This window comes from Kogia breviceps, chromosome 10, assembly GCF_026419965.1.
Source record: "Kogia breviceps isolate mKogBre1 chromosome 10, mKogBre1 haplotype 1, whole genome shotgun sequence".
NCBI lineage: Eukaryota > Metazoa > Chordata > Mammalia > Artiodactyla > Physeteridae > Kogia > Kogia breviceps.
Genome location: NC_081319.1, coordinates 48,212,075 through 48,353,741, shown reverse-complemented (window position 1 = coordinate 48,353,741; position 141,667 = coordinate 48,212,075). Strand labels below are relative to the sequence as shown.

The 141,667-nt window shown below is 47.2% G+C and overlaps 3 protein-coding genes and 1 long non-coding RNA gene across 12 annotated transcripts in view; all 4 read left to right on the top strand.

Moving 5' to 3' along the window:
• XYLB (xylulokinase) overlaps positions 1-41,218 on the top strand; it is a 42,469-nt gene extending 1,251 nt beyond the window's left edge. Inside the window, exons 2-19 of the mRNA XM_059077354.2 lie at positions 141-223; positions 3,256-3,325; positions 5,304-5,384; positions 7,746-7,832; positions 8,471-8,599; positions 9,422-9,487; positions 11,190-11,262; positions 13,272-13,390; positions 16,373-16,454; positions 20,207-20,247; positions 20,833-20,948; positions 21,743-21,858; positions 22,510-22,583; positions 27,144-27,240; positions 30,703-30,761; positions 32,221-32,308; positions 35,172-35,266; positions 40,786-41,218. Of these exons, the coding sequence (XP_058933337.1) occupies positions 141-223; positions 3,256-3,325; positions 5,304-5,384; positions 7,746-7,832; positions 8,471-8,599; positions 9,422-9,487; positions 11,190-11,262; positions 13,272-13,390; positions 16,373-16,454; positions 20,207-20,247; positions 20,833-20,948; positions 21,743-21,858; positions 22,510-22,583; positions 27,144-27,240; positions 30,703-30,761; positions 32,221-32,308; positions 35,172-35,266; positions 40,786-40,887 (1,578 nt within the window). The 3' untranslated portion in view covers positions 40,888-41,218. The remainder of the gene's footprint in view (positions 1-140; positions 224-3,255; positions 3,326-5,303; positions 5,385-7,745; positions 7,833-8,470; positions 8,600-9,421; positions 9,488-11,189; positions 11,263-13,271; positions 13,391-16,372; positions 16,455-20,206; positions 20,248-20,832; positions 20,949-21,742; positions 21,859-22,509; positions 22,584-27,143; positions 27,241-30,702; positions 30,762-32,220; positions 32,309-35,171; positions 35,267-40,785) is intronic.
• Positions 41,219-51,528: 10,310 nt separating this feature from the next.
• Positions 51,529-84,588, top strand: ACVR2B (activin A receptor type 2B). Of its 4 annotated transcripts, none has more exons than XM_059077349.2 (11): positions 51,529-51,588; positions 70,028-70,235; positions 70,540-70,649; positions 70,805-70,956; positions 71,039-71,182; positions 71,677-71,820; positions 72,145-72,293; positions 73,728-73,842; positions 74,486-74,624; positions 74,720-74,850; positions 76,202-84,588. In XM_059077349.2, exons 1-11 carry the CDS (start codon positions 51,537-51,539, stop codon positions 76,394-76,396), a joined length of 1,539 nt encoding a protein of 512 aa, XP_058933332.1. In that variant the 5' UTR covers positions 51,529-51,536; the 3' UTR covers positions 76,397-84,588. The 4 variants fall into 4 exon arrangements, with proteins under 4 accessions (XP_058933332.1, XP_066861773.1, XP_058933331.1 ...); XM_067005672.1 differs by lacking the exon at positions 51,529-51,588 and adding an exon at positions 56,339-56,499 and having other exon boundaries at positions 70,829-70,956; XM_059077348.2 differs by lacking the exon at positions 51,529-51,588 and adding an exon at positions 56,339-56,499.
• Positions 56,623-63,005, top strand: LOC136791992 (uncharacterized). 2 transcript variants are annotated; one of them, XR_010835005.1, is made up of 3 exons: positions 56,623-56,832; positions 61,829-61,982; positions 62,528-63,005. It is a non-coding gene; the product is annotated as an uncharacterized lncRNA (long non-coding RNA). The 2 variants fall into 2 exon arrangements; XR_010835006.1 differs by lacking the exon at positions 56,623-56,832 and adding an exon at positions 60,380-60,566.
• A 5,438-nt stretch (positions 84,589-90,026) lies between the features above and the next one.
• Positions 90,027-139,431, top strand: EXOG (exo/endonuclease G). 5 transcript variants are annotated; one of them, XR_010835002.1, is made up of 11 exons: positions 90,027-90,232; positions 92,038-92,187; positions 94,328-94,467; positions 95,973-96,049; positions 100,578-100,692; positions 110,921-111,422; positions 112,970-113,017; positions 113,733-113,833; positions 113,929-114,032; positions 121,839-122,015; positions 128,725-128,996. XR_010835002.1 is itself a non-coding variant. In XM_067005671.1 (6 exons), the coding sequence occupies exons 1-6, from the start codon at positions 90,070-90,072 to the stop codon at positions 122,115-122,117; spliced, it is 924 nt and encodes a 307-aa protein (XP_066861772.1). In that variant the 5' UTR covers positions 90,027-90,069; the 3' UTR covers positions 122,118-122,188. The 5 variants fall into 5 exon arrangements, 2 of the variants coding, with proteins under 2 accessions (XP_066861772.1, XP_058933385.1); XR_010835003.1 differs by lacking the exons at positions 121,839-122,015; positions 128,725-128,996 and adding an exon at positions 138,427-139,431; XR_010835004.1 differs by lacking the exons at positions 121,839-122,015; positions 128,725-128,996 and adding an exon at positions 120,331-120,404.
• Positions 139,432-141,667: the final 2,236 nt, after the last annotated feature.

Below are 141,667 nucleotides of genomic sequence, written 5' to 3'. Positions count from 1 at the left end.
TGATGTACCCCAGCCTCAAGGAGGTCTCCAGACTGAACCACTTCTAGGGGGTTGGGCTTCACTTGGTGATGTTCATATCCCTGGACCAGTGTAGAAACTGAGGAAAATTCTATACATTGTTTTTTTTTAATGCCTTCCAGGTAAAAGTTGTTGCTGTTGATGCAGAGCTGAATGTCTTCTATGAGGACAGTGTGCATTTTGACAGAGACCTTCTAGAATTTGGGTATGTATCTAGTGTGCATGTATGTGTTGGGGGTTGGTTTTGAGGTCCTCCCTGAACTTGTTTTTTTTTTTTTTTTGGCTGTACCGTGTGCAGCTTGTGGGACTGTAGTTCCCTCACCAGGGATTGAACCTGGGCACCACCCCCACAAGTGAAAGCATGAGTCCAAACCACTGGACCACCAGGGAACTCCCCCTCCTTCAACCTTTTAAATTTATAAACCACACTGTTCTGGTTTCCTCAAACTGCAAGAGGGGTTGTCTTAATAAATCTCTCAGCATCTTTCTTCTATGCCTAGAATGCACACTTCTGCATTCCTTTCCAATTCCACTCATTGCTTCATATATGTATAGTAGGTATCAGTTGAGACTTACTTTGTACCAAGCACCGTGCTGGGTGCTGAAATAGTGAACGAAAAAACGACATTGTCCTTGCTTTCCCAGAGCTTCCCATTGAGTGGGGGGGGATTGATATCAATCCAAGACTGATTGATTAAAAAAGAAAAACCCAAAAGAATGTTTGTTCATAAACTCAGAGAAGGCCATTGAAGGAAAGAAACTCACTTCTTCAAGTGCTTATTGTAAAGGAATATGACCTAGACTTGTGAGAGTAGTTTAGGGAATGTTCCTAAGGAAGTAGTGCTTAAGCCAAGATCTGAATGATTGAGGTTAGCCAGGTGATAGAAGGTAGAGAGCTTTCCACGCAGAAGGAACAGCATGTGCAAAGGCCCTGTGGCAAGGAACACTGCTCATTCATGGAACTGAAGAAGGCCAAGTGACTGGGGAGCAGAGAGGGAGGTGGAAGCTGGGTTGGGCCATATAGGCCATGGAATAGAACTTGTCTTTATCCTAAAAGCTATGGTCACCCACTGAAGGGCCATAGGAATGGGGGGTCCGGGGAGGTATGACATGGTTTTATTTGTGTTTTGAAAAGATCTCTCTGGTGCAGTGGGAAAGCAGGTGGGATGTGGCCAGAATACAGGTTGGAAAACTACTGAGGAAGTTTTTCAAGATCATCTGGATGAGAAATGATGTTGACTGGAGGAGAGAGAGCTGGGTGGTAAAATTGACAGGTCTTGGTACAGAATTGAATATGAGATATGAAGGTGAGGCTTCTGGCTGGCATTCAGGGTGGATGGTAGACTATGAAAGAGAATTGGTTTCCAGAAGAAAGATCATGAGTTTAGGTTTTGTATTAGTTTGGTAGGGCTGCCAGAACAAAATACCACAGACTGGGTGGTTTAAATAACACACACTTATGTTCTCAGGGGTCTGGAGTCTGGAAGTCCAATTTCAAGGTGCTGGCAGCATTGCTTTCCTCTGAGGTCTCTCCTTGGTTTCCAGATGGCTGCCTTCTTGCTGCCTCTCACATGGTTGTCTCTCTGTGTGAGTGCACCCCTGGTGTCTCCCAGTTATTTTATGTCCTAATCTTTGTTTTTCAAGTTGATATGTTGTATTTTCATTTTTATTCAGTTCAAGAAATTTTCTTTTTTCTTGGCTGTGCTGTGTGGCATGTGGGATCTTAGTTCCCCGACCAGGGGTCGAACCTGTGCACCCAGCAGTGGAAGCATGGAGTCTTAACCACTGGACCACCAGGGAAGTCCTTCAACTTATAAATTTTGGGGGACACAATTCAGTCCATAACAGCTGTGGATTTGTTGATTTTGAGGTGTCTCAGAGAGGTCCTGGTAGAAGTTTCCCTCCATGTCTATTTTAGATGTCACTTCCTTCTTGAAGCCTTCTCTGCTGGCCTTTCCCTCTCACTGCCCATCACCTTGTGTTGCCATCTATTTCTCCCCCAGCTGATGTGTCTCCTTTGAGCTGAAGTTGGAAGCCACCTTGCTTTCATATATTTTTTAAATTTTATTTTATTTATTTATTTTTGGCTGCATTGTGTCTTCATTACTACACACGGACTTTATCTAGTTGCAGCAAGTGGGGGCTACTCTTTGTTGTGGTGCGTGGGCTTCTCATTACGGTGGCTTCTCTTATTGCGGAGCATGGGCTCTAGGCATGCAGGCTTCAGTAGTTGTGGCACGTGGGCTCAGTAGTTGTGGCTTGCGGACTCTAGAATGCAGGCTCAGTAGTTGTGGCACACGGGCTTAGTTGCTCTGCGGCATGTGGGATCTTCCCAGACCAGGGCTCGAACCTGTGTCCCCTGCATTGGCAGACAGATTCTTTTTTTTTTGGCAGGCAGATTCTTAACCACCGTGCCACCAGGGAAGCCCTTGCTTTCATATTTTATATTACTGCAGGCCACCTGTGTTAGAGTTTTGGTAGTTTGTGTCTTTCAAGGAACTGGTCCATTTCATCTAACCTATCAGGTTTGTGGCCATAGAGTTGTTCATAATATTACTTTATTGTCCTTTGATGCCTGTGGGATCAGTAGTGATGACCTTTCTATCATTTCTGATGTTGGGAATTTGTGTCTTCTCTCTTTTTTCTCTTGATGAGCCTGGCTAGAGATTTATCAATTTTATTGATCTTTCAAAAGGATCAACTTTTGGTTTCATTGATTTTCTCTTTTCATTTTCATTGACTCGTGTTCTAATTTTAATTATTTCTTTTCTTCTGCTTGGGTTATTGCTGTTGTTGCCATATTTGAGTTTTTGTTTTTTATGTCCTTGAATTTCTCAGTCTCTTTTTCTGTTGCTTCTTGGTTTTGAGTCATTGTTTAAAAGGCCTCCTCACTCCAAGATTATGAAGTGGATTTGGAAGGGCTTCTAATCCAACCCCAAATTTCTCCGGTCCTTTCATGCTCACTGCTCCAAGTGACTGCCTTTCAGGGTGAACCCCTTATACTTAGAAGGCTTGTTTTTGCTGGTGCTTTCCGAGAATTGCCACCTCTGGGCCACACCGGGCAATTTCCATGCCTTCTCTCTCCATCTCGCCCAGCATCTTCCTTGTTCAATCTAGAGTTCCCACACAAGACTGTGGGGGTGGGAGGGTGCTTCTCCTTCTGTGGAGGGATCCAGGATCTGCCATCACTGGGTCCCCTCCTAAGGCTCTATCCCACATTCTCTCTTCTGCTTGTAGGACTCAGGGTGGAGTTCATGTTCACGAGGATGGGCTGACAGTGACTTCTCCAGTCCTGATGTGGGTCCAGGTAAGTACAGGGCTTCCTGTCCCTCTCCTCTCCCAGCCCATCTTACCATCAGACTTGGCGATTTGCTAGGAAGCCCAAAGGTGGCAGCTCACGAGAGCCTCTGTTGAGAGGTCCTCGGGCCAGACTCAGCCTTAATACTCCTGAGCTGAGAGGACTCACAAAGGGCTTCCAGGTTCTGAAGCCAGAGCAGCTGGAAAGTCCTGCCAGTGACCATCTTTAAAATTCCACAGAGCAAACGTTTCCCAAACACTCTGATTTCAGGCCCGGTGGCCACCCTTGAACCCTGAGATCCAAACATGGCCCTTGGGCTCTTCTCTTAGTGCTCAGTCGCCAGACTCTTTAACTCCAAGGGCAGGGGCCTTCAGAATGGTGGCTTGTGACCTGCCTAGTCAGGCTCAGATCCATCCCAAGCCAGGCCTGCCCGCTCAGGACCAGTGAGAAAGGAAGATGCCTGTTGCCAGATCCGGGTGACCCACGGGGCCACAGGGCCAGGGTGTGTGGACAGCACAGGCAGGTATGATAGGAGCCAAGGGCTGCCTCATGGGTTGCAGGGGACCTGAGACCCTGAAACTAGAGGCCAGCCAAAGGCAGGACTGAATGTGTCTGGCCAAAGCTTTTTCAGTCCTCCAGTACCTGTTTAACCGATTCCCTGTACTAACTTCTTTCTGTTAATGTAACAAGGATGATTTCTTTTTTATCGGCCTGACCCTGACTCATACTGGAGGATTGGGGATAAAGGATGAACTTCCGCCACACAGGCTGCTGGGGAAATACTTCAGGGGGGCTGAGCCGGACCACAGGGCAGTGGCAGTGGGGGTAACCGGCAAGAGTCGCTGTCTGGGGCTTCCCTGGTGGCGCAGTGGTTGAGAGTCCGCCTGCCGATGCAGGGGACACGGGTTTGTGCCCCGATCCGGGAAGATCCCACATGCCGTGGAGCGGCTGGGCCCATGAGCCATGGCCGCTGAGCCTGCGCGTCCGGAGCCTGTGCTCCGCAGCGGGAGAGGCCACAACAGTGAGAGGCCCGCGTACCGCAAAAAAAAAAAAAAAAAGAGTCGCTGTCTGGAGGTCCCACTGAGGATGTCAGGGGCTTCTGATGGGCCAAGGCCTTAACTTGGGGAGGTGGCAAGTGAGTAGAGAGCCAGGCTTGGGGTTGGGACCAGGATAATTGCTACTCCTGAGGGGCCCCCAGAACTGGACCTGTTCTAGCTTTGCCAGTCCCTTCCCCAGCTCTGCCCAACTCCCTGCCTGAGGTTTGGCAAGCAGCGCCAAGTTGGCCGACGCAGCCAGGACTGTGAAAGAGCCCTCCCGGCATAGGATGGGGGTGGGAGGGTCAGGCCAAATCTCCAGTGGCTTCTGTACCCTGAAGAAAACACAGCCTGGGATCCGTATCTAATTCCCAGGGAAGTGTCAAGCTCTGCTGGGTGGCACCATCCATCCCACACATGGGGTCTTGCCAGAAAGGCAGTTCCAACCAGACGGTGGAAGGGGAAATAGGGGGTTGGGACAAATGGTCACCATCTTTACCTACTCCCTCCAGCCTGTACTCCCGGACACAGGAGTCTGGGCCTGGAGCCCTGTTCTGATGGAAGGCTTTGCTTTGCTCTTTGCTTCTCCATTGCAGTGAAGTTATATCACTAATGTGAGTTGAAAATGCAGATAAAAGAAACTGAAATTTGAGCCACCTCGTTTTTGCTCTTCCTGCGCGCCTGGAAGTCACCAGTTGGAGAAGCAAAATTTGAGGAGTGCTGGTTTCTGATTGCATTTATTTAAGATATTTTTAGCATAGCTCACTTTTTTGTTTGCTTGATGCCTACTCGTTTAATTGATGTATTTATTCTAGTGCTTCCAAATCCCGAGTCATCAGTTCCTTCTCTGCCTCCGCTGGAAGGGCAGGCACTTACAGTCCAAATCAAGGCTTGTGTGTTAGCCTGGTTCTGTGGTTCAGGACAGTCACGGTGGATTCTGTGTTTCTTCTCAGGCTTTGGATATCATCTTGGAGAAGATGAAGGCTTCGGGCTTTGACTTCTCTCAAGTCCTCGCCTTGTCTGGGGCGGGCCAGGTTTGTTTGCTGCACCCTCCATCTATGGCATAAGGGAGTCTGTCTTGGGCAGTGGTGCAGGTGCTGAGGTGACAGCTTCCCTCGAGGGAAGGTGCTTGTTCTTGAAAGCCACGGCGCACATTTTGTTGCAGTGAAAATCCGTATAGCTGTTTCACCTTGGTGGATATATCACTTGCCTCCTTGCAAAAGGATTTGAGACAGTTCTTACAATTAAGCATTATACAAAATAGGACACAGGGTGAGGAGGCACTGGATAGAGGTCCTCTAAGGGGAAGAGGAAGCATTTGACATGAATGTACCATGACTGGGGGCACAAAATTGCTTTTCTCTTTCTTGGAAGTAAAAGTAAAGTCAGAAATCATGCTAATGATAGCAGTTTTAGTAGTAGAGATATTAGTAATAATGGTGACAAAGAACATGGAGCACTTAGTGTATGGCAGGTGCAGTACTGAGCATTTTACATGCACTAACTTAGTCCTCATAACGATTGTACCAGGTGGTATCGTGCAGTGGTTAGCGCAGGGGCTCTGGGTTTGATCCCTAGCTCTGCCATTTACCAGCAGCAACCTGGAGCACGTCGTTCAGCTTTCTGGTGCCTCCATACTCTCATGTGCTGTAGGGTCAATGTGAATGTTAAATACATAGGACAGGGCAAAAAAAAATTTAAGTTTTAGCTGCTTTTATTATCATTGCCATTTACATGGGGAAACAGAGGCACCAAGTGGTGATGTCACTTGCCCAAGGTCACATAGCTGCTAGGAGGAGGAGTCAGGATTCAAGTCCAGTGTTATTCTCCAAATCACTTTGCTCCATGCTGGATTAGCATGTCTTCACATCCTCGTTAGAGAGCGCTTACTGATGCTTCTGAAGATGCCTCTTCTTCCCCTGACCTGACAGGAGTGTATTGATTGTGTCCTTGTTACACTAAACAGAGTCCCTGGTGATCTTGTCCACATCTCTCACCTGAACCCCAGGCCTGGACACCCTCTCCCTCCCAGACATCCCCTCCGCCCCCTTGGCCAGGTGTCCCAGGAATACGCCAAACTTATCATGTCCCAGACTGAGCACACTGTCTTTCCCCCGATGTCCTCCTCCAGTGCCCTTTCTTGGGGAGTTCTCCTTCTCCACCGGGGCCACAACCCAGGTGTCGTTCCTGACCCCTCCATCTTCCCAGCCCTACATCCAGGGGGTCACCCCGTGCTGCTGATTTGTACATGACTCTATTTTTTTTTTTTTTTTTTTTTTTGCGGTACGCGGGCCTGTCACTGCTGTGGCCTCTCCCGTTGCAGAGCACAGGCTCCGGACGCGCAGGCTCAGCGGCCATGGCTCACGGGCCCAGCCGCTCCGCGGCACGTGGGATCTTCCCAGACCGGGGCACGAACCCGTATCCCCTGCATCAGCAGGCGGGCTCTCAACCACTGCGCCACCAGGGAAGCCCTGTACATGACTCTTGAGTCTGCCACTTCTTCTCCAACTCCGCCTCTGTTGCCCCAGGCCTAGTACCCATCATTTTTCTCTAGGCCTCTGCTTCTCCTCCCTTCCTCCAACCTACCTTCTCCATGACTCCCACAAGCCCTTTTCATACATTCATCCCTGGCCATGTCACTCCCCTGCCAATCCAGAGTTCTCACCACCCCAAGATAAACCCCAGCCTCCCGAGCATGGATGTCAAGGCTCAGGCTGTCACCTTCCCCGCCAGTCCCCACTGCCCCCCGCCCCAGCCTCAGGCCCCTTCCGTGTAGCTGCCAGCCTCTCTCAGCTGTGGTTACTCTGCGTGGAACACCTGCACCCTCAGCTCTGGGATCCTTCCTTAATTATCACGTTCACTTCTACCCACCTGCACCCCCAGCTGGCTAGATGCCCGTCCTCTGTGTTCCCACAACCCTGCCACTGCACTTAATAGGGTTTTGTCCGTTTGTGTCCTTTTCCCTGACTCAACTCCAGTATCCTGCAGAGTAGCGACAATACTACCCTAGTCATCTGTCCCATGCCTGGCACGATCTGGGTGATCCATCAATGTTGAATGAAGAATGGGTAAGTGAATGAATGAGTGAATGTCAGGTAGTATTATAAGCAATATATTTAAATACAGTTTTACAAAGCCACCAAAATCCAGACTGATAGTAGTTTCTTGGACCCTTCCTACAAGTTTCGAGGTGGACAGGGCAGAGTTCCTCCCCATATTATAGAAATGAAAACCAAGTCTCATAAAGGTGATGACCTCTGCGACTTAAAGTGGCGGGGCAGGCTTGGAGTCCAGTTCTTTGACGTGTGGTCTGGGGTCTTTCTGGGTCCCCAGGAGGCTGACACAGGTGTGTGGCCACAGCCACGTGAACATGGGCTTGGGTTTTCCCTCGGCAGCAACATGGAAGCGTGTACTGGAAGGCTGGGGCCAGCCAGGTGCTGACAAGCTTGTCACCGGACCTCCTGTTGCATGAGCAGCTGCAGGTAACTGGCCGTGCTGTGGGAGTCTGAGAAACTTCCGTAGTGGGGAGAAGGGCCCCGTGTCCTGAGGGCCCTGAAGCCTGGGGCTTTTGTGCATCGTCAGGGGTGTGGGAAGTTGGCTTGGGCAGCAGTCCTGTGAGCGTGGTCTTCCCTGCCTGCCTGCCACAGACATCCCTGCTGTCTGGGCAGAGGCTCAGGTGCTAACAGCCCACGTCACACTGGTCCCCTCCAGCCCAGCAGGACTCTGTGGCGAGTTCCCCCCTCGGGAATCTCCCCCTGGGACGTGATGCCTCCCGGTGATGCTGGGAAGGTAGACTGCGGTGTCTCCTTTTCTCCCAGGCTCCACAGGCCGCCGCCAAGCTGCCCTTTGCTGCAGCTCCGGCCCTTCACCGCCCATCTCTGGTGTTGCCTGTGGTGCTCAGATGTCCTTGCCAGAACCTTCCACCTTGAGCTTTCTGGGGAGAGACCCCGCTAGGCCGGGCCGAGGTTTGGACATGAAGGGCTTGCCCGTGGGTCTTCCAAGGTCACATCCAGGGAAGAGGCGTCCACAGCTGCTGTGATGGGTGTGACTGCCAGCGCCAGGGCAGCCCCCAGAGTCAGTGGGCGGAGCTCATGCCTGTGCCTCTGCCCCTTCTTTCCAGGCCTGTTTCTCCATCAGTGACTGCCCGGTGTGGATGGACTCCAGCACCACAGCCCAGTGCCGCCAGCTGGAGGCAACTGTGGGTGGGGCCCAGGCTCTCAGCTGCCTCACCGGGTCCCGAGCCTATGAGGTGGGCGACGCCTGCCACTCGCTGGGGACGGACTGGGCCAGGAGGAAGGTCCGGTTGCTGGCTTTGATGCCTTCTCCCTGGGTGTCTGGGAGGACACGGCTGGTGACCTGTCCCTGTGGGGATCACGTGAGGCTGTGTGGGTGCCACCCCTGTGGAGCCAGGACTGGGCACTCTGGCCCCTGATTCTGCGCAAGGCCATGTGTGCTGCTCAGAGAGCATGGCAGACCTCCTCTTGTTCCTTAGCCCTCCCAGGTCAGGGCTGAGGTGTGACCAAGGCTGTGCTGTGTATGGGGGTGAGGATGGCACCTCAGTTTCAGCCTCTTTAACCTGGAGATAAAAATAGCACTTACATTTTGGGTAGTTTTGGAGCTGAAAGGAGTCAGTGCTTGTAAGATGCTTAGTGCAGCTCCTGGGAAAGTAAAAAAAGTAAGAGTGCCTCTTTCCTGTTGGCTTCATCCGTGGTCCTACCCCATCCCGTAGGGTGGCTGCTGTTGGCCCAGCTGGGTAATTCGATACTCCCTGGAGCAGAGGTTTGGGGGATAGGACCAACCCCACTTGGGTTGCCTTAAGGAAGAAGAATGTGGGTGGGGATAATACCTGAGTCCCCTGCATGGGTGCCCTTGGTCAGAGCAGACACCCACCTGTGTGAGGAGCGAGGTTATTACTAACGATGTTCATTAAACATCAAACATTTCCAGATTTGAGGCCTTAAGCTTTCATTATGCTAACTAATCTTCAGAGCATGCTACACTAACTTTACTTTATGAAGTTGATCCTTCCCTGTAGGATTTGGGTTTTTAAGAATTTGCACTCTTTTTCCAGCGATTTACAGGAAACCAAATTGCAAAGCTTTACCAGCAGAACCCCGAGGCCTACTCACACACAGAGGTTGGTTGAACGTTCCTCTTTTTTTTTTTTAAGATTTTTTTTTTGATGTGGACCATTTTTAAAGTCTTTTAAAAATTTGTTACAATATTGCTTCTGTTTTTGGTTTTTTTGGCTGCGAGGCATGTGGGATCTTAACTCCCCAACCAGGGATCGAACCTGCACCCCCTGTATTGGAAGGCTAAGTCTTAACCACTGGACTGCCAGGGAAGTCCCTAAACATTCCTCTTTGATTGAAAGTCACAGTTGAATTCCTTTTATAACTTAGCATAAATAAATCTCGTGCATGGGTTAAAAACATTGATTAGCAGACATTAAAAATGATATATATTCAATTTGCTTCTATTCTCATTGTCAGGCTTTTTCCAAAGAGGGGGGAAAGAACAGAATTGTGGGAAAGAGAATTCTCGGGCTCTCCTGACCAGAAGGGTGGAGGTCAGGGTCAGGGTGGGAGCAGGGGACTGGTGTCTTCCTGGGACCACCTGAGTAGGAGATCTGGGTGCCCTTAGGCTCTATCTACTCAATTTCCTTGGTTAATGCAGGATGGTTACCTGCATTTGATTGGTGTGGGGTCATTGTTTTCTTAGGAAATTTGTAAGGCTGGACCAGTGTCTCCAGCTGTGGCCCTTCAACCAGAGCCAGGAACCCAGGTTCATTCCCTGATCCACAGTTGCTGAAAGCCAGCACTTAATGCTGCCTGAGAAGCAGCTGAACATCCTGGCTAGTGATTGTCCTCTCTGAGTAATTAGAAAATGATCAGCTTGTGTTAAACCAAACTGCCTTTTAAATCTTGGATGTTAACATGCAGTTTTTAATTTAATGATTCAAGGTTCCAGATTACTCTGCAGCGTTAGCTGTTAATGAAAGTTTTGGGTGGAGAGGGTGATAAAAATTCTCTGAATTCTATGTGTGGAACAAAGGTGGCCCAACTGGGGACAGGAGGTGATGGCATTCTCTCCCCTGGTCCAAGGGCCCGTGATTCCCATGTGGAAGCAGAGACCCTCAGGGTGACATTTAGAATCCATTATCAATTCCTCCCGCTCATGTTTGGCGCCTCTGGCTTCTGAGGGGCCAGCTTTCCCTTCTCATTCTGAACTCCTGAGACTGTGTTTGTTGTTTCTGAATCCTGTGGCCATGCATCCCACTTCCTCTGTGACTAGATATAAAGACCACAGACATGGAGGAGGGAAATCAGGGCACCACACTCCCTGGCATATGGATTCTGGGTGAAAACCTGCTTCCCTAAGCGTGGCTTTTTTATAAGGTTTTGTAGTTGGTTTGTTTGTTGTTGGTTTTTATTTTTGGCCGTGCCTCGCAGCTTGCAGGATCTTAGTTCCCTGACCAGGGATCAAACCCACACCCCAGGCAGTGAAAACCCGGAATCCTTCCTACCAGGGAACTCCCCTTTTTTTTTTTTTTTTTTTTTTTTTTTTTTTTTTTTCATTTTGAACTTGACAGTTTTATGGCTCATCAGAAACTGCAGAGCAAGGGGCTTTCCTAAGGAGTCACTTCTTGGTATTCCAGCCACTCAAAATGCTCTGAAGGACAGAGGGATACTCAGTCCCTCACATTGCTGGGGCATCTTGCTAAAAATTTCAACTTCCCTCCCCAGTTTAAAACTCTTGTCCTGTCGTGTGTGTGTCAGAAGTAGTCAGTTGTTTATGGAAGTGAGTCATAAATCACACTGTGTTTCTCTCTTCTGCAGAGAATTTCCTTGGTCAGTAGTTTTGCTGCTTCTCTGTTCCTTGGGTCTCACTCTCCTATTGACTACAGTGATGGTAAGTCTTTGGAGTTGATGGTGTGGGTCTGTTGAGCGGGCGTGCGGGCAGCGTGAGCCCCACGCACCCGGGTGGGTGCCAGTCTTCCAGCCCTACCGTCTGTTGCCAAGAAGGGAGTGGATTATCTTTTGCAGTGTAACAAATGGCCCCAGCGCTTAGCAGCTGAGAGTCATAAATGTTTATTATCTCACAGAGTTTCTGAAGGTCAGTAATCTGGGAGTGGCTCCTCTGGATGGTTCTGGCCTAGGGTCTCTTAGGGGGTGGCAGTCAAGCTGGCCGCCAGCACTGCGGTCACTTAAAGGCTTGACTGGGGCTGGAGGATCCACCTCACGTGACTGTGGGCCAGAGGCCTCAGTTCCTTGCCACGTGAGCCCCTCCCCCGTGTGGGAGCTGGATTCACCCCAAGCAAGGGGTGAGAGGAGACAGCGGCCAAGCAGAAGCTGCAGAGTCTTTCACATGATCTTGGAAGTGATGTACATCCCTGTCCCTGGTCACACAGACCTACGGGAACAGGGAGAGGGGACCTCAAACGGTGTGAACACTAGGGGATGAGTAGGGAATCATCCTGGAGCCTGGCTCCCACAAGGAGTTACTTGTTGAAGTTTTTGTCCACATTTGGGGAACTCATGAGAGTGGTGAGCTTCTGGAATCAAAACCCCAACAAAAATAAATGCAGATACTATGTGTAAAACAGATAACTAATGAGAACCTTCTGTATAGCACAGGGAACTCTACTCAGTGCACTGTGGTGACCTAAATGAGAAGGAAATCCAAAAAAGACCGGGGATATGTGTATATGTATAGCTGATTCACTGTGCTGAACGGTAGAAACGAACACAACACTGTGAAGCAACTATACTCTGATAAATAAACAAACAAACAAATAAATAAATGCAAACGATGCCAGTGAAGAAGGAGAGCTGGGAGGAGGTTGCTGAAGGAGCTCTTTGGGTGAGACTAGCATGGAGGGAGGAGAATGCAGAGCAAGAGCCCAGGCCCGGGAGAGTGGCCTCGGAAGAGCCTCGAGTTGCTCCGAGTCTCTGGGAGCTCAGCTGAAGTGTGTGAGTGCTGTCGTGTACCAGATGCTAGTCTCGTTTTCAGGGCAAGTAGGGTGACTAAGGAGTGCTCCCAAAGCTTCGCTCGCAATCTGGAGAAGAAAAGCGTCGTCCCACACAGGAATCCAGCTCCTTGGAGCTCAGACCAGCAGAGCCCTACCCATGGAATAGCCTGTATCCACCTGTGTCCTCCATACTCACCCCAGCCAGCTGCTAAGCGCTGCTGGGGAATGTTACGTTGTTGCTCTAGACATTCCTGAGCTTCATCCTCAGCTGAGTCTCCACCCACTCCCTTCACTGTCCAGAAGTCACCTCTTAATTTACCAGTAGTCTGACGATCTCATATGGGCACAGGGCTCTAGCAGCACCCAACCCACCTGCCCGCCTCCACCTGGGCCCACAGAGGAGGAGGAGGGCTGTCCACCCGACCTCTGGGTTCTCCCCCCTCCCCATCCTCAGGAGAACCTTGGGAGAAGTAGATCGTTTTAGGGAAGAGTTAGCTGATCTTAGTGACGAGGATGAGGAAGTTTAGAGGTGTCTGAGAGCTTTCCTCAAAAAGTTAGATGTGATTGGGAAATCCCTGAGAGCTGACCCACATCAGTGCCAGGGCTGCCCCTAGCCTTGAACCCTAGGGGACACGCAGAGCCATCCTAGGTGACATTGGTGGGAGCTCCCGTCCCCCAGCCAGGTCTTAGAGCAGTGGATTTCCAGGCTAACTGTGGGATTTAAGCCCGTGAGGAATGTTTCGGGGGGCGGAGGCATGTGTTTCTAAGGGCCCTGCTGACTTCTGTCTCTCTGGTTCCAGAGTTAACCAGGCACATTGTATACGTTCCATCGGGAAAGAGCTCCAGGTATATGTTTGCTGTGAGAATGATCCACTCTCGGCCAGAATTGTGCATTTTTACAAAAGGTCCTTTTTTAAGATTTCTCTGTCTTGTTTCCTTCCTTCCTTAGGTTCTGGAATGAATTTGTTGCAGATCCAGGACAAAGTCTGGTCGCAGGCTTGCCTTGGTGCCTGTGCACCTCATTTAGAGGAGAAGCTCGGCCTGCCGGTGCCGTCATGCTCGGTTGTGGTAGGTTCCCTGCCCAGTGACGCGACTCACTGGAGAGCTGGCAGCTGCTGGGGAAGCTGTGTAGTATACACACACACACACACACACACACACACACACACACACACACACATCCATTTACACACGGGCACACACACATGTGACTTTGTCTAGTACAAGATAAGTATTTGACATGATTCAGAGCGAAATGTCTGTATCAGTGTCTTGTACTCAGGTGCAATAACTACATCAAAGTAAAAAGCTTCTACGCAGCAAAGGAAACGGTCAACAAAGTGAAAAGGCAACCTATCAAATGAGAGAAAATATTTGCAAACTATATACTGATAAAGGGTTAATATCTAATACATATATAAAGAACTCATACAACTTAACAGCAAAAAAACAAACAATTCAATTAAAAAGCTTTAACCAGGAACTTCCTTGGTGGTACAGTGGTTATGAATCCAACTGCCAATGCAGGGAACATGGGTGTGAGCCCTGGTCCCAAAGATCCCACATGCCGTAGAGCAACTAAGCCCGTGCACCACAACGACTGAGCCTGTGCTCTAGAGCCCGCGAGCCACAACTCCTGAGCCCGCATGCCACAACTACTGAAGCCTGCACTACTGGAGCCTGTGCTCTGCAGCAAGAGAAGCCACCACAACGAGAAGCCCATGCACTGCAACAAAGAGTAGCCCCCACTCGCTGCAATTAGAGAAAGCCTGTGTGCAGGAACAAAGACCCAATGCAGACAAAATAAATAAATAAATTTATTAAAAACAGAAAACCTTTAACCATCAGTGTGGCACCCACATTCGGGATAGACACTGGCTGTCCACGCCCTGGTTTCCCCTAGTTGGCCAGCTAAGTTCTTGGTTGGGCCCTGCACTCGGCCCTTTGGCGGAGAGCATGTGCCCCACAGCCAGAACAGCAGAACCCCTGGGTGGTGCAGAGCGTTGGCTGCGAAGGAAAGATAAGGGCCCCTGAGTCCCAGGGAGAGTCACAGAGCTGGGAGGGGTGGGCCACCAGGAGAACCAGGCTATCATGAGTGCCTTACTCCTCACGTGTGGAGTCCCAACCACAGAAGCACTTTCTGAGATGAACAGTGACCTGCTGAAAACAGCCTTTACCACCATGAGCAGAATCTCAAAGCCAAATCGTCATCATCCAAAGGGTGCCGTGAGGCCACCGCACAGAGCTTAAATTAAGGGTGTCTTGCCCTGTAGAAGCAGACAGTTCAGGACCCAGGCAGGCTGACGCACAGTAGAAAGAAAAAGTAAGGGCTAACAGAAAACAGCCAAGCCTCTGGTACTGGTATTCCACACGTGGCATTTTTTTTTTTTTTTTTGGCAGTTTGTGGGCCTCTCACTGTTGTGGCCTCTCCCGTTGCGGAGCACAGGCTCCGGATGCACAGGCTCAGCGGCCATGGCTCACGGGCCCAGCCGCTCCACGGCATGTGGGATCTTCCCGGACCGGGGCACGAACCCGTGTCCCCTGCATCGGCAGGCGGACTCTCAACCACTGCGCCACTAGGGAAGCCCCGGCTTTCAGTTTCAAGTGAGATGGAGAGCAGTGTTTTGTCCACGGCAACCGGCTTTGTTTGCCTTATGCCAGGAACACATGCCTCCAAGAGGTAGCCCGTGCAGACACCAGCAGCTTGAGGAATGGAAAAGAACTGATTGTGGAAAGTGTATTTTCATTTGTGACATAGGTACCCACGTGATGGGGGGAAACAAGCAAAATCCATGTTTTCTGTCATCCCTTTTTCTGAAGGTGGTGCCCAAATGGCTTTCTCTTCTTTTCTGCAGGAAAATATTTGGAGATACAGTGTAGCAGACACTTCCCACCTTGCATCCTCCCAGCCCCCTTTTTTGCCAGCTGTTCTGGCTTCACGCAGGTGTCGCCTAGCAGAACCCTGCCTGAGCTGCATCTCATTTTCCTCACTTCTGCCCGGAGCCTTCTGGGACTTCACAGTTGTGCTCTGCCAGCCAGGAGGTTGAGGGAGTTAGCACCGCACGCGTGCCCTTCACTGGTGGGGAGCTACGGAGAGCTGCTCCCTGTCCCAGCCCCAGGTGGACAGCCCCCCCGTGCATTTCATGCAGCTCCTCAGACGCAGCTCACAGCCATGACCAGCTCCACAGAGGACCCTGGGCTGGGCTTTCCCCGCTTCCCTGTTTCATTCTTCCCTGTCCCCTTCTCATTTCCTGGGGTTACGTCCCCAAAATAAGCCACCTGCACAGGCCCTGACTCAGGCTCTGTTTTCTGAGGCAAGGTAGGCCAAGACAATTATCTCCCAGGAGATGGCTTTATTCTGATGTAAATCCGGAAGTTGGCTGGTTGGAGTAAAATGTTCTTCCCAGACACCAGGAAATCCCATCATTTATTTTACACTTTTGGAACCAAGACAGGGAAAGGGGGGGAAATGCTTTCTTTTCATAACTATGCCCTCTAAAGACTGTAGGTCTGTCCAGAAGTTATCCCTGCCCTCTGATCCCACAGGCGGTCTTGGAGGGGCCCTGAGAGCTGTGGTTCCTGGTGGAAACACCTCCTCCACACTGCCTTTCCTTGCTTTATTTTCTTTAGAATGTTGACCTCTGCACAAACGTGTCCAATTACTCTTAATCTGACTGATAGAGTGTGTGTGCAAGGCATTATCTACTTCTGTGAGTTTGCTTAATGATTTCCTCCTGTTATTTCTTTATTTTTAATGCTACATCCATAATCTGGAGCTTACAAAGCAAGTCCACAATGGGAACTGGTCTGTTCTAGTTGCCTTGAATCTCAAAATTAAGTGAGCTTCAAGGCAGCGGGATGACCTCACGTGCGTGGTTACAGCCCTGTGCTGGGCTCCTCTGGTGTTTTGTGAACAGGAGGGATGTCCCAGGTGTGATGAGACTGTAGGCTCCACCCAGGCCTGTAGCCTTCCTGTGGCCCGAGGTGCGGACAGTTGTGTCGAGCAGGTGGGGTTTGCCTCAGCAGAGCGTGCTTGCCTTCTCTCCTCAGGGGGCCATTTCTTCCTACTTTGTCCAGCGCTATGGGTTTCCTCCAGCATGCAAAGTGGTGGCCTTCACTGGGGACAACCCAGGTGAGTACCTCATGGGATTTCACCCTCCCAGTAGCCCGCCTTGGTCCTTGTGGGACATTGGAGAATGCCAGCCAGCTTCTTGGGGCTTCTTGAGGAAGCCTGTCTGTGGAGGGCCCTCCCTCCCTTGGTGCCCGCCCGCCTGCTGGTCTGAACTCTCACGCCTTGTACCTGCCCCACCTTGGCTCTGACTCTGCCCACAAGAGCCACTGAGTGCTGCACCTCCAGGTGAAACCTGATCAGCAATTGAGGAAGACAGTGCCCACCCTCCCTCACCTGCCTTTTCTTTTCTTTCTTTTTTTTTTTTTAAACAACAGCCATTAATTTTTATTAAATTTCTAATTGAAAACAAATATTTACAACATTATCAGTTTGGGAAAAGACAAAACAGTAAAAATGAAGAAAAGTGATGAAAAGACAAATTCAAGGACAGAATAAATACAACCTATTTACACTCCTGCCTGGCCCTGGTGGCTGCTGCCAGAGTGCCAGATCCTCAGCCTCAGAATTAGCAGCAGTTCAAAATCTCCTCCAGTTTCAACACGTCCAAGGGTGGGATTTTGCTCACCTGCCTTTTCTGTTCCAAGCTAAACATCTCAGTTCCCCCAACCCTTCCTCTGGGACCCAGCTTTGAGTCTCTGCCCCATCATTTGACCTATAGGTATGACTTCATCCAAGCCCCTTGTCTCCTCTTCCTCCTTCTCTTCTCCTCTGGGGGTTCCTGAGGCCCCCCCTGGAGGAGCTGACAGGTCTCTAAAGAAAGGCCAGGTGGCCACAATGAGTACCACCAGACTGCTGCCCCTCACCCCACCTCTGCAGCCCTTTTCCTAATGGGCCACCAAATCAGGGTTGCTGGATAGAGTAAATACAAATACAGGACACCCATTTAAACTTGAATTTAGAGGAAGGACAGACGATTAGGTAGGATGAGTATGTCCCAGGCAATGTTTGAATTTCAGATAACAAGTGATTTTTCAGTGTAAGTGTGTCCCAAATATTGTTTCTCTGAACTTGAAATGTGACTGAGCGTCTTATATCTTATCTGGCAACTCTACCCCAAGTTGCCATCCTAAGCAGGTCATTCCTTCTCTAAGGAAGTGAGTTTCAGGTACATATGAAAAGGTTTGGTGGAGGCCGGGGTCTGACTTCAGCCCTTCTCCTGGTTTCCACACCCGTGAGCCTCCCTGTACTTACCTCCTACTGGTTGTAGAGATGAGGATGTGGACAGCAAAAATAAAATAAAAAGAGAGAGGCACACATGTCTAGGAGTGGAGCTGTGTGCCTAGAAATGGAGCTGAAGGTCTTGTTAAAATTCATTTATCATCATAATGATCATTTTATATGCCGTATTTCCTGCAGTATCTATGTGTATTTTTGTGCCCGGGAAAAAACATTTAAGTCACCATTACCACTATTTCTGCCACCACTACGAGTAACACTCGTGGTGCTCCTAGGTCTGCTTTAGGCCTGTCTGCTTTGGAGCTGAGGGCACAGCAAGGATGTCCCCGCCACCCCTGTGGTTGCATCAGTGTCCTGGCTGTGCCCCCTCCCTTCTGGGGTGGCCTCCACTCTGGCATCTGCAGGGAACCCCCAGGAGCCAGACGAGGGCCTCGCTGTCCCTGCACAGATTCTGTAGAACTTTGCACGGAGCCCTGTTGTCAAGGCACAAACTCAAACTCAGAGCAGGTTTTGGAGAAAGGACCCTCGTGTTCCTGGTCTGAGGTGAGGTGAGCTAGAGGCTGGTAGACAGCGGCCAGATTCCTGCGGGAGCAAGGCTTGAAGCCTGTCGCTCTGTCGCCTGGGCGCCTGATTGGAGAGGAAGCTCCGGCCTGTGGTGGGCATGTTCTGGTGCCCCAGCTCCTGGAGGATGCCAGGCCCCAGTTCCTCTCTGCCCTAAAAGCTGAGTCACCCTCAGAAAGGAATAGATGGTGCACAAGTGCAGATTCAGGACAATTCTATGCTTTGTGGGCCATGTTTGTTTGCCTTTCAAAATGAAAGTAACTTCATCAAGTCTCGTTAGAAACAAATGCATTGTTTTTTTATATTGGAGCATTGTTGATATACAATGTTGTGTTACTTTCAGGTGTCTAGCAATCGTGATTTAGTTATACATATACATATATCTATTCTTTTCCAGATGGTTTTCTCATATAGGTTATCACAGAGTACTGAGTAGAGTTCTCTGTGCTAGGCAGTAGGTTCTTGTTGATTGTTTTATACATATTAGTGTGTATATGTTAATCCCAACCTCCCAGTATTTCCCTCCCCCCCACCCCCCGCCTTTCCCCTTTGGTAACCATAAGTTTGTTTCCTAAGTTTGTGAGTCTGGTTACAAAAGTGTATATTGTTACACCTACTCTATCAACTAGAAGAATGTCAGGGAGAATAATGGGCCAGCTTTTGAACCACAGAAGCATGAGCTTCTGGGCACGTTTCAGAGGGAACAACAAAGAAGCAGCTTCCTAAACTGTCCTTTTGGACTGTGGTTTCAGGCTGAATGTTAGAGATACCAGGCAGGTAGCCCTCAGCTTGTCCCTCCCTAAGTCTGACCTTCACTTTGCTGCTGCCTTAAGTAATGCATTAGTCTTATGCTTTTTTTTCTTATACACAAGGGATACCTCTTCATTGCAGAAAAAAATTTTAAGTACCGACAAACCAAAGGAAGGATGTAAAAAAAAAAATCATCCGTAATCTCTTAAACCAGAGATAACCACAGTCAAAATTTTGAGGGCTATCCTTCCAACCTTCTTTTCCTATGCCCGTAAATAAACAGTTTATTTTAACCAATCAAGGCAATATTTTTGTGCAACATCATTAGTGGTTGTTTAGGTTTCCATTGTTCTGGCATTTACTTTGCCAGTGTCCCTCAGATGGAGCTGGGAGATGGAGGTAGGCGTGGCTTCTATCGTTTAGGCCACACAAACATTATCTTGTCCCTTGTCCCTATAGCAGCGGTCCCCAACCCTTTTGGCACCGGGGACCAGTTTCATGGAAGACAGTTTTTCAATGGCCGGGGTGGGGGTGGGGGTGGGGGATGGAGGGGGATGGAACTCGAGCGATGGGGAAGCTCTGCTCACCTCCTGCTGTGCGGCCCAGTACGGGGTTGGGGACCCCTGCGACCTATAGGATAAGCTCTCGGAGGTAGGATTCCTGAATCCATGGCTTTGGCACTCTGCTGATCATACCTCAGCAGCAGTGTTTGAGTACACCTGTTCCTGCCCACGTTTCTCCTGCATTCATTCATTCACTCAATGTTTAGGCCTGCTGCTACATGGCAGACCTTCTTTCAGTTCCAGGGTGTATCAGTGAGGAAGGCAGATAAACATCACTGTCATGGGCCTCACATAAAGGAGACAGTCAACATTACCTTGCCCCTCTCCATACCACTGAGGTGGGGGAAAGCCCCTCACTCCGGCCTCGCCTTTGTCTTTCTCCGCTGTGTGTATCCTGGTGTCTTGACTTGGCCCCCTTGGTCCTCTGCACTCCTGGGAGTGCCTAACAGTGGGTGGGGAGTTTGGACCCCTTTAGATGAGGTTTCTGAGTCCAGATCAGAGGCCCTGACCACAGAGACTCCACCCTCTAGCCCTTGGGACGTCCTGAGAACCTTGGCTCACCCTGTTCCTGCATCTCCCTTAGCTTGTGGACTGGGGTGGGAGATGGGGGCTGCACTCCCATCTGGCGGGGTGGGGGGATGACTGGTTTGCTTTGTGGCTCTCATGTGACCTGCTAACCACAGGCTCCCCTCCCATTCTCAGCATCGCTGGCAGGCATGAGACTGGAGGAAGGTGACATTGCGGTAAGGTGACCACTCACTCCCTCAGGCAGGGTCAGCTTTCTGCCCCAGGGGATGAGGGTCCTGGGTCTCAGCAGCATCTTTGCTGCCTATCAGAGGGGCTTCCAGGGTCAAAAGGCAGCTGAGGGAGGGGATAGGGAGACCCAGGCCCCAGGACCTGCCCACAGGTCCTCTCTTAGAAGGTCAGTTGCCTTTGCTGAGCAGACAGGCCCCCTGCCTGCCTTGACAGTGGCCAGTCGGGTGAGCACAGTGGCAGAAGGGTCAGACCTCGGGCTAGAGGACTGTGGGCTCCCTATAGGCGATGAAGACATAACTCAGACCCTTCTGCTTCTAGTGGGAGACCTGCCGTCACCCGTACCACGAGTTAGAGGTGGTTGTAGTAGGTTCTAGAGAATAGGCCAGCAGGATCCATGGGAGCCTGAATCTGGGGAGCTGACTTTGGACTTTGGTGTGGGAGGGTCAGCAGAGGTGTCTCTGAGGAGGTGGCGTTTCATCCGAGGTCTGCAGCCTGAGGAGTAAAGCCATGGGGGTCAGGGCGCGTGGAGCTGGTGAGACGGAGCCTCTTCACCTGTGCCCGTCTCTCTGCAGGTCAGCCTGGGCACCAGCGACACCCTATTTCTCTGGCTCCAGGAGCCCAGGCCCACCCTGGAAGGCCACATCTTCTGCAACCCGGTTGACCCCCAGCACTACATGGCACTCCTGTGGTAGGTTGGGTGGGGAGGAGGAGGTGCGGGCAGGTCTGGCACCATGTGCAGCCCCCCCGGTCGTTCCACTGCGCAGGCTCTGGGGGCAGCTGAGATCCCAGGGACTCACTGGGTCTTGCTGAGAGCAGAGCTGGGTGGGGAAGCACCCAGGACCTGAAGTCTCTCCCAAACCCAGATACAGATCCCATCCCCAACACCTGTACCCTGTGTGGCCTGAGGCAGACCCCGTAGCATATCTGAGCCACACCTTGCTCATCAAATGCGGAGAATAAGAGGTTTACTTCATAGTGTTGTTACGCTATGTCTGGCACATGGTGGACCTTCAGCCAATGGTAGCAAGGACATCCTGCTTCCTGACAGTTTTCATGGAAGGGGTCTGTTCTGCACCCTCCACACAGGCATTTGGGGACCTGCTGGAAGCTACTAAGGGAGGGTTTTTAGCCTTGAAGCTCCAAGAACCACTGGAGAATATGGAGGTCTAGTAAATCTGGCCAGCCCTGCCCCTGGTCCAGGTGGTACAATGTGCTGAAACCACAGCTATGCCTCTCGCTGGGGCTCCTTTGTGGCAACCTCCCCTGTAAACAGAGCCCACGACAAGCGCATTTCCTGGTGACTCCCAGGGACATGCGCTGGGTCTAATACCTGAGGAGGAACCTCAGATCCCTGCTGTGCACTGGCTGGGGTTGTGGTCCAGCCTGACCTGCAGCCCCTCTACCTGGGACTCTTCACCAAAGCCCGTGGGTCCAGTCAGCAAGCACCAGGTCCCTCCCTCAAGGTTGTGTGCACTTCTGCAGCTTTAAAAACGGCTCCCTCATGAGAGAGAAGATCCGCGATGAGTTGGCTTCCAGTTCCTGGAGCGAGTTCTCTAAGGCGCTGCAGTCCACAGAGATGGGGAACAGCGGAAACCTGGGTAGGCTGTTTGGGGGTGCCTGGGTCTGTGAAGGGGCAGCAGCTGCTGTGGGGAGGGGCAGGGCCAGGGAGAAGCCAACGGGAGCCCTGACTGTCTGCACTTCTGCTCCATGGGCCTTAAAACTAGCATGAGACCCCGTGGTCTGAGTGAGGGGGGAGTGGCAGATCAGGCCAGAGCTGCATCTTCTGTGCCCCTCGAAGCCCCTGGTGACAGCATCAGAGATGGCAGTCACAGTGCCTACTCTGCCCTGGTGCATGCCCACATGCAGCTTTCTGCCCCAGACACGAGGTCTTGTTAGGAAAAGTGCCCAGCATTGGGGCAGGCCTTTTGAGCAGTGAGGGGATGTGCCTCCCGTAGTCAAACCCATGCTGGTATTTTAGGGTTAGTTGGACAGCTAGCTGTCTCCTGGCTTGGGCGGCCACATGAGAGCAGGAAGCGCTGTCTCCACGAAAAGCTAGCCTAGGGCTTTCCAGTTGCCCTCCGTCCTGCTGGAGAGAAGGACCTGAGACTATTCACAGGTCTCCAGGGGATAAGGGGTCCAGGGGAAAAGGGATATAGGGTCATTTCACCCTGCTTTTTTCTAAGGCTATTGAGAAGCTGATCTTTTGTTTTTGACCACTGACAGCTAATCTCTTCCTGGTCTTGTTTCAGGTTTTTATTTTGATGTAATGGAGATCACCCCTGAAATTATTGGGCGTCATAGGTTTAGTGCAGAAAACCATGAGGTACGTGTGTTATTGGTATTGGAGCTACATTGGCTCCATTTTTGACTATTTAACAAATGCCTATCAAATTATGCTAGTTTTAGGGACCTCATTCATTTACTCAGCCATTGATAAAACAAATACTTAAAAAAATTTTCTTTAAATTGAAATATTGTTGATTTACAATATTGTGTTAGCTTCAGATGTACAGCAAAATGATTCAGTTTTTTTTCAGATTATATTCCATCGTAAATTATTACAAGATATTGAATATAATTCCCTGTGCTATGCTGTAAATCCTTGTTGCTTATCTATTTTATGTATAGTAAGTAGTTTGTATCTAATCCCATACTCCTAATTTGCCACCACCACCCCCACCAGTAACCATTAGTTTGTTTTCTATATCTGTAAGTCTGTTTCTGTTTTGTATATAGATTCATTTGTATTTTTAGATTCCTCATATAAATGATATCGTATGATATTTATCTTTCTCTGACTTACTTCACTAAGTATACCACTCTCTATGTCCATCCATGTTGCTGCAAATGGCAACATTTCATTCTTTTTTATGGCTAATACTCCATTGTATAGGGACTTACCTGGGTCCAGTGGTTAATACTCTCGGCTTCCAATGCAGTTGTGCATGGGTTCGATCCTTGGTTGGGGAATAAGATCCCATATGCTTGTGACGTGGCCAAAAGATATTTTTAAAAATATAGATTCTGTTGTATATATACCGTATCTTCTTAAGCCAGTCATCTGCTGATGGGCACTTGGGTTGTTTCCATGTCTTGGGTATTGTAAATAATGCTGCTGTGAACGTTGGGGCTTCACGTATTTTTTCCAATTAGAATTTTCCCTGATATATGCCCAGGAGTGGGATTGCTGGATCATATGGTAGCTCTATTTTTAGTTTTTTAAGGACTCTCCATACTGTTCTTCATAGCAGCTGCACCAATTTACATTCCCAGCAACAGTAGGAGGATTCCCTTTTCTCCACACCCTTTCTAGCGTTTATTATTTGTTGACTTTTTGATGATGGCCATTCTGACTGGTGTGATAATTAGTGATGTTGAGCATCTTTTCATGTGTCTGTTGGTCATTTGTATGTATTCTTTGGGAAAATGCCTATTTAGGTCTTCTACCCATTTTTTAATTGGGTGTTTGTTTGTTCAATATTGAGTTGTATGAGCTGTTTGTATATTTTGGATATTAACCTCTTGTCAGTCTCATCATCTGTAAATATTTTCTCCCAGTCCACAGGTTGTCTTTTCATTTTGTTGATGGTTTTCTGTGCTGTGCAAAAGCTTTTAAGTTTGATTAGATCCCCTTTGTTTATTTTTGCTTTTATGTCTTTTGCCTTGGGAGACTGAGCTAAGAAAACATTGGTATGATTTATGTCAGAGAATATTTTGCCTGTGTTCTCTTCTAGGAGTTTTATGGTGTCATGTCTTATATTTAGGTCTGTAAGCCATTTTGAGTTTATTTTTGTGTATGGTGTGAGGCAGTGTTCTAACTTCATTGATTTACATGTGGCTGTCTAGCTTTTCCAACACCACTTGTTGAAGAGAATATCTTTTCTCCATTGTATATTCTTGCCTCGTTTGTCATGGATTAATTTACTGTAGGTGCGTGGGTTTATTTCTGGGCTCTCTATTCTGTTCCACTGATCTATATGACTGTTTTTGTGACAATACCATGCTCTTTTGATTACTGTAGCTTTGTAGTATAGTCTGAAGTCCAGAAGGGTTATGCTTCCACCCTTGTTATTTTTCCTCAAAATTGCTTTGGCAATTTTGGGTGTTTTGTGGTTCCATATAAATTTTAAGACTGTTCTAGTTTTGTGAAAAGATGTCATGGGTATTTTGATAGGGATTGCATTAAATCTGTAGATTGCTTTGGGTAGTATGGCCATTTTAACAATATTAATTCTACCAATCCAAAAGCATGGGATATCTTTCCATTTCTTTGATTCATCTTTGGTTTCCTTTAGTAATGTTTTATAGTTCTCAGCATATAGGTCTTTAAGCTCCTTGGTTAAATTTATTCCTAAGTTCTATTTTTTATGCCATTTTAAATGGGATTGTTTGTTTACTTTCTCTTTCTGATATTTCATTATTAGTGTAGCAGATTTCTATGTATTAATCTTGTATCCTGGGACTTCCCTGGTGGTCCAGTGGCTAAGACTCCTTGCTCCCAATGCAGGGGGCCCAGGTTTGATCCCTGGTCAGGGAACTAGATTCCACATGCTGCAACTAAAGATCCTGCATGCAGCAATGAAGATCCTGCCTGCTGCACCTAAGACCTGGTGCAGCCAAAATGAACCCCCGCAAAAACAAACAAACTTGTATCCTGCTACCATGCTGAATTCATTTATTAGTTCTAATAGTTTTTGTGTGGAGACTTTAGGGTTCTCTATATAAAGTATCATGTCTTCTGCAAATAGTGACAGTTTTACCTCTTCTCTTCCAGTTTTATTTCTTTTTCTTGTCCGATTGCTGTGGCTGGGACTTCCAATACTATGTTGAATAGAAGGAGTGAGAGTGAGCATCCTTATCTTGTTCCTGAATTTAGTGGGAAGGCTTTCAGCTTTTCACTGTTGAGTATTATGTTGACTGTGGGTTTGTCATAATAAAACAATACTTTTGATGTGCTAGGGTGCACTCTTGATGCTGGGGCATCAGCAAGATATAAGACAGATGCTGTACTTTCTCACAAAGAGGAGTGTAGAACACCTAAGGGTTCTCTCTGAGCTAACGTGTGCTCCCACTGATTGTCATTAAGCATCTTGGAGCCTGTTTCCTTGGCGAGCCTTATCCTACTCCTCCCATCTCCAGATGATGAATTTCCTCCTGATTGAAAGAGCCTCTGGCACAGGAGGCAATAACATTTGCTGACGTTTATTGAGCACAGTTTAGTTCCAGGCACTATGTGTGTGGGTTTCTTTATCTTCCTCATTTACCTCTCACAGCAACTCTGTGAATTAGGTATTTTCATCCCCTTTACAGATGGAGCAACTGAATATCTCACCCAAGGCAGCAGGGCCTAGGTGGTGGAGGCGGTCAAACCCAGTCCTTTCTGGCCTTAAAGCCGCTATTTTATTTGCCCTCCACCACACGACCTTTCCCAGGAGGGATTTGGTTGATACTTGCTGCTTGGAATTGACTTTTCTGTGAGATGGTTACCAGAGTCATCACCACATTTTGGATTGGACCTGAAAGACTTTTCTGACCCTAAAAGGTGTCTGGGGGAATTTCAGTAAGTCACTCTGTCTAATAAGTGTAACAGAGTTGGTGTTGGATTATATGCCGATGATGGCATTACATATTGTAGATGGAAAGCTTTGTCTAAAGTATAGGGAGTTCATCTCAGTCTTCTGGTGGGGGTCAGTTTGGTTTCTGTTGCTCGTAGAAAGAAGACATGCCTGTTCTCTTTTGTGTAAATCTGTCTGGGTTTATCAAGAAGGGAGTTTTCTTCGTTCATTCCTTCAATCAACAGATATGTATGATTGGTGCAAACAAGACAAACAGGGTCCCTGCTCCACGGAGCCCAGTGTCTAGGAGGATGTAAACAGGTGAACGAACACACACACGATTACGGTGTGTGATGTGGCTCAGACGGGAAGGAACAAAGAGACGTAGGGGAAAGCAGGGCGTGTGCCAGGGACTTGCCTTGGATAGGGTGACCAGGTGGGCCTCCCTGAGGAGGTGGCCTTTAGGTGCAGACTTGAAGGATGAGAGGGATCCCACATGGGAAGCTTGGGTGGAGTCCTGGCGGAGGGAGCAGTTTAGGAACTGAAAGTAGGTGAGTTGGGTTGGAGCAGTTCCTGAGGGAGGGAGCGGTGGCGTCAGCCCCCCTCGGGCTGGGGGGCAGGGTGAGGCTGGAGTTGGTGCCATTCAGCTTTAGCTGGAAAGGCAAAGAGCGCGCCACAGTGGTGGGTTCTCAGCACAAGCTCTCCCTTCATGAGCATCAGCTACATTGACCAGGCTCTGCTGTCTGCTTTTTAACAACCCTGAAACATAGGTGCTCTCATTACCTCAGTTATGTTAAGAAAGAAAATGAGAGACTCAAGAGGGAGGAGGTATGGGGATATATGTATATGTATAGCTGATTCACTTTGTTATGCAGCAGCAACTAACACACCTTTGTAAAACAATCAGAGTCCAATAAAGTTGTTAAAGAAAAAAAAAGAAAGAAAATGAGGTTCAATAAGATTTACATTAACTTATTCAAGGTCATAGAGCTGAATGGAACCAGTTCCAGGCAGAACCGGAACCCTCGGCAGCCTGAAACTGAGCTCTCCCATCCTCTGACTCCCCAAAGTGATACACGCGTGAGGCCATGAGCACGTGTGTGTGTGTGTGAGTGTGTGACAAACAAGTTAGTGGTTCAAGAGCACAACTATGGGTGAGCTCCATTGGAGGCCTGAGTCTTGAGCTCTGAATCTGGGCTACTGTTAAAAAGACACCACACACACGCATACACCACATACATACACACCCCACACATGCACACAGACACACACACACAGTGAGTGCACAATGAGAGTTCTTCACTCCGCCCACTTTCTCCTGGAATCAGGTCTCAGCATTCCCCTGGGACGTGGAGATTCGAGCACTGATCGAAGGACAGTTCATGGCCAAGAAGATTCATGCCGAGGGCCTGGGCTATCAAGTCAGTAAGTGAGCTGCTGGCGGGCTGTGTTCTGGGGTGGGCACTAAGGGTTCTGCTCATACCTTGAGGTGCTTGAGACCCTTCCTGGCCTTCAGGCCAGGCCTAGTGGACACTGTCTGTTAAGGCTCCATTACAAGGGCCTTGTTCGTGCAGGAGGGATGTGGAGCCTGGTTCCTGGTGGTGGGGTGAGAAGGTTTTCGACTGGCCCTGGGGACAGACATAGACTAGGAGGCAGGTTGTTCCTGCATCTCTGCTCTGTCCCCAGGAGCCTCACCTCCTTGGCCAGGAGCTATAGGACTTGGGAGATCTTTCTATAACCCTAAGCTCCAACCTGCAGACTAAATGTCCTAAGCTCTGGATCCCGAGGACACGGGCAACGCAGGTGGGAAAGGTCTGGGCTGGGGCCATCACTGGACCTTCACCTTCTAGCCTGGGCAGGCCCCGTCTGTCTGTGGGGCACAGCTCTGGGCATTTCAGCTTGAACAGGGAAGAGAGGGGATGTAGAACCACTGTCAGAACTGAGAGACCTGCAATGGAGAGGGCAGAACCAGGGCCAGGGGAGGCCCATGTGGAAGGAAGGGACTTCTAAGAACTTGAGCTATGGAGTGTGGGCAGCTTTAGGAGGTCAGCAAGTTGCCCTTTTTGATGGCGCTGCAGTGCTCTGGCGGGGGGCAGGGGGCGCGTCTGAAGGAGGTTGGACCCGCCGACCAAAGAGTCCAGGTTTCCAAGATGTATTGTCCCTCTGGGCCAGCTGTGGTCAAGAGAAGGTAGAAAACCCCTGAATCCTCTTAGTTTGAAGGCCTCCTCGTGATACTTTTACGGACAATCCTATGTAGTATATGTTTTATGCCTTTGAACCAAATAAGTAAAAGGATACTTCAAAAATAAGCACTAGGTAAACCTTTTTGAAAACCTGTTAGGCAGCATCTACTAAAGCTGCATACACGTCCACCCAGCAGCTTCGCTTCCCGGTGGATGCGAGACAGAGATGTGGACATGTGTTCACTAAAGACGTGCAGGAGGACACTGCCGGTGGCCCTGTGCTTAGCACCCCACGCTGGAAACAACACAGTGCCCATGGATGGTAAGATAGATGCCTTGTGGGGTGTTCAGGTGACATGATCCTACACAGAAATGAAAATGAACCAGCCTTAGCCACACGCAAGGAAATGGATGAATCTCACAAATGAAAACGCTGAGCAAAAGAAGCCAAACCCAAAAGTACGCGTGGCAGATTCCGTGGACGTCAGATTCCAAAGCAGACAAAACTATCTGCTGTTGTTGGAAGTCTGGATCGTTAGTAGTTACCTTTCGGGGGGCATGGAGGGCCTCTGGGGTGCTGGTGAGGCTCTGTTTCTTAGGTTACACAGGTGTGTTTAGTTGTGAAAATGTGTCAAGCTGTCAGCTTATGGTATGTATGTACATTTGTTAGGATGTATGTTATAGTTCAACAAAATTTTTTAAATAGAATGAACTTTATAAGCAGTCCCACTCCTCTCCATCCCCCAACCCAGAGTGTGCAAAGAAATTCCCCAAAGGTCTCCAAAGGCTTCCAAGGTCCCTGAGAAGTGAGCCCAGGTGAGCAGGGCAGAGATGGTGCTGAGGTGGGCGTGAGTGACTGGCAGGAAGTGTTTTCCGGTCGTCAGGAGGGGGCACTTTGGGCGGCTGGGGGGCTGTCTCCACCGGCCCAGTGTGAGGGGAGAGGCAGTGAGGGCGGAGGGGCCTTCCTGGGCTCCAGGGGACTAGTGTGATCATGTCATCGTTCCCAGCCTCTGAAGTGATTCTTGTGCAAAACGGCATAAGGTTACTTATCCTCTTAGCAAGCTTAAGGTCCGAATCAAACCTGTCCTGCCAGCTCTGCTGAGTTCCTCCCAAACAAGATCACATGAATGAATGCGCTTGAACCTAAAAGGGCAAAAGGGCTGCACAAACTGTAGGCATCATGCTCCCAGTGGCTGCATGGCTTGTGGCATCGTGGGATCTTTTTTTAAAAAATAAATTTATTTATTTAACTTTGGCTGTGTTGGGTCTTCGTTGCTGTGCACGGGCTTTCTCTAGTTGCGGTGAGCAGGGGCTACTCTTCATTGCAGTGCACAGGCTTCTCATTGCGGTGGCTTCTCGTTGTGGAGCACGGGCTCTAGGTGCATGGTCTTCAGTAGTTGTGGCACGCGGGCTCAGTAGTTGTGGCTCATGGGCTCTAGAGAGCAGTCTCAGTAGTTGTGGCTTGCAGGCTCTAGAGCGCAGGCTCAGTAGTTGTGGCGCACGGGCTTAGTTGCTCCGCGGCATGTGGGATCTTCCTGGACCAGGACTTGAACCCATGTCCCCTGCATTGGCAGCCAGATTCTTAAACACTGCACCACCAGGGAAGTCCCCAGGTACTCTTAATGGCTGAGGGTGAAGATGGGGGAAGCTGAGAGGTGGCAGCAGAGCCTTATATTTATTTGTTTTTAAATACCTGCATAATAAATGAATGCCTATTCATTGTAAAAGAGTCCTGTGACACAGGAATATAGGGATCTAAGCACTATGAGATTACAGAGCTCTCTGTTTTTCTGCCCTGCCCCCAGCTTCCGCATCACCACTTACACGGTCCATGGGGGAGAGGTGGGGGTGAGGAGGACTAGCTCTGTCTTTGGGATGCCTCTCCCACACCGACACCACCTAATGCTTGGCAGGTTTTTCTGTCCTGGCAAAGTTTATGTGCCTCTGGAGGATCACTATGCCATCTATCTTGTACTGCAGGTACAGCAAGTTAGCGCTTAAGGGCTCATCTCATTCTAGGATTTAATTTATTTATACTTCTTTGCATTTACAACTTTTTTTTTTGGCCACGTGGCATGCAGGATCCCCAATTGACCAGGGGTCAAACATGTACCCCCTATAGTGGAAGCATGGAGTCTTAACCACTGGACCACCAGGGAAGTCCCTGCATTTATGACTTTTTGATAGCATTAAATAAAAATATGTTTTTTTGGCTTATTCAGCATTCTCTCATTGTCACAGCACAGGGGATGTTCTTTCTTGACCATCTCCATTTTAACCCGAAGTGGAACTATATGTCTTTTACTAGACTGTGGTTTATTATTTTTTATCGTGAAAAATATGCATACAGTAGAATATATGCTTCATACAGCTAATTGTGAAACATATGAATAAATCAAACACCTGTTCACAGAGCACTCTGATTAAGAAGTAGAACATTGCCAGAACCTTAGAACCGTCCTGTGTACCCTCTTCAGTTGCATCCCCAAGAGGTGGATGGGGAAGCAGCCTCACAAGCAAATTTCATGTTGGACATGCGTGGACAGAACGAGCTTTAGATCTCCCCCGCAGCCCTGTGTGATAAGCAAGAGGCATTGGCCTGACACTAGCTCTTTGTGGTAGAAGAACTCTGGAAAACAGCCTTTTCTGCCTTGGGGGAATTGTCACAGCCATTTTTTGTTTTTTGTTTTCTTTTTCCTTACAGTGCCTAAGACAAAGATTTTGGCCACTGGAGGAGCATCTCACAACAGAGACATCTTGCAGGTAAGTGCTGGTAGCAAGCCCTTCTAGGAGCCAGACACTCAGCAGTAACACTGCCTCTGTTCCCACTCCTGCAGGGATGGGGAGCTTACAGCTCATTCTTTCCCAGGAAGCCAGCTCTTTACAGCACACATGGCAAGCAGATTCTATCACGTTCAAGTGAAAACCACTGCCTTGTACAATTCCACTCTCTGATACCAGCACTGGCCTCTGGAGTCACACAGAAAGTGCCTGTCCTTCATGGCAAACCTTCTGACATCTAATGCCAGTGTTCTTGTCTTCCTCAAGCATTCCCCCTTCCAATTTAAACATCTCTGATTTTCCCAGCCATTCCTCTTATAATACAGTTGCCAGAATTTGTCACTGTCTTTCTGGTCCTTCATTTTGCTAGACATATATGACCCAAAGTAGAATCAACCTGCAGATATCTGACAATCAAGCTAGCCCCAAATCATGGGGCTGTTAGTGTCTTATTGGGACACTGAGAATTTTGGGGTATAGCCCGAGGCTGCCTTAGCTGTTGGAGTAACTGAATCAACTGTTGACTTGTACAATTGTATACCTGTCTTAGGTAAGATTCTCTAGAAGCAGAGCCTGAAATGGAAATTATTCTATGAGTGATTCATTGGGAGAGTGCTCCAAGGAGAAAGGGAGTGAGGGATCCGGGTAGGGCAGGGGAAGAAGGATAGGCAAGGATGTGGTTTTGGTTGGAGTCAGCCTCAGCTCCATCCCATGGGGAGATATGGTCCATGAACTATGCCGCAGACTTGCTTCCACCTTGGGGTAAGAGGGCCAACTGGCTGTTGTGGGAAGAGATACGAATAACCTCCTATGAGAGGCAGCCTCTGTTCAGTAAAGAGCAAGTCTTTTGAGGAGGGGCAGCTGTGAGTCATTAGCAGCCAAAACTCACAGCATCTGGGTGAGGGTGCACACCAGTCCAGTAAGGGGATCCAGATGGGGCATCAACAATATCTCTGGTTAACTAAGACCCCCAAGTCTTTTCCATGTGAGCCCCTCTTAGTATGCATCCTCTATTCTAAATTTATGCAATTTATTTTTGGGACCTACATGGAAAACTTTATCTTTATTCCTGTAAGATATGCATTTGTTAGTTTGGGTTTGTTTGGCCTCGTTAAAATTAGTCTGAGACCTAGCCGTCTCCACCTTGATTGTTTGTTGCTAAGCATACTTTCTAAATCTTCCTCCTCATCTTTGATAAAATGGTTAAACAATGCAGGGACAACCCAGAGAGCTGTGGCCCTTCACTAGAGACTTCTCCCAGGTCACCCTGACCCTATTATCACCAGGGCGGCATGGCCAAGTGTACTTCCTTTAAGGCAGTAGAGGTGGAATGGAAGGTATCAGAAGACATATTAGAAAAGAGAGCCCAGAAAATGCATGTCTGTGTGCATGCTCCCTCTGAGGAATGACTCGCCACAGTAAGAACTTCTGTCCTTTCCAGGTGCTGGCAGATGTGTTTGGCAGCCCAGTGTATGTCATAGACACAGCCAACTCAGCCTGCGTGGGCTCTGCTTACCGAGCTTTCCATGGTAGGTCAATGGATGGCGCCAGATGCCTCTGGAAGCGGTTGGGGCACTGGCTGGGCTGAGGACAGTGGAAAGGGGAGATTGGGATGTTCCCAGTCTTTAGGGACATGGGAGGCTTGGGGTCTTTAGATTCACTTTTCTCCCCTCCCAGCAGGGGGGAACCAACCCAAACCCTCTGTTCCTTTGTGCTTTACTTAAACTGGGAAAGAGAGGCAGGGTCCTAACTAAATGAGGCCTGGTCAGAGTCAGACTCAGCCCAGGGACACTGGTTGAGGGCACTTGGGCATGCTTCTGGACAGCTGGTGGGCAGGAAGGGGTAGATAAAGTCCAGAGCCATCTTTTCAGCAAGAGCAGAAGTTGAGACAAAGGTGAAGGCTTCAGAGCCAAGCAGTCCAGGACCCTGGACAGCTCCTTGGGGGTAGTGGGGAACCAAGGCTCTGATGGAGGCCTCCCTGAAACTGTGGGATCAGCACAGGCCCACAAGGGCGTTCTTCCACACATGTGCTCGACTTGTCCTGTCCTCTGCCTGCTCAGGCCACTCCTCCAGCCACCCATGTAACTCAAGGGCTTTGTCCTTTCCCTCATTCTTCACACATTTATCCTTAACTTTTTAACACACCTATTTAAACTTGTATGTTTCCTTTCAACATTGACAATTAATCAGGGACCATAGCCTTCTCTTAATAATTAAACTCTTACTCTTTCATTCCCCTCCCTCTCCACCCTATCCACCTTGTGCCACCACCTGTATCAAGATCATTGGGCAATTTCTTTCTTTCTTTCTTTTTTTCTTTCTTTCTTTTCTTTTTCTTTTGAGGTACGCGGGCCTCTCACTGCTATGGCCTCTCGCGTTGCGGAGCACAGGCTCCGGATGCGCAGGCTCAGCAGCCATGGTTCACGGGCCCAGCCGCTCCGCGGCATGTGGGATCTTCCTGGACCGGGGCACGAACCCGTGTCCTCTGCATTGGCAGGCGGACTCTCAACCACTGAGCCACCAGGGAAGCCCTCTTTCTTTTTTTCTTACGGCTTGCGGGATCTCAGTTCTCCGACCAGGGATTGAACCCAGGCCACAGCAGGGAAAGCATGGAGTCCTAACCACTAGGCCACCAGGGAACGGGCAGTTTATTTCTAGGCTGTTATGTTTTTAATCAAACTTTACAACTTGTTGGCTTTTTTTTGCACTTACGTATGAGTTTGTCTTTTTTTTTTTTTTTTTGACTCCTGCGGTTTCTTTTTCCTTCATTTCTATGCTAGTTTTGTTGGAATATATAGCCAGAATACATAATTAAGAGGAAATTCAGTGGTGATAATTTTCTGAGGGCTCGCATGTCCAGCAAGGGCTTGGTTTCACCCTCCCAAAGAACGCTACCTTGGCTGGACAAAGGACTCTAAAATATTTTCCTCAGAACTTTGAAAACACCATTCCATAAGCTTCCAGCCTTCAGTGTTGCCCATGAGGAGCCTGGGGTTTACTTTATACTCCTCCTTTTGCCAAAGCAGAAAAGGAACTACCCTTTGGGGCCTCCACTGCTGTGCTGCACTGTGTTTCTTTCTTATTTTTCCTTTTCCATGCCTATTTAGTTGTCAGACACGTTACGTGGGGGTACTGCCCTGCTCTGCCCTCCAAAACTAAAACCTGAGCTAGGTCCTAGCACACCAGTTCCCACTTTATGTGGACATCCATTCTCTCCAGCTGGGTCCAGGGATGAAAGCCAGTCACGCAAAGCCAGTCTGTGAGTGAGTAGAGGGGGAACAAGAGTCTTTCAAGTAGTCTCTCTGGTGGCTACTCCACCACCCAGTGTCCCCTCATCCACACAGCTCTGGGCTGGGATATTCTAGCATTCTTCAGAGAGAAAACTGGGCCTCACATCTTCAGTGGGCCTTCCTCCCCTCTTGGTGGTCTTGAGTTTCACTTCAGTCTGATACTGCTCCTTAAATTGCCTGGAAATCCCTTACTGTTTCCTGCCCACCTCTGGCAACCTTCTCTCTTTTCCTGCCCCGCTTGGTGGGCTTTTATTGAGTGCCTCCTGTATGCGGGCAGTGTGCCAGGCACCAGGGCTCCAGTGGAGACCCAGTCCTGGCCTCTGAGAGCTTCCGGCTCAAGAAGGGAGGGACCTTAAACAAATCTGTGGCAGCAGTAGTGAGATGTGCCCTGAGGAAAGCGGATGGTGCTGAGGGCTGGAAGGAATGTTCCTAGTGGCAGCTTTTCTGAGAAGACAGAAGAACATTCCATACAGTGAAAAGGCTGTGAGCAGAGGAATTGAGAGAAGTTGGGGTGGCTGGAATGCAGTGAGCGATGTGGAGAGTGGAGCCACGTGAGGGAGGAGAGGCGGGCGGACCCTCCCCTCTGTCAGAGGTCAGAGGTTAGCTGCCTCCTGTTGAGAAGAGGCCTGCACTTGAAACTTTTCCTCTCTTTCCCTCTTTTTTTTTTTTTTTTTTTTTTTTTTGTGATATGCGGGCCTCTCACTGTGTGGCCTCTCCCGTTGCAAAGCACAGGCTCCGGACGCGCAGGCTCAGCAGCCATGGCTCATGGGCCCAGCCGCTCCGCGGCATGTGGGATCTTCCCGGACCGGGGCATGAACCCGTGTCCCCTGCATCGGCAGGCGGACTCTCAACCACTGCGCCACCAGGGAAGCCCGCCCTCTTTTTTTTAAAGATGGTTTTATGGAGGCCCAATTTATATAACATAAAAATCACCCATACTTAAGCGTACAATTCAGTGATTTTTAGTTAACTTTACTGAGTTGTACAACCATCACCATAATCCAGTTTTAGAACATTTTATCACTCCAGAGAGAAAATGCTATTTCCGGGTAACGCCTTCATTTGCAACATGCACTGACGTGAAATGAGCTTTCCCTTCTAGGCCTTGCAGCTGGAACAGATGTGCCCTTTTCAGAGGTTGTGAAGTTAGCCCCAAATCCCAGATTAGCTGCTGCCCCAACCCCGGGAGCGTCTCAGGTAAGAGACCATCAGAGTTCATTCGTGACATTTGCATCGTGAAAATCAACTACGTTCTTTTTTCCAAAAGGTAAGTTTTTCTTTATCACCTACGTTATAGCTGATGTGCTCAACCAAAGGGGAAATGTACTTTTTTTTTTAATTGTCAAGGAAACAGAGCAAAAGAAGAGATTCAGAGATAACGGCTGATCTTATAGCCCCAGGGATCAGATGGCTCACTGGGCATATCTTCCTTGCTCAGATGCCTCGGGGTGCGCCCTTCTAATTCACAGGGTTACAGAGGCCACTGAAAGACTCTGTCACTTAAGCATAAGACGTGCTGGGTTTCTACCATTCAGATCTGAAATCTGGGTCCAAGACGACTGTGTGGTCACTCAGTCAGAGGGAAGGCAGACCCCGCTTGTTACAGGTTGGGTTCCCTGGAAAGAAGACCCTGAGTTGTTGATTAGGATGCAGGAGATTTATTAGGGGGCACCCTTGGGATCTGCATCTGTTGAAGGAAAAAGGAAGAGGCAGGGCTGGGCAGAGGCAGGAAGTGAACTGCAATGCGATCTCAGTGGAGCCCTCAGTCAATCCTACAAGAAGTTCTGAAGCTGGGATGACTCTTTCGAGTTTTACCCAGTTGTGGTGAGGGGGACGGGCCTTTATACCCCATGTCAATCAGTTATTGCGTGCAGGCCACCCCAGGATGGGGTAAGGCAGCTCTCTATAGCCAGAGCAATCCACAAAGGAGGCTGTCAGCTGAGGGCTGAGAGAATAAGTTCTCTGTTCCTGCAGGGCAGTCCGGGTGGTATGCCAGAGCATCCATTTCACCACCCTTCCTGTTTGCAGAAGGTTCTTGCAGTCCAGGAGCAGGGGGTGACACAGACAGAGGGCTTTATTACTCACAGTACAGCAGGCAGCATAAGCTTCATGTTTGCATCAGTTTTCCTTGGCTCTGAAGTGCCATCGGGCGGTGTGGAGTGGACCCAGGTGGATACTGTGCATACACTGTGTCTATGTCACAAATGAGGGACCCTGCTCATTATAAAGGAGCTGTGAGCAAACCTGTCCAAAGGAGACATCTTTATCATCCTGGTCAGCAAACAAATTTTCCCTCTCCCTATCTTCCAAGGCTGTTTGCTATACAAACACCCTTGAAAAGACAGTCTGGAACAAAAGCTGTCACAAGACATATAGAAACACCCTGGAGAATTGTCTCGCAGCTTATCTTGGAAGCAGAAGCTCATGCTATCCAGGTGACTAGATAACCCACCCACATGGGTCTGCCCAGGCTTCTATTACTTTCTGTTGTGTGTCCTTCTGTTTAAGAGGGAGTTCAATGCAGTAGAAAGATCCTACCTTGAGATAAAGGGCCTTTGGGTTCCGATTCTTACTGTGCCTGTCCCTCTCTGTGTGACCTTCACATGACCTTGAGCTGCACTCCTCATCTCTGAACCTCTGTTTCTTCATCTGGGAAGTGGGGACATCTGTCTGGCCTACTTTTAACCCGCTAATTGTGAGGGTTAAAGAGAATCCTTGCCTATCATGGCTTTATTTATTTGGCCATGCCTCGCAGCACGAGGGATCTTTTTTTTTTTTTTTTTTTTTTTTTTTGAGCGGTATGCGGGCCTCTCACTGTTGTGGTCTCTCCCGTTGCGGAGCATAGGCTCCGGACGCGCAGGCTCAGCGGCCATGGCTCACGCAGCCGCTCCGCGGCATGTGGGATCTTCCCGGGTCAGGGCACGAACCCGTGTCCCCTGCATCGGCAGGCGGACTCTCAACCACTGCGCCACCAGGGAAGCCCATCACGAGGGATCTTAATTAGCTCCCCAACCAGGGATTGAACCTGCGACCCCTGCAGTGGAAGCTCGAAGTCTTAACCACTGGACCACCAGGGAAGTCCCTATCATGGCTTTACTATACAACAGGAAGTCTGACAGTGTTGCCGTGTTGGTTCAGTGGTTCATCAGTGTCAGGGCTATGGTGAGGTTTTCTGAAGTTCTCCAGATCAGCAGGGGACAGTGAGAACATCATGAGAGCCACATATGTCATTTAAGTTTTCTAGTAGTCTCACTTTTGAAAAACAAAGTAAAAATAAATAAGTGGCTAATTTTAATATATTTAATTTAACCCAGTATGTCCAAAATATTGTCATTTCAACAAGTAATCAATAAGAAAAGTTGCTAATATGATAGTTTACTTCTCTTTTTGTTTTGGCTGAGATTTGAAATCTGGTGTGCATTTCCTACTAATAGCACCTGTCACGTTTCAAGTGCTCAGGACCGCATGTGGCTTGTGGCTACCATATTGGATAGTGCCGTACTAGGTATGCTCCACACGACCACAAGATGTATGCAGCTTCTCCTAACATCATGTTCCCCCTCAACTGTATTCATAGACAGAAATCAGAGCGTGTCATTAGGCAAGGAGTCTCTCCTCACACACTCTTGCTTTTCAGGGAGAAACATACTGGTCTATTTCCCTCAACTCCCCCACTGCCACTTGGTTATACTGTCTACCTTGGTTGTAAGAAAGGCTGAGGTGGAGTCTGGCTCTTTCATCCTCTCTAGAAGGAGGCCAGCAAGGAAGAAGGTAGTGAAGGTAAGCTTTAGGGCAACAAACAGCTGCAGCTGCCTCATTACAGGCAGCAAATACTCAGTGTGTGTACCGCCACTCTCCCTGGCTCGCCCATGACCAAAGTCACTAATAGCTCATGGAACTCTTTACCATTAAACCCAAGTGTAACTTTGGAATCCTTCTCAATACCAGGTGGCAAGAAGTGATAGTCTGTGATTATTGGCATAAATGACCTATTTGAGGACTGGATTGTGAATACCTTGAGAGCAGGACAACATCCTCTGTTTGCTTTCTGTGGCACCTCTGTGTGCTCAAGTGGAAACTCAAAACAGTAACAGTGTTTTCCCTGTAGGCTCTACTGAATGTTACAATTTCCTCCTTGGAGAGGCTATCACAGCCCTCTTACCCCAGAGTTCACAGGCAGAGCTGCTCCAGCTGCACCAAGTGTAGGCCCTAGTTGCGTAATCAGTTCCTAAAGGCCTTGACTTTGGAGCCAATTAAACCAAATTAAGAAGGAATGGGATTGGCATGACCTCCTGGTGGTATACGTGAGTCCCAAGGAAATCTGGGTCCCTTGGCCTTGTGTTGCTTGTCTGTAAGACCACATGCGCTGACCTAAAGTGCAGGGCTTACAGAGCCACAGATGAAAACAGCTTTAAACAAAAAGAATAAGGGCTTCCCTGGTGGTGCAGCGGTTGAGAGTCTGCCTGCCGATGCAGGGGACACGGGTTCGTGCCCCGGTCTGGGAAGATCCCACATGCCGCAGAGCGGCTGGGCCCGTGAGCTATATGGCAGCCGAGCCTGCGCGTCCGGAGCCTGTGTTCCGCAAAGGGAGAGGCCACAGCAGTTAGAGGCCTGCATACCACAAAAAAAAAAAAAAAAAAAAAAAAGAATGAAGAGGAAGAATGTGGGATTGTGTTTCTTTCTGGTCCTTTTTCCCTTGTTGGTTTTTTGGTTTTGGTTTTATTTTATTACACAGTACACTGTATATATAATTTTATAGCCTGCTTTAAAAATTCTACATTACAGTGTAAGTATTTATATTCTTTTTTTTCACAGTATACAATTTTTTGTATTATTTGTGTTTACATTGTCATAAATATTCTTCATGTTTGACATATTTTACATGTTATATTATTACCATTTTTTTCAAACATTTCTTTACTAGAAACTTTTACTATGCTAAGAATTTATATTCTTAAAGGTAAACATACTTTTTTTTTTTGGTTTGCACATAGTCATTTATTTAACAGCTATTTATTAAGTTCTTACTGTGTGCCTAGCACTCTGCTAAGCTCTAGGAATCCAAACACACCATCTCTTGTGTGTTTGGGATATAATGGGAGATAATGGCACATAAAAAAGATAAATTCCTAATTGCTACAGACTGGGCTTCTCCAAAATTCATTTTTTTAATTAATTTTTATTGGAGTATGGTTGCTTTACAATGTTGTGTTAGCCTCCACTGTTTTTTTTTAAATTAATTTTTAAAATTTATGAATTGAAATCTTTACCCGCAAAGTGATGGTATTAGGAGGTGGAAATTTATGAATGTGATTAGGTCATGAGGCTGGAGCATTCAGGATGGGATTAGTGTCATTACAAAAGAGGCCCCAGAAAGATCTCTGGCCCTTTCCCCCATGTGAAGACACAACAAGAAGATGACTGTCTAGAATCAGGCTCTCACCAGACAGAATCTACTGGCATCTTGATCTTGGACTTCCCAGCCTCCAAAACTGTTGTTTATAAGCTACTCGATCTATGGTATTTTTGTTTTAGCACCCAGAATGGACTAAGATACTAATCATCATGCAATTTGCAGAGGGGCACAGGAACATACATGTTATTTTTAATGACTGCATAATATTCTATCTGGCTAATGAACCATATTTTCTCAAGCATTTTCCATGTCTTAGAGCAGGTGCTTGTAGTTTTTCAATTATTATAATTAACCCTATGTGGGTAAGGGGTGAACAAAACCTTTCCCTATTCTGCATGAGAATTTGACTTTTGATTAATGTTCTAGCTCTGCTTCCTTTGAGACTTAATAAAAGTGGAATGTCAACAGTGTTACTAGGCAACATTGCTATGTCAAAATGGCCTTGAATTAGGAAACTGCATCTGGAATGGGAAAAAATAAATACCTAAGGGGAAGTCATACTTAGGGCTCCCTGAGTGCAGTGACTTCTCACAAGGGCATGGCTCTTGTCTATGGAGTTGTTAACAAGGGATACTCCTGTGGGACGTGAGGTTTCAAAGCCAGGGTGGTTCTTGCACCTGGAAGATGTGGATTTCATCTCCTTGCACCTGAGCTGTAACCTGGGGGGGGCAAGGAGGGAAGAAGGGAGGGAGGCAGAGATACCCTTTCCTGGACACCTGTGCAAACTGTTCATGGTCTCCTGCAGCCACTGTGCCAACACGCATGTTTCTCCAGTGTATCCTTCTGAGGGCCAAGGTGTGGCCCATGGTAGTCTTATGAGTCTGAATGTTTAGTGGTGTCTAAGAGGACCTTTGGTGGGCCTAGCACCTTACACTTGGGATTACTTCCTTAGGACAGCTTTGCAGAAGTAGAATAACTAGGTCAAAAGCCATGGGCATTTTCAAGCCCCTTAATACAAATATAAAGTTGAGTTGATTTACAAAAGGGTTGCACCACCAACTTCTACCAACTGTGCAATGAAACAGCCATTTCCAGGTACCTTCATCAGAATTTTTAAAAATTTTGTAGATTTGATAACAAAAACTGGTTTCTTGTCATAATTTGCATTTTTTAAAGATCTTAAACTATAGGTTTAACTACTAGCATTTCCCCTTTTGTGAATTGACACTTCTTTTTTCTGCCCAGCAAAAAATTTAAATTGCAAGTACATGGGATGTAGAATTTTTTAAATTGCAAGTTGCAAAGAGATGTAAGAGCACCTTCCCTTCACCATCCTAAACTGCCCTTTCCACCCTTCCAGGTCTATGAGGCCCTCCTCCAGCGGTATGCCATGCTTGAGCAGAGAATCCTGACCCAGACCCGGGGGCCTCCGGAGAGAATTCCACAGGCCCAGTCTCACTGATTCCACTTGGAGACATGGCCTTGGACAGCAGGGATCCTCTTCCCTGTTCTAAGCAGCTCTGCCTGCCCACCTGACTCCTTGTGGTGCTCCAACCTGCCCAGGACCACCTTAAAGCCCACCTTAGCACATCCTCCTGAACACAGCTTGTGTCCCTGTGCCCTTGTGCCTAGGGCAGGAAAGCATCTCTCTTCCTGTCTTTTATCCCAGGAGGCAAGAAAACACTGAGCCTGGGATATGTCCAATAAAAATTGTGACTTTTCCCCTTTCGGGACCTACATCAGCAGAATGGGAGAGACAAAGCAAAATAAATAGATTCTTTCCTCTTTATTCACCAGTTTTCAGGATGATGAGTTGATTGCCAAGCATCCTCTAACAGCAGCTAGGTTGCTGTTAAATGTATCAATATGATACATTTAACATACTTCATATGTCGTAATGTATTGCCGTAATTAGTTTTCTCCTTGTCTTCTTTCTGATAGCCATACTCTCCAACTTTTCTCCTACTTTCCTGATCTATCATTCATTCTTTCTTCTTTACTGTTACTTCTGCTCTGTCTACTCCTTAATGATTGCTGGGCCCCAAATCTCTGTTCTCATTCCTCTCTCCCTCCAATTCTGTCCTGTCTTGTTGGATGATTTCATCTAGCCTTGGGCTTCAACTGCTACTTACATACTAGTAACACCCAGCTCTATGTTTCCAGCCAGAACTCTCCTTGGAGTCAGCCAGCATTCTCACAGGGGTACTTCAGACTCCGCTTATCCTTTTTTTTTTAAATTTTGAGTCATTTTTATCTTTTTATTTAGTTATTTATTTTAATTTATTTATTTTTGGCTGCTTCGGGTCTTTGTTGCCGCTCTCGAGCTTTCTCTAGTTGTGGAGAGTGGGGACTACTCTTTGTTGTGGTGAGTGGGCTTCTCATTGCGGTGGCTTCTCTTGTTGCGGAGCATGGGCTCTAGGCACGCGGACTTCAGTAGTTGTGGCACATGGGCTCAGTAGTTGTGGTTCACGGGCTGTAGAGCGCAAGCTCAGCAGTTGTGGCGCACAGGCTTAGTTGCTCTGTGGCATGTGGGATCTTCCCGGACCAGGGCTCAAACCCGTGTCCCCTGCATTGGCAGGCGGATTCTTAACCACTGTGCCACCAGGGAAGCCCCAGACTCCGCTTATCTTCCCTTGCCCTTCCCCAAACCTCCTCCTCCAGAGTTCCTGTTTCAGTGAATTGGTACCACCAACCATCCATTCATTCATTCATTCAGGAACCCAAACCCAAAACTCAGATATCTGCTTTCCCACATCAAATCAGTCACCAAGTGATTTTTATTTTTCCTTTGGTAACTCTTTTTTTTTTTTTTGTGGTACGCGGGCCTCTCGCTGTTGTGGCCTCTCCCGTTGCGGGGTACGCGCAGGCTCAGCGGCCATGGCTCATGGGCCCAGCCGCTGCACGGCATGTGGGATCTTTCTGGACCGGGGCACGAACCAGCGTCCTCTGCATGGCAGGCTGACTCTCAACCACTGCGCCACCAGGGAAGCCCCCTTTGGTAACTCTTAAAGCAGTTCCTTTCACTCCATCCCTCCCTGTTTTACTTTATTCCTTGCTCAAATTATTGCAGAAGCCTCCATAGAAAGTCTGCCTCCTGCAAAATCCTCCAGATTTTTCTTCTGCCGCAGGCCCGCACCTATGTTCAGACTTCAGTTAAACCAAACTACTTGTGATCTCACCCAGAGTAGAAACATGCTGCAACAGCTTTGAGACCTAGTGGATCAGAGCAGAGACAGAGACTACCCTAGTGAGAAGTCAAGGGAAGGGGATTAGAAAATGAGTAGGACCAGAGATATCACTTGTGAGAAAGTTGAAGTCATCTTGAAAGGCAGTGGTGTCCCTTGCGGGCTTGGTGGATAAAGGCAAAAAGGGAAACAAGGAGCTGAAGGTAACACCCTATCAACAGCAGGTCAAAGATTCAGAAGAGGAACTTCCATGGTGGTCCAGTGGTTAAGAATCCGCCTTCCATTGCTGGGGATGTGGGTTCGATCCCTGGTCAGGGAACTAAGATTCCACATGCCTTGGGGCAACTAAGCCCACGCACCACAACTACTGAGCCTGTGCCCTCTAGAGCCCACACACCACAACTAGAGAGAAACCCACATGCCACAATGAAGGATCCCACGGGCTGCGACTAAGACCCGATGCCACCAAAAAAACAAAAAAAAAAGATTCAGAAAAAAACATACTACTCTCCCCACCACCACCACCTAGACATTACTTATTAAAGCAATTACATTATTGGCCAACAATAAAAGGTCTCTTTTCTACCAAGAAACAGAAAGCCACTCAATCCATTCCCCATTTTACCCCTGCGCCCATAGAGTTGCCCATTATTACAAGGATGTCAACATAAATAGAAAAAGGAACTCACTATTTATACAAATATGGGAAGAAAACAAAGTGAGAATCATGACTTTTCAAGCTAATGAAATACACCAAATAAAAAGGAACAAAGAGGGTAAACTATAGCAACCCTTCAACATGAACTTTAAAATAAAAAACAACGGTGGATATAAAAGAATACTACAGATCAGAAATTCAGAAACTCAGAGTGAAAATGAAAAAGCAACAAGCGTATATGGAAAGAGAACTGACCAAACTTGGGAAAGAATTTGAACAAAAAGGTAAAATCACCATAGATAATGAAGACTACATTATAACATACCCAAATGAAAATAGGAACGACTGCAAGTACCATAAAGTATATAGAAGATAGGAATGAAAAAAGCTAAGACAGCAAAAACAATATAAAAGAAGAGCTGGAAAGGCCCAGAAAGAAAATGATAGACAAAGAAGACAGGCAAAGAAAACCTAACACAGTTAAAGTTGGAGCTCTTGAAGCTAAAATATAAGACAATGGAACAGAGTTAATATTTAAAACTAACCCAAGAGAAATTCCTGAAAACAAAAGACTTGTATCTTTTTTAAAAATATATTTATTTACTTATTTGGCTGTGTCTGGTCTTAGTTACGGCATGTTCTGACTAGGGATAAGAACTTGGGCCCCCTGCATTGGGAGCGTGGAGTCTTAGACACTGGACCACCAGGGAAGTTCCTGAATCTACATCTTGAAAGGGCCTATCTTGTTACTTGGAAAATTGACCCAGAATGATCAACTGAGACACATCCTAGCAAACTATTACGCTTTGAAGGTGAGGGGGTATATTCTGTAGGCCGAAAGGCCTAGTCTCTTACACAGGAAAGATCAGGTTGGCATCAAACTTTTCAAAAAGCACGTAGCAATGGAGCAACATTTTCAAGAAACTCAAAGAAAAAATATGAACAAAGTGTTTTGTGTCCAGCTAAGCTGCCCTTTAAGTATCAAGGATGTTTAAAAAGAGCTCAGGAAATATTGTACTCATAACCCCCTTAGGATTCTACTAAAACAAGCTTCATCCATCTAGGAGATGATTGGGGAAACTTCAGCAAAAGGACTCATAGTGAGCATTGAATAGTTTTAGATCTAAGACCAAAGTGAAAGTGGGGATAAGGGTGGAAGAAGAGTATCAAATGGCATGTGCTTTGACACAGTAGAAGTAACATAACTAAATAAATAAAAAAGAAGGAAAAAGACAGTACAAAGAGCTCTGTTGCAAAGGCAATATGTGCAAGTCAAAGAATATTTCAAGTTGACAAACCAAATATCAACGCTTAAATAAGGAAAAAGGGAGTAAATGTAGCATCATATACAGAGTGAATGTAATAAGGACAAGCATATGAGTCGTATTAGTAAATGAAAACTCAACTCATTTAAAGAAAAAGTTCAGCTTGGCTTACAAACTAACATCTTACCGTCTATTATTTACAAGAGACACACCTAAAATAAGTGATCCAGAAAGGCTAAAAAGTAAAGGGGTGGACAAAAATATACCCGGCAAATACAAATTATAAAAAGCAAAGCTTACAATTTCAATATCTGACAAGGTAGAATTTGGGAAAAAGACAAGACAAAGAAGGACACTATAATGCTAAAAGCCACGATTCACAGTGAAGATATATGAGTTATGAATGTTACAGCCTCAATGATTTGGCTTGTCAACTTTAAATGAAATTCTTTGATTCCCACCTATAGATTCCAACAGAATCTATATGTCTTCTGAAGAGATTACTTTGCACCTTATAATAAGGAGTAATAAATAATAGAGAATACACCTATTATTCTCACTCACCAAAAAAATGAACATTTACTATATACCACAGAGAAAACGTCTATAATTTCCACAAAACAGAAATAATACCCTCTTCTTTAATCATAATAGAATACAATGAGAAATTAATAAAATATTTTTTTAAGTCCCATCCATACTTTCTATGAAAGTACTAGGGCAAAGGGAAACTATAAACCAAAATTACAGAGCGTCTAAAAAAATGTTTGAGCAAAATCCCTGGTGGTCCAGTGGTTAGGATTCGGTGCTTTCACTGCCAGGACCTGGGTTTGATCACTAGTCAGGGGAGTAAGATCCTAAACGCTGGGGCCTTCCCTGGTGGCGCAGTGGTTGAGAGTCCGCCTGCTGATGCAGGGGACACGGGTTCGTGCCCCGGTCCGGGAAGATCCCACATGCCGCGGAGCGGCTGGGCCCGTGAGCCATGGCCACTGAGCCTGCGCGTCCGGAGCCTGTTCTCCACAACGGGAGAGGCCACAACAGTGAGAGGCCCGCGTACCACCAAAAAAAAAAAGAAAAAAAGATCCTGCAAGCCGCATGGTGCAGCCAAAAAAAAAAAAAAGACATAATGAAATCTATGGGATATAATTAAAGCAGTGATAGGTGAAGTATAGCTTTAAAATGCAGTAACATTGATACAAATAAAAGTGTAAGAGTTAAATGAATTAAAAATACAACTCAAAAAGCAGTAATAATAATAAACTAGTGAACAAAAAAGAAGTAATGAAGATGAGATCACACATTAGGAAAAAATGGCAATTAATCTTTTTTTAGAAAGACACTGTAGTTATTCCACCTAATTAATTAATTAATCTTTTTTTAGAAAGATTAATTGATCTTTTTTCAGAAACACACTGTAGTTATATTCTCTCTAGAAAGTCCATTTCTGAGATACTTTATTCTCTTCATTATGTTCACTTTTCCCAGAAATCTTTCAGCATATTTATAATAGCTTTTAAAAAATCCTTGACTGATAATGACATCATCTATGTCATTTCTGTTTCTGTTGACTGATTTTTCTCCTGATGGGTCATATTTTCCTGCCTCCTCTCATATCTAGTAATTTAAAAAATTTTTTTTATTATACAGTGCCAGATGTGTTAAATTCCTTTAAAAAGTGTTGACCTGTTGTCTGGTAGGTATTTAAGTTACTTATAAATCAGCTTGATCATTTCAAGGCTTGGTAGTGTGGGCTTACAGTAGCCTTGATTCTAGGGCTAGTTTAGCTCCACTGCCATAGAGTGACCCTCTGAGTCTTTACTCTCAGTGTCCTGGGTGTTCAGTGAGGACTTTCCACTTTGGCTGGTTAGAACTAAAAACTATCCTGTGCCAATATTGGAGCTATTCAGCTTGCTTTCTTTCTTCCCTCACCTCATGGAGTTTCATTCTATGTATGTGAAACCTAGAATTCAGCAAAAGCCCCAAGGAGACTCTTCTGCAAGACCTCCAGCTTTCTCTCTGCAGCTCCCTCCACTCTGTTCTCTGCCCCTTCCGTTTGCTGCAGCCTTCCCCATCTCCCGATCTCCCACCTCTCTATCCCCAACTCGACAAGGTTGCCAGGCTCTGCTTGGGATGCACTGCCTGCATTGTGGACTGGAATTTGTCTCCAGGCAGAAAGCAGGGGCAATCATAAGCCTCACTTTGACTGTCTTTTTTTCCCCAGGGATTAGAGGATTGTACAAGGTCCTGAAATAAATAGTTGCCTCCTATATTTTGTCCAGTTTTCTTGTATGGCTCCAAAGGGCAAATACCGTTCCAGCTACTGCATGATGGCTGGAAGTAAAACATCTTATCCAGCTTGATTTTGGTTCCACTTCCAGAAGTTTCTCCTCCTTGGAGGAGCCTGACCTAAAAGGGAGGCTTGGCTGGTCAGTTTTAAGAGTTCACAGGGGCAGACTGTTCTAGCTCTTTCTATTCTTACCAGAGTCTCTGTGCATTCGCTTGCTGTTGGATTGGAGAAAACCCCTCCTAATTTCACCTACTGTTTGTTCTAAAGTTATTGAGCCATGCTTTCCAATGAATATCTCTTAGCTATTTTGGGATTCTGTTTTTCCCAGGTACCTCTTCCACCCTGTTCTTCAGCTTCCCCTTGTACAGATGCTATTCCATGAAGCTTTTATTGCTGTTGATAGTTTGTAGTTGTCTCCATTTGCTTGTATTTTGGTGTTTTGAGGGAAACCTTGTCACCTAGTTTTATTGTAAATGTACATGGATTTTCTGGTGTTTTTTTTTTTTCTTCTTCTTCTTCTATGTAGTTGCTCTGTGAGAATTTTGGAAGATTCAAAAGCTATGCAGCCACCAACCTAGCCCCTCATCTTCTCAGAATCTGGTAGAAGTTTTAAGAGCTTGGATGTAATTTACCAGGCTCTCTTTCCCCTATCTCTGTGGTAAAGAAGCACGTATCAAAATGTTGCCTCCCTTAGCCTGTGTCCCTAAGTTATTATAATGAGTACAGCTTGCTTGGTGACCCCCAATGGACACGCAGTATGAGTAAGAAATAAATTTTGTTTTGAGCCACTGGGGTTTGGGGATTTTCCATTAGCACAGCATAACCTAATCTGTTTTGAGAGTTATAGACAGTTACCTTTCAATCCAAGAAAATTAATTTAGTTGACCTCAAGGTAGCCACCATTAAGTTAAGAGAGAGGGTGGGAAGAAGAACTATGGGGGCAAGGAGGAAAAGAAAACAGTTTGAAATGTCTGGGAAATAACTTTTATTTATTTTATTTATTTTTGCGGTACCCGGGCCTCCCACTGTTGTGGCCTCTCCCGTTGCGGAGCACAGGCTCCGGACGCGCAGGCTCAGCGGCCATGGCTCACGTGCCCAGCCGCTCCGCGGCATGTGGGATCTTCCCGGACCGGGGCACGAACCCGCGTCCCCTGTATCAGCAGGCGGACTCTCAACCACTGCACCACCACGGAAGCCCTGGGAAATAACTTTTGATGTTGACGGCACATGAGACAAATTGGAAATAAATGGATAAACTTTGGGGGAATTGTATTGCCAAAAAGCCATGCACCCATCCTATTAATGGTACCCCCTGAAATTGTTTAATGCATTGCTGTACCTAAATTACCCACTAATATACACTAATCTATATCGCCCTGTATTTCTCATAATTACCCACTGTGGCATATCTCTAACCAAGGGCCTTTCAGGAGCTGAAAGAGGCTGGGGCCACTTCTGTGTATTTAAGTGAAGAGGTCTCCAAATAAAATTACAAAAATTGTGGTTACTTTAAGAGTTTATCGGACTTCCCTGGTGGCGCAATGGTTAAGAATCCGCCTGCCGATGCAGGGGACACGGGTTCAATATCTGGTCTGGGAAGATCCCACATGCCGCGGAGAAACTAAGCCCGCGAGCCACAACTACTGAGCCTGCATGCTGCAACTACTGAAGCCCGCACGCCCAGAGCCTGTGCTCTGCAACAAGAGAAGCCACTGCAATGAGAAGCCCGTGCACCGCATTGCAGAGTAGCCCCCGCTCACCGTAACTAGAGAAAGCCCGTGCACAACAACAAAGACCCAATGCAACCAAAAATAAATTTACAAAAACAAACAAGAAAACCCCAACACCTTCAGCATCAAGCCAGTTCTCTTCCAAATATACTATCACCACCCAGGATCTCACATGTGGACCACAGCAACAGCAGTGACCTGAAAGCAATCGTGACTTGTCACCTGCTTTCATTCTCACCCGGCTAAAATACATCTTCTACATAGCAATTGAAATGATCTTTAAAAATGGAACTCACTTCACATTTCGCCCCTTCTTCAAACCCTCCCGTAGCTTCCTGAAGCCCGTGGATGTGTTTTTGAAACCAACTTGCTGATGGACTGAATATGGGAGGAATCAAATATGACATAGGGCTTCCCTGGTGGCGCAGTGGTTGAGAGTCTGCCTGCCGATGCAGGGGACACAGGTTCGTGCCCTGGTCCAGGAAGATCCCACATGCCGTAGAGCAGCTGGGCCCGTGAGCCATGCCCGCTGAGCCTGCGCGTCCGGAGCCTGTGCTCCGCAACGGGAGAGGCCACAACAGTGAGAGGCCCGCGTACCGCAAAAAAAAAAAAAAAAAAAAAAAGACATAAAATTTCAATTTGAGCAATTGGCTGGTTATGCCATTGATTCAGACAGGGACAACTGGAGGAGTAGCTTTATGGGGTAAATGAGGAACTCTGCTTTAGCTAGGGCAGTTTCGAGATACCTGATAGGCTGCCCAATAGAGATGTCAAGTAGGGAGTTGGTTATACAAATTTGGAGTTCCCAGAGATGTCAGGGTGGAAGACACAGATGTGTTGGCAAGTTGGACCACCCTGAGCCTTTATTGTGATACCCGACTTGATGTGAAGTAGAAGAGAAGAGCCAGCCAATCTAATTGTTGGCACACGGATTATAGTCGCTACCTTCTAGTAGGAAAGAAGCAGTGACTTATGTTCCCTAGAAAAGACATAGTTGCTTTCCTTGCCATCATGCGTCTATCAGTATAGCCTCCTATAGTCTATCAGTGACTCCAAAGTGTGGTCCCTGAGGTATTCCTGGTGCTGTGGAAACTGGGGGTGGTGGACCCTCGTTTCAACTTCAGTCAAGGCAATAAACGTTCTACAAGGTGGAGTTTGACATAAGATTTTGTTTGAATAAGATTCCTGCAATTTAAAATAATGCAAAGCATGGAAGGAATCTAGCCTCTTCACATTTCCTCCCTATTTATTTAGCCTCCTCACTTCCTTTTTTTTTTTTTAATACTTTTTTATTTAGCTGTGGTGGGTCTTAGTTGTGGCATGTGGGATCTTTAGTTGTGGCATGCGGGATCTTTTTAATTGCTGCATGTGAACTCTTAGTTACGGCATGTGGGCTCTCGTTCGGTGGCCAGGGATTGAACCTGGGCTCCCTGCATTGGGAGCGCGGCATCTTAGCCACTGGACCACCAGGGACATCCCCTCCTCACTTTCTGTAGAAGGAAACTGAGGCTCAGAAGTGAAACAACTCGGACTTAGAGGCACCACCTCCTGCCTGGCCGCTCTTGCCCTGCTCCGAGAGAGGCTGTGGCAAATCAGGAGAGGCGGGAGGACAATTTCTGTATCCGAGGGTTCTGCGCCTCACCCCCGAGCTGTGAGGGGGTTTTCCCTCTTGAGCTGGGAGCCTCAGCATGCTCCTCCCAAGCTCTGATTGTGGTAAGGACTGAGGAATCTGAGACAGAGACCAACAGGCCCCCAAGGAGGAAGCTGGGGAGTGAAGAGGATAGTCGAGACATTCACTAGACAATTTCAACTGCGGGGACCAGAGGCAACTGAGAAGTTCTGAAGGTGCAGAGTGCAGGGGTGGGGAGGGCAGGTAGGTGGCAGTGCTTAGAACATTTGGGGTAAGGGTAAAGAAGCAAGTTGCTAGAGGCCTTTTTCCACCTACTGCTGCTCTGCAGGGCAGGGCTCGCACCCTCTCTCATTTGGATGGGTCCAATTCCAAGATCCCCAGCTGTGCCTTTGTGGGGGGGGGCGGGGGGTTGGGTTGCAGACGTGGGGGACCACTTGTCATCTCAGAGAAATTAGACTTTTTTCTGCCGAGTAGTTAACCCATCAATAAAGACACGACTCCTGCGGTTCACTGTGACCCCCCATCTCAGATGGGGAAATGGCGCAGAGGGGAATTCAGGCCAGAGTCCGGAGCAGGCCCAGCACTCAGGGGTCGCACGGCAGGCTGCGTTCGGGAGCGTGGGCTCCATCCAGCGCGCGAAGCAAGAATTCCGGTGCCGCGGCCCCGGGGTCCCGGGGTCCCGGGGTCCCGGAGTCCCAGGCCCAAACCGCGATCTCTGCCAGCTCGCCCTGCCTCGCCCTCCGGTCCTGCGGTTTGCACGCGCCTCGAGAACGGCGCGGGCGTGGGGCGGGGCCTCCGTGTTGTTGTTTCTCTGGGGCCCCGCCCCTGAGGGGGGCGCGGACCACGCGGCCGGAGGGCCCGCCTCCCCCCCCTCCCCTCCCAACTCGCCCGCCTCTTTGTATCCAACATCCGGGTTTCCCCGCTGGCTCGGCTCCGCGGCCGCGGCTCAGGAGCCATTTTGGACTCGGTTCAGCTCCCCTCCCCCCACCCCTCCCCCCGTTCATGGCCCCTCCGGACTCGGCCCCTGCGCCCCGGGCCCGGGCCCAGCCCCGCCGCGCTATGCCTGAGTCTGGCGCGCCCCGGCCTGCGCCCCGCCGCCGCCCCCCGGCCCCCGCGTCGCCCCGGAGCCCGGGCCGAAGCCTGCGTCGTCCGCAGTGGCCCTGAGTCCGGCCCCGCCGTCCGGCCCTTGGAGCCTGCACGCTGCCCGGGGACGAAGGCTCGGGAAGCGCGCGGGGAACAAGACCGAAGGAAGGAGCGGGAAGAACAGCGCAGCCGCCGCCGGGCCCTGCGCGCCCCGGGAGCGCCGCGCGGCCCTGCCCGCGGGCTCCGGGTGTCCGCGGGGCGGCGCCGCGGAACATGACGGCGCCTTGGGCGGCCCTCGCCCTCCTCTGGGGATCGCTGTGCGCCGGTAAGGACGGGGCGCGGCGTGGGGGGCGCGGGGCGGCTTCTGGCGCCGTGCGGTGTTTACCAACAAAGGGCGGGCCCACGGCCTCCTCGCCGCACCACCTGCACCCAGCTTGCATCTCCCGGGGCGGGGACGGGGGGCGCACGGGGCGCCCTGCTCGCTGATCTTGGGGGGATGATCTTGCCTGTGCGGCGGCCTGCGGGGCTCCGGTTCGCGGAGGCGACCCCAGGGTCGGGGTTCAGGCTACACGGGTGCGTGGAACCGAGGGAGAGTGAGAGAAAATCCCAAGCATGAGGAAGGTGGCCAACCGGGGCGGGCAGATCTAATACGGGGGGTAGCGGGACTACATGTAGGTGCAGCAGCGGCTGGGGGCAGGATTACTTGACCCTCAGAGCCACTAGGTGTAGCGAAGCGAAGCGGGCCGCTTCACACAGCCCGGAGGAGTCCCTTGCACTCCATCCCACCAGCGTCTGCGTGGTGTTCCCCCGGAGGCGCGCCGTTGGCGCCAGCTCCTACCTGCGCCCGCTTTCCCCTGCGGCGCCCCGGGACGCGAGGTACGGCCACCCCGAGGGACTGCTTTGTTTTGGGCTCCTGGGAGGGGAGGTGGGGCGAGAAGACAAACCAACAGGTCCCTATTCGTTCTGGCCTCCGGGAAGCACGTGGCGGGGGTGGGTGACCCTCGCGGCCAGCGCTCGGCTCGCGTGCGGGTGTTGGAGGGTGTGTGGTTGCGGGTGTATAAACGCGGAGTTCCGCTGGAAGACCGCTTTTCCCCCAGGCCGAAGCACTGATTTTCCTCTTCTAGCGGTGCTGGGACGCGCCCTACTCCAGTGTGCGCGCAGGGACAGGCTCCGCGCTCGGCTTCGGACGGCTCCGGGCAGCCCAGGGAAGCGTGGGGAGCCGCGCATTAAAGCTCCAGGGAGCAGCCCGGGGCGGTCTCAGAGGCCGGTGTGCGGCAGCCCGGGAGCCTGGTCCTACGCGTCTTTGTTCCCAGCCCCCATTACACATGCAGCGCGGGTCCCCAGACGCCCGCGGTGGCAGCAGCGTAGAGTCTGGGAAACCCGCGAAGGGCGGGGCCGGGCGTGCAGGGGCGGGGCTGGGATCCCCCGGCTGCTGCGTGGGTGGGGAACGCGCATCCCCAGTTCATCCCCACTCCCACTCTACGCGCCTCCTTTGCAGTGTAGCAGGGTTTAGCTGTCTGCACCGAAGGCAAGTGAGTTCTCCGAGTGGGGCTTTGGAGCTGCGTAGCCTCAGTGCAGCGACCAGAGGATAGAGACCCCTTATTGGTACCTGGGCACAATATGGAAGGGGTGTCATGGATCTTTTGGAGCTATTTCCTGTGTCGTAGATGCCGAGAGTTGGTGGTGTTGAACCTGTTCCTTTCTCTACCTTTTAAGTGCTGCTTTGAGCTGCTTTTCCCCAAGAATGAGATCTCTGAAGTGAAAGGAAGGTATTGGCCTCTAGAGGGAAGGGCTGCAGCCAGACGACTTACTAGGCACGCAGCATCTCACCTGACTCTCTGTGGATCACTCCTGGAGGTGCTGGGCTTTTCCAAGACCATGTCTGCAGAAGGGCCCTCCTCCCAGGACAAGGACAGCCTCAGGCCAAAACCCTCTCCCTAATTATCTCTGACTTGGCCAGTCTCAGGTCCCTCCCTGATTATAAGGGGCAGGGTGGGATTGGGCCCCTGGAAGGACTGTATTTCCCTCCTCTTCCCTGGCTTGGGCAGTGCTCAGCAGTGCATCTTGCCACGTGGGGCAGCCAGAGTTAGGACAGAGTCCACCAACCTGTGTTCCTGCCCTGAAGGAAAGTGGGGGTCACTGGGTGTTTCTAGTGGTGACACCAGCCAGTCCTTTGGTGGCCACTGCCCTGACTTGTGAAGGACTATGGGAGGAGACTCGACAGTCCCAGGTGGGAGCAGAACTGGCCCTCCTGTTCTTTTGACTTCCTTGATAGCCTTCCTTCAAGTTCCAGTCTTGCTGTTTAGAAGTACCCCCACCCCCTGCAGCACACAGTGCCCTTGTAGAAGAAAGATCTAGAACAGCACTGTCCAACGGAAATATAGTGTGAACCACACATATAACTTTAATTTTTTCTGGTAGTTATGTTAATAAAAGGAAAAAGAAACAGGTGTGTCTTAGTCTCCTTGGGCTGACTGTGTGACTTAAACAACAACTTATTTTCTCACAGTCTGGAGGCTGGAAGTCTGAGGTCAGTGTGCCAGCATGGTCAGGTTTTGGTGAAGGTCCTCTTCCTGGCTTGCAGATGGCTGCATTCTTACTGCATCCTCACATGGGCTTACCTGGTGCTTGGGGTGGGGAGGTGGGGGGATTGTGGGGTTTTTTTTCCTCTTCCACTAAACCCATCCTGGGGGCCCCACCCTCATGAACCAGTCTAACCCTTTGCAAAGGCCCCGTCTCCAAATACCATCACATTGGGCATTAGGGTTTCAACGTACAAATTTTGAGGGGATGCATTCAGTCTGTGACAAGGTCAAATTAACTTTAATGGTATATTTTATTTAAACTAATGTATATAAAATAATCATTTCAACTTGTAATCAATATTAAAACAGACATTCTCCATTTTTGGTACTGTCATAAAAATTCACTGTGTATTTTATACTTAACAGAACATCTCAATTCAGACTTTACACTTTTCAGATGCTCAGTAGTCTCATTTGGCTAGTGGCTACCATACTGGATGGTACAGGCCTAAAAGAAAAGGCAGAATTGATGCTGCAATAATGGTACAGGGTACTTGTTACAAGGTCAGTGTTAGGTAGTTTTGCACGTCTTCTGTATTCTGTGCCTGGCCCAGTGTCCTTGGGAAACAAGTCATTTGGCTCTTGCCTTGCAGTGGATATCCCAGACACACATCTGTGTATCCCGCAAGAACTCCTGACATCTATCTCTGTACTTGGGGTTTAGAACAGGGCCTGTGGGTTGGAGAGTGTTCTTAGTGAAGTGTCAGGAGCTACTGGCTGGGGAGGAGGACCTGATTCCTGTCTGTCACATTGGGAAGTGCAGGCCTTGACTGCTCCAAGCTGTCCTCATAGGTGGGCTTCTCTCTGACCCAAAGATACTGTCCATTTCCTCAGGGGAGAAGTGTATGTGGAATGAATGAAGTGACCCTCAGGCCCAGTGTAGGGGTAGGTGTCAAGGACATGGACCACAGAGTCATGGGCTGTTGGTGCCCTTCCCCGGGGAAGGGTGTCCTCTGCTACCTGTCCTTGTTCCTGCTAAGATTTCCAGACTCTGCCCTGTCTGGTTGGCTGGGCTGCCCTTTGGGAGGAGTGGGCACCCTCCTCAGCTCTTAGAGATGCTTCCAAGGTAGATGATGTAAGAAACTCACCCAGACTCCCTGGCTCTCCACCTGGGTGAAGACATAAGATCTGGAACCCCATGGCCTCCCACAGCTTGGGTGGGCTGCTGTGGTGCACTCTTCTGCAGGGTCTTTCTGGGCATCTCAATTCCCAGATAGCACCTGGACTTCCCCTGGCACTTCGCCTAAGGAACTTCCTTTCTAGGGAGCCCAGTTGAGAATGCCCATCCTACACCATGGGCCCCTTTGAGAATCTGATGAAAGCTGTGGACCCTTCCCCCCAAGAAAATAAATGCAAATAAGAAAGAGAACCCATGTGAGAGTATGCGCATACTTTGTGCACACTCGATGTTTGTACTGATACTAGCTAATTATGGCCCCCTGGATTGGACTCCGTGAAGGCCTGTCTGCCCTGGCTGCCCTGCCCATTGTACCAGTCCTGGCTGGGGGCTGTGCACTGGCCAAGTTCCCACACTGCTGCCTCCACCTACCCTGTTCTAGCCACTGGGCATGACTTTCCCTTTACTTCTGCCTTTTGTGACCCTGCCCAGTGTTTACATGCCACCCCTGATCCACCCCCTACCCCCCATCCCTGCCCCTTCCTTCAGGAAACCCTCCCCTGAGTGCCTGTGTATTTCTACCTGGGAGCTTAGGGTAGTGCAAGTGAGGACCAAGAGACATCAGGTCAGAGTTTAGATCTACTTGCAGATACTCACCTGTTTCCAGGGCCTGGGATCTGGGGACTTAGGTCGGGGGGGAGCTGGTCTAGGTAATACTTTTGAGAATGACACTGGGTAGACAGCCCTCAGGCAGGATCCTGGCTGGGTAGACCTCATTCTAGAGCAGCGTTTCTCAACCTTGACACTGTTGACAATTTGAACCCCATGATTCTTTGGTGTGTGTGTGTGGGGGGGGGCATCTTGTGCATTGTAGGATGTTTAGCAGTATCCCTTGGGCTCTACCCGCTAAATGCTAGTAGCACTTCCAATCGCGAAAACTGAAAATGCTCTGAGTGGAGGGGGCACAGATCACCTGATTGAGAACCTGATCTAGAATGTTCTCACGCCTTTAAAGGGACAGAGAGTTGTGGGCGGTGGGGTTAATGGCTAATACCACCCCCCCGCCGCATACACACCCCCCCCATCGGATTCAGGGTGGGAGGTTGGAGTCTCAAAGCCTAGGAGATTCCTGCTTCAGTCTCAGGGTTTGGTTCGAACTCGTGGTTCGGGAGTCCTGCTGGCCACCGAGGAAAGAATCCTGGCGTCCTTGAGTTTTCTCAGAAGTGGTTCGGGTTTCAGGGAGGCGGCGATTGTGGGTGGCCGGGCAGCCTGCCTGCCGCTCCCGCCCACCACCCTGACCGCGCCGCCAGGTTTGCAGCGCGCCTCGCCCGAGGGGCCGGGGCCTCTGCGCCGCGCGGCGCCCCTGTGCGCGCACCTGGCAGCAGACGTGGGCCTAGCGGAGCGCCGGACATGTCCTCCCCGGCGAGCCCAGCAAGCGGGCTGGCCGCCGGGCGCCCTGGGGAGGGGGCGCCGCCCTGGGCCTGGAGCTCCGAGCCCGTGGACCCTGGGGCGGGGGCGCCGCCTCTCCCCAAAGGTATGGGTGCGCGGCTCCACCCTGGCCGCGGGGAGGTGCGGTAGACTGCACGGTGGGAGACAGGACTGCGCCCGCACCGCGCGGGCCCAGACCCGGGGGTTGATCTCTACCGGCGCCTGTTGGTTGTGCTTGGCAGGCTGGCAGCCCGTGTTCGTCCTCCGCTCCTCCCCCCACCTACTCGTGGCTCGGCTGGGGAGCTTTATGGGGGTCTCCTCTCTGATCTTGAACTCGGCAAAACACAGCTTGCTGAACTGGCAACGGATTAACAGACGCTTCTTAGAGTAGGAGGAAGCAGTCCCAAAAGCTTCAGTTTCCAAGTTCTCCATGTCACTGGTGTGTGAAGTGCTTATTTTAAAGGTTTTTTGTTTGTTTGTTTGCTTGCTTGCTTGCTGGGGTTGAGACTCTGCTTCCATCTCTTTTGGAGTCTTTCCGAAGTGGACTTTGTTGCCATCTCAGGATTCTTTATTTTTTTTTCCCTTCTCTTCCATTCTGTCACCTGTTCTTTGTTCTGGAATAGACCCCCACCCTTGTTTGGGGCTTCCTTTTTGGCCTTTCTCCACCAGTCGCAGAGGCCTGCCGTCCCAGCCCCAGAGAGGTGCCTGGTCCTTGAGGCCCTGGTGGTGCTGCCCCTGGGCGCCTAGGTTGTTGGGTGGGGGCGGGGATGGGGGAGAGTAGAGGTCGCTGCCCTCTTCTGAGTCTGTTTTTAAAGTTTCTCAGTGCTGTTTTTGTCTGAGACAATGGTAGGTACTGGAAACCAACTGAGATTGTTTGGGGGTCAGCTGTGCCTCCCCTGGCCCAGGATCAGTCATGGCTTCCCGCATTTGGACGGCCCCATGCCTTGCCCTGGTTATCCCAGTCTGGCTGTACACATACATGCGCCTTTTTCAAACTCTCTCAGGGACTGGCGGCCCTAGCTGGGTGTTTTCATTCATGGGCACGTGATTGCTGGGACTGGGGGTTGGAAAGGAAGCCTGCCCCAGTGGGTGCATGTGAGTCCTCCTCCCAGGGGCCTTCTAGGGGCTGGGCCTGCCACTCAGTGGGACTTCTCCTCTGCCTGGTTTCTGGGCTGGAACTGAGGCGTTCTGTGAGGTGAGCGCATGTTCTTGTTTGCAAACGTTTCTCTGCCGACTATTTCAGTTCTACTCTGACAACCAAGGAGGCTAAAATTAGTTCTGGGGAAGGAAAAGGAAGGCTGCTTGGAAACCCAAGCCCTTGGCTGGAGGATGGAGGAGGCCGCTTCCTGGGGCTTGGGCCCAGCATTTCGGAAGATGTGACCAGACAGCTGTTGTCTGTCCATCTGAGGAGAGGGAGAGGGCCCCGCTTACCTCCTAGACCTGAACCAGTGAAAACAGGAGGCTGACTTGGAAGCTGACGCTCTTGAGTGTTGATGCCAGGATGTTTTTTCCTTCTGGCTTGTGTAGTGGTGCACAGTGTTTTTAGGTATGAGGACAATGCCTCTTAAGGTCCAGTGTCATTGACAGCCCTCCTTCCCCCTTCCCCCTCACTGATTCAGAAAGCACGCATGAGTTCTCAGAGCCTTGGGCTGGCAATCATGGGTTAAGAAACCCTTGCTTTATATCCTGTTTGGGAATTTCCTTCTTACCCAAGTTTTACATTCCCTTCAGGTGCTCACAAGCCAGGCAGACCAGGACCTTCCTTGGAACTGCTGGCTTGGGTGGGAGTGTGGGTAGGAGTTAGAGGAGAACCCTGTGGTCCAGGCCTCCTAAGTAGAGCCCTTTGTGCCCTGAGGGCAGAGGGGATCAGGCTCATCTGCTGCTGGGGCTTAGAAAATAGAGGGGCAGAAAAGTTAGGTGAATTCTGGTTTCCCTTCCCACCTGGCTGGCCCCTCCTGTGAACCCACTACCTGAGAGTGGGTCCTGCAGGACTACGTGGGGGAGGAGAGCCAGGGCAATGCGGTCCTGTCTCCCCTACCCTGAAAAACCACTCCCAAGTCTGCCCTCATCCAGGGGTCTCCTGGTTAGCCACCCTGGCATATAGTTGAGTGGTGGTCACATTGGCCATAACTTCTTTTCCCATTTAAAATTTTATTAATTTTTAGTTTTACAAGTAATACATATGGATTCAGTTGCAGAAATTTAGATATTACAGATAAAACCGGGGTCTCTTTTACCAGCCTGGTCCGCCATCTGAGTCCTTCTCCAGAAGTAAGCCTTCTCAGGTTGGTAGATATCTTCTAGACGTTTGACATATGTATCTATAGAAGTACTTAGAGAAATAAAGCTTTTTTTTTTTAACCTAAAATGGTATTACTCTTTTTCAAACATTTAACTGAAATATAAAATATGTATAGGATAGCGTAATTATCATAAGTGACAGCTTGAGGAATTTTCACAAACTGAATATGCTGATGTAATCAGCATCCACATCAAGAATCAGAAATTTACCGGCCTCTCCCCAAGCAAGTCCTCTCTTGCTCCATTCCAGTCTCTACCCCTGAACCCCTAAGGGTAACCACTATCCCGACTTCTAACAGCATACGTGATTTTGGCCTGTCATTGTGCTTTAAATGAATGGAACGTTACAGGATGAACTGCTTTATGTCCATCTTTTGCTCACCATGTTTTGTGACTTGCATCCGTGTTCTTGCGTGTCATGGCCTTTTTTTTTTAAGCTGTGCCGTGCGGCACGTGAGATCTTAGTTCCCCCAACCAGAGGTTGAACCCATGAACCCTGCATTGGAAGCGCAGAGTCTTAACCACTGGACTGCCGGTGAAGTCCCTGTCATGGCTTTTTAAACTCAGAGATCTGTTCTGGCAATCTTTTTAATGTATATGGATCTACCTCAGTCTTTTAATTTATTTATTTACTTTTATTTATTTTTGGCCGCTCTGGGTCTTCATTGCTGCGCTTGGACTTCCTCTAGTTGCGGTGAGCGGGGGCTACTCTTGGTTGCGGTGCACGGGCTCCTCATTGCCGTGGCTTCTCTTGTTGCGGAGCACAGGCTCTAGGCGCGTGGGCTTCAGTAGTTGTGGCGCACGGGCTTAGTTGCTTCGTGGCATGTGGGATCTTCCCGGACCAGGGCTCGAACCCATGTCTGCTGCATTGGCAGGCGGATTCTTAACCACTGTGCCGCCAGGGAAGCCCCAGGACGTGTATTTTAAATTTTGATAGTTATCGAGAAACGGTTATACATGGTTATACTGTGTCGTGGTGGTGGTGTGTGTGTCCTGTATAATGTTAGATTATAGAGGCTGGAAATAGCCCACCTGATGAAGGGTGCCCGGACAGGGAGGGTGCTCACTTCCACTGACCTGGTATCTGAGGAGCGCCAGAGAGGCTGCTTCCCGTGTCTGAGGCTCCTGGTTACTGTGCCGACAAAGGGGAGGTGGTAGTGGACTAGCCAGGATATGGTCTGGGTTTGGGGTGGATGTGCATGTGTGTGTCTGTGTGTGGTCACTAGCTAGGCTCCATGCTGCCTCCACCCCTCAGAGAGACTGAGGCTCTTGCTGAAGGTTGTGGGGAGCAGGGCTATACTGGTGCACCCTGTGTGTTTGACAAGCTCTGGGCATGGAAGGATCCTGATGTCACGTGTGATGATAATGGTGGTAGGAGGGTATGGGAGAAACTTGTAAAAGAATTATTTTTGAGTCTGGTGAGAGGCTTTTCACACCAGAAAGGGTTCTGGTGAGCTTCAGTTCCTGGCTGAGCGTGTGCCTTGTTCCCTTGCACAATCTTCTGCCTTAAGAATTAAAGAAAACAATTTGAGATGACTTGTTCTCCAAAGCCCCTACTTTCCTACTCCTTTCTTCAGTGTACTCTCTACTCTTTCACTACCATTTTACTGGAATTCCTTGTGTAAGCTCACATGTCAGGCCCTGCTCATGGAGTTAGGTGGAAGTGGGTTAAGGGTACTGTTTCCAGTGTAAATGATGTCCCAGTCAGCTTTCCCACATTGTACAGGTGATGTGCATTGTCTGTGTATTAATCGGCTTAGGCTTCTATACCATGGAATACCGCGGACTGGGTGACTTAAACAACAGAAATTAGTTTTCACAGTTCTGGAGGCTTGAAGTTCAAGACCAAGGTGCTGTCAGGATTGGTTCTTGGTGAGTCCTTTCTCCTTGGCTTGCAGATAGCTGCATTCTTGCTGTGTCCTCACACAGCCTCTCTGGGTGTGTACACTCCCGGTGTCTCTTATTATTATTATTAGGACATCAGTCTTGTTAGGTTAGGGCCCCACCCATATGGCCTTAATTGACCTTAATTGCCTCTTTAGAGACCTTATTTCCTAGGACAGTCACATTGGTGGTTATGAATTTTGGAGGGGGACACAATTCAGTTCATAAGAGTCTGAAATAATAAAGTTGGTTGAAAGTGAATTTTCCTCTTGAATTACACTTTGGAATGGAAGTTACTTTTTTCAGGACTCTGCTTTGGGGTCAGTGTTCTTCTCGATTAACACTTTCTATGGGTAGTCTTATCTCTACACTGGTATCTCAGTTGTTGTGTTTTTGTAGAGGTATCCCCTTTGGGTATTATATATGGTCCTGGAAATATATCTAAAACCTGGGTTAAAAGTAGATATGGAGATTTCCTCTTTTGATGATAAGGACCATCCCTCTTTCTGAAAGCACCTGAAAAGATGGACAAACTGAGAAAACATCTCCGGTTGAAAGCATTGTACAGCTCTCTCTCAATGCTGAGACCTACCAGGCCAGGATATGTGTGAGAACAGAGGCCTTGGATGGTGACTTTTACCTTTGACTCTGTTTTCAGTTCCATACTGGCAACTGAGAAGCTGAGCCTTGCATTTGATAGCCTTGGGCTAGGAAGACAGGAATTGGAGTTCTAAAGAGAGGGTGGGTATAGTGAGCCCCTCTTTTTGGGTTGGGACCCCAAAGATGTAGAGGTAAGGGGGAGCCAAAAGAAGACAAACTCTAAAGTGGGGTGAAGATATTAGATGGTAGATATCATGTTGCTTCTCAAATTTCTTCACAGCCAGATTAGGAGTCTGTGTGATCAATGGCCACTTGTATATATTTGCTTTCTAACTTCAGAGCTTCATTTCTGTGGTGCTTTCCCGTTCTTTTTGTCCTTATGGGTTTATGCCTTGAAAACCTTTTCTTTGCTGTGGTTTTAGTGGGGTTACAGGAGAGAGCAAAAATAACATTTGTGTATAATCCTTGCCCTTTACCTGGAAGCTCTCTCACCACTGTCCTTCAGGAATGATGGGCCCTGGAGAAAGGCAAGTGTTTCAGAGAATGGCCCTGGACCCACACCTTGTTCCGTGGATGGTGTCAAGGAATCGTGTACAATGTTCGAGATTGGAAGTGACTTGAGGTGACCTAGCTTGATTCCTTGTTCCTAGGCTGATAGAGCTCCTTTCGTCACCCTTGGAGATTGCTCCTGAACTTCCATTTCTGGCAATAATAGTGAACAAAACAGCTGAAAAACCTCTTCATACAAGACACAAAACAGCTGAAAAACCTCTTCATACAAGACACATAGAAATGCTGGATAAAGTATAGCAAATATCCTTTTTAAATGTATATGCATGATTGCATGTATAACAGAGTAAGGGACAAGCAAGAGTGGGCTGGAAGCTAGAGCTGTACCCCTTCACTGGTTAAAGCTGCTTTTTCCTGGGAGACTTTGCCTCTCTCCATAATTTAGAGATGTGGGTTTAGTAGCAGTGTGTGAGGCACAGGAGATAAGATGTGGAATTGAGACTGAGGCTCTCACATGATAAGACTTCCACAGCGTTATTCATTCAGTGAAAGTATGGACTAGAGGAAACATTCTTTTGCTGATAAAGGGAATAGATAATAAAATTGTTGGTTGGTGGGGGGTGGGTAGTTTCACTTGAGAATTTGTAACCATAGATCTGTGCTTCCATGAGCTTGGAGTTGGAGTTTATACCATCTGTGTTTACTGGGAGTTGAGTAATTAAAGTGATTCCAGATTGGTAATGTCCTAGAGAATTTGGCAGAATTTGGCAGAAGCAAAAATATAAATTATCTCTGGAAGTTTGCCCCCTCAAACTTGGCTTCATTTTTTATTCCCACAGAAAAGGCCCCCACTGAACACAAGCTCTGTATCCAAAAACAGAATCCAAAATTCCAAAACACACAGGGAAACAAGATACCATGAGTGAAATCATCACAAGTAACAAGTGGCAGAAATAGATGTTCAGGAAGTTAAATTATGGAATTAGAAGTGAGGGATTTGGAAGTATGACAAAGAACAGAAGTATCACAATTGACCAAGAAGGTTTTTTTTTAATAAAACTTCTAGAGACTTCCCTGGTGGCGCAGTGGATAGGAATCTGCCTACCAGTGCAGGGGACCTGGGTTTGATCCCTCTCCAGGAAGATCCCACATTCCGTGGAGCACCTAAGCTTGTGAGCCACAACTACTGAAGCCTGCGTGCCCTAGAGCCTGTGCTCCGCAGCAAGAGAAGCCACCACAGTGAGAAGCCTGCACACTGCAAAGAAGAGTAGTCCCCACTCGCCACAACTAGAGAAAGCCCACACACAGCAATGGAGACCCAACGCAGCCAGAAAAAAAAAAAAAAATAGAACTTCTAGAAATAAAAAAATAGATTAATTGAATTTATAAATTAAATAGAAGAACTAGGGCTTCCCTGGTGACGCAGTGGTTGAGAGTCCGCCTGCTGATGCAGGGGACACAGGTTCATGCCCCAGTCCGGGAAGATCCCACATGCCGTGGAGCAGCTGGGCCCATGAGCCATGGCCACTGAGCCTGCGCGTCTGGAGCCTGTGCTACGCAGCTCCGCAATGGGAGAGGCCACAGCATTGAGAGGCCCGCGTACTGCGAAAAAGAAAAAGAAAATAGAAGAACTAAACAGTAGATTAGACCCAGCTAAAGAGAAAATTAATGAATTGGAAGTTAGACCTGTGGAATTATCTGTAATGGTGCTTAGATACAGAATTGAAAAATATGAAAGCAGAGTTAAGAGACTTGGAATGGTCTGATACTTGTAATAGGAATTTCAGAATCATAGAATTAGGGAGATGCAATATTCAAATTGATAAAAGCCAAGAATTTTTCAGAATTGATGAAAGACGTGAATCATCAGATTAGAAGCATATTCTTCCAAGCAGTACAAGGAAATTTAAACATGGACTTAGACACATAGCTCATAGTGAAACTGCAAGAAACAGATCTAAGAAAGCAGCCAGAGGGAAAAGACAGAGTATGTACCAAGTTAAACTAATAGTAGACGTTTCAGCAATAATGGTGGAAGCCAGAAGACAGTGGAATAATATTTTCAAAATGCTGAGAGAAAATAACTCAACCTAAAAGTTTATGTTCTTCTAAACTGTCAGTGAGGAAAAAGAACAAACTAACATTTTCAGAAAGATGAACAAAGGCTTCTATACCAAAAGATCTTTACTGAAGGAAGATGTTCTTCAGGAAGGACAGTGGTCCTAGAAGGAAGAGTGGAGATCTTCCTTCTAGGAAGGGTGAGCAGACAAGCTGGAGAATGTATGGACTAATAAGAAAATGCTGCGCTTCCCTGGTGGTGCAGTGGTTAAGAATCCGCCTGCCAGTGCAGGGGACACGGGTTCGAACCCTGGTCTGGGAAGATCCCACATGCCACAGAGCAACTAAGCCTGTGTGCCACAACTACTGAGCCTGCGCTCTAGAGCCTGCGAGCCACAACTACTGAGCCTGTGTGCCATAACTACTGAAGCCCATGCACCTAGAGCCCGTGCTCTGCAACAAGAGAAGCCACTGCAGTGAGAAGCCCGCACACTGCAACAAAGAGTAGCCCCCGCTCACTGCAACCAGAGAAAAGCCTGCTCGCAACAACAAAGACCCAATGCGGCCAAAAATTAAATTAAATTAAAAAAAAAAAAAAAGAAAATGTTGACTTTATAAAACACAAATAATATCTGCTTTGGGAAGCGGATAAGAACAACTGATTAAAAATGTGGAACACAGGTATTATGTCAAACTAATTTAATGTAAGTTGGAAGGAGGTAATTGGAGGTAGAACAATTAAGTTCCAATGAGGGATGGAAGAGATGTTGATTAACTTCAGGCTTTTAGCATAAATGTACATATTAAAACTTAAAGGCTAGCTTATAATAGGATAAAAATAGGGTGCATTACTTCCAGACCAGAAGTGGCTGAAATAATGAATTTAAAAAGATAATCCAAGGTGGTAGCAGTAGAGGAAAAACAAATTTAAACATAGTGGTAATCATAAATGTAACAGGAGTCAATTCTAGGATCAAAGACAGTGTTAGATTGAATTGGGATAAAAAGAGATACAGAAAGAATTAAAATAAAAGTTGGAAAAAGATAAACTGGGAAAATACTACAAGAAATGTCGTATAGTATGTTAGTGTCACATAAAGTAGACTTTCTGGCAAAGAGCAAACAAATAAATGGAAGGGGGTTCCTATGTAGGAAGAAAAGTTTTATTGGCATATGTAAAAAATTTCTATAACCCAAAGGAAAAGCAGCCCAGCGGAAAAATGGGAATGGATGCGAACAGGCAGTTCTCAGAAGGGGCTGATGAACACAAACATGATCATTCTCACAAGCAATCAGGAAATGTGGATCAAAACCATGATGTACGATTTCACCCTGACCAGGTGAGCACATATCAGGGGCTGACAGTGTGGCTCAGTGGGGCTGGAGTCTGTTGGGCATATAAATTGGTACATCCACTTGGGAGAACAGTGTGACTGTATCCAGTGAGTTGGAGATGCTCATCCTTATGTCCCATATCTCTAACGTGTGGCTGTATTTCCTAGAGAAATGCACGCACATGAGCACCAGCAAACACACAGAAGAGGATTCAGGAGGGTTCGCAGTGGCAGTGCTTAAGTCAGCAAATGTTGTAAATGACCTAAAGGTCCAACAGGAGGATGGACACTTAGGTTGTGGTCAGGCCGTACAGTGGCCTGTTCTGTAGCACCGAGAATAAAGGCGTCACAGAGCATGTAAAGGGCATGTACTCTAGAGCCAGGCTGCCTGGTTTCAACACCTGATTTTGACACTTAATAAATAACTTGGGTAGAGTTATCCTCTTGTGTGAAAGAAGTTCAAAGATAAACGTAGGCACGTTTAGGATTCTCTTCTGCCTCTTGTACGTGCCATTCCACCGTTGTGTGTCCAACACGTGTGTTGGGGTGTGTGTGTGTCTGTCTATCTCGTGCTCTAGCCCTCCCCTTCGCCCACCCCTCACCTCCATTTAGGTTCCCTTGATCCCCCCCGCCCCACCACGGGCCATCCTCACTCTGGTCGTGGGAAGACTGTGAAGATGCTCCTGCGTGGATTGGGGGAGGTGGAGTCATAAACTTGGACAGACACTGTGGCAGGGAGCCCTCACCTTCAGGGCCCTTGGCTCCTCTGGAGGAACCTGCGGGGACAGCAGGTGCTCAGCTGACGGCAGGACCCCCTGAGGGGGCAGGGCTGGGGAGCCTGAAGCAGGGCCTCCCGGGAAGAAAGCCTGGCCACTGTGTGTGTGTGGGGGGCTGCCCCTCCTCTCTGGGCAGACCTGGAGACGGACCATGAGGGAGAAGGCTGGGCTCGCCTCACGTGGTCCCCTCTCGGGTGTGGCGGCTCCTGGGGGGGTGCACTGGTACAAGGGGCCTGAGGTGGATGTGGTGGCGGCTGGCATCGCATTCTCGCCACTCTACAGTGTAGGTGGGCTGCGCCCACAGGGAGGTGGGGGCAGCCGCGGGGCCTCCAGGAGCCAGGGGCAGGGTGCTGTGGCCCACTGGCTACTGGGGTCTGTGCTACCTCTGGGAGATGTTGGCTGAGCTAGATGCACCCCAAGGCCAGAGCTCAGGGGACCCCAGGGGAGGTGTGGCCCCTCTAGCTCCAAACCCTCCCACCAAGGCTCTGCCTCACCTCTTCACCCCTCTTCCTCTCCCCACTGGATTTTCCCCTTGTCTCCCCAGTGCAAGTCGGGTACATCCAAAGTCAGCTGGCCTGGAAAATAGACCTCAAGTGTCAAAGCCCATCACTTAGGTTCATCCTGCTCCTGGAATGTGGGTTCTGAGTGGAATCTGCATGTATTTTTTCTTTTGGTGGTGGTGCGTGTCCAGGAGTGGGGTTTCTCTGTTCTGCCTGGACTGGGGGCTGAGGGAGCACTGGGGGCATCTTTGTACCGAGGTGTAGGCTCCTTGGAACATAAGGACTGCCTGTTGGGGACATTGACGCTTGTATACCTGGTTCCTTTGGAGGCTACCGATTGGGTTGGCTGGTGCTCGGGTAGAGTGAGCCCCTTGCCCAGGCGTCTGGGGGGAGGTTCCCCACAGGGCTCTGAGGCAGCACGTGAGAGGGGGCACAGCTTCCTCGCCTGCTGGGATGGGCGAGTGGGCTGGGATCGGGGAGCCTCCTCTGCAGGGGCCCCGGCTCTGTGAGTGTGGTCAGGAACCCTGTGTCTGTTAAAAGGCGGAGGCGGCCTTGTGGTTGGAGTGTTGCCAGAGGCTATAAATAGCTGAGTGTGTGCAGAAGCGGAGTGCCAGGGAGGAGGGGGAATCCCTCTCCAGCTGGCAGCAGAGCCTGGGTGTGGTGAGGGGGGGCATGGAGTCTCCCAGTCTACCCTGGTCCCCCTGGGGCTCTGAATGCAAAGCTCTTGCAGGTTGGGTATGCACACTCTCAGCCTGACAGGGCAGGGGGCTTGTGCTGTGACGAAATGGTATAGGCAGCAGGGAGTGTCAGGCTCTAATATAACAGCGAAGGTGCCAGGCATTGTGCTAACCAGCGTTAAAATGCTTTAACTCATCTCGCTCTTGGAACAGCCAAGGAAGTAGGTTCTGTTATCATCCCCTTTTCATGAGTGGGGAAACGGAGGCACGGGGTGGCTGGATCACTTGACAGTAAGCATCAGAACCAGGACTTGAGTGGGGTCAAGGGCACCTTTTGTTTCCAGTTGGTCTGTAGGAGGATCTTGTCAGGTGGGGGTCCAGTGTCATCCTGAACCCTTGGGTCCTACCTGGAGCCTTGAGATTTGGACTTCCCAGCCCTGACCACCTGGGTTCTGGTCACACGGTAGTGGCCAGAGGGGTCTCTGCCTGATCAGCAGCTTGGAGAGAGGAGCTGGGCCAGCCTTGGGCCATTCCTGATGTCTGGTGGCCTCTCTTGTTTGGGCTTCTCGCCTTATATAGGAGGTGGGGGCTTGTTGTCTTAGCGGAGATGGAAGCTCCCCTGAGGACCCTAGGGCTTGGGCTGCAGGCTGAGGCCACCCCTCCTGTTTTCCACTCCCGTCAGAATCTTGCTGTAGCCAGGAGATAACTCTGTCCTTCTGTCTGACCGTTGGTCCTTCCTTCCTTCCATACATCCATCCATCTATCCAGTCTGTGTCTGGAACTGGTTCTAGCACTCGAGACAGTCAAGGCTTCTGCAGTTAAAGCATCAGCTTTGCAGTCCTGTGAGGGAAGCCTGACATTTAAAAAGCAGTTGTCAAGCACATTTGTAATGATTTGTCTCTTTCTTTTTCAAAAAATTACTTCTTCTTTAAATTTTTGGCTGTGTTGGGTCTTCGTTGCTGCGTGTGGGCTCTCTCTAGCTGCGGCGAGCAGGGGCCACTCTTCGTTGTACTGCACAGGCTTCTCATCACGGTGGTCTCTCCCATTGGGGAGCATGGTCTCCAGGTGCACAGGCTTCAGCAGTTGTCGCTCATGGACTCTAGAGCGCAGGCTCAGTAGTTGTGGCGCACAAGCTTAGTTGCTCAGCGGCATGTGGGATCTTCCCCGACCAGGGATCAAACCTGTGTCCCCTGCATTGGCAGGCGGATTTCCAACCACTGCGCCACCAGGGAAGTCCCTGTTTTGTTTCTTACATGAGTGTTCATTATGTTATTTTCTCTGGGGAATTATCTTTGGTTACATTATTTTTATACTTTCATTTTTTGGGGGCGGTACGCGGGCCTCTCACCGCTGCAGCCTCTCCCGCTGCGGAGCAGACGTGCAGGCTCAGCGGCCATGGCTCATGGGCCTAGCCGCTCCGTGGCATGTGGGATCCTCCCGGACCGGGGCATGAACCCACGTCCCCTGCATCGGCAGGCGGACTCCCAATCACTGCGTCACCAGGGAAGCCCCAAAGTAACAATTTTTTTTTTTTTTTTTTTTTTTTTGCGGTACGCTGGCTTCTCACTGTTGTGGCCTCTCCCGTTGCGGAGCACAGGCTCCAGACGTGCAGGCTCAGCGGCCATGGCTCACGGGCCCAGCCGCTCTGCGGCATGTGGGATCCTCTCAGAGCGGGGCACGAACCCGTGTCCCCTGCATCGGCAGGCGGACTCTCAACCACTGCGCCACCAGGGAAGCCCATTTTTATACTTTCTGAATGTCTGAAATAATCCTTTAAACAACAACAGGCAATTAGTTAAGGGTGATAAATTAGGTGATGGAGGAAGTACAAAGGCCTGTGGAAGTAGAGGGAGAAGAGCCAAAATATAAAGGAGAAAGTTGGGAGCATCTTGCAGCCAGAGGTGGTAACTTGTGCTAAGCCCAGAGCCCAGCTTGGGGGTCTGCCCCACAGGTCAAGTCTCCCGGACCCCCACTAGAATTGCTGCTATGGATGCAGTGGGTCCCCTGAGCCTTCTGGACTGGGGGCTTTGCAGAGCACAGCCACCGAATGCTGCTGCAGGTGGGCAGGAGCCTGTGGGCATTGTCGGTACCAGCCTAGGCCCTGCCGCTGGTGCTCACTTAGCCTTTGGTCTCCGAGATCCACCCCATCCCCTCAGCCCTGCCTCTCACTAGTGGAGCTGCTCTGAGACAAGACCAAGGCAGCGGCAAGAAGTTGCCCTCCTAGTTTCTCAGATGTGGTCCCTGAGGTCTGCATCAGAACCACCGGAGACAGGCGGGTGGTTTAAAAACATAGATCCAGGGACTTACCTAGTGGCGCAGTGGTTAAGACTCCGCACTCCCAATGCAGGGGGCCCGGGTTCGATCCTTGGTCAGGGAACTAGATCCCACATGCATGCCACAACTACGAGTTCTCATGCCACAGCTAAGGAGCCTGCCTGCCGCAACTAAGTCCTGGCACAACTAAATAAATAAATTAAATGAATAAAATTTAAAAAAAACAAAAAACGTAGATCCTGCCCCCACTCCAAGTGGATGGGTCTGGGCAGGGCCCAGGAATATGCATTATTTTAAAAAATTTATTTGTTTGGGTGGGGTCTTAGTTGCGGCAGGCAGGCTCCTTAGTTGCAGCACATGGGCTCCTTAGTTGTGGCATGTGAACTCTTGGTTGCGGCATGCATGTGGGATCTGGTTCCCTGACCAGGGATCGAACCAGGGCCCCCTGCACTGGGAGTGTGGAGTCTGAGCCACTGCGCCACCAGGGATGTCCCAGGGATGTGCATTTTTAGCACCACCCTTCTGCCCGACCCGGATGACACAGTGCTTCTGACCGTACCCTGGGGTTTTGAGGGCCCCTTCATTCATTGCTGCTGCTGCAGGGAAGCAGCCCCCCTCCCACCCAGGAGCCCCCCACTGTGCATCTGGCTGCCAGTCTGGCCCTCTGCCTCCCTCGTGGGCCTGGGGCTACTCGGCAGTAGCTCTCTCCCCCGGGCACAGGTTCTGGGCGCGGGGAGGCCGAGACACGGGAGTGCATCTACTACAACGCCAACTGGGAGCTGGAGCGCACCAACCAGAGCGGCCTGGAGCGCTGTGAGGGCGAGCAGGACAAGCGGCTGCACTGCTACGCCTCCTGGCGCAACAGCTCAGGCACCATCGAGCTCGTCAAGAAGGGCTGCTGGCTGGATGATTTCAACTGCTACGACAGGTGCCAGTGCCCTTGGGGCTGGGTGTCTGGAGCCGAGGCGGGGACACACGGGCTCTCGTGGCAGCCTGGGCGAGCAGGGGTGGTGCTGGGTCCCTGCCCCCATTGCGAGGTCCCCAGGAGGGCTCTGGGTACATGTCCACCCTCTGTTGTCCCTCCTGACCCTGGGTCCTGCTTTAGGGGAAGTGGGCTCACAGTCTCCCCCCGCCTGGTTCCCTGCGGGGTTCTCTGTGGGGAGGGGTTTGGCTGGACCTCCCCGGGGAGTCTGTCCCTCACCTGAGGAGCGGATGGGAAACTGTTCCTCCAGGCAGGAGTGCGTGGCCACCGAGGAGAACCCCCAGGTGTACTTCTGCTGCTGCGAAGGCAACTTCTGCAACGAGCGCTTCACCCACCTGCCCGAGGCGGGGGGTCCGGAAGGTGAGGGTAGGGGGAGCGATGTGGGCCGGCCTTAGCCCCCTACCGAATGCTCGGCTCCTCCGTGGGGTGGGGAGTAGCTGCGGGGCTCTCTTGTCTGGCCCTGGAGATGTGCGGGTAGGCAGGCTGTGTGACGCCGGGCTCCGTGTGTCCCCCAGTCACGTACGAGCCACCCCCGACAGCCCCTACCCTGCTCACTGTGCTGGCCTACTCGCTGCTGCCCATCGGGGGCCTCTCCCTCATTGTCCTGCTGGCCTTCTGGATGTACCGGCATCGCAAGCCCCCCTATGGCCATGTGGACATCCATGAGGTGAGATGGGGCTGGCTTGGGGCCGGGCAGGGTAAAGGTGGGGAGGCCAGGCCAGATCCTATTAAGCCCTCGATCCCCCCAGGACCCTGGACCTCCACCCCCATCCCCTCTGGTGGGCCTTAAGCCACTGCAGCTGCTGGAGATCAAGGCTCGGGGGCGCTTTGGCTGTGTTTGGAAGGCACAGCTCATGAATGACTTTGTGGCTGTCAAGATCTTCCCACTCCAGGTGCGTGTGCCTGCGGGGCCCAAGCTCTCTGCCCCAGGGCAGTCCACGTCCTGTATAGCTGGGATGAGAGAGGAGTGGGCCCCATTGGGGGTGGTGACATTCACTGTGGGCCTAGGGTAGGGCTTTGCAAAACTTTGATTTGCAAAACCTCAATCCAGTCTGGTTTTCAGGGTTTTGTTTTGACATCAGGTTCTGCTTAGAGGCCCTAGACACCAGGCTACCCTGAGCAGTTGTCTGGGACACTTGGCAAAGCCAGGCCTGCTCTGCTTCTCACTGGTTGGGTGGTCCTGGGCTCCTCACTGCTGCCTCTGGACCTCAGTGGCCCCCTTTGTAAATCAGGTGCTGGCCTTAGTGATCTCAGGGGTCACTGTTGGTCTGTGGTCCTGGGCCCGGCTCAGTCCTGCTCCACCTCCCTACGGAGGCTGAGGTTGGGGGTAGTGGGAAGCTGCAGGGTGGCGTGGCTGCGGTGGGGTTCAGCCGCATCGCTGCCTCAGGACAAGCAGTCGTGGCAGAGTGAACGGGAGATCTTCAGCACACCTGGCATGAAGCATGAGAATCTGCTGCAGTTCATTGCCGCTGAGAAGCGAGGCTCAAACCTGGAGGTGGAGCTGTGGCTCATCACAGCCTTCCACGACAAGGTGAGCACACCCTGTGGACCCTGCTCCCCCGGGAGGTGACCGTGGGCCCCACTGGCCTTCCCCTGAGGTCGCCCTTCATGGGTGTGGACATGAGGGTCTGCAATAAGAACCCCTCGCCCTGGGATCAGTTCTTACAAATGTGAGTAGTGACTTCATGATTATCACTCTCCAACGACACCCGCTTCCCAACCCCTCCTGGCCTCATGAATTCCAGCATCCCGGGGTCGGGGGTGGGAAGCCCAGCCAATGGTCCATGGAGACGGCCCTCCCGGGGCTGGGCTGGATCCCGTCCTCCTGTGCCCAGAGTCTGTGCTGTTCCTCTAGGGCTCCCTCACGGATTACCTCAAGGGGAACATCATCACATGGAATGAACTGTGTCACGTGGCAGAGACAATGTCAAGAGGCCTCTCATACCTACACGAGGATGTGCCCTGGTGCCGTGGCGAGGGCCACAAACCGTCTATTGCCCACAGGTACCTGGGTTAGCAGTTGCCCTCTCTGCGCTTGACCTGGAGCTGCAGAGAGGGTTGGAGGGTGAGAGCAGGGCCTGGGGGTCTCCGTTTCATAAACGTGGTTAGCTGCTCTGTGGTGTGTCAGAGGCAACCGCACAAAACCCTGTGCCCACCTGATTCTTCCCCTGCCTTCTGCCCGCGTCCCCTGCAGGCTGTGGCCTCGCAGGTCAGTTCTATGGTGCCCTCCAGTGGCCGCAGGAGGAAGTGCCGACTGCCGACTAACTGGAGAGTTGATTTAGCAGGTCTCAAACTTTTTGGTTAGGATCCCTTTACACTCTTGTGGGTTATGTCTTTTGATATTTGCTGTATTAGAGCACACATATTCCATTAACTGTCAGAATGATGACGTGTGTGTAGCCTCTGGAAAACTATACTCTTGGGAGAATGAGCTTTAAAAAAAGGCAAATAACGGATTATTATGAAAAGAATGCTGACCTCGCAGATCCCCTGAAACAGTCTCAGGGATTCACTGGGGTCCCTGGATGGTGCTTTGAGAGCCACTGTCCTACCTCCTCATCACAGTGGCAGGCACTGCTCTAAGCACTTAGAAACACCAAGTCATTTCAGCCTCATTACTGCCCTGTGAGGTAGGTACTGTTTTTCTTTGCCCGTCTTACAGGTGAAGGAACAGTGGCGCAGAGAAGTAGACCTAGTGTAGTGTGGTTCTGTGGCTGTGAGGGAGGGAGTGAGCCTCAAATTCCAGGGTTCAAAGCTGAAGGGCCCCGATGGTAATAACATTATTGACATAGGAGGTTGACTGTATGAAATTGCCATTGTTGTAGGTCAAAAACGGTTGAATGTCGACTCTTCCATATGGTTCCACCTAACAGTAGTGCATAGTAAGTGTGCCAGGGGTGGCCCTAAACATTCGTCCATCGGTTTAGCCCTCACTGCAAGGCTGAGACAGGCGCGGGGAGATTGAGGACCTGCTAGGGAGGGGCCGGGCTGAGCGCAACCTCAGCACCCGCTCCGCCGCTCCCGTAGCGGCTCGAGCCTCGGGGGCCTGCTCGGAACCCAGGCCAGTTCACTGAAACTTCTCTTTTCACTCACATCCCAAAGAGTGTAAGTTCTTCCCAGAAAACTTGCATCCCTGGCTGCTATGCCCCCTCCTCAAGCCCTCTGAGAATGTGAGGGCTGGCCTTCGATGCTGGGCCCCGGGCTGGGGTCAGTGTTGCAGCTCTGGTGGGAGTGCAGTTCTGGATTCTCACACCAGTGGAGGGAGATGTCCTAAAGCTGCCTGCCCGTGTGGCTTCATGGAACTCCACCCTGGCGCAGACCCTGCTCCCCACGGGTGGGATGGCCTGGCCTGGGGTCTCTGGGAGTCAAGGTGGGAAGCCAGGAGGAGGGTCATTTGGACCACATGTTCGACTCTGTCTCAGTCCACTGTCTCCACAGGGACTTTAAGAGCAAGAATGTATTGCTGAAGAGTGACCTCACGGCCGTGCTGGCTGACTTTGGCCTGGCTGTTCGGTTTGAGCCAGGGAAACCTCCGGGGGACACTCATGGGCAGGTGACGAGCCTCAGGGGGTGCGAGACGTGGGGGCACAGGGGTGGACGCTGCCCTTCTGGTGCTCAGCTGGCAGGGGTTAGGGGTTGCCCTGCGAGCTCAGAGCCGTCTGAGAACTCCAGGAGCAATGCTCTCATTTCACCAGTGGGGCGAGCGAGGCCTGGAGGGTGGCGTGGTTTCCCCGGCCAGCCAGTGAGAAACAGATTTCCCTTCCTCCTTCAGTTGTAATTATTAAACAAGATAAAAATAAGATAAGTAAGAGTATACTAAGAATCCAAACCAGAAACCTAGAAAAAGTAACCTAAGGTTAAGCCTAAGCAAATTATCCTAAAACAACGGCTATTACTATTTTCAAGTATTCTCCCCCTTTTGCTTTTGGCGTGTGTCTCAGTGAAGTACACGTCATCTGTGTAGCCCCTCGTGGTGCTGATGGAGGCAGCAGTTCATGGTAGATTACTGCTGTCTCGAATGACACTTTACAGTCGTCATTACTTCATGACCCCGGGGCCCCCCGGGGATGTGGTGCATCAGGGACGGCCACCATTGTTGATGGCCCTGCTGTACGCACGGCTGTAGCTCCTGTGTCCAGCTGTGAGTGCATTTGTGTGTGGTTGGTGACCGCATACCCTCCCCTGTCCCCGTGCAGGTGGGCACACGGCGGTACATGGCCCCTGAGGTGCTCGAGGGAGCCATCAACTTCCAGAGAGATGCCTTTTTGCGCATTGACATGTATGCCATGGGCCTGGTGCTGTGGGAGCTCGTGTCCCGCTGCAAAGCTGCCGATGGTGAGCGGGACCGGAGCCCTGAGCATTCTGGGTGTGTGGGGGTGTATGTGGCTGGGCGCTAGGGTGACCCCGCTGGGCTGTCTCTCTGGCCCCAGGACCTGTGGACGAGTACATGCTGCCTTTTGAGGAAGAGATTGGCCAGCACCCGTCACTGGAGGAGCTGCAGGAGGTGGTCGTGCACAAGAAGATGCGGCCTGCCATCAAGGATCACTGGCTGAAACACCCGGTGAGGGGCCTGGGGAGCAGAGAGGGCAGCCCCTCCCATGTGTGGCAGGGTCAGAGAGAGGGGGCTCAGGCAGTGGGACAGCCCCCTCCACCCCTGCCTGGTCAGAGGCCACTTAGTGCAGTGCCTCCCTTCCACCAGGGGAGCATCTGGGGAGGTTAGTGCTCTGCAGGGAGGCGGCTCTGGTTTTGGCCGCAGAGAGCGATGGGGCGTGACAGCTCCGTCAGAGCCCTGGTTGCCCCTGTGGAGCACTGGTGCAGTGGAGGCCACTGGCCCTGGGCCTGACACATGTGGGTTGGAATCCTGGATCTGCCGGTCAGTAGCTGGGTGACTTCCGGCAAATTGCTTTATTTATCTGAGCCTTTGTCTCCTCAGGGTAGTAATAGATTTAAGGAGTTACTGTACATCATCGGTGTCAGGACACCTATCACATAAGTGCTTAATATGGTTTAGCTCTGTGGCATCTGGGCCCCTCCAGTCTGGAGATACCATACAAAAGACCCCAGCTATGTAAAATCATTACCTTTCTTGGAAGGATATTTGTCTCCAGCTCCATTGAGTCCTTCCCCCTTCTACCACAGGGTTAATTCAGAAGAAGGACATCCTTGGGGCCAGTGGGAGCTAGCACTCTCACCATGTGGTCTGGGGTCGAGCTGTGGAGGCTAAGTTCAGCTGCCGTGCTGCTCCCTGGAGCCCAGAGCTGCAAATGGAGAAAACTTAGGCATCAGGAGGGAGAAGCTGGGCCAGGAACTTACCTTCTGCCTCAGACCTCCTCAGTCTCCCAGGGCAGAGAAACTGGGGTTGCCAGTCCAATTCCCTGGTGAGGAGCAGATCCAGAGAGGTCTGAGTGTGTCCTGGTGCTGAGCAGGCCAGACTGCTCCTGGGTATGGGCATTTTGCCCATCCTGCTGCCTTTCCCAGCTGCACACAGTTGGTTCCAGCACAGGGTGTCATGCCACGTTCCCTGGACTCTGGGGAGGTGTCCAGGGCTGTGTGGGACAGGGTGGGATGAAGCCTTCCTCTTTTCCCACTGTGACTGCACTTTGGGCCCTTATGTGGTTTGGGCTTGGCCTAATAAGATTTCGTTTGAATACCACTGCTCCGTGGCAGAAGCCATGTCTGCTCCCGGAGGGCCCTGGGTTCCCCTGCTTCCCACGTTGAGGTTCAGTGGACCCTTTGTCAGCGCTGTGGAGGAGGCCCGTGGCCTCAGGCTGGTGACTGTCGGGAGGAGAGTTCAGACCCCTGCAGATGGGCTCGTGGCTCTCCCTGGTCCTCAGGAACATCGTCAGGTTTGCTTGTCCTCGGTGAGGGCCACCAGCAAGGGCATCTGTTTCCTCTCTCCCGCTGGTGTGCAGGGCCTGGCCCAGCTCTGCGTGACCATTGAGGAGTGCTGGGACCACGATGCAGAGGCTCGTCTGTCCGCAGGCTGTGTGGAGGAGCGGGTGTCCCTGATCCGGAGGTCTGTCAATGGCACTACCTCGGACTGTCTTGTCTCCCTGGTGACCTCCGTCACCAATGTGGACCTGCCCCCGAAGGAGTCGAGCATCTAAGCCCAGGACATGAATGGATCTCCAGACTCAGTGGATCTGAAGAGGAAAGGAAAAAAAAAAAAGTTGTGTTTTGTTTTGGAAATCCCATAATACCAACAAACACGTAAAATGCAGCTGCTATTTTACCTTGACTTTTTATTATTATTATAATAATTATTATTATTATTATTAATATTATTTTTTGGATTGGATCAGTTTTTACCAGCACATTGCTCTACTGTATCGCAAACAGCGGACACGTCAGCAGGCGTTGAGGTGCTGAGCTGTGAATGCAGAACCAGCGCCGTGCTGAAGAGCCTCGGCCACCTCCCGCCCTTCGGGGTTCATTTTTCCCTTTCTCTTTGTTTGTTGTCTCAGACTCTGTGACACAAAGAAACCCATCTCCTGTCTTAGGAAACTTAATGCTGCAAACTCTACCTAGAGGAACCTTTGAAGACTGTTACATAAGAACACATCTTCCTCAAAAGAGGAGTTCCCCTCTGCCCTCGTCCCCCACCCCCCACCCCCCCCCACCCCCCACCTTTTACTGTGTTTTTCTCCCTTTTTAGACAGTGAGTTTAAGAAACAGCAGATGTGTCTTTCACGGATTAACGGGTGTTGTCCTGACCGAGGAAAAACTGGGCTGAGGATGAGGATGGTTTGGACCAGAGTTGGAGGGGAGGACAGAGCTGGGGGGGTGGGGTTTGGTGCAGAGCTACACTGGACCCGGGCACATTCGGAGCAACATCCTTTGCTATGAGACTACTTCTCAGGTAACCAGGAATCGAGGGGAAGGAGCGTGTGGAGGCCAAGCGTTAATGGCAAGAGCAGGGTTTGGAGAAAGTCTGAAATCAGGTGTGGCTCTGACCCATCTGTTGGCCCTGACCAGTTTTTTCCACTCACTTGGGCTTGGGCATAGGACAGAACATTTTTTCTGCCCTGATTTTAAGGTTAGGTAAGGGTATAAATCATCACGGTTTAGTGAGTACATTCTTCGTAAGACATGATACTGTAAATATCTTTAATGGAGGAAAAGTTGAAATATGTACATTGCTTCCTCCTGGAGCAGTTCAGGGAAATGGCCACAGGGGGTGCTCTGCACAGCCAGGGCGGGAGAGTTTCGTGGTTTGGGCCTGCCAAGGCCTGCCCCTCTGGAGACCCCCGGAGTCCTGCAGTGCTGGCTCTGCCCTGTGTGGTGATGTATTGTCCCTTTCTGTGGCTCGTGAACACAGCTTTCTCCAGACCCTTTAAAGAGGTGCATATTCGAAAAACCATTTCTCTGTTTTGCCATAACCTTGCTCTCGTCAGTGAATGTTCCTAATGCTGCTGTTTCAACATTTGAATTTTTTTTAATTTATGAAACATGCAAATTTTTTTTAAAAAAAACAAAACACACACATACACACACGCTTTGCTATGTGGCTTCCGAGGTTTAAATTTTGAAGAGTAAGAGAATTAAAACTTCATGACCACAGACCACCTCAAACCAGAAATACCTCAGAATTTTCTACTTGTGTAAGTTTTATTATATATTTTATTAGTTGTATTGTCTTGTAGTAAGTATATTTTAATGTAAGTTGGCTTTTATGACAAGAAAGTTTAAAAGAAATAGAGAAAAAGAAGAAAAGTTGTGAGTCTTCTAGGGAGTGCTACCATTTTTCTTTGATAACGCCCCCTTGTAAATAATTGTCATCAACTGTAGGTTGGCTGTCTGGGCCGAGTCTGGGCATTCATCACTCTTATTTGTGAAGACTTTTCCTTCCAGTTTCTTTAGACCATTTTATTTAAAACTGGATCTCTTCACCTTGCGGGTAGGCGAGTTGGTGGGCGATGGGGAGAGGTTGACTGGGGTGAGAAGGGGAGGGGGGAGCCTCCTCCTGAGTTATTTGGAGGTTCAAGTGTCTCCCTCGACTTGATTGGTCATTCATTGTTCAGGATGACAGGTGACCCCACTTTAACTTGGCAAAACTGTAGCCTTTAGACCCACGTGAGGTAATTTTACTCGAGACTTAATTTCTTAAGCACATTGGCAGCAGTGATAGCGGAATTGATCTGTAGGCCTCTGGGTCCACACTGCTCGGGGCCGGTCTGTGACGGCATGGCTTGGTAGTGAGGGCTCAGCGCACTGTGCTGCAGGGGTTCTGGGCCCCTGGGCCGAGTCCTCCTCTGCGTGTTTGGGCACAGGGTGTGGTAGGAGGTGAGTTTGTCCCCTCTCAGAGCTCAGTTTTTGCTTCATGGGTCAGAATGTGGGCTGGCCAAGGTGGCCACAGGGACAGGTTTTTGTTTTTGTTTTTTGGTAAGTTATTTGTCTTCTGACTTTTCCTTTTTAAGCTATTTTTTGCTGTGGTATTTTTCTTCCCTTGGAATAATTTTTAACAGAAAAACAGGCCTTACAGCAGTTGCTTTTCTTTTCCACTTATTTCTTTCAGAAGCTTTAAAATATTTATTGAAAAGTGCCATATCTGATTTCTCCAGCTTTCTCCTTAGGCAGTGCTGAGAGTCTCTACTTTTCAACCCTCAGAAGAAACGAATAGAATAAACCAGTAACAAATGTAGCTAATTTACCATAGGAATGATTAGATCCCTGATCCCAGCCCATGTGGAACACTAAACCCCAGCCTCTGTTTGGTTTTAGATTTCCTCTGGGCAGTTTTTCTTTTGTGTGCTGGCTTGATTCTTCTGGGAAGAAGCCCACAGTTTGGCCCTGCTGTGGGACCTGCAGGGCAGGATGCAGGACGGACAGGGCAGGCCTTTTGTCTGGGGGCGCTCCCTCTTTGCTGACCCAGTGCTCAGCCACTGAAGTGTCCAGAGATGGCCCCGTGTGGTGTGGCCGGGCAGAGGGCTTCTGGCGGCCCTTTCCCCGCATGCTAGGCTGAGTGTCCCTGACTGCTCGTGGCCAGGAGAAGGTGGGCATCTCTCTCCCGGGCGTGCTGCTGGGGCCTGGTGGGTCTTCCGCCTCTGATAAAGTTACGTTTACTGTCATGTCTTCTCCGGGGAGTCAACCATCCAGAGCTCTGATTTGTGTTGATGGGCTTGGGGGCCTCTGCCTGTGCTCTTCTCCACAAAGATTTCTTGTAGCTTCCACTTCCGGCGAGCTCAGATCACTGCTACATTTTTTCCCCCTCGCCAAGCTCTCTGGAGGACCGAGGGGCAGGGAGGGAGTCTGATATCGCTTTCCCTGCCTCATCCAGGGTGAGAGGGTGGCCAGGTCAGGGGACAGGAGTGGCCCAGGATCCCTGCCCCTTTCTTCCTAGTGTGCTGTTGTCCAGGCAGGCTTCTGGCTGTGGGGTGGACCTAGGGGAGAGTGTGTTCTGTTTGATCACTGTGGGGAGATCTCCTGAGCCAGAGAGATCCAGGAGTGAGCATGGGAAGGAGGAGACACGTGGGGACAGAGGCCACCACGCCACAGTGTCCTGCAGAGGACTCTTCATGACGGGCAGCCAGAGAAGGCCATGGATGTAGTCGTTAGCTCATGCTGGGGCTGGCATAAGCTGGGCTTTCGCCTGGGGCCGTTGGTCCCTACCAGGAGTCCTTCTTTGGTTGATTACTCGGGGCATGAGGGCTGAGAATGGACCCTTCTTAGGAGGAAGGGAGACCCACCTGTGCATAAATGTGAGCGCCATCAGCCTGGTGTTCAGATGGCCTTCCTGTCCTGTTGGCTTTCAGTAGGTGCCCGGAGGGGCCAGTCCTGCTGGGGAGGCTTCCCCGTGTGTGCCAGCTGCTTCTGACTCAGAATTCATTCTGTCTGGATGTGGTGGCATGTGTCCAGAACACGAGGGACCTTGTCCAGCCTCAAACATCCTCAGGATTCTTGAGCCCCCAGCTCACATGTTCTCAGCCAAGGGAAAGATCTGCCATCTCCAGGCCACTGAGGTGGTTCTTCCCTTGCCCCTGGGGCCAGGCTAGCCCTCCTGTCATGGCTTTCCTGTCATGCTTTAGGGAGCTGAGCAGGTGACCCTGCAGTTCTGTGTCCCCTTTCTCTCCAGTTGGCCGTGTTCTTGCTGGCTGCTGCCCTGCCCTTCTGCACTGGGTGCTTGGGTTGCATGTGTTGTGTTTCCTTGGTGGCAAGCTCAGCCGTGTATTGAGGGTCCACCATGTGCTATGTGTGGCGCAGAAAGCCCATCATGTGGTCCCTGTGCTCTGAGCCATGAGGGCAGGGAGGCAGCTGTTCCATCCAGGGTGGGAGGACTAGATGACCCTCTTGCAAATAGAATTCTGCCTCTTTTTAGAATGCAATGTGAAGTTCCCAGCATCTCTTGGTAATACAAGGATTTGATGTTTTTTTAGTAATATAGTGAGCGTATGTATGTCAGATGTTAGAAGTGGTACTAGAAGTTGAACAGCCAGGCATTATTCCGGAGAACTTGGCTCACTAGAAAAATATCTAAATTGGAAAGCATTTTCCAGGAGAACTCAGTTTACTCAGTCTGTCAGTCCCAGCTATTTCAATGGCCGGTTGGGTTCTGAATCTTTGGAGAGATGGCCAGCCCTGCCTGGTTCACAGTTCAGGGGCCCTCAGACCACACTTTTCCAAAAAGCACAGGGAATTGACTCTCTACACACACACCCTCCCACCTCCCGCAAGCAGCCAGAAAAGGAAAGAGGACAAGATGGGTTTTTCTCCTCTTTTGGGTGATTTGAATTCTCCTAGGTCAGTGGCTGTTTACAAAAGCTGAACTAATAAAATGCTCAGCAGCTAATGTGTTCAGCCTAGTAATGATGAGTTTAAGTCTCAATCAGGAGTAATGTTTTAGGCAAAGAAACAGACCCAGTAATTCAGTTGATGAACTGTTTGTTTATTTTCTCAGTCTAGATTTGTAAACCATGAATTCAGGGTTATAGGTATAGTTCTTTAAGTAAGATTCCTGACAGTTAATTTGTAACCAGCAATTCATGTATGAATGTATCCCAGACCTTTAGGAGGCTTGGGGAAGTTTTAAAAGATGATTTTAGTTTTGTAGCAAAAAGAAATTGAAGTTTAAAATGCACCCTCTCCCTTGGAAATTAATTTATTTGACTCAGCCACACTTTAAAAACAATTACAGTCGGCCCTCTGTATCCACAGGTTCCTCATTCACGGGTTCAACCAACCTTGGATCAAAATTATTTGGGGGGAAAAAATCACAGAAAGTTCCAAAAATCAAAACTTGAATTTGCCACCTACTGGGAACTCTTTACATAGTATTTACAACTATTTACATAGTATTTATATTGTGCTTGGTATTATAAGTATTCTAGAGGCGATTTCAAGTATAGGGGAGGATCTGTGGAGGTTATATGCAAATGCTACACCATTTCATGTAAGAGGCGTCTGCCTCAGTGGATTTTGGATTCCCATCCCCCTGCCACACTCCTCCCCCATACAGAGGGACGACTGTAGTGGGTCCAGGAGACCTACACATTATCAAGTAAAAGTACAAATTATCTAGTGGGATATTTTGAATATTCCTATTTTAAACTCATTTTGGGTCCACTGTAAACTTTGGTTTGGATTTTGGATGTTGAATTTAAAGGATTTACCACTATTTAAATTTTTACTATTTTTACCAGGCTTTTACTCTTTTGTGACGGTATCTTCCAGGTATGAATGAAGCAGGACTTTTTGATTGTGGTACTCCATGTATCCCTGTAGTGCCAAAACCAGTGATATTTTATTTGCTCCTATGGCAGCTCGTAGCGATAACACAAGTGTTTTTTCCTCATGAATTAAAATGCATATTCTCTAAACGCCAGCATGTGGAGATGGGCCCTGTGCTTTGCTGCCCTTTCTTCTCCAGGAGTGTCTTTGGATTGTCTGGGGCCTAGACAATTCTGAGAAGTACTGCAAGCCAGCTACAGGACACTAAAGAAAAACACACACGGACACACGTGTGTGTATGCAGTGGATTCTACAAACATGGTTTCTTCTGGACATCTACAGAAAAGCGTTTCATTCATTTGCAAAGTTTACATTTTTAAGCTGACAGGTATAAAAAATACAACGCATTAGCTAATGCTTTTCAGGCAGTTGAGGATGGGTTTTTTGCAAATGGATGAGTTCTGTCTTGAGTCCTGGGAATTTCTGCTGTTGGTTGGGCGTGGGCTCATTCCCTGATTCTCCGAATCATGTTTGCATTGGAATGTTGTTAGGTAGCATTGTAAATAAAAGTATAGGTTATATAATAGAGTTACAACACTTGAAATTTTACTTTAAAAAATCTATAGCACTACATATATATTTAGTTATATCACCTGACAGATTTCTTCTGCACAGTGTGGAGATTGTTTTATACCACAGATTATTTTTATAAAGTCTAGTGAGTTTCGAATAAGAATGATTTTCTAATCAGAGTAATGAGCTTTACCTTTCCAGATAAACATACACTGGAGTGTAAGTGGTGTGGCGCTGTCACTTAGTGCTCCTGCGGATCCTCGTTGATACACTGGCAGATTACAGACCACCTTTGGGTCTTGTTTGACCAAAACTCCACTCGTGGCTGTCTGTGTGGGACAGTCTGTGCAGGACAGGGATGCTCAGCCCTGCTCCTTGCAGACCTGGAGGAGAGGGGCTGGGAGAGACAAGAGGAGCCTGCAGTGTGCTTTACAGTCGTGCTTCCTCCTGAGGTTTCTTTTGAACAAAGGGTTCTGAGGTGAATAATTAGTTTTTAAGTTACTCTCATGGATGTAGTAGTGTGAAGGTGTTTTGGGGAACAGAAATCGTATGGGTGCAGATTGGGGTGGGTTGGGACTAGAATAAGATTCAGGCTACGAACATGTGAAAAGAGGATTTGGTGATTGGAGAAATCTGCCAAACTGAATTATCTAGGACCAAATTATCCAGTTTTCAGGACAGAATTCCCAATGGAGTAATTATTCGGAAAGGGGGAGGGTGGTGTGTGGACATAGTGATCAGATTATATGGAGAGCTGCCAGACACATGTTATCTTCTCTGTGAGGGCTGTTTGGAGGCGAGAGGGGCTGCGTTGGCTCGCCACTTTAGTCTAGCAAGTAACCCAGGAGCCTGTGGGGGAGGCTCAGAATCCTGTACCAGCAGGGCATTCTTCCAGTGTCTACAAGGTTTTCCTGCTCTTCCTACAAAGGTCAGCATCACTGCCATAGTCTGGAAGGCAGTCTTCATGTTAGCCTTTTGATTTTTTGGGTAGAGAGTGGATGGTTATTGGGTAAGCCTTTTTGTTGGGGATATATAGGAAGTGTACATCGTGTATACTCATCTGTACTCAAGTATAGAGTCATGTAGCTCATACTCTGTAGCCGTAATGGCTGAAGGCCTGTTCCCCAGCCCCTGCCTGCTGGCTTCAGCTGCTGCGTTCGGAGGTGTTCTGGTTGGGACAGTATGGTCAGGAGAGTCCCTAATGTGTCATGTGAAACCAGCTGTGCTTTTATTCGGTCTGATCGAGAGTAAAGTTTTACACTATCCCTTTTATACTTGAATGAATTGAGTTTCGGCAGATCCAGGAGCACTCTGGGAACCAACCATCCGTCCTTTTCCTGTTCCCCATCAAAGAACATTTCTCTGCTCTCCAGCCACATGTCTTGGAATGTAATTCTGTTGTGCCTTTGTTTTTGTCACCTGCCTCCCCCGCAAAAGCAACTGCTGTAAGCTTTTTTCTACTTGTCTTTTCTAGCCCGAAACCCCACCTTTTTCCTTTTTCCCAGCTGTATTTTCTGGATGCAGTTCTGTGCTCCAGGTGTGTTAAGAACCAGTTACCTCAGACCTTGTGTTGAACGGTGTCACCATCTGGGTCATCTCGAAACTGCAGGCTTCTGACATACACGCGCAGGAACCCTGCCGAGTATGGGTACTTATTTGTTTTAAAGTAAAACTCTTCCCAAGGATTGCGAAAGGGGCTTCTGGCAAGCTCTTCATGGCCCTGCGGTGGGATGGGTCTCGAGTGCCATCTGAAGGGTGCTTTCCGCGCTCCACTTTGAATTCTGCCATTTTCAGTATTCTGCTGTCTGAATAGGCAGAGTGATTCAACTGGTTGGCCTTGTACACAAATGAGTTCCGAAAATGAGCTCTTGGTAACACATTTCCAGTCACTAAAGCTCAAATGAAGAACATTCCCTTAAATGGCAGGATTGAAACCCCCCGCCCCCTATCCACCACAGTGCATTTCGGGAAGATGTCTGTAGCATATGTTGCTGTGAAATTAGGCCTTGCGGGTTATGGCTGTTTGTCATTTTGATGTATTTTAAATAAATATATATATATTTTTTAAAGAGCCTTTTTTACCAGTTCAGAAAGTTTAATTAACCAGCAGTCACCACATCTGAATTTTTGTCGCTGGGGCATAGATGGCAGATCAACATTAAAGTGGTAACTCAGCCCTACGAGTGTGGGCTGCCCACCTGGCCTGTCCTGCTGACCGTGGGACACCAGGGTCAGTGTGTCCCCACCGGGTCCCAACTCAGCCCTCAAAGTGTTCAGTCTCTACTCTGTTCAGGCGCTGTTTACTTCAGTCTCTACAAGGGCTTTAGCCCAGCTGGGGTTTTCTCAGAGCCCTGGCGTGAGTTAAGTGTATGTTGAGCCAAATAATTTCTCCATAAGGGAAAAACACGCTCATCGAAATTTTACCAGCAATGACAGAGATGAGAGTAGGGAAGGTTAGGCAACATCTGGGATTTGATTTGGAAAGTGCCCAAGTCATTGTCAAATGCCGTCTGAGAGCCAGTGACCTTACAGAGATTCTTAGGAGACCTCATCTGAGAGTGTGAAGACCTCCTGTGAGGGGAGGAGTTGTTAAAATGCCAGCGTCTTTTTCCTCCCCCCCCCTTTTTTTCCCCTGGAATTCTGTAAAAATGCAAAGAGAATTGGGTGGTACTTGAGAATTGGGGGTGAGGGTTACCGCAGATGAGAAACATACTTCTAGATTTCAGTTCCACGCCACAAATCCACACAATGCCGTTTTTCAACTGTACAAAAGAATCTGCTTATGAATTTGACATGATCTTAAAGGTAGCATCAAAGGCCGAATTTTTCACGTGTTAATATTTTTTCCACATTTGTCCTTGAATCTGAAGAACTTCATACAGTACTGTAAATTTAACTTACATTGAGTTTGATGTCAATTCTTGTGAAAAGAGCTTCTGCATGTAACAGACACACAGTTAAAGAACACAGCAGAGTACAGCATTTACAGGACCAATTCTGGAACCAACAGATGTCACCTCTCATTTGCCATCTTATATGTCAGTTTTACCAGCTCCTTCTAAATGTGTGTATTATTTGTAAGGAAAAGAAGGAAAATCCTAAGACTTGTCTAATAACTTAGTGGAGAATGTGTGTGTTGGGTTTAGGATGGATAGCAAAGTCTTTTTGAGCTGTGTTATCTAACTTGTATATAAAACTGTAATTAAAAGTTTGGATTCACCTGTTTCTCACGGTTTACAATGATGAATCATTTGAAAACTCTGGAAATGTGACTAGGATATGATTTAAGCCTGTAGAAGTGAAGAAGCTCTTCAAGTGCTAAAACTAAAGACTTCTAGTTTTTGGCTCAAATTCAGTAAGTACTGTTCGTATGCCAGGATATGTGAGATGTAAATGTAATAGGTCACTTTTCACCCTTGTAGCTATAAAATAAAAATTTTGTAGAACAGAAATAGATTGTACTACTGAATTAACAAAAGTTATACTAAAGTATCATGTTTAAAAAAAAAAAAAATATATATATATATATATATACACACACAGAGTTAAGCTTGTTGCTGTTACCCTGTCTGGATTTGAAAAGTGTGCTGATTTATATATATATATATATATATATATATATATATATATACATATATATATAAAACACACACACATATATATATTATATACCCGCACACATCTAAAATGGCCTAAAGCAGACATCCATGTAATTACAGTTGCAAAATGAAGACATTTTGGAGAGAACATTGTATCATAGTTCATTCATTTGCAGTGGATCTTTGTTCCTTTTTACTGTGGTAATTTTAGAAATGAGTGTCAAGTTTGGAATTAGATCTGCTAAGTTGGGGTTTTGCTGCTTGAACTCTGCACTGGGTCCTCAAATAAACCGATGTGAATGTAGTTTTTTCCCCCTGTGTGAAGAGGCAGCCACACCCCAACAGATAGGAGGAAAAATCTAGAACTGTTTCAAGTTTTATCTTTTTGTATATGAAAATAAAATAATAATAATAAAAATCCTGTTGTCTCTCTCTTTTTTTTTTTTTTTTTTTTTTTTTTTTGCGGTATGTGGGCCTTTCACTGTTGCGGCCTCTCCCGTTGCGGAGCACAGGCTCCATGGCCATGGCTCGCGGGCCCAGCCGCTCCACGGCATATGGGATCTTCCCGGACCGGGGCACGAACCCGTGTCCCCTGCATCGGCAGGCGGATTCTCAACCACTGCGCCACCAGGGAAGCCCCTGTTGTCTCTCTTAATCACACGGCAGGGGGTTGTGTTCTCCCACTTACAGGGCCAACTTGAGCACCGCTGTGAATTCCTGCTTGGACGACATGCAGTTAATGGCCGATACCTAGGCTGCCAAGGTCCTTTGGGTGGACTAAGCACAGGTCTCCAGTTCTGCCCTTCAGAAGCTCAGGACTTAGTTGGAGACACTGTGGGCTTTTCCTTAATGGACTGTCCTGGGACTTTGGATATGTTCCTGCAGGACAGGGCTGTTATTTTCCAAATCCCCAAAATCCCCACACACATAACCCTGCTCCCCAATACTATACTTTGCAGAAAACCCTGAGCAATATTTTTGTAAGTGCAGCAGAGAAACCTAGAAAATAAGTTATCAGGACTACTGAGAATACAAGCGTTGCCATTTCCAAACATGGCTGAGTAGCTGGGACACTTGCTGAGCTGTTAAAAAAAATACAGTGATGGAGCACCACCCCAGATCTGAATCAGCAAGCCAGATCTCGTGTTTGGGAGCTCCTGAGTTATCTCACTAGATGCAAACATGGTTCCCTGCTAATAAAATAATTATAGTCTCTACTACCTAATAAAACAGGAAAGACACAGAAATCACCTCACTGCTTCCTGCAGTAACATAAAAGATTTTTTTTTGGCCTCTGACTAATATTTGCTAAGTGGAGAAACAATTGCTTTGAATCCTGGTGGTGTCAACGCCTTTTTCTTCACTGCTTTATTATGAAGATTAAATAACCTGCTTGGATCTCTTTGGAACAATTTTTGATGAAGGGGCCCTCTCTTTAGGAACCAGTTGTCCAGTTTTTGATCCATTTTGTCCTCTGAGAGTTAGAAAGTTCACCTTTTATTAGTGAGTGCCCTTGATGAGAAGGAGAGGAAGATAAAAGGCTAACGTTTTTGAATGAAGACCTTAGCGCTAGCAACACTGGAAGGTCGGACTACAGGGACCATCTGGTTGCTTTCTCTTCAGCAAAGGGATTCTTCCAGTTTAAAAAAAAAAAAAATTGGACACAGAAGCCGGTTCATAAAAGCAGGCTTGCCCAAGTTAGCAAGTAGAAGAGGGCTCGGGCCATTCAGCCTGCCCTCCCACTCCTTCCCTTAATTCTCAAGCACCCTTATGGAATACTAGGGTTCCCCTGATGATAGTTTTAAAACTACTGGTCCTTCATTTTAAAGGTGGACAAACAGGCCCAGAGGAGGTACCCTACCCAGAGTCAGGCAGCCTTTACTTCTAATTCTTGACTCTTGGGGCCCAGTGTGGGGTTCACTGTTGTTTCCAAGTACAGGATGTGGGGGAGGAAGAGTCACCCACCATTTCTCTCTCTTTCTGGTGCTTAGCCCAGTGCATGGCACTTAGGAGGGCCTTGAGAACTACCTCTTAAGTGAATGTATGTATTTAGTAAATTCTGATGGAAGCTGTCAAAGCAGCTTTGAAACCTACAGATACCAGTGTTGCCTGGTTGTATTTGTCTGGACTCTTTTTTTTTTTTTTTTTTTTTTTTGCGGTACGCGGGCCTCTCACTGTTGTGGCCTCTCCCGTTGCGGAGCACAGGCTCTGGACGCGCAGGCGCAGCGGCCACGGCTCACGGGCCCAGCCGCTCCGCGGCATGTGGGATCTTCCCGGACGGGGGCACGAACCCGTGTCCCCTGCATCGGCAGGCGGACTCTCAACCGCTGCGCCACCAGGGAAGCCCTGTCTGGACTCTTGATTGCACATGTCAGACACCATTAAACAAAAAGGGGGCTTTGCTGGAAGGATCCTGGGGCAAGTGGCCAGCCAAGCCTTGGGTAAAGGCAGGATGTGTCTGGGCTTCTTCAGGAGCCTTGGAAGCTGGGGTCAGCATGGCACGCCTTCACCCGTGTCTCAGCATTTGTTCCATTGGTGTTCTGTGCAAGACCAGATGCATCTACTCTTTGTCTACTTGGCAAGAAAAAAGGCTGTAGACAGAGCGGGAGTTCCATATGTCACAGCTTTGCTATCTGGAGAAAGTTCCAGATCGAAAATCCTTAGGAAGACTCTGGTTGACTTAGCTCAACCAGTTAGTGTCAGAAACCCTGGGGAATATACAAAATGACTTCATGACAGGTATTCCTGGGAGGGCGCGTGGAGCCTTGAAGCTGTCAAAACAACGTATACATTTAAGTTGGTTGTTAGAAATGGCCTCCTGCTTAGTGAACTAAATCCACATGGAATGCTGGAGATTATGCTGCAAAATGAAGAAGACGTATTTATTTGTGAGTGGGAGTGCATAAAACATATCCTTCCTTTGACAGCAGGCATTCAGCAATCCGGATTTCATATGCTGTCAAGATAAAGGAGAGCTGTCTTGGGCTTCCCTGGTGGCGCAGTGGTTGAGAGTCCGCCTGCTGATGCAGGGCACACGCGTTCATGCCCCGGTCCGGGAAGATCCCACATGCCGCGGAGCTGCTAGGCCTGTGAGCCATGGCCGCTGAGCCTGCGCGTCCGGAGCCTGTGCTCTGCAACAGGAGAGGCCACAACAGTGAGAGAGGCCCGCGTACCACACACACACACACAAATAGTAATAAAGTAGAGCTGCCTAAATAAAAATAGCTAATATTAACAGAGCACTTAACGACACGCCCCAGGTTCTTCCCTAAATGCTTTACATGGTTAATCTCCTTTAATCCTCACAAGAACCCTATGGTCTAATAAGTATTATTATTATTACTATTATTATTCCCGTTTTAAAAAGAGGAAACAGAAAGGTAGAAAGTGGTTGAGTGGGGATCCAAACCCCTGTGCTCTGATTCAGGGTCCTAAACCACCATGGAGTACTGTCTTGTCAAGAAACTCCTTAGGAGATGCAAAGCTATCTTTAGAAGTTACGATTTGTGTACCGTGCGATTTCAAAGCCACGTGTCATGAGGACATCCAATGTGGCACAGGTTTTAGAATCAGACCTAAGTTGGAATCTCGGTTCTGAAGACCTTAGCGTAAGCATGCGCAAGTGGTTTACTCACCAATTAAACGGGACTAAGAGTATTTTCTTCTCAGGACTGTATGTGCACATACTGAGCCTTCAAGGCGTCATGCTCTCACCCATCACCCGGTCCAGGGGACCAGGGGTGGAGCCGGGACGCGCCTGAGCCTCCAGGTTTGTCACCAGGGGGCGCGCGTTTGCGCTCTGGCTTCTGGCGTCTCCTGAGAGGCTCAGGGCCAGCGACTCCAGGTAGCGCATGCGTGTCTTGGTCCCGCGGTCGCGATTGGCTTTCGGGCGGCTGACCTGGAGTGCGCATGCGCTAAGGCAAACGCCTAGTGTCTCGGGTAAGATGGCTGCGAAAACTTTTGCCTCACGCTTCAGAGGCTCCCGACGCTTTTTGAGTGGCTTCGTGGCTGGAGCCGTCGCGGGCGCTATGGGAACCGGGCTAACTGTCGTGCAGTTCCTCCGGAGTCAGGACTCTGGGTCAGCGTTGGCAGTGAGGGAGCCGGACGGTGAGTGTGTGCGCCCCCAGGTCTCGGGCCCGGGCTGCTACCGCGGGCAGGAGCCGTAACCATGTACGCGCGCTGTCTCCACTCGCCAGGCCCTTGGTCGTCTGCCGTGCAGTCTCCCGGCTTGGCTTCCTCTCCCCGCGTTGCGTCTCACCTTCCTGCTCCTTGTACTTCCTTCCCTCTGGGGATCTACTGCCCCGACATGTGTGTTTTTATTGTCTGTGTCCTCCCCTAGATTGTTAGCTCCATAAGCGCTCGGACGGTGTCAGTTTTGTTCTCCACCAGCCTGGTACCTGGTACATAATTGGCATCCAGTACGTATGGATGAATGAACGAATGAACACATAGTTTTAGCAGATCAGTTAACTGTCCTCAATTTATCACCGTTCAAATGAGGAATACCTGCTGGCCCTTCTTCAAAGTATGTAAATCCGCAGGTTACCAGGTGTATCTTATATTTGACAAAGTAAATGAGCTCATGCTCGTTTCTTTCTGTCTCGGATATACTAATTTAACTTGCTCCTCCTGATACTTGGCATTTAGGAAGAGAGCAACTCTGATGGGTTGAAGCCTGGAGAGCGCATCAAGAGAGAATTATTTGGAAACCGACTCCCTGTTCCGTGCGTGCTTGGTTTCTCCCACTAGGAGAAGCAATACCAGTTTTACCACTGTCTTGCTGCAGCACACACCTCTGCTTCAGTACCAGAACATTGAGGAAGAGTGTCAATGAACGATGGTCTTTTTTTTTTTTTTTTTTTTGCGTTGGGCCTTCGTTGCTGCACGCGGGCTTTCTCTAGTTGCGGCGAGCGGGGGCTACTCTTCGTTGCGGTGCGCGGACTTCTCATTGCGGTGGCTTCTCTTGTTGCAGAGCACGGGCTCTAGGAGCACGGGCTTCAGTAGTTGTAGCACGCGGGGTCACAGGCTCAGCAGCCGTGGTGCACGAGCTTAGTTGCTCCACAGCATGTGGGATCTTCCCGAACCAGGGCTTGAACCCGAGTCCCCTGCATTGGCAGGCGGATTCTAAACCACTGCACCACCAGGGAAGCCCCGGAACGATGGTCTTTTAAAAAAAAATTAAAAGGCTGTGCTTTTGTCCCCACATTAACTCTTAGAACATAATGAGTAGGTAGGCTGTCTCGCATTCAATCATATCAATGACTAGTAATGACAGGAGTTTTTCCTTTGCTGCTTTTGTATACACTGTACTTTGTGGGGCAGAGATTTGAAAATTTGATGTGAAAGACCAGCAAGATCAGGTCCTTATTTAACAGTTAATGAGGTACTTCCCTGGTGGTACAGTGTTTAAGAATCCGCCTGCCAATGCAGGGGACACGGGTTCGAGCCCTGGTCGAGGAAGATCCCACATGCCGCGGAGCAGCTAAGCCTGTGTGCCACAACTACTAGCCCGCGCTCTAGCACAAGAGAAGCCACCTTATTGAGAAGCATGTGCACCTCACCGCAACTAGAGAAAGCCCGCGGGCAGCAAAGAAGACCCAACACAGCAATCAATCAATCAATCAATCAATAAGAAAATAAATAAATTAGAAAATTAAAAAAAAATTTTTTTAATTAAAAAAAAGAACAGTTAATGAAATAGCTACAGTTTACCTGGATAGAACTATACAACTGATTATAGAGAAAACCAGTATTTTGCCTACTGTCTCTTTGCTTTATAAGTAATTGCAAAAATGAGATCACCTGGTTGATTAAATTGTTGAGTCAGTCCTTTGTCTTACCCCCTTCCTTATAATTTTTTATTCCTAATAATAGTCACTAACTTATTTTTTTCTTCTGTTTTTCATTTTTAGGTTCTGCAGAAAGGGCTCTCTTAGAACAATTTGGATTCCCTTTAACTGGAACAGAGACGAGGTGCTACACTAACCATGCCTTGTCTTATGATCAGTCAAAGCGGGTGCCTAGATGGGTTCTTGAACATATATCCAAGAGCAAGATAACGGGTAGGTGGTTAGAAGCAAAGGCATTGATGAAAGACGTTTCCAAATTTAGAACAAGGAGGATTATTAATAATTTTAACCATTTCTACTTTACAGCACATTTAGAAAAGCATGGTGTTTGTATGGCTCACTAGATAAATGGACCCTGCCTGGCAACCAGGGCGCCCTAGACCTTTCCAGGCTGTCTCAGGGGTTGAGAGGATCTGTATCTTGACACGTGAATTGGAGGCTTTGTAATAAATATTGTTGCAATGAGCACCACTCATTCATTACCTCCATAAATGCTTTTTTTTTTCCCCTGCCTCAGGTTTATTTGTACAAATAGCACAGGAGGACACCAGCCCCATGCAGACAGCAGCCAGGGGTCACACCAGTCCTTCTGTCCTCACATTGGCAGATAAAGTTCTCTACTCCAGAGCCTTTGTGGGGTTCTGGGCACCTTTGGGAGCCTGAGCTTGAGCTGGAGCAGCATCTGCATCTGCAGCCTTGGCCTTGGTTTGAGCCTTGGCCTGGGACTTTGGCCGGCAGAGCCTGAGACCCTTGGCGATGGCGGGCATGAGCACGTTTCCCGAGCTTGGGGTGAGCAGTGTAGGCAAGTTGACTGAGCTTGCGGCTGCCGCCCGTTGGGATCTTGGGCTTGACCTCCTTGGGCTTTACGAGAGCCTTTTTAAGAAAAGTAATTAATTTATTATTTAGTTTTGGCTGTGTTGGGTCTTTGTTGCTGCGCGCAGACTTTCTTTAGTTGTGGCGAGCGGGGGCTACTCGTCATTGTGGTGCGTGGGCTTCTCATTGCGGTGGCTTCTCTTGTTGTGGAGCATGGTGTCTGGGTGCACGGGCTCAGTAGCTGTGGCTCTCGGGCTCTAGAGCGCAGGCTCAGTAGTTGTGGCGCACGGACTTAGTTGCTCCGCAGCATGTGGGATCTTCCCGGACCAGGGCTCGAACCCGTGTCCCCTGCATTGGCAGGTGGATTCTTAACCACTGCGCCACCAGGGGAGTCCCCCCGCCCCCAAATGATTTTTCAAGGGCAGTGAGCACCAGACAAAGAAAACCAGACATACCAGGAAGTGATTCCAATGGTAATGACACTTAGAGAAGTTTACTAGTAATTCTCTCTTTACAGTTATTATTATTTTTTTTATGGGGTGATTCTAAGAAGCTAGGCATTAGATACTTTGAACCTTGGGGTCTGGTAATTTAATTTTTTTCTTGATTGAATGAAATGACATTAGAATCAGTAACTTCATTAATCCCCATTTTACACTTTTTTGAGTAGCAGCCTGAGTATATTCCATTTGTCCTCAAAATTTTTATAGTTTAACATGGCCTGTCCTAATGACAGTGGAAAACATAGTGTTAGGATTCGCTGATGTCCACGGTGGCAAACTATTCTGGAGGTATCAGAATATAAGTAAAATTGAGATTTTGTCTTTCCTGTGTGGTGCTCAGATATTTTGTGTCAGGAGTTTCTGGATTGATCTCATAACCTAAATGTTTGTTTTGTCGTGGCTTAAGAGGCAGTAAGCAAGATTTCAGAGGCACTCTCTCCCTCCTCTAGTCTGTGCCTGCCCAGAACAAATTGTTTTGTGTCTATATATGTCCATTATTTCAGTACATATAAACTTGTCAAATACCGTTGAACAACATACAATACATGGGGGTCTTTTTTTTTTGGCCGTGCCACGCGGCACGTGGGATCTTAATTTGCCGAGCAGGGATCGCACCCATGCACCCCACACGGAGTCTTAGTCATTGGACCTCCAAGGAAGTCCCCGTGGGGGTCTTTTTTAAAAAGCAAGAGTGTATTTAGTAACTAAGCTTTTTATACAGCTCAGCTATTTGATTGGTCATTGCTTTTACATAGATAACTATCCAAGGGATTTTTCCCTTTAACTTGAAAGGCCAGAAACAAAAGTGTATGAGATGAGATGGCTGCACTGTATGAAAAACATTCTTTCCTGGACTAGGCCTTGCTAAATTCAGGTGAAGTAGCTGAACTATCCCAGGAACTTGAGACATGCGTGCTGTCACTAAGTACTAGCTGCTCAGAGAGATACAAGCCAGCAGCAAGCAGTTTGCCTTGCTTAGAGAATCTTGAGGGATACTTGTCCACTGGTAACTTACCATTTTGTGTGTTTTTCTGCAGGTGATGCAGACAGAAAACATTGTAAATTCAAGCCAGATCCCAGCATCCCTCCAGCCTTCAGTGCCTTCAACGAGGACTATGTTGGCAGTGGGTGGTCACGAGGACACATGGCTCCAGCAGGAGATAACAAATTCTCATCTGTAGGCATATTTTTGGGGAGGGATGGGAACACAGGGCTGGTATTATGTGTACCATGGGATTTGGAAATTAAAAACCTAGGAGCCAAACCCTAACACTTGAGAATTTTCATACCCTATTTTGTATTTTTCTTCCTGATTTCACTTCCTTTCTTTGCTCAGATGCTCAGACATTTTTAAACAGGTTGAGGAAAACTAAATGCTATTCAAAAGGGAATTGGAAAGCCAATAGAAGCTACAGCTACTCACTCATTTTTATCTTGAAAAATTTCAGACCTGTAGAAAAGTTGAAAAAAGAACACAGCAAAAATATTTTGACTTGTAGAAAAGTTGAGGATAGTACAGCAAAAACATTTTGATACATATATTTTGTATATGCATTTTTTTAAACCATGGACAGTGAATTGCAGACATTATAACACTTCATGCCTAAGAAGATTGCTCGAGAGATTGTATTATCTAAAGATGAGGATATTTGAATATATGTCAAGTGTATCATTATACCAAGAAATGTGTGCAAGTGTATTTTTCTTTATTTGTACAATAATATCCAGTATGCAGTTCTCATTCAGATTTGCCATATTTTCCCAATTATGTCCTTTACAACTTTTTTTTTGGATTCAGTATCTAATCATGAATCACATATTACATTTAGTTGTCATGTCTCTCTAGCATCCTTTAATTTAGGATAATTTCTCTGCCAAAAAAAGGCGAGAAATGTCTTTTCTGACATTGGCATTTATTGCATGAATTGGTGATTATTATCATTAAGATAGTGGTTCTTAACCTTGGATACTCATTGTAACTACCTTGGGAAGTTTTAAAAAATCCTGATGCCCAGACCTGTAACCCAGAGCAGTTAAATCAGAAATTCTAGGGGTTGGGACCTAGGCATCGATATTTTTGAAGCTCCCTAGGTTATTTCAATGTGCATCCAAGGCTGAGAGCCACGGTTTGACGAGAGGGTATTTGGTGGCCTTGGCAGTGTAGATCATTGAAAGGAAATCCAACGACAGAGCCTTGGGTTTACAGGTCAAAAGTGTGAGATGAATGAACACATGGTGGCTAGACATTCAAATGAATAGGACTTTTTTGGTGCCACTCTTGAACTAATGTGTTTGCACTGTACTACTTAAATACTACTGTGCTCCTGAAATCTGCCCTTTGTTGAGAAACCCTCTGCCAGAGGCTTAGCACTAGAATTCACCTTTTAGCTTTATACTGGAAATTTTTCGTTCATAGAGTCTACATTGTAGGTTTGAATTTTATAAATTGTAAAGAAAAGCAGCACACCAAACTACTTCTTTTGTTATAGACCTTATTCTGAATAATCATTATTGAGCTTTCTGTCATGGAGTAGCTGTGGCTTTCATTTATCTAAACAGATAGTTGCTGTAATTGCCTGAAGCTAAGGTATGAATAAGGAACTGGTTATCTCTGCTTTGTAAAATCTCTCTCAAAGGGAAAGGTATTTCAGTGCAAGTTACTATTTTTATTTCTTTTCACAGAAAGCCATGGCTGAAACCTTTTACCTTTCTAATATCGTGCCTCAGAATTTTGATAATAATGCTGGTTATTGGAACAGGTGAGGGGTGAGAGATTTTTGTTTGTTTGTTTGTTTGTTTTGCGGTATGCAGGCCTCTCACTGTTGTGGCCCCTCCCATTGCGGAGCACAGGCTCCGGGACGCGCAGACTCAGCGGCCATGGCTCACGGGCCCAGCCGCTCCGCGGCATGTGGGATCCTCCCGGACCAGGGCACGAACCCGCGTCCCCTGCATCGGCAGGCGGACTCTCAACCACTGCGCCACCAGGGAAGCCCCATTACCAGTTTTTGTTTGGTTTTTTTTTAACATCGTTATTGGAGTACAACTGCTTTACAATGGTATGTTAGTTTCTGCTTTACAACAAAATGAATCAGTTATACATATACATATGTTCCCATATCTCTTCCCTCTTGCGTCTCCCTCCCTCCCACCCTCCCTATCCCACCCCTCTAGGTGGTCACAAAGCACCAAGCTGATCTCCCTGTGCTATGCAGCTGCTTCCCACTAGCTATCTATTTTACATTTGGTAGTGTATACATGTCCATGCCACTCTCACACTTCATCACAGCTTACCCTTGCCCCTCTCCACCATATGCTCAAGTCCATACTCTAGTAGGTCTGTGTTTTATTCCCATCCTACTCCTAGTCTCTTCATGACATTTTTTTTCTTAGATTCCATATATATGTGTTAGCATACGGTATTTGTTTTTCTCCTTCTGACTTACTTCACTCTGTATGACAGACTCCAGGTCTATCTATCTCATTACAAATAACTCAGCTTCACTTCTTTTTATGGCTGAGTAATATTCCATTGTATATATGTGCCACATCTTCTTTATCCATTCATCTGTTAATGGACACTTAGGTTGCTTCCGTGTCCTGGCTATTGTAAATAGAGCTGCAATGAACATTTTGGTACATGACTCTTTTTGAATTACGGTTTTCTCAGGGTATATGCCCAGTCGTGGGATTGCTGGGTCGTATGGTAGTTCTATTTGTAGTTTTTTAAGGAACCTCCATACTGTTCTCCATAGTGGCTGTATCAATTTACATTCCCACCAGCAGTGCAAGAGTGTTCCCTTTTCTCCACACCCTTTCCAGCATTTGTTCTAGAGTTTTTGATGATGGCCATTCTGACCAGTGTGAGATGATATCTCATTGTAGTTTTGATTTGCATTTCTCTAATGATTAATGATGTTGAGCATTCTTTCATGTGTTTGTTGGCAATCTGTATATCTTCTTTGGAGAAATGTCTATTTAGGTCTTCTGCCCATTTTTGGATTGGGTTGTTTTTCTTTCTTTTTTTTTTTGCGGTACGCGGGCGTCTCCCGTTGCTGAGCACAGGCTCCGGACGCGCAGGCTCAGCGGCCACGGCTCACAGGCCCAGCCGCTCCGTGGCATGTGGGATCTCCCCAGACCGGGGCATGAACCCGTGTCCCCTGCAGTGGCAGGCGGACCCCCAACCACTGCACCACCAGGGAAGCCCTGTTTGTTTGTTTTTTTGTTATTGAGCTGCATGAGTTGCTTATAAATTTTAGCGATTAATCCTTTGTCAGTTGCTTCATTTGCAAATATTTTCTCCCATTCTGAGGGTTGTCTTTTGGTCTTGTTTATGGTTTCCTTTGCTGTGCAAAAGCTTTTAAGTTTCATTAGGTCCCATTTGTTTATTTGTGTTTTTATTTCCATTTCTCTAGGAGGTGGGTCAAAAAGGATCTTGCTGTGATTTATGTCATAGAGTGTTCTGCCTATGTTTTCCTCTAAGAGTTTGATAGTGTCTGGCCTTACATGTAGATCTTTAACCCATTTTGAGTTTATTTTTGTGTATGGTGTTAGGGAGTGTTCTAATTTCATACTTTTACATGTAGCTGTCCAGTTTTCCCAGCACCACTTATTGAAGAGGCTGTCTTTTCTCCACTCTATATTCATGCCTCCTCCATTACCAGTTTTTGATAGAAGCTGTTTACAGTAGTCCCCCATTATTCATGGTTTTGGTTTTTGCTGTTTGTTACTCACCGTCCACAGTCCAAAAATATTAAGTGGCAAATTCCAGAAATTAACAATTCATAAGTTTTAAATTGGCACGTTGCTGAGTAACCTGATAAAATCTAGCGCCTCCTGCCGTGTCCTGCCAGGGATGTGAATCTTCCCTTTGTACAGCGTATTCCCCTCATTGGTCAGTAATTGTCTCGCTTTCATAGTGCTTGTGTTCAAGTAACCCTTACTTTACTTAATAATGGCCCGCAAACACAAGAGTAGTGATGCTGGCAACTTGGATTTGCTGAATAGAAACTGTAAAGTGCTTCCCTTAAGTGAAAAGGTAAAAGATGTTGACTTAAGAAAGAAAATAAATTGTATGCTGAGATGGTTGAGATCTGTGGTAAAAAGGAATCTTCTATCTGTGAAACTGTGAAGAAGAAAAAAGAAACTCATGCTAGTTTTGCTGTTGCATCTAGAGCTGCAAAAGTTATGGCCACTAAGCATAAGTGCTTAGTTTAGATGGAAAAGTCATTAAATTTGTACAATAAAATATTTTGAGAGAGAGACCACACCCATATAACTTTTTTTACAGTATATTGTTATAATTGTTCTGTTTTATTTTTAGTTATTGTGTTAGTCTCTTACTATACCTAATTTATAAATTAAACTTTATCATAGGTATATATGTATAGGAAAAAACATAGTGTATATAGGATTTGTCACTGTCTGCAGTTTCAGAAATTCACTGAGGGTCTTGGAGCGTATTCTGTGTGGATGGGGGGGCTACTGTATAAAATCATCTGGGCATCCTGTATTTTTCTGATGCTTTCATGCAGTTCTTTCAGGGAATCTTTTAAGCATTTAAAACTGGTACAAATATTTCATGCTGTTGCGTTTTCCCCAGACATTACTGTGTGGTTTGAAATAATGAAGAGAGCACCCCACACTAAAAAAGACTTCAACAATTATCAGTCATGGCCCACATTTGTTTCATCTACATACTCTCCTTTCTCCCTACGCAGATTATTTTAAGCAGGTCACAGATGTATTATTTTATCCACAAATATTTTGATATATATTTTTAGAAGATAAGAATTCTTTAAAAATATAACCAGAGTACTGTCATTGCCCCTAAAAATGTAACAGTAATTCAGTAATTCCTTGTTAACAGTCAGTGTTCAAATTTCCCTGCTGGTTTTTACCTTTTTTTTTTTGGTTGATTCTAACACAGTCCACACATAGATTTGGGTAATATATCTCTTCAGTCCTTTTTAATCTGTAGGCTTCTCCTCTTCTCCCTGCCGCCGCAAATTATTGGTTGAAGATCTGGGATGTTTGTCCTATAGAGTTTTCTTTCCATATTCTGACTGATTACATACCTTTGGAAGCATTTAACATTTTCCTTTTTCAAGGGATATATTTTTTGGAGGAAAACTTTACTTTTAATTGGGCATATATGCTGTAAGATGTAATATTGATTTTACTTTTTAGATACAGAAACTGAGGAATGATGTCATGCATTGTTACCTCTCATAAATTGCTTCCAACTGCAGTATAAAAAAGTTCATATTAAAACTACTTGCCAGGCCTTCCCTGGTGGCGCAGTGGTTAAGAATCCACCTGCCAATGCAGGGGACACGGGTTTGAACCCTGCTCTGGGAAGATCCCACATGCCGTGGAGCAACTGAGCCTGTGTGCCACAACTACTGAGCCTGTGCTCTAGAGTCCGTGAGCCACAACTGCTGAGCCCAAGTGCCACAACTACTGAAGTCCATGCGCCTAGAGCCTGTGCTCTGCAGCAAGAGAAGCCACCCAATGAGAAGCCCGTGCACCGCAACGAAGAGTAGCCCCCGCTCGCCGCAACTAGAGAAAAGCCCACACACAGCAGCAAAGTCCCAACGCAGCCAAAAATAAAAATAAATAAATTTATTTTAAAAAATAAAAAATAAAACTACTTGCCATTTTCATCTAATAAGTTAGCAAGAACAGTTTTTAAATGATTATTCCCAGTGTTCTAAAGATTCTTGTGAAACTGCTGCGTCATATTTTGGAGTTTATAGAGTAAATTTGTACAATCTCATTAAAAATATTAGTTTTACATATAATCAAGCGTCATTAAAATATTTATTCAATAAAGTAATTCTGTCCCTTGAAATTTATTCTAAGGAATTAATACAATGTTGCATTATTTAAGAAATGTCAGGATAAACCCATTGTCCTACAATAGGAGTAGTTACATAAAAAAGATATATCAACTTTTTGAAATGATGTAATTCTTGAAAAAAGTTTATTTTGAGAACTAGGGCATAGAAAAATAGAGGAAACAAAACAGAATTTCAGTTATAAACTGTACATTGAATGCATACACAGGAAAATGTAGGCAGTTATATAAATGCGTGTATTTTTAAAGTTTTTCCATGCAGTAAACACTGGGAAGAACATTGCTTATATGCTTATAGTGTTTTGTGCCGTGTTCTCTTTACATTGATTTCTCTAATATCTTGGTATCTCTCTTAAGGACTTGATATGGTTTGCTGCTTTTTCTACATTTATGTGTGAGAATGTCACACATCTTTTTGCTTTGTTTCTCAGAATAGAAATGTACTGTCGAGAACTGACAGAGAGATTTGAGGACATCTGGATAGTATCTGGACCGCTGACCTTACCTCAGACTGGGAGCAATGGAAGGAAAACAGTTAGTTACCAGGTAGGAACGTGTTTTAATATTCAAGCTTATGTTATTTGCATGAGATTATAATCTCATTCTTTATTCTACTTTTTAATTTCATTTATTCACCAGGATTTATTGAGCACCTGTTGGAATAATAGGCATAGAGGATAAAATCATGCGTTAAAAAGCAAGCATTGACTTCAAGGCACTCACAGTTTAGAAGGGGAAATAGACATGTTATCAGTTATGTTAAAGTGTGATCTGATGTATAAACGCATAGATGAAGTGGTGTCGGAATGAACTGACCAACCCTATTTGTGGGGGTCAGGAAGACTTCACAGAGGAGGAGATATGTTTTTCTGGCCCCGCTGCATGTGGGATCTTAGTTTCTCGACCAGGGATCGAACCCTCACCCCCTGCATTGGAAGCACAGAGTCTTAACCACTGGACCGCCAGGGAAGTCCCCCAAGGAGGAGATTTTTGAGCTAGACTTGATGGATGAGTAAGCGTGAACTGAGTCAGGAGGGAAGCACGGGGACTCCAGAGGATGGATGGTGTGAGCGCAGGACACTTGAGATCAATAGCAGAATTATGGGGTTTAAGTATCGTTATAGACATGGGCTGAACTCAGGCAGATGGAGTGAGGAGGATTAGAGGAATACAGGAAAGAGTAATCACAAATTCATTTTTTGGGTGAAGAAGAGGGAAAAATTCAGGAAGGCATCCAGATTGCAGTTAGTTGAATAAATGGGAGGAACAGCTTTTCTTTTAGATGCTTGGATTTTTTTAAAAAGGTGAAGTTTTTTTTTTACACACGCACAATATTTCAGAACTTTATGAACTAAAGGAAAGGGAGATTGAAGATAGAGTATAATTAGGGATGTGAGAGCTGTAGACGGCTTCTGTTAATGCCTAAGATTAATGATTCTGCCAAGATATGGACACCAAGGGGGTAAAAGGAGGGTAGGATGAATTGGGATATTGGGACTGACATATATACACTAATATGTGTAAAATAGATAACTAATGAGAACCTGCTGTATAGCACAGGGAACTCCACTGTACAGTAGAAACTAACACAACGTTATAAAACAACTATACCCTCAATTAACAAAAAAAAAAGGAAAAAAAAAGGATTCTGCCAAGAGGGTGGCTGAACTGATGTACTGTGAGATCTACAGAGGGTCAGGAATGAATTGAGGTGAGGAGGAAGAAAGGTGATGGAGTCAGTGAAAGGAGAGGGATTGAAGGACTTCCTGGAAAGGCAAAGAGGAGGTGTGTTTGGGGGGAACATCTAGTAGATGTTTAGTAAATGCTGCTTAGGTTACATGGTTACTTCAGGGGGTCTGTGATAAAATTGAATGATCCAAGAAACAGTTAGGGAAACGAAAACTATTTTAGGGTGTATTCTGTCCCACTTGACTGGCTTATTATCAGCCCGCCTGGCTCTGATGAGCAGTGATGTGTAAGTCTCCAAGTGTTCACACAGGTGCTCATGCCCTCAGAGTATTCCAGGCGTTCTTGTGGGAGTGAAGGACTGGCAACAGAGTTAGTATTCCAAGCAGATTAATCTCTCTCCTCTCATCAACTTGCTAATTTTTGTATTTTTTGTAATACTAGAAGGAAAAAATGCCTTAAAGCTCTGTTTGTTCTCTTATTTTTCGAATACTAATTATTCTTGAGCTTTGGTCAATCCTCTTTGCTCTTACTTTTGGAAAATAGGTTCTCCCAGCTTTCGCTTCTATACCTTAAATGATCAAATTACAGTTTTGTGTGGGCTTTGTTTTCATAAAATTGAAAGATTTGTATGACGAGCTTACTGTGTAGTAGAAGAAAAATGTATACAAGGTTTAAAAGGGACAGTTAACCAGTAGTGAAGAGCATTTCACGAAACAGCTTCTTTTTGTGTGTGTGACTATTTCTGTTAAATATGTTTTGGCCACGTGCTGTCATGGGAAGTATATTGTTTTTCTTAAGTTGGATATAATTTTTATTATCCGTCTGCTAAAATTGCCTAGAAGCAGTGATATGCTATTAACAATAGCAGAGTGTACCCTGAGACCAGATCTTGGTTTCTAAAAAAGCACCTCCTGCTGAAAGAACCCAGCACTTGCAGAAATGGCTGATTCCAGGGATGGTGCAGGGAAAGAACAAACTGGAACATCTTGTGCCAGGAAGCAAGTAAGTACTCAAACAAATGGTGAGGACATGTCAAAAGAACACAGGAATCAGCTTTATGGAGTTCTAACTTAATGTGTCTGGAACTATTTGATATCAAAATAAAATGGATTATAGAACTAATAAATAGGAATCCATATCTTAATACATAAGTAAACACATGGGTGTAAGGAGAAGCTTCTGTGTACCATGGACTGTCAACTAATAAGTTTGTAAGAATGAAAGAGAAAAATCATTTTGTAGACATCGTGGTAATGTGTTTCGATCATCAGTGGATGTTAAAACTAGAGAGTAGAAGCTTTATTATGAATAGGACATTTATATAATCTAAAAGAATCCCTCCACAAATTACTTATTGATAACAAAGCAAGAAATGGTAACTTCGCAGTAGAGAAACTCCCCTTTAACCGAGTGATCAGAGTTAATATTGCATGTATGGGACTTACTGATAAATTGTACTTGCTGGTGTGATGCACTAAGGATATAATATCACTTCTGTGATATTTCTGCCCAAAATGCATAACGTTGAGTCTCACCATGCAGAAGTATCAGGCAAACCCCAACTGAGGGACATTCCGTGACATAGCTGAGTTACATTCTTCAAAAATGTTAGTGTTGTCAAAGACAAAGGCTGAGAAATTAACTGTTCCAGGTTAATGGAGACTAGAAACTAAAGACTAAAACAGCTGCAAACAAAATGCATTGTGTTATCTTAGATCAGATCCTAGATCAGAAAAACAAAAGTTGCTAAATAAGAATTTATTCAGACAATTGGTAACATTTGAGGTCTATAGATTAGATAATTATATTTTATCAGTGTTAAATTTCCTGATTTTGATCATTGTACTGTGATTATATAAGTGAATGTCTTTGCTCCTAGGAGATACATTCTGAAAGATCTGTCTGTGACTTACTTTCAAAAGGGTTAGGGAAGAAATAGAAAAAGAGAGTGATAAAGGGAATTGGGCAAAATGTTGAGTTGATGAATCTGGGTGAAGGGTGTGCACGTGTTCCATATGCCATCCTTACACATTTTAAATTTGCAGTTAATTCAGAATGAAACAAATATATATGTATATACCTTTTAGTATATCTTTTCTAGACCAGAATTCTTATTACACTGGAATATGTAAAACTAACCACTAAAAAGACTTAACCTTACTTCTCCTAAATAGTTGATCCGTGAATGATATTCAGGCATGTTCAGGTAGCCTTGAAGAGAATTTCAAAAGAGACCTGTCAGCTCTTCTCACCCTAATTGGTGTTGTAATGGTGAATGTGTGAGGGCAGTCAAGATCAGCTTCCTGAAGAGTATACTTTGAGTAACAGTCTTGTTTTTTTGTTTTTATTTTAAAGCATTATTGGTCTTAGGCCTTTTCTTTCAGATTCTGGGCCTCTGAACCTATATCATTAGTTTTCCATGTCTATATTAATTTATAGAACCTATTCTTGCTCACACTGGCAAATCTTTAAGTACCTCTCATGTGGGAGAATTGTATATGGAATTGTAAATAACATGCTTCAAACTACATTTTTGATTACTTTCTCCCTTCTTTCCTCTATTTCACATCCTGGGAGTCATCCCTCTCTCTCAATTTCTTTGAGTCAACAACTTTTATCAGTTCTTTTACTTAATAACTTGTACTCAGATTTTGCAGAAGCTCTGAACACCTGTAATATTGAGGAGGACTCCACTAAGTTTCTCTGCATTTCCTACTTTCTGGCATAACTGGATGTTCCAGACTCATCTTGGGCAAACTCTGGAATCAGCCATTTCTCTTGGCATTTTAATGGGGATTGGTATTTAGAAACCAAGATCTGGACAAGTTGATTCTTGAGTACTCAGTCTGCTGTTTGCCTCGTCATGTGTGTTCACCACATTTATTTTTAGCCGTTTTTAGTGGGTGGAGAGAGCCCCAAAAAACATAGTATGTGAGTTCTATTGCCTTTAGTGGCACATTGTTGGGAAGGCCTTTTTTCTCCATCTTCAATATTCCTATGCTTTTTTAAAATTTAATTTTATTTATTTATTTTTGGCTGCATTGGGTCTCTGTTGCTGCATGCAGGCTTTTCTCTAGCTGCGGTGAACGGGGGCTACTCTTTGTTGCACACGTGCTTCTCGTTGTGATAACTTCTCTTGCAGAGCATGGGCTCTAGGCGTGTGGGCTTCAGTAGTTCTGGTACGCAGGCTCAGTAGTTGTGGCTCGCGGGATCTAGAGCACAGGCTCAGTAGTTGTGGCACATGGGCTTAGTTGCTCCGCGGCATGTGGGATCTTCCCGGACCAGGGCTCAAACCCGTGTCCCCTGCATTGGCAGGCAGATTCTCAACCACTGCGCCACCAGGGAAGTCCTTCCAGTGCTTTTTGAGAAGGAGATTTGTAGACCCTGGTCGTAAAGGAAGCAGATAACTGTGTGTTATGTATGTGTACGTAAAGTTGAATGTTGATAGGAATCTATATCCCTCGATGGGTATGTAGTTTTTCATCTTTCTTGGAATCATATCAAAGTGACATCTACTTTTATATACGTATTTATATTTTTCACTAACAATTTCTGTTATAGCTTTTGTTAGATTTGGCATCAAACTTGATTTCAGGTGGAATTTTAAATTTAAAAATCTTTAGTATATTTATTAGCATGAAAGCAAAATAGGATCCTTTAGTAAATTAAATTGGAAACATTGTCTCAGAGCTCATCATTTTAGGAATTTAGTTGGGCCAAAAATATTATATATATATGTGTACAAATATATACACGTATAAACTTGGGTGAATTTGGTTAAGAAAAACAGACATGGGAGGCAAAGCTAGGCAAGGGAAAGGGGTAGGAAAAGGTAGGATGTATGCCAAGAAGTAGTAAGTCCCTCAGACAGTTAGATTAGAACACTTGTTTAGGGAAGAAGACGAAAATGAAAGGATAAACAACGAGGACCTACTGTATGGCACAGGGAACTATATTAAATATCCTGTAATAACTGTAATGGAAAAGAATCTGAAAAAGAATATATATGTGTGTGTATGTATAAAACTAAATGACTTTGCCATAAACCTGAAACTAATACAATATTATAACATTATAAATCAACTATACTTCAATAAAAAGCTGTTTTGAAAAAAATAATAATAATAATTAAAGGGAAGGTTTGCACCAGGTGGTAGAAACCTTGAATGCCCAGCTAAAAATTCAGGTTATTTTCTAGCAATTCATAACAAAATCATTGTGGATAAAACCATGTCCTTTAGTGATGCTGAGAAAGGGGACACAGTATTGCCCAGCCCTTGAGGTGGGTCTCTTCCTCTCAAGGAATTAATATGTATTTGAATCATGAATTCCTGTTTCCCGGGGAATATCTTGCAATTATGTGTGGCAATTCATGTTTTGTTTTCTTAAATCCATCCATTTAGTATTGACTTCTTGTTTACAACTATACTCTGAACCTTATTTTAGGAGGATGTAGCTAATAAAAGCGAGGTATTAATTTACTTTTCTATCTAGGTAATGAAGCATATATGTGTATACTTTGGAGGAAGTGAAGCAGATGAGCTGGTATTTATCAAGGGCCATATATACCACCCAGTATGTAGGTAGCTTTGTTCATGCTATCCCAGTCAGTCCTCACAAAGAGCTATTACAAACAAGCAGTGGTTATCTTCTTTTATAGGCAAGGAAATTAAGGTTTCGAGGGGTCATGTCCAAGTCACATTGCAAGTAATTGTCAAGGGGAAAATCCAAAGGTGGGTCTCTCTACTTGTATGAGAATTGCCAGTCATTCGTTAAGCTCTCAAAAGTCGACAGTGAAGGGATTGCTGTGCTCTTCATATATAGAAGCTTAAGGCCAGGAGGTAAAAAATGGTGTGGATGGAGAGCAGTTACAAGTGATATTTGCTAGTCTGCAAAAATAAGAACAGAAAATGGGCCAAGAGGAGGATTCCTTATAGCCAGGCAGAAATGTCTTGCTAGAATATGTAGGAAGGAATCACAGCATCATAGGACTTCAGTGAATGTGAGCCTGAGGGAAGATTGGTAGCAGTGATTTTATCAGAGTGAGTCATCTGACAGCTCTAATCAGAATCACCCCCTTTTTTATAGCTTAGGTCATCCATGTGCCTATTTCTAGAAAAGACTGAATCAAGACAAGTGAAACATACCTGAAGATCCTGGCCTGAACATTATAATTGACCTGGCAAGAAAGTGAGCTCAGTAGTGGTGTTGGTGGTGATGTTAGAAGTACTTAACAGTCTGTTTTCCTTCTACAGCATTATTTTCCAAACTTCACAACTCCTGGAGGGGGACAAAATCAAAAATATGCTTCCAGGGATCTTGAGGCATCAGCTGTAGTGATCAATAATTTTTTTTGGAAATCTCCTCTTTTATCTTTATGCAATCTTCATTTCCATATCTATTTGTTTTGGTTGAAATAAATTCTTTTATGTGTTAAATATTTCCTCACCCCCATCCTAAATTGCCCAGTAGAATTGAGAGTCTGGGAAGTTGTGCTTGTTTCACTGGCTTGGCATCTCCCACCCCTACGCAGGACAGGTGCCTAGTGTGAGAAGCACCGTCTCCCAGGGTTTGAGCTCCCGCAGAGGCTTTACAGGTAGCACACGGGGCTGCCTTACCCCTGTTGACTCCCCACCCCTGTGACTCCCTCCCTTTTTGTTCCTCCAGCCTCTCAGGTAGAGATTCCCTGTTTATCATACTGTCATGGTCTCTCTCACTTGATTGGCATGACCCTTATTTTAAGGGCTTCATCTCTTGATGTGTCCAACAGTTTTATTTTTGGAATTGCTTTTTTTTTTTTTGTCTTACCACGGGAACATAACCAGATACATTACATCTATCTGAGTCTTGCAGGTACATATGTTTTCCTCACGATGCTGCTTGCTATTTCACTTTAGGTGCAGTTGCTGCAGATATGACATGACAGAGGGCAGGCTTAGCCTGGGTGTTGTTTGCGGCCAGTCTCTTCTGGCACTGAGTCAGCATGAAGGCCCAGCTCTGTGTGTGTGGAGTTGGGGGTGGGATGGGGGAGCAAATTGTCATCTCTGTCTCTTGGATAGGAGGGAACAAGTGCAGGCCAGCACGTACGGAAACTAATTTCAGGTCGCGAGTGAGTGCCAGCTTTATGATTGTTATATATATTGTATTTTCTAATGATTACCAGCTTTTGTTACAGCCTTGACAAGAGTTGAGTGCTCTTTGGTAATTTAACAGCAGCAAGGATTTCCTTTGTAAAGTATTTTTATACCTAAATGTTATATGAAAATGATTATTGCTGATTTACTGATACTAAAGACTTGGTTCACGTTAAGCCCTCGAGTCCTTTGTTTAGGGCATCATTTGGGTGCAACCTGTTTTCGTCTCCTGAAATCCTATTGTCCACCTTGAACTGGTCTAATTTTGCTTGATCCCATGTTTCCCCACTGTCCCTCTGCAGAACCATCTTTTGTACCAATGCAATTGCATTTCTGTCTTTTGAATGACATCCACTACAAAAATAGCTTTTTTACATAGGCCTTGCAGATTTCAAAATCTTTTTTTTTTTTTTTTTTAACGTGTCTTTGTATCTTGAGAATTATCCTATGAGATAGACTGCTTGGGGATTGTTATTACCCATTTTATGAATGAAAAAAGAAGATACCAGTGGCTGTGAGTTGCAACTTCGTGCAAAGCCTCAGGTCTGTGGGGTTTCAATCTGCTGAACCATTCTGCTTCAGTACCCTAGTTTCTAGAAACATTTTCTGAAAGTCTTCCAGTTTTCCTGAAAGTGGGAAGAATTTATTATGTAGGTTGAGTTTACAGAGAAGAAGATAGCTTTAAAATATTTCAGGATTTTTTTTTTTAAGTTTTAAATTCAAGGAAGAAACACTGAGGTTTCTGAATTTCCAAATAGGACTGGTTCCTATATTAGGCAGATTAAAGATGTTTACTTCCTGAGAACAAAGCGGAGTGAACCAGAGAAGATAGTGGCTAAGGTTTCCAATATTCTCTTTATTTCTGGGAATAGTGTTTTACGCCCCCTTTGTTGAAATATTATGAGACCGTCATGGGTAGAAGAGTCACACTTTGTGGTTCTTAGTAGGAGTTTCTGTGTCCATGAGGTTTCTCAAAAGTAATATTAGAGGTCCTCTAGCTATGTGAGAGTTTTTGAAAATCTAATAGAAATGGTACATTTCCATGAGGTAAAAGCCATGAATCTTAAAATGTCAGGCTTCTTTACTTTTGGCTGGAATTTAATAAGCCTGGTTAGAAGCTCTGGTTGGCAGCACATGGCCTAACCAATTAATTATTTTTGAGAGTTGTCATTTGTAGACAAAGAGTCCATGAGGAGAGAAAATAATCAAGTGACTGGTCTCCTGATAGTCCGAGTCTGAGATCTGTGCTGCAGTGATGGAGGATGTCCACCAGGGGGCACCAAGGATTTGCTTAACTGTTGGCTCCCCAGCTAGTTAGTGCCTGTACCACCTGGAGCCCATTTAACCGCCCCTGCCCCCCTTGTAAACTATGGCTCAGCTGCAGCCACCCCCTCAGCTCCGGTCCCTGGCTTCCCCTGCACCCACCCCCTCAGCGCTTCTGCTGGTCCGTGTCAGCCACATTCTGCCTGCAGTGAAGGCCGTGGGTGTTGACTCCTCTCCTGGATGGGAAGCTTCTTGAGAGCAGCACCAGATGCATTTACTTTCAAGATCATTCCTTTCAGTATTTCCAGCAGTGCCAGGCACAGGACCTCTGAGTTGCAGTGTTGAGTTAACATCTCTTGGTGACCTGTGGGCTAGTTGTGTACTCCATCGAGCTCACCTTCGGTGTAGTTTTTGGTCTTGAAGAGCATGCATAAATGACTTCTTGGGCGGCAGCGGGGGATTTTGTGTCTGTAGGTTGTGTAGTTTCATAAACCTTACTTTAAACTGCACCCTGACCAACCACTTTCACTAACTTCCAAGACAGTTATAGAGATCATTCCTGTGGAATGATGGCTCTTCCCTGCAGCCCTGCAGTTGGCCTTGGCGGTGGGACTTCCCTGCGTGTTAGGCAGCAGATGGCGTCGGAGTTGTTAGGCTGTGAGCCGTGTAGCTAGGAGCTTGGGAAAAGCAGAAAAGAATCCTCTGTAACTCTCATCCCTCTACCTTATCTGGGCTTCCAGTGGGGCCTCCCACAGCAAGCAGGTTTGGCCTGAAAGGGAGGCCTCTTGCCAAGGAAGGGCGGGCCCGGGAGGAGTAGTACTACCACAAGCATATTGTAGTTGGATTGTGTCATTTTATTGGAGACCATTAAGGAAATGGACGTTCATTTTTTTTCTTTTCCAGAAAACAGATAATGGCTTCTAAGCCAATTGGAAGGAAATTTGAAAAGGTTTCATAACAGTGTTATTTCATTATTACAGGCAACCAAGTTGTTTTCAGGCCTGACCCTTGGCTCTGGCTTCTTTGCTGTGTGGATACCTTTCCAAAGTGTTTGATCTGATGACACATTCAGGGGTTCTGTGTTTGATAGCAGACCCAAGAGTGCGCACAACTCTGAGCAAACAGCATTTACATTTACCTAATGTAATTTAAAAAATGAGCCACAGTCTAAGTGATACTGGAGATGGTAATACTGATGTGCTGTGTCTGGCTGCTTCTTGAAAGGCTGTTTGTTTAGCTCCCTGGTGCATTTGATAAACCAAGGCCATATTTTTATTTCTAGAGCTGGGAGTTCCCCAAGCTGGCCGTTTTGACCTTTGAATGTTAGGAGCACCAGAAGTTCTGATTATGAGACAGAGAGAAGGTGACAGCTTTTCTTGTCCATTAAAAAACCCAGGACTCACTCCTGACATCCTTTTGTCCTACAGACAGAGCAGAGAATGGGACCCCTGCTCTTTGGGGTGGCATTGCTTTAAAAACAATCAGAATCTACCTGTTAAATGCTCATCTTCTCTGTGAATCTGTGTCTTGGTTTATTATTACCTTTGGCAGCTGAATGTAAATCCATTGGGAGTGGGATGGGGTAGTTTGTTAGTACCTTTTCATAAATGCATCTTAAAGCTTTTCAGGAAAAATTTGGGACCTGCTAGTGCAAATTAGCATTGCAAATACGGCTGCTTTGCTTTTAGGTGATCGGCAAGGACAATGTGGCGGTGCCCTCCCACCTCTACAAGGTGATCCTGGCGCGCAGAAGCCCGAGGTCTGCTGAGCCCCTGGCACTAGGGGCCTTCGTGGTGCCCAACAAGGCCATTGGCTTCCAGCCCCAATTAAGTGAGTTCCAGGTGAGCCTGCAGGAGCTGGAGAAGTTGTCAGGACTGGTGTTTTTCCCTCATCTGGATAGGACTAGTGACATCGAGAACATCTGCTCGGTGGACACCTGTAAGCTCCTGGATTTCAGGGAGTTCACTCTGTACCTGAGCACAAGAAAGATTGAGGGAGCCCGATCGGTACTCAGACTGGAAAAGGTCATGGAAAATTTGCAGAATGCAGGCATTGAACCTGATGAGGACTTCATGACTCGCTACAAGAAGAAGCTGGGAGAACTCAAAGCTCAGGAGCAGTCAGGAGTCCTGGAGAGAAAGCCCTCGTAGTTCACCTCTCAGAAGCGTGATGTCGTCTGTAATGAAGCAGGTGCGGCCTCTTCAGATACTGTATTTTAGTGGCTTTGTTTTAAAATGATGGAATCCTAAATTTCAGACTAAATTTCTCCCCAAAAGATGTCAAATGTTTTGGTTGGTATTTTATTTGACGTGGGAAAGTAAGGAAACTGTTAACGCCTGCAGATCATGGGCTGGTCTTGTATCAAGTTGACAGGAGGGCTGTGTCTGTGGAATGATGCTGTGTGCGTGTCCCTCTAGATGTATTGTATGTGAAGGCGTTATATTTTCTGCCTCCAAATCGTACAGTGTCTTTGATGTATCTGCTCAGCTTTCTTGGAACCCAAGATTGTATGTGTTTTTTCCCTGGGACTTGAGCTGGTCTTAGAGATGGCTCTTAGATAACCTGTATGCATTGTCCTGACCACGTGTATCATATATTTGTTTCTTGTTCCTCCTCTCATGGGCCTGCTGTTCCTCCTCTTCTGTTATGCAGAAGCACTCAACAACTACATTTTCTGCTCACTTAGTGTGTTCTGCGTACTAAGCTCAGTGCTTTACATGTATTATCCTACAACTACCCTCTGAGGGAAATACCACTATCCTCATTTTACCCATGAGGAAATTGAGGCTTAGAGAGCTAAAGTATTTTGCCCAAGATTCATCTTCCCAAAGAAGTAATCCACAAGGAATGAGGCATATAACATGGGGTACGTTAAAATCTTCCCTGACACAGAGGCTCAAAGACATACTTCTGTGGGTGTCTGTGATCCTGGGGCTTGCTTGGTAAGAGGGGTCTGGTTTCTTGTCTGCAGTCGAGCCATAGGGACTTTAATGTCCTCTGACTTGAACTCTCCTTAGTTCTTTGGGAAGAAACAACCACAGGTATTTGAACGTTAGAGGACAGTGCTTCATGGGGTTTATCTGAGTCCCTGCTTGCCTTCAGAAATGCAATTCTTCTAGTGCCTGGCTGGTGCCAAATGGTTGTGTTCCTTGCTTTCCAGATGGGCTTTTTGTGAATCTGCCCGCAGATTCACCAGCTCATGGCTTGCTCGCCTTTGTGCCTGCCTGTCTACCCGGTTGGCCCAAAGACCCAAAGACAGTTACCTCTGGGGGAAACAGTGGCTGTTTTTCTGAGCCAGATCTCTAGATTTGGGTTTACGTGGAATCCTTTCATGGGCTGTCATAAGTGCAGGCAGTAAACTATCTTCAAATAGAGCACAGGAACTTGTCTGACTGTGTCCTGTCAGTACTGTCTTTCCAAGTGGTGTTACCAGAACAGTTTTTGTGGTGTTTTTGTGTTTGTCTCTAACAGAAATGCCAAGGTGTTAAGATAAAGGTAAGATGAGAATGGTTGATCTTGTTCTGCTTTATTTGGGTAAACAAGAAAGAAGTTGGGGGGGGGGGTCAGAACACTTCAGCCCAATTAATACCGGCTGTTTTATCACACTGTTCCCCATTAGCTTGTGTCAGTCTTTTTCTTCTCAGGGAGAAAGAGCCAAAATGTCACTGTGACCAAAAAAATCTGTTACTTTTTCTCCTTCTTGAAGAGGTGACGGTGGGGTCTGGGTGTTTTTCCAGGAGCCCGAGGGCGGCTCTGTGGGAGAGGTTCTACCACCATCTCCAGAGGTGAGTCCCCGTCTACTGTCCCCCAGGGCCTTTCACTACGTTCTCCTCTGACCTCAGTGTCCAGCAGCCTTGGGGTTATTCCCCATGCTGCTCTCACTCCTGTGCCTCCACCTCGATGGTAGAAAGTCTTGATTTTTAGATCAGTAAATTAAAGTGTCTTAACACATTTTTAGTTCCTGTGAAAAACGCTACCTAGTCATTGTGAAAAAGAGATAACTACTTATAATTTTAAAAATGCAGTCTCCCAATCCTCATTATTATATGTAAAACTTTTGTTGGTATACAACAAGTGATACTTGAATTGTTGTCTCAACACTTCCACTAAGAGTCCCTCCAAAACAAACTTTGAAATGTAAACACTGGGTAGAGCTCAGGATTTTCCTCTGGATCAGATCACTTCCGCCTCCCCCGTGGGACTGGTGAGTACTTGGACTCAGACGCAGCAGAGCCCTAGGCCTCCCCCCAACACCAGGTGTGTCCCTCTGGTCAAAGAAGCACCTCATTACTGACCTGAGCCAATCATCATCCAGCCGTGCCCTCTCCGGGTCCTGCCGCGGTCTCAGGCTGCACCTGGGACTCTGCCTTCCACTCTGTTTATGCTCAGGGAGCCCCTGGTCTGAGGGAGGCTGCCCAGGGAGAAGGACCCAGGCTCTGCTGCTGGGACCCCCACCTCTGGGGGCGAGGGACTCACTCCCTAATCTCTCTCCGCCTGCAGTAACATCTTTATTTCGAGACTTCAGGCTCTTTGGTCTATGGACTGAGACTATCTCACCTATATCGTATGCAGCAAAGGGGGACCTTACACACGTGGCAAAGGTAGGATGGGTGTGCTAGCCCCTTAAATTCCTGTTAGTGTTTCTGCACTTGTGCCTCCATCTTCAAAAGACTGAAAACCTCCGTCCCTCCTTCAGGACTTAGAATAGAGCCCAGCAGGAGATACAGAGTCTGATCTCAAGGGAATGAATGGCTTCCTACAGAGCTGGGCTCAGCCTGCAGCCCTGCTCTTGGAGTGACTGTGAGTATTACCGTGTCGCCTGTGTTCCCTGCTTTGATCGTGAGTCCATAAATGTGAATGGCGTTAACATGATGAATCTCAAATTTCCCATCAGCATCCCGTCCCCGACCCTAGGGTCTGCTGTTCCCTGCTAACTCTCTCCCATGTCCACCTTGTGTGCCCTTCCCCTTTCTGGGCCCTCACTCTCCTCCTGGAGCCTCTAATTCATTCTGGTGGAGCTGGTCAGGGGTGGCCTCACATCGACCATGGAACCCCCTGCTCTTGCCCACATCCATGCCCAGCTTCTTCGTCTGGACTGCTTTTCTGGGTGTCGTCATGGAGATGGTCTATCACGGGATCCAGTGCTGTTTTTCCAGTCTAGCCCCGCCTCCAGGGACCAACCCTCAGGTCATCAGAGGGCCGAGTGGGATGTACCACACTCTGTATAATTTGGGGCAGGGGAGATGGGGTGCTTGGATGAGCTTCTCTTCCATGTTCTTGAACTTGACAATTCGGCCAAGGACTGGTCCCTTCTGAGTGCACAGCACCTCTAGGGGTCAGTGTGGCCTAATGCCACACTGCTGGGACCATGTCCAAACACAGAGCCTCAGTCAGCAGGCTCTCAGGCTAGATGGGACAGGAGGGGTCATCTTGTCCAGTGCGCCTCAAGTTTGGCTCATGTCAGAGTAGCTTAGGGAGTTTAATCCATACCTCACTCCAATTTTATTTTGAATAATTTCAAGCTTTCAGAAAAGTTGAAAGTGCAATGAATGCCCTCCCTCAATATTGTGTCTCATTGGTGTTCTTTTCTTGAACCATTTAAAAGTAAATCATTGTCTAAAAAGAAGTAAGTTGTAGACATAGCACTTCATTTTTTTTGTTTTTTATTTTTTTTAAATTGAAGTATAGTTGATTTACAATGTATTAATTTCTGCTGTACAGCACAGTGATTCAGTTACACATATATATACATTCTTTTTTATATTCTTTTCCATTATGGTTTTTAAAAAATTTATTTAATTTATTTATTTTTGACTCCATTGGGTCTTCGTTGCTGCACACGGGCTTTCTCTAGTTGTGGCGAGCGGGGGCTACTCTTTGTGGTGCACAGGCTTCTCATTGCGGTGCCTTCTCGTTGCAGAGCGCGGGCTCTAGGTGCGTGGGCTTCAGTAGTTGTAGCACATGGGCTCAGTAGTTGTGGCTCGCAGGCTCTAGAGTGCAGGCTCAGTAGTTGTGGCACACGGGCTTAGTTGCTCCGCGGCACGTGGGATCTTCCCGGACCAGGGCTCGAACCCGTGTCCCCTGCATTGGCAGGCGGATTCTTAACCACTGCTCCACCAGGGAAGCCCTCCATTATGGTTTATCATAGGATATTGAATATACTTCTCTGTGCTATACAGTAGACCTTGTTGTTTATCCATTCTATATATAATAGCTTACGTCTGCTAACCCCAACCTTCCACTCCATCCCTCCCCCAACCCCCTCCCCCTTGGTAACCACAAGTCTATTCTCTATGTCTGTGATTCTGTTTCTGTTTCATAGGTTCATTTGTGTCATATTTTAGATTCCACATATAAGTGATATCGTATGGTATTTTTCTGTCTGACTTAACTTAGTATGATAATCTCTAGTTGCATCCATGTTACTGCAAATGGCGTTATTTTGTTCTTTTTTATGGCTGAGTAATATTCCATTGTATGTACCACATCTTCTTCATCCATTCATCTGTTGATGGGCATTTAGGTTGCTTCCGTATCTTGGCTATTGTGAATAGTGTTGCACTGAACATTGGGGTGCATGTATCTTTTCGAATTAGAGTTTTCTCTGGATATATGCCCAGGAGTGGGATTGCTGGATCATATGGTAGCTGTAATTTTAGTTTTTAAAGGAGCCTTCATACTCTTCTCCATAGTGGAGAATTAATTCTTAAATAGAATAGATCACCAATGAATCATCCATCCTGCTTGCCAAGTACTCTTTGGGCCACATGTAGGAGGCCTGAGGGCCAGCCAAGGAGGTGGCCTTGAGGAGGCCTCTTGCCTCTTGTGGCACCTTCCTTGTCCTAGTCAGAGACCAGAGGCGCCTCCACCCACTCTTGGGTGCTCTGTCCCCCAATTTTGCATCCAAAATTGCTCCCAAGTTTCTTACCCTCCACTGTCCCAATCCTAGTCCAAGCCCCATCATCTCCCTGCAGAGACCACCTGACCTGTTTCCCCTCATCTATTCGTATGCCCCACAGATCTTTCCCTCAAAGCAATAGGTGGGATCTTTCTAAAGTACAAACCCAGATGGCAACCATGCCCCTCCCCGCAAATAATAAAAAAGCATGTACAACAAGGCATCTCTTTGTGTGCCCCTGGGTCACGTCCACACTCTACTCCTGGCTCCCCCTCACTCCCGTGCCAGCCACATGGGCCATCTTTCCCTTCTGGACCAGGCTGCGCCCCTTCCCTCTCTCTGCCTGGCAACACCCACCTCAGTCAACAAAAATGCCATGTCTTCATCAGAGGTCTTCCCTGATGCCATCCCCTGGATAGTCTTACTCATTGTACTTTGTCCCCCAACCTCTCACTGTTTGGTAATTATAAAGAGCCCTGGTTTGTGGATTTTGAGGTTAATGTCTGTCTCCCCAGCATGACTGTGAGTTCCATGAAGGCAGGGGCCTCCTCCGTGTGTGCTCATTTTTTAAACTCCAGAATCTGGGAGATGTTCAGCACATGTTTGCTAAAGGAAGAATGGACAGATGCCTTGGTTTCCCCAGCTGGTCCTGTTTGTAGGCTGATATCACTTAGCAGGAGTGAGTGAGTGAGGAAAGGGACTCCTTTGGCTCCAGGGCCTCCTGTCCCTTGCGCCTGGGGAGTCCTGTTGCCGTCAGGCCCGCTGGCCAGGCTGTGGCCCCACTGCTCCGTTTTTATTTATCCCGCAGACGTCAGAGTCTCTATAGGAGGAGGAGGGTGGTCACGCACCAGCTGGGGCTGGCGGGAAGCAGACACATGAGGCCAGGTGGTCTTCAGCTGGGGCACAGGAGCAGAGAAATTGGCAGGGGTGGCTCTGCAGCTGGGGCCTGGCAGCAGGTGGGTGGCGAGGGCTGGGCGGGCTGCCCATAATCGAGGAGCTGACAGTGGGTGTAAAGAGCCCATTTAGTGGAAGTGAAGGACTGGGGGTGGGAAGGCCAGAGCTTCAGCCCCCCGACCTAGCCGTTCCTCTGGCCTCTGCTAGTCTCCCTGCTCTGGGATACTAGAACCCCCAGGCCCCCAGCCCCTGTGACGCCCTCCACTCTCCCAGCCTCCCTGTCCCTCAGCTCCCCAGTCGCCACCTCTGGCCCGTCCTGCCAGTGGCCTGGGCCCTGCTGGCCAGCCCCCTTCTCTCATCACCTCCTCCTACTCCCTGTGGCACCCTGGCACCAGCCTGAGGTCTGTGTGGACTGATTTCCCGACACTCCTGTCTTCCCTGCCCCACACCCCCAGGGAGGGGCTCTCTTGGGGATCCAGCTTCCCCCAGAGGTCAGGTGGGGGGAGGATGGCGCTGACGGAGGGCCTGGTCCACCCGAGCTGTGGAGCTGAGTTAGGGAGAGGTCATGGGGGGAGAGGGGAGGGCACATGGGGCCACTGCGGGGCAGGGGACGGGGTCCCCGAAAGGCCACGCTACCTTCCCAGCTTCCTTGGTCTTGCCTGGCGCCATCTGCCCTTCCCAGCTCTTCCTCAGTCTCCACTGTCCCCCCTGGTCCTTCCAGCTTCTCATGGTCCCTCTCATTGGTGACTGAGGAGCTGGGGCCTAGGCCATTCTGCGTGTCATGAAGGACGGGCTGCGGGGAGCTTTCTGCTGCATTGTGTGTGTAACTAGTGTCCTGGGGGTGGGTGGCCATCGGGGGTGCCCCTGGGTGGAGGAAGGGACCTGTAAGGGGTATGTCAGTGAACAGAGAGCAGTTCAGGAAATCAGTGGATGTGACTGTGGAAGGGACTTAGAGATTGTCCCAAACCATTTACAGATGAAAACACAGGGCTCTGGAAGAGGGAAATTGGATTGGCATGAACAAGTCACATGGGGGCTGGTAATCATGCTCATCATTATCATGCTGGATATTTATTAAGTGCTTACTGTGTACTAGGGAGTATTGTAAATTCTTTGTGTGTCTTAGTTTACACAATCCTCACACTACCTTAGGAGGTAAGTGTTGTCATGCCCATTTTACAGATGAGAAAAGGGAGACTAGAACAGTGAGGTCAGTTTCTCCAGATGGTACAGCAAGCCCATGCAGAGCGATGGAATGTTGTCACACTGCACAGGGAGTTTTGCTCCTTCAAATGGTGACATGTATTAATACATAAAGCATTTCTTTAGAGCTCCTTAAAAACAATAGTAGACATTTCACCAAAGAGGAAATAGGAATGGCTAATAAGCACATGAAAAGATGCTCAACATCGTTTGTCATCATTAGTCATCAGGGAAATGCAGATTAAAATGACAGGATACACCCACCCAATTGGCTAAAATTAAAGGAAAAAAAAAGACTGACAATTCCAAATATTGGCATGGATATGGAGCAACTGGAGCTCTCATTGCTGGTGGGAATGAATGATGAACAACCACTTTGGAAAACATTTGACAACTTCTTATAGAGTTAATAAACATACCCTAATCAGATAAAACTGATTAGTTGTCCCCTGAAACTAAATTTCTAGGCATTTACCCAAGAGATAAAAACATATGATCATACAAACACAAGTACACAATGTTGATAGTGGCAGCTTTATTCCTGATGGCAAAAAACTGTAAACAACCCAAACGTCCAGTCCATCAACTATTGAATGCAAAATCAACCATGGTACATCCATTTAATGGAGTACCTCTCAGCAATGAAAAGGAACAAACCAACACAGGCAGCAACATGGATGAGGTTCAAATGCATTATGCTAAGTGACAGCAGCCAGACACAAAGGTTATGTGCAGTACTATTCCATTCAAATGAATGCTCCAGAAAAAAGAACTAACGGAACAGAAAACACCTCAGTGGTTTCCAGGGACTGGGGTTGGGAAAGGGGTTGAATGCAAAGGAGCATGAGGACGTGATGGAAATATTTGATATCTTGATTTTGGTGGTGGTTATACTGCTTATACATTTGTCAAAACTCACCACACTGCATATTTAAAAAGAGTGAATTTTGGGACTTCCCTCATGGTCCAGTGGCTAAGACTCCAAGCTCCCAATGCAAGGGGCCCAGATTTGATCCCTGGTCAGGGAACTAGATCCCACATGCTGCAACTAAGAGTTCGCGTGCCACGACTAAAGATCCCAAACGCAGCTACTAAGATCCAGCACAGCAAAATGAATAAATATTAAAAGAAAGAAACAAGGGCTAAGATCTTAAAAATAAAAAGGGTGAATTTGTTATGTGTAAATTATACCCCACGGAACGTGATCTAAGTATAGAAACAGTGGGCTGGATAGAAAGTATGGTGGTCATTGTTGCCTCATCGCGAAAGTGACATCCGAGGAAAGAGGGGAGCCATGCACTTTCTGGGAGAAGACTGACAGAGAGGGAACAGCCAGTGCTGAAGCCCTCAGGTGAGGCGTGCGCGGCCTGGGCAGGAGCCAGCAAGGAGCTGGTGTGGCTGAAGTGGAGTAAGAGCCGGGGTTGTAGACGGGCTCAGACAGACCCTGGGGAGTGGGGTGCATTGCAGGGCTGCAGAGGGCTCAGGCTGTTCTCTGAGTGCGATGGGGGCCACTCGGGGGTTCTGTGCAACTTGCCTTTTAATAGACGCCACTGGCTGCTGTGTTGAGAACGGTCTGGGCCAAGGACCAACCAGGAGGACTTTGTAAGAATCCAGGCAAGAGGCGTTGGTGGCTCAGACCAGCATGGCGACGGTGGTGTTGAGGAGTGGTCAGACTTGGGATATATTTTGAAGGCAGAGCCGACAGGATTTCCTGCTGGATTGGACGTGGGATGTGTGAGAGAGGAGGTAGGGATGATGCCAGGGTTTCTGGCCTGAGCAGCTGGAACTCCAGCTGAAAACCCCATGGGGGCTGTTGACCGGTGTTACCTGTCCCCTGGGGCCTGTGGCTGAAGTCAAGACAGACACGGGGGAGGACTTGGCCCTGCTCCTGGCTCTGGGGCTCAGGGAATGGGCTGCCTGTACTGGTTATTCCATTACCCTTTATTTATTGGCCTTATTGGCTTTTGTCATTTCCTCATTGTCTCCTGTCTGGAGAGAAGACTATAAATGTGATGGATTGATACAGGATACAGGAGGCCCAATTATCTCTGTGGAGCCGGCCTCTCCTCTTGGTCAAGCCCTCTCCATTCTCCGTCTTTGCAGCACCTCCCATAGCCTTGAAGGCAGAAGCAGCCTGGTCCCTGGCTGTCCAGGAAGAGGGAGTGCAGCCCAGCAGGGTGAGTGGCAGACAGACGGTCCCCAGGAGACACGGCTCCAAGAGCAAATACAGGAGGCAAGCTCAGCCCCACAGAGGCCGGGCCGGAGGACAGCGGGGTGGGAGCGCAGGACGTACCGCCGCCGGTCAGCCCACATCCGGGCAGTGGGGCTCTGCTTAGACTTGCACGCCTTTCTGGAATCCGAGCTGGCACCTCCCTCCACGAACGCTGGGGTGATGGGGCTTTTCTCTCCGGCAGCAGGTGCCTGGCAGCTGCCCGTGGATGCCAGCCCCGTGAACTGGCCTGGGAGGAAGTGCTTGTCGGAGTGGTGACTGTACGTGCTGGGCTTGGGCTTGGGCTTGGCCCATCCCTGTCCCCTGCCCTTCAGGCTGACTTGGGACACCCACAGGAGAGTGGCGCCTTGGGTGGGGGCCTCAGGGGTCCCCCTGGGATCCCCCCAGGATTCCCTGAGACAGAGCTTGGCAGCTGCCAGGCTTTGAGTGTCATTTCTGAACCAAACCCCTCGGCCCCCACCTCAGGCCTGTCTGCCTGCCTCTGTCCCTGGGAATGTCCTGAGGCCCCTGGTCCAGGGTGGTTGGGACAGGAAGCCTAAGGTTCCTTCTTAGGATTTCGGGCATCTCCCTATGGTCACGCCCTGCTCGCTCCCCAACACGGACCCTGGTTACTGTGCCTTGAGTGTGCATTTGTGTGAATCTGCACCTGCCTCTCCATGTAGGCGAGGATCTCATGTAGGTGACGTCCTTCCAGAAGAACAAAGAGTGGAAGGTGGGACTGTGTGTGAGAATAGGAGCCAGGGGCCTAAGAGGACAGGAGGGCAGGAAGGATTCAAATGGAGGAGAGGATCCGGGTGAACCCAGTGGACAGTGAGCGGCCAGGTTGAGGGGGTGTCTCTTGTGCCAGCATTCCAGGGCTGCTCTCTGTGCCAGGCAGGGGACGGGGCCCAGAGAGTGTGGTACAAGCGGGTCAGCCTGGCCTTCCCCAGCCCTCAGGCAGTGCACAGGATGGTGTGCTGGAGGGGTGTGCAGGCGGGGCAGGAGACACAGTCCTGCGGCTTCCCCAGCCCAGCCGCGGTGGCCTTTGGCATCTCCTAGCCCTCAGCCGCTGCCCGCTCTGTCTCCGCCTGTAGGAGTGAGTGCCTGTGCTGTCTCCCTGCCCCTCCCAGCACTGAGTCTCGTGGCCGTCAAGGCTGAGGCGGAAGAGCGGCTGGCACGGGGCAGGGAGCAGCCAGGGCCCTGGCCCCAGGGTGAGAGCTGACGTCTGTCCGGGAGCATCTCTCTCTGCCAAGGGCTGAGATCCTGGGCTGCATGCCTTCCTTCTGACACAGGAGCTGGCATCCATCCCTCACGGAACCTGAACCCCAGCCTCACCCCAGAGTGGCCGGGTGACAGCTATGGCGGTGTGGTGACTGCAAGGCCCACTCTTGCCTCCCTCCAGATGCACCTGACACCTCCCAGGCCACTTCAGGCAGCTACAGAGACCCACACAAGGGGCCCCACACCCAGAATCCAAGGTTTGGCTTCAAGAACAGTGAGGAGCTCCTGCACTGGCCCTTTCCAAGCGGTAGTGACCTGGAGCGTGTCAGAGGGGAGGCCTGGCCCTTTATTGCTTATGGTGAGTGCCCCACCCTCCACGGGCTCCACAAAGGGTTACGGAGCCACTGCCGCGTGCCAGCCGCCAGCCGCTGAGCGAGGGACCGGTGGCAGTGCTGAGTAAAGCGCACTTAAACCCTGTCCTCATGGTTTTGTTTTGCTTTTAATTCTTACTTTACATGGGAGCACTTTATAGTTGATTAACAACGTTGTTAGTTTCAGGTATACAGCAAAGTGATTTGGTTATACATACACCTGTACCTATTCTTTTTCAAATTCTTTTTCCTTTACGGTTATTACAGAGTATTGAGTAGAATTCCTGTGTTATACAGTAGGTCCTGGTTGATTATCTGTTTTATATACATTAGGGTGTATATGCTAATCCCAGCCTCCTCGTTTATCCCTTTCTCCACCTTTCCCCTTTGGTAACCATAAGTTTATTTTCTAAGTCTGAGTCTGTTTGTTTTGTAAGTTAGTTCATTTATATCATTTTTTAAAGATTCCACATATAAGTGATATCATGTGATATTTGTCTTCCTCTGTCTGACTTAGTATGATTATCTCTAGGTCCATCCATGTTGCTGCAAATGGCATTATTTCATTATTTTTTATGGCTCAGTAATATTCTATTGTCTCTGTGTACCACATCTTCTTTATCCATTCATTGGTAGATGGTCATTTAGGTTGCTTCCATGTGTTAGCTATTGTAAGTAGCTACAGTGAACATTGGGGTGTGTGTATCTTTTTTTTGGGGGGGGGGGATGCACACCAGGCAGCATGTGGGATCCTAGTTCCCTGACCAGGGATCACACCCACACTGCCTGCTGTGGAAGCGCAGAGTCTCACCCACTGGACTGCCAGGGAAGTCCCTGTATCTTTCCAAATTATGTTTTTTTTCTGGATATATGCCCAGGAGTGGAATTGCTGAATCATATGGCAAATCTATTTTTAGCTTTTGAGGAATCTCCATACTGTTCTCCATTGGCTGAACAAGTTTAAATTCCCGCCAACAGCATAGGAGGGTTCCCTTTTCTCCACATCCTCTCTAGCATTTATTGTTTGTAGACTTTTTGGTGATGGCCATTCTGATGCAAGGTGATACCTCGTTGTAGCTTTGACTTGCATTTCTATAATAATTAGGGATGTCGATCATCTTGTCATGTGCTTTTTTTTTTTTTAAGAGTGTGAGTGAAAGTTACCTCTTGAAATTGGCTTCCTGACAGTCTTCTTTTTGGATTACCTCCCCCAGGGCATTTCTGGAGGGCAGGTGTCATTTACAGCCCCACAGGCCTTGTTAATATGAAGTGCCCATGAGAAACAGTTTTAAAGTTGTCGTTATGGGAAACGGCCCCAAGGCGGCAGGATTTCTGCATGCCCAGCTTGGATACTCGGGCAACCAAAGCCTTGGAAAGTCAAAAGTTGTGTTTGGGGATTGTAAATTACAGAGGAATGTGCCAGAAGAAATAGCCAAGAGGGTTGTGTCTTATTATTTCCTCCCCCTTACCTTTCACTTCCGGGTAAAATCCCAACCCCTGCAAAATCGGTTTGCTGAGTGTGCTGTCGTCCATCCAGAGGCGGGGTGACTAAGCAAGGAGGCTGGAGGTGAGAGGCCCACCAGAACACGTGGAGACCAGGTGACTTTTCAAAGCTCTTACAGCCCTGAGAGTCCACCATTCTTTGGTTGCACTAGGCTTTGTTTAGCTGTAGGAGGACCCACCTGGATCTAGAAATTGTGATCCCATGCAGAGGGGACCAGACACTACAGGTCCAAGGGGGGCTAATTTGCTGGTACGTCCTCCCCAGCTCTCTTAGCCCCAGGACAGTCCAGCCATGAGAGCAAAGTCGGCTCCGGCTCCATTGATGTGACACCAGCCCGGGTCACTGAGGCCAGAGAGGAATATAGTAGGCATTTCTTTTTTTTTTTTTTTAATTTAATTTTTACTTTATATTGGAATACAGTTGATTTACAATGTTGTTTGTTTTAGGTATTCAACAACTTGATTCAGTTATACAGACATATATCTATTCATTTTTGGATTATTTTCCCATATAGGTTATTACAAAGTGTTGAGTAGAGTTCCCTGTGCTATACTGTAGGTCCTTGTTGATTCTTTTATATATATTGAGGTGTATATGCTAATCCTAACCTCATTTATTCCTTTTCCCCACCTTTCCCTTGTGGTAACCATAAGTTTGTTTTCTAAGTGTGTGAGCCTGTTTCTGTTTTGTAAATTAGTTCATTTGTATCAACTTTTGTATTTAATTTTTGACAGTTTGATTATTATGTGTCGTGGCGTGTTTCTCTTTGGGTTTATCCTGTATGGAACTCTCTGTGCTTCCTGGACTTGATTGACTATTTCCTTTCCTATATTAGGGAAGTTTTCAACTATAATCTCTTCAAATATTTTCTCAGTCCCTTTCTTTTTCTCTTCTTCTTCTGGGACCCCTATAATTCGAATGTTGGTGCGTTTAATGTTGTCCCAGAGGTCTCTGAGACTGTCCTCAGTTCTTTTCTTTCTTTTTTCTTTCTTCTGCTCTGCAGTAGTTATTTCCACTATTTTATCTTCCAGGTCACTTATCCGTCCTTCTGCCTCAGTTATTCTGCTACTGATCCCATCTAGAGTATTTTTAATTTCATTTATTGTGTTGCTCATCGTTGCTTGCTTCCTCTTTATTTCTTCTAGGTCCCTGTTAACTGTTTCTTGCAAATTGTCTATTCTATTTCCAAGATTTTGCATCATCTTCACCATCATTATTCTAAATTCTCTTTCAGGTAGATTGGCTATTACCTCTTCATCTGTTAGGTCTGGTGTGTTTTTATCTTGCTCCTTCATCTGTTGTGTGTTTTTCTGTCTTCTCATTTCGCTTATCTTACTGTGTTTGAGGTCTCCTTTTTGCACGCTGCAGGTTCGTAGTTCCTGTTGTTTTTGGTGGCTGTCCGCAGTGGCTAAGGTTGGTTCAGTGGGTTGAGTAGATTCCCTGGTTGGGGGGACTAGTGCCTCTGTTCTGGTGGATGAGGCTGGATCTTGTCCTTCTGGTGGGCAGGTCCTCGTCTGGTGGTGTGTTTGGGGATGTTGGTAACCTTATTATGATTTTAGGCAGTCTCTCTGCTAATGGATGGGGCTGTAGACCTGTCTTGCTCTTTGTTGGGGATAGGGTGTCCAGCACTGTTCTTTGCTGGTCCTTGAGTGAAGCTGGGTCTTGGTGTTGAGATGGAGGTCTCTGGGAGATTTTCGCCGTCTGATATTACGTGGAGCTCGGAGGTCTCTTGTGGACTAGTGTCTTGAGGTTGGTTCTCCCACCTCAGGGACACCGCCCTGGTGCCTGGCTGGGGCGCCAAGAACCTTTAATCCACACGGCTCAAAATAAAAGGTAGAATAAATAGAGAGGAAAGAAAAGGAAGGAAGGAGGGAGGGAGGGAAGGAAGGAAGAAAGGAAGGAAGAAATGAAGGAAGGAAGCAAGAAAGCAAGGACGGAAGGTGCAGAGGAAGAAAGGGAGGAAGGAAGAGAGGAAGGGAGGAAAGAAGGGGGAAGGAAGGAAGAAAGGAGGGAAGGAGGGAAGAAAGGAAGAAAGAAAGGGAGAAGACAGAGTAGTATAAAGTATAGTTATTAAAATAAAAAATAATTATTAAGAAGAAAAATTTCCTTTTAAAAAACAAAACAAAAAAACAAACAAACAAACAAAAAACAGAAAAATGGGTCGGTCTAACTCTAGGACAAATGGTGCAAGCAAAGCTATACAGACAAAATCTCACACAGCAGCACACACATACACACCCACCCATTTGTATCAACTTTTGGATTCCACCTCTAAGTGACATCATGTGATGTTTGTCTTTCCCTGTGTGACTTACTTCAGTTAGTATGATCATCTCTAGGTCCATCCGTGTTGTTGCAAATGGCATTATTTCATTCTTTTTAATGGCTGAGTAATGTTCCATTGTCTATATGTACCACATCTTATTTATCCATTCATCTGTCGATGGACATTTTGGTTGCTAGTGTTTGGGCTATTGTAAAGAGTGCTGCAATGAACATTGTGGTGCATGGGTCCTTTTTGAACTATGGTTTTCTCCGGATATTCGCTGAGCACTGGGATTGCCGGATCATCTGGTACTCTATTTTTAGTTTTTAAAGAAACTTCCATACTGTACTCCATAATGGCTGTTAACAGTTTCCACTCCCACCAGCAGCTTAGGAGGGTTCCCTTTTCTCCACACGCTCTCCATCTGCTGTTGTTTGTAGACTTTTTGATGATGGCCATTCTGACTGGTGAAAGGTGATACCTCTCTGTAGCTTTGATTTATAATTAGTGATGTTGAGAATCTTGTTAAACAGTGTGTTCCTGGGTTGTAAATTAGAGTGGAATGTGCCAGAACAAACACCTGAAGGGTTGTCTCTCTTTACTTCATCCCCCTTACCCTTTCACCCCTGGGGCAAATCCCAACTCCTGGAAAACCATTTTGCTGAAGGTGCTGTTGTCCAGAGGTGGGGCAACCCTAAGGAAGAAGGATGGAGGTGGGAACCTTCCGAGCAGGAGATGTGGAGACCAGGTGACTTTTCAAAGCTCTTGCAGCCCAGAGAGTCTACCCTCCTTTGGGTGCACTGGGCTTGGTTTAGCTGTAGGAGTGCCAACCTGGATCTGGAGATGGTGGTCCCATGCACAGGGGACCAGGCACTCCTAGTCCAAGGAGGGCTCATTTCCTGGCACATCCTTCCCAGCTCTGAGTCCCTTGGACAGTCCAGGCCTTGGGACCGAAGCCTGCCCAGGCTCCAGGGATGTGACACCAGCTTGGGTCAGCGAGGCCTGAGGTGATCATGAGGCATTTCTTAGTTTTAGGGTTTTTTTTAAATTTTCTAGTGGAGTATAGTTGATTGACAGTGTTGTGTTTTCTTAGTTGTTTGGCAACGTGATTCAGTTACAGACAGGCATATATCTGTTCTCTTTCCAATTCCTTTCCTATATAGGTTATTAAAGAGTGTTGAGTAGAGTTCCCTGTGCTATACAGAATGTCCTTGTTGATTATCTGTTTTATATATATTGGGGTTTATGTGCTAATCCCAACCTCCTCATTTATCCCTTCTGCCACCTTTCCCCTTTGGTAACCATAAGTTTGTTTTCGAAGTCTGTGAGTTTGTTTCTGCTTTGTAAATGACTTCATTTGTATCAATTTTTGGTTTCTTCCTATAAGTGATATCATGTGATCTTTGTCTTTCCCTTTCTGGCTTACTTCACTGAGTCTGATCATCTCTAGGTCCACCATCTGTGTTGCTGTAGGTGGCATTATTTCATTTTTCTTAATGCCTGAGTAATACTCCATTGTCTATATGTACCACATCTTCTTTATCCATTCATCTGTTGAACATTTTCATTGCTTCCATGTCTTGGCTATCATCAGTACTACTGTAGTGGATGTTGCAGTGTGTGGGTCTTTTCTAATATGGGTTTTCTCTGGATATTCCCCCATGAGTGGGATTGCCAGATCATCTGGTACCTTTATTTGTAGTTTTTTAAGGAACTTCCATACTGTTCTTTATACTGTCTCTTACCAGTTTCCTTTCCAACAAGATTGTGCCAAGATTTAAAACTAGTGCTTTCGGGCACTCGGCATTCACCAGGACTACAGGGATGTAAATGACTCCTGCCGTCAAGAAATGTCCTTCTGTAGGTAATCAAAAAACAATACAACGATTGCAGATTTTCAAATTTTTGCAGCAGCCAAATTTTACTTACACTGTCTAAAGAAAGGTCATGAAAAGATACTCAACAGCAGTAATTGTTGGAGACATGCAAATCAAAACTACAACGAGGTATCATGTCGCAACAGGCTGCATGATTATCATAAAAATGTCTACAAACAATTAATGCTGCAAAGGGCATGAAGAATAGAGATCCCTCCTACACTGTTGGTGAGATTTTAAAGTGGTAACAGACTACGGGGACCCGTATGGAGGTTCCTTAAATACTGAAAATAGAGCTACTATATGATCAAGGAATCCCACTCCTTGGCATATATCCAGAGGGAACCATAATTCAAAAACACATGCACCCCAAGTTTCACTTCAGCACTATTTACAATAGCCAAGACATGGAAGCAACCAAATTGTCCATCGTCAGATGAATGGATAAAGAAGTGGTAGATAGGGCTTCCCTGGTGGCGCAGTGGTTGAGAGTCCGCCTGCCAATGCAGGGGACATGGGTTCGTGTCCCGGTCTGGGAAGATCCCACATGCCGTGGAGGCCACAACAGTGAGAGGCCCGCGTACCACAAAAAAAAAAAAAAAAAAAAAAAAAAAAGAAGTGGTAGATAGAAACAATGGAATATTACTCAGTCATGAAAAGAATGAAATAATGCCACTTGCAGCCACATGGATGGACCCAGAGGTGATCATACTTAGTGAAGTAAGTCTGTTGCAACCAAAATAGAAATGAGGTTTTTCCTCTCCTGTTAACAAGGAAAAGAAAGGGAACAGTGAACAGGCTAGAGGAGAAACAAACTGGCCTGAAAGCAGTAATCAATCCTAGTTTCATTTTAACTATCACTCATCTGTAGTGTCTGTAACTAGATTTGGTTTTCACAAAGCTAACCTCTGACACTCTTCTGACACTATGTGAATTACATCCTGCACCTATCACTCCTTAACTCTGTTTGAATTACATCCTGTACTTTGTGTTTACAATACCTGCACTCCCCTGTAGCAAATCACCCCTTGTAGCATTCTGCATTTCAGAAAGAAGGTTGCAGGCCAATAATTTAGAGATGAACGGACCCAGTTACCGGGTTGCCTGACGTGAGCTGTGACTGTTTTGAAATAATGCAGAAAGAAGAAAAATGCAAGACCTTCACCACTTTGATCCTTATCACCTACCCTGGACTTCGAGCCTCATCTGTAGGACTTCCCCTGATCCCCCAGGGAAGGGGGTCACAGTTCTTGAGGTGTTAGCGTGCTGTATTTTCCCCTTTCCCTGTCAAAGATAAAGCTATTTTTATTTTTCTCCAAAACTTGTCTCCATATTTCTGTTCGGCATTGGTGCACAGAGAGCCAAGATTTTGGCATCAAATCCGAGAGAGAAAGATAAATATCATATGATATCACTTATAGGTGGAATCTAAAAATTGATACCAAGGAAGTAATTTACAAAAGAGAAACAGACTCACAGACTTAGAAAACACTCTTATGTTTACCACAGGGGAAAGGTAGGGGAAAGGGATAAATTAGAGGTTGGGATTAACATATATACACTAATATGTATAAAACAGATAATCAACAAGGACCTACTGTATAGCATAGGAAATTCTACTCAACACTCTGTAATAACCTATATGGGAACAGAATCCATAAAAGAACAGATATATGTCTATGGATAACTGAATCAAGTTGCCGAATACCTGAAAAAACACAACATTGTAAATCAACTATACTCCACTAGAAATTAAAAACAAAACAAAGAAATGCCTCATATGATCACTTCAGGCCTCGCTGACCCAAGCTGGTGTCAAATCTCTGGAGCCTTGGCAGGCTTTGATCCCAAGGCCTGGACTGTCCAGGGACTCGGGACTGGGAAGGATGTGCCAGGAAATGAGCCTTCCTTGGACCAGGAGTGCCTGGTCCCCTGTGCATGGGACCACCATCTCCAGATCCAAGCCTGCGCTCCTACAGCTAAACCAAACCCAGTGCACGTAAAGCAGGGTAGACTCTCTGGGCTGCAAGAGCTTTGAAAAGTCACCTGGTGGTCTGCTGGGAAGGTTCCCACCTCCATCCTCCTCCTCACCCCACCTCCAGAGGACAGCACCCTCAGTAGAGAGATGTGCAGGGGTTGGCATTTGTCCCAGGGGTGAAGGGTAAGGGGGAAGAAGTAATGAGACAGCATCACTTGCGTGTTTGTTTTGGCACATTCACTCCAATTTACAACCCAGAAACATGACTTTCACTAAGGCTCTGGTTGCTCGAGTTCCCAGAGTGGGGCATGAAGAAATCCTGCTGCCTTGTGGCCATTTCCTGTAACAGCAACGTTAAAACCCGTGGTCTTGGGCACTTAATAGTCACAAGGCCTGTGGGGCTGTAAATAACACCTGTCCTCTAGAAATGTCCTGGGGTAGGATGGGATCAAGATGGCAGGGGAGTAGGACGTAGAGCTCAGCTTCTCCCCAAAGATACATCAAACATACATCTACATGTGGAACAACTCTCACAGAACATCTACTTAAACACTACCAGAAGATCTCAGACTTCTAAAAGGGCAAGAAAATTTCCAGGTAACATGGTAGGGCAGAAGAAAAAAAGAGAGAGAGAGAGAGAAGGAATCAGGACAGTACCTGTGCTTCTGGGAGGGAGCTGTGAAAGTGGAAAGGTTTCCACACACTGGGAAGTCCCCTCACTGGCAAAGACAGAGGGGGAGTTTTTGCCTCAGAGCAGAGCGCAGCAACAGGTGTTTGGAGGGCAAAGCGGAGAGAGACCTGCACACATGTTCAGTGCTGCCTGGCTCTCCACAGCCTGAGACACTTGTCCACTCACCCACTGGCACGGGTGGGGGCTGGGTGCTGAGGCTCAAGCTTCAGAGGTCTGACCCGGAGGAGAGGACTGGAGTTGGCTGCGTGGAGACAGCCTGAGGGGGCTAGGGTGCAGTGTGCCACAACTGAGGGAGTTGGGGAAGAAGCCTGGGCCCACCAGAGAGGCAAGGCACCATTGTCGGCGGGGGGCACACGAGGAGAGGGGTGGGCCCTCCCTAGGAGCTCCTTCTCTGCCCACTCACGGGCAGCAGGGCACTGCCTACCACCTCTCGAGCTCCAGCGGGGGGCATGAGCCATGGCTGCCATCTTGGACTCCAGAACGGGCCTGGACTGCTGCCACCACCGCCACCAAGGGTCCTGTGAGCGGGTGCAGGTCACTGCCCTCACCCTCCCAGGAGCCTGCTCAGCCCACTGCCAAGGATCCCACGATCTGGGGCCAACTTTCCCAGGAGTGTGCATGGTCCGCCGCCACTGCTGATGGCCCTGCAACCTGGTGCCGACCACTACCCCCACATCCGAGAGGCCGCACGACCCACTGCTGCCACCTAGGGCCCCGAGATCCAGGGTGATCTTCCCCAGGGGCCTGCAAACCACTGCTGCCGCTGCAGAGGGACCCATGACTAGGAGCCAGCCACTGCCCCTGCCTTCCTGGGAGTCTGTGCAAGCCATGCACCTGCACATCTGCACACCCCCTATCAAGGGGATACCGGCCAGCACACACTGAGGTAAGAGACGGCAAGCATCCAAACCAAAAGCAGCCCTCATGCCAGAAACATGTTAAGCCCACACAAGCTACACAGGGGCGCCCCCACATATAAACAACCCTCCAAGACTACAATAGACACTTGTTTTCCTAAACTCACAGACTAAGAGAAATAGAACCATAGAACCAAAATAAAGAAGCAGAGGATCCACTCTCAGCTAAAAAACCAAGAAAATTCCCCTGAAGGAACAAATAATGAAACAGACCTCTTCAGTCTAATAGACACTGATTTCAAAAAGGAGGTAATGAAAATACTGAAGGAATTAAGAAAGGCTATCCACGGAAATTCAGATTACTGTAAAAAGGAACTAGAAATTATAAGGAGGAGCCAAGAAAAATTAGAAAATTCATTTCCCGAGATGAAAGCTGAGCTCAAGGCAGTGAATAGCACAATGAATAATGTGGAAGGAAGAATAAGTGATCTGGAAGATAGAATAATGGAAATTACCCAATCAGAAGAGCAGACAAAAAGCCAAAGGGAAAAAAAAGCAGTATAAGAGACCTATGGGATAATATAAAGCAGGCCAATCTATGTGTTATAGGGATTCCAGATGGAGAAGAAAGAGAAAAGGGGTTTGAAGATGTATTTGAAGAAATTATGGCTGAAAAGTTCCCAAACCTAAAGAAGGAAACAGATATCCAGATACAGGAAGCACAGAGGGTCCCAGACAAGATGAACCCAAACAGACCTACACCAAGATATATTATAATAAAAATGGCAAAAGTTAAAGAGAAGATTCTAAAGTCAGCAAGAGAAAAGGAGTTCTTTACAAGGGAACCCCCATGAGTCTATCAGCTGATTTCTCTACAGAAACACTGCAGGCAAGAAGGGAGTGACAAAATATATTCTAAGACTTGAAAGAAAAATATGCAATCTAGAACACCCAGCAAGATTTTCTGTCAGAAGCCAACCTGTAGCCTCTGTCCCATGACAAAGTCATGGAACAACGATCCAAGACAACACTGCAAAGCAGTGCTGCGCCCAGGGGGCTGAACACATCCCTTCTGACCTGCCTTGTTCTGTGTTTGTGTTTTGAAAAAGTACACCATGGGGGACTTGCCCCTCGTCCAAAGCTTGCACATACAAAACGCCCCACTTCCCCTTCTAAAACCACCACTCGGGATGTTTTGACCACCCCGCCTGGCTGGTGGGAGAAAAATAACCTGAAAATGTAGGGATGTTTGTATGGAAAACACCAGAAATAGAAAAACAATGGCCCTACATGGGAGTGATAGATGATTATGGCTATCGTTGGTTCTGGTATAAGGAAAGATTAATCATACAGAGTCAACTGCCAACATTGGAATTGTTGACTCGTCTATTCAGACAGGCTTCATGCCCAGAGGAACACAGTGATAGATTAAATTGTGAAAAATATTGTAGATGATTTAGGGGATACATTGTTAAAACCTGTCCATGCGGACCTCTAGGACACATAGGAAAGGTCAGGAAACTTCCCCCTCCATAGTTCCTCTTAATGGCTTGTTACATATTAGCTTGGCTTTGTTATTAGTACAGATTGTTTTAGCTAAGCACCTGATGAAGTAATCACTTAGGGTATATAAACCTGACTGTGAGAAAATAAAATTGAGACCATGCTTGCACATACACAGTGTTATTGATTTATTTAACCTCCCCTCGCCGACGCTGTCCATTCCTTGGGTACTCCTGGACCTGCAGGAGCTGGACTCCTGCAATTTTCATTTGGAATAGGAGGAGAAATAAAGAATTTCTCAAACAAGCAAAAACTAAAAGAATACAGCAATACCAAACCTATCCTAAAAGAAATACTGAAAGGTCATTTCTAAATAGAAAAGATGCAAGAAGAAATAGGAAGAAGAAAACCACAATTGGAAAGTAAATCACTTATATTAGCCAGTATACAGATCAAAAAGAAAAACAAAAAAACAAAACCTATTTGTGAAAGCAATGATAAACACAAGGAACAGCAAAAGGATAAACATGAAGATGTAAAAAGGGACATCAAAATCATAAAATGCAGGGAAGGAGAATAAGAAAATGCAGTTTTTTGTTTTTTGGGTTTTTTTAGAATGTGTTTAAGCCTATATAACTATCAGTCTAAAGCAAGCATATATAGCAAGGGGTTGACAATACTTGAAAAACAGGGCAACTACAAATCAAGAACATACAATAGATTCACAAAAACCAAAAAGAAGAGAACACAAGCATAAAATAAAAGGAAATCATCAAACCACAAAAAGAAAAAGGAAGGAATGAAGAAGAAACAATCAACTGGAAAACAAGGTTTGAAATGGCAATAAATACATATGTATCAATAATTACCTTAAATGTCAATGGAGGGCTTCCCTGCTGTGCAGTTGAGAATCTGCCTGCCAATGCAGCATACACAGATTTGAGCCCTGGTCGGGGAAGATCCCACCTGCTGCGGAGCAACTAAGCCTGTATGGCACAACTACTGAAGCCCACGCGCCTAGAGCCCATGCTCCGCAACAAGAGAAGCCACCGCAATGAGAAGCCCATGCACTGCAATGAAGAGCAGCCCCCGCTCGCTGCAACTAGAAGAAAGCCCGTGCACAGCAACAAAGACCCAACACAGCCAAAAATAAATAAACTAATTAAATAAAAACATTTAAAAAACACTAAGGAAATCTGAATAAAGTATGAACTTTAAAAAAAAATGTCAACAGACTGAGTGCTCCAATCAAAAGACACAGAGTGGCAGACTGGATAAAAAAAAAACAAGAGCTTACAGTATGCTGCCTACAAGAGTCCCACCTTAGGGCAAAGGACACACACAGATTGAAAGTGAGGAGATGGAAAAAGGTATTTCATGCAAACAGAAATGATGAGAAAGCAGGAGCTGCAAGATTCATATCAGACAAAATAGACTTTAAAGCAAAGGCTATAAAAGATAAGGAAGGGTACTATATAATGATAAAAGGATCAATACAAGAAGAGGATTTTATACTCGTCAACATACATGCACCTAATATAGGAGCATCCAAATACATAAAACAAATACTAACAGACATAAAAGGAGAAATTGACAGGAATACAATAATACTAGGAGATTTTAACACCCCACTCACATCAATGGACAGATCTTCTAGAGAGAAAATCAATAAGGAAACAGAGATCCTAAATGATACAATAGAACAGTTAGACTTAATTGATATTTTCAGGATATTACATCAAAAAAAAATCAGAATACACATTCTTTTCAAGTGCACATGGAACATTCTCTAGAATTGACCACATACTACGGCACAAAACTAACCTCGACATATTTAAGAGTATAGGAATTATTTCAAGCATCTTTGGCCACAATGGCATGAAACTAGAAATCAACCACAGGAAAAGAAATGAGAAAAAAACAATTACATGGAGACTAAGTAACATGCTACTAAAAAACCAATTGGTCAATGATGAAATCAAAAAGGAAATTTAAAAAATACCTTGAGACAAACAACAGTGAAAATACAACTATACAAAATCTATGGGACACAGCAAAAGCAATTCTTAGAGGGAAGTTCATAGCAATACAGGCCTTCGTCAAAAAAACAAGAAAAATCTCAAGTAAACAACCTAACCTACCACCTAAAAGAATTAGAAAAAGAATAACAATACCTGAAGTCAGCAGAAAGAAATAATAAAGATCAAGGTGGAGATAAATAAAATATTTAAAAAACAGAAAAAATCAAAACCAAGAGCTGGTTCTTTGAAAGGCACAAAGTAAAGTAAACAAAAGTAAACAAAAAAAAGTAAACAAAACTGACAAACCTCTGGCCAGTCTCACCAAGAAGAAAAGAGAGAGAACCCAAATAAAATAAAAAATGAAAAAGAGTTGACAGTTTGCACATGGAAAATAAAGTGAACACTTCAACCACGTGTGGTGCATGACTCAAACCCACCGCCTGCCCGCGCGGAACATTCCAGAGGCAGAGCCTCCAAGGCACACAGACCCACCTGTGGCTCTGGGAGGTTGCATCCCCTCCCACTCTCTACCTGTGGGTCCTTCCTGGCTGGCAGGGCCGATGCTGTAGAGCAGGTGGCGCTCATTCCAGGCCGATGGGTGCACATGGAACCCATGTTTCACTGTCAGTTTTTGTGCTTGATTTTGAGAATGGAATTATGGGGATTTTTTTTAAAAAATGTATCTTAACTGACATCTGTCAGTGTTTACGGCACTGCCTCCAGGCTTTTAGATCCCTAGGTAGCTGGATGGGGAGGCATTTTGGTCACCAGTTCACTCTTGTGCTTTGATATTTCCTGTCTTTCTACCCCCCTCCGTTCCCAAGAGCAAAGATTAATTTAAAGGCAAAGATGGATTCACTGTAAACTAACCTGTCCTCATTTACACCTTCCTTTTCTTTTCTAGTGCAGAAATTAAAATAAATATAAAGCAAAAAAAAAAAAAAAACCCACAAAAAAACCAAAAAAAACACAAACCACTGTGCTTCCCTGGTGGCACAGTGGTTAAGAATCCGCCTGCTAATGCAGGGGACACTGGTTCAATCCCTAGTCCAGGAAGATCCCACATGCTGCAGAACAACTAAGCCTGTGCACCACAACTACTGAGCCTGTGCTCTAGAGCCCATGAGCCACAACTGCTGAGCCCAAGTGCCACAACTACTGAAGCCAGTGTGCCTCAAGCCCGTGTTCCACAACAAGAGAAGCCACCACAATGAGAAGCCCGTGCACCCCAACGAAGAGTTGCTCCCACTCGCAACTAGAGAAAGCCCGCGTGCAGCATCGAAGACCCAATGCAGCCAAAAATAAATAAATTAAATTAAAAAACATCACAGGCCAATATCTTTGATGAATATAGATGGAAAAATTCTCAACAAAATATTAGCAAACTGAATCCAACAACACATATAAAAGATCATACACCACAACCAAGTGGGTTTCATCCCAGGTTCACTAGGATGGTTCAACATACACAAATCAATCAATGTAATACACCACATTAACAAAAGAAAAGTCAAAAACCACATTATCATCTCAATAGATGCAGAAAAAGCACTTGACAAAATTCAACATCCAATCATGATAAAAACCCTTACCAAAGTGGGAATAGAGGGAACTATATCTCAACATAATAAAAGCCATTTGTGACAAACCCACAGCCAATATCATACTGAACAGTGAAAAGCTGAAAGCCTTCCCCCTGAAATCTGGAACAAGACAAGGATGTCCACTCTCACCACTTCTCTTCAACATAGTATTGGAAGTTCTAGCCACAGCAATCAGACAAGAGAAATTAAAAGGTATCCAAATTGGAGGGAAAGAGGTAAAATCATCACTATATACAGATGACATGATACTGTATATAGAAAACCCTAAGGACTCCACATAAAAGCTACTAAATCTAATAATTCAGCAAAGTAGAAGGATACAAGATTAACATTTGGAAATCATTTGCATTCCTTTACACTAACAATGAAATATCAGAAAGGGAATGTAAAAAAATAATACCTTCTAAAATCGCACCAACCCCCCCCCAAAACCTAGGAATAAACCTGACCAAGGAGGTGGAAGACTTATATGCTGAGAACTATAAATCATTAATAAAAAATATTAAAGAGGGGCTTCCCTGGTGGCACAGTGGTTGAGGGTCCGCCTGCTGATGCAGGGGACACGGGTTCGTGCCCCGGTCCAGGAAGATCCCACATGCCACAGAGCGGCTGGGCCCGTGAGCCATGGCCGCTGAGCCTGCGCGTCCGGAGCCTGTGCTCCGTGATGGGAGGGGCCACAACAGTGAGAGGCCCGCGTACCGCAAAAAAAAAAGAAAAAAGAAAAAAGAAAAAAATATATTAAAGAGGATTCAAAGAAATGGAAAGATAATCCCATGCTCTTGGATTAGAAGATGTATAAAGACGATGTGGTATGTATACTCAATAGACTATTACTCAGCCATTAAAAAAGAATCAAATTCTGCCACTTGCAGCAACATGGATGGACCTAGAATGTATTATATAGTACCTTAGTGAAATAAGTTAGACAGAAAGAAAAATACTCTGTTCTCACTTACACGTGGAATCTAAAAAATGCAAGAAAGGAACGTATGTAACAAAATAGCAATAGACTCACAGAGAACAAATTAGTGGTTACTGGTGGGGAGAGGGAAGCGGGGAGGGAGAGTAGTTTGTTTCTCTTAATCCAATACCCCTATGTAGAAAATAAACAAGGATATATTGTACAACACAGGAAAAAATAGCCATTATTTTGCAATAACTTTAAGTGGAGCATAATCTATAAAAATATTAAATCAATATGTTGTACCCCTGAGACTAATATAATATTGTAAATCAACTGTACTCCAGTGGCAGTGACATAAAGCCGAAGATCGCACAGCCATGGGGAGAGGGCTCAGGTTTCAGGCCTGCTTCTTTTGTCATGCACTCCCTGGGGATCAGATCTGATTTCAGCCCCGCCTCCAAGGGTGGGCAACTTGCTGGTGCCTGTGTGCTCCCAGAGCTCATAGAGGTGGCACCAAGAAGGAGGCTGCTATGGTGGTCCTGCACCTCCCTTCACCTGCCCCTCAACAATGGCGCTTCACTTCTGTGGCTGGCCTGGGCTTCTTCCGCGCACACCCCCGCTTGGGCACATACTGTACTCCAGCCCCTTCAGCCTGTCTCCGCGCAGCCAACCCCAGTCCTCTCCCCTGGTCTGTCCTCTGAAGCCCAAGTTGCAGCACCCAGCCCTCGCACATACCAGCAGGCATGAATCTTGGGCTGAGAACTGCACAAAGTAGCACAGATCCTCTGTGCAGGTCTCTGTTTTGTCTGCTGCAAACTGGCTGCTGCGCCCTCCTCCAAGTCTCTGCAGCTCCCTTTCTGTCCCAGCTGATCTCCGCACCAGTCAAGGGGCTTCCCAGGGTGAGGGAACATTTGCTCCTTCACAGCTCCCTCCCAGGGGTACAGGTCCTGTCCTGTTTTCTTCCTTTTTTTTTTCTTTTATCCTATCTCATTATGTGGAGATCTTTCTTGCACTTCTGGATGTCTGAGATCTTCTGCTAGTGTTCAGTAGGTATTGTGTGAGGATTGTTCCACATGTAGATGTATTTTTGATGTACTCAGTATTTGCAGGACAAGGTGAACTCCACGTCCTTCTATTCCACCATCTTGATTCAATCCCTGTATGATTTTTTTGCCCTTTTCCTTCTACTACAGGAAATCAAATGATCAGTGCATGAAGAAGACTGACTAGAGGCCCAAGGACACAGCAAATATCAAGGTCATCACACAAACATCAGCCCCACAGCACCCCTAAAGCCCAGAACCTAAAGAAGCAAAAGAGGGGACAAACTGCCTTAAAAAGGACATTAGGTCATGTATACTCCCTGCAAGAGTGTATCAGAGGGCTTGTTTCCACTGATATTGACAAGAGAAGAGATGCTACAAAGGCAGTTTAAGTTTCCAATATAATGGGGAAAAAACCATTACACTGGCATTGTAATGTATGTTCCCCAACCATCTTTGAGGTTGGGTGCCTCTTCATATGTAAAATGACCGTTTTTATTTCTTTTTCAGTGAAATTTAATTTCATAGGTTCCAAATATTTTTATTTGGTCACTTCTATTTTTTGTCTTGAGAGGCAATTCAAATATACTTTATATCTGTGGTGTCTTCTCCTACAGCATCCTTCCAAGTCAATTACTGTCCGCCCAGTCACTAAAAAATTTGTCAAGGAACTTGTTTTCACAGGTCATCCACCACTCAAGACACCATGAGTGTCTCGATATGAGGGCCATCTGCCTTGAACAGCCTTACATCAAGAACTCTGTACTGAGCTCTTTGCTCTCAACTTGTGGACCAGATAAAGGACAGGATGAGGGTATCATTATTACCTCACAACCTGCACCCAAGCACATTGGTCACTGCTCAAACATCATTGCCAAGGTGACAGACAACAGGCCTGGGATCTTCTCCTGTGATGTCCCCAGCTTGCCACCAAGACATCTGGTCTGGACCATGTCATCAACCACAAGGCACAACTCAAGTGTCCTGAAGTAGACTCAGTGTGTGGACCAGAGCCTGTCAAACATAAATGTGACCAGGACTCCAAACTCAGGCCCCAGGCAAGAGATCTTCCCAGGTCTCCATCCAGTTTTGCTAGAACCTCCCCTCCACCCGACCCCCTACTCTACCCCCAATAAAGTAAGACTCGGGTCCTTATTTTCCTCTGGGGACACTCAGAGACCTGATCTGTGGAATTGTCCATAGTCTTCATCCTCTTTCCAGTACAATTGGACTTGGATACACACAGGCACATCAAATGACCATAAGGCCACCTGCCCCAGTGCTAAGCACCGACTCCCAGCCTCTACCCAACTCACCTTGCCTGAGCCCAATCCAGGCCTGCACTGTCCCCCAACCCCCACCATCTATGCACATTCCAGACCAACCCCCCAGAATTGTCTTCATGATGGGACAAGGGATGGGGGAAGGGCTCCAGGTTCAGAACAACTTTCCTTTCATCCTCCTGAGAAGCCTGCTCCTACAAGTCAGATGTTTCACATCGTAGAGGAATCTGGGTGATCCTACCCCATGTCCCAGTCCATGTTCTCCATGAGGACCCTCTGGTCTCCTCCTCTGAGGAGAGTGATCCGTCCCACCCCAAGTCACGGAAGACTCAGCCTCCAGGCTAACATGTCTTAGAGGGGACTACTGCGGTAAAAGAAAGGAGAAAAGAGCAGAATTTGTCTCATGAATTAGCACTTCCCCAGGTGTGGTTTATGTACAAATTTCAGAACACCGAATACCACTGAGAGTTTCACAGCCCATTTCATGTAATGTTATGAATGTTGTAAATTTAACTTATGTTTTAAATGGAAGTTACCAAACTGTCATATAAAGTATTTAGTAAATTAGAAAAATTGTTGTTTGCTAATCCTTTTACAATATATGTCAAGTCATTATGCTTTGCACCTCCAATTTCTACAGTACTGTATGTAGAAATTGCATCTCAATAAAACAAAGAAAACTAAAGGAAAATATTAGTAAGTTAATAAGAAACTGAGTCAACACACTGGAAAATATTAAGCTATAATGCCAGTAGGAAGCAGTTGATTAACATTTATTTGTATTCAGTGTGCAGGTAACTGGAATTTGGGAAACTGGATAAAATAGACACCTATGTTTTCTAAGCTGAGCCTTTCCTGAAACTAGAATTTTTATCTCTGAAGGAGTGCTACGGAAAACCATAATGGAGGATATTTTCTTCATCTTATAAATTTTGGTTATTAAAAATCACTGGAAATTATATTTGGTTACTTTCTTCATGATAATGAGATCCTCCCAATGTGATATATTGTACAGATATTTTCACTTCCAGTCATCTCTTGTAAGGTTTTTTGTTTTGTTATTTTGTCACCAAGTTTTATTTACTTCAGTGTAAAAGAGGCCCTTAGTAGTCTCAGTGTACTGTAGTCTGTGTCCCTGAATTGTGTTCAGATTTCAGAGTTTTAGGCATAACCCAGGCCTCTGAAACAGAAACTGCCTTTTAACAATATTTTCAGGTGACTCACATGCACATTTTTTTTTTTTTTTTTACTAAGTAGGGCAAGTGTACTTATTCTCAATTTGACAGCAAGTTTGAATAACATGGTGATATTTTTAAAATACTGATGCCCAGAAATACTAATTTACTGAATGCTTTTAAGTCCTGGGGATGGGAATTTTTTAATGTTTTCCAAGTAATAATGATGTGAGGCAAAGTCTGAGAACTCCTATAGATGAAGAGGTAACAGTTCCCTGACTTGTTCTGGTCTTTTTCCAGCGTGGGAAGAAACTCTGACCTGGGTCAAGAAAGTGTGGGTGGTTTTATAGAGAATGGGATTCTACTAGGAGGGGCAAAGAACCTAATCATTTTTCCACGTGAGAATCTGTCTCATGGAAGCTTCTCTCTCTCTCTCTCTCTCTCTCTCTCTCTCTCTCTAGGACTTCTTCCCTTAATGAGGAAGACTCCTGGTTGAGGCCTCAAGACCAATGAAAAGATAAAAAGCAAAGTAAAGGAAGCTCAGGTTGAGTTACTCAATTTGACTCGAATATATTCCAGTGAGGAGTTCCATGAGCATTACGATTGAATAAGATGTGCCTCCTCATGACCCCCTTCAACAACTTGGCTTCATTCACAGAAAAAAGTGTCTTTGTGGGAGCTGTGGGTTCCAGCACCACACACCAAGGGGCCCAGGAGGAGTCTCACCCACCCATGCACAGGTTAATAGGCATAGAGACCTCAGTCCCAGCTCTGGACTTTGCAGTCATCTGTTAACTGGCTCCTCTGGGCTATAGTCCAGGGGCACCTGGAAAATACTATTTTAAGCCATCACTCATGAACAAAAGAGCCTTTATGGATATTCACGTTTCTAGTAGAGAAGTACTAGCACAATGTTGGAGAAAAAAAAAGTAT

Coding starts and splice junctions, on each gene's coding strand:
- ACVR2B (XM_059077348.2), top strand. CDS start 56,376: ATGTCCTCCCCGGCGAGCCCAGCAAGCGGGCTGGCCGCCGGGCGCCCT. Junction 73,843..74,485: donor CGGGGGACACTCATGGGCAG/GTGACGAGCCTC, acceptor GTCCCCGTGCAG/GTGGGCACACGGCGGTACAT. Junction 74,851..76,201: donor ATCACTGGCTGAAACACCCG/GTGAGGGGCCTG, acceptor GCTGGTGTGCAG/GGCCTGGCCCAGCTCTGCGT.
- EXOG (XM_059077402.2), top strand. CDS start 90,070: ATGGCTGCGAAAACTTTTGCCTCACGCTTCAGAGGCTCCCGACGCTTT. Junction 90,233..92,037: donor GGCAGTGAGGGAGCCGGACG/GTGAGTGTGTGC, acceptor TTTCATTTTTAG/GTTCTGCAGAAAGGGCTCTC. Junction 96,050..100,577: donor AATGCTGGTTATTGGAACAG/GTGAGGGGTGAG, acceptor TTTGTTTCTCAG/AATAGAAATGTACTGTCGAG.